This window comes from Chiloscyllium plagiosum, unplaced genomic scaffold (assembly GCF_037043375.1).
Source record: "Chiloscyllium plagiosum isolate Xiang-an unplaced genomic scaffold, Cpla_swu_hap1 HiC_scaffold_14, whole genome shotgun sequence".
Lineage (NCBI taxonomy): Eukaryota > Metazoa > Chordata > Chondrichthyes > Orectolobiformes > Hemiscylliidae > Chiloscyllium > Chiloscyllium plagiosum.
In genome coordinates this window covers 102,550,848-102,692,591 of record NW_028270152.1, presented here as the reverse complement: position 1 = coordinate 102,692,591, position 141,744 = coordinate 102,550,848, and the positions used below count along the sequence as shown (strand labels likewise).

At 47.7% G+C, this 141,744-nt stretch overlaps 23 non-coding genes across 23 annotated transcripts; all 23 read left to right on the top strand.

Annotated features, from left to right (window-relative positions):
* Nucleotides 1-43,783: 43,783 nt before the first annotated feature.
* Nucleotides 43,784-43,865, top strand: trnal-aag (transfer RNA leucine (anticodon AAG)). Its single transcript has one exon. It is a non-coding gene; the product is annotated as a tRNA-Leu (tRNA).
* An 18,712-nt stretch (nt 43,866-62,577) lies between these two features.
* On the top strand, nt 62,578-62,650 carry trnav-uac (transfer RNA valine (anticodon UAC)). The gene has a single exon. It is a non-coding gene; the product is annotated as a tRNA-Val (tRNA).
* A 2,857-nt stretch (nt 62,651-65,507) lies between these two features.
* On the top strand, nt 65,508-65,580 carry trnav-uac (transfer RNA valine (anticodon UAC)). Its single transcript has one exon. It is a non-coding gene; the product is annotated as a tRNA-Val (tRNA).
* Nucleotides 65,581-67,229: 1,649 nt separating this feature from the next.
* On the top strand, nt 67,230-67,311 carry trnal-aag (transfer RNA leucine (anticodon AAG)). The gene has a single exon. It is a non-coding gene; the product is annotated as a tRNA-Leu (tRNA).
* A 1,127-nt stretch (nt 67,312-68,438) lies between these two features.
* trnav-uac (transfer RNA valine (anticodon UAC)) lies at nt 68,439-68,511 on the top strand. The gene has a single exon. It is a non-coding gene; the product is annotated as a tRNA-Val (tRNA).
* A 1,649-nt stretch (nt 68,512-70,160) lies between these two features.
* trnal-aag (transfer RNA leucine (anticodon AAG)) lies at nt 70,161-70,242 on the top strand. Its single transcript has one exon. It is a non-coding gene; the product is annotated as a tRNA-Leu (tRNA).
* Nucleotides 70,243-71,369: 1,127 nt separating this feature from the next.
* trnav-uac (transfer RNA valine (anticodon UAC)) lies at nt 71,370-71,442 on the top strand. Its single transcript has one exon. It is a non-coding gene; the product is annotated as a tRNA-Val (tRNA).
* A 1,649-nt stretch (nt 71,443-73,091) lies between these two features.
* On the top strand, nt 73,092-73,173 carry trnal-aag (transfer RNA leucine (anticodon AAG)). The gene has a single exon. It is a non-coding gene; the product is annotated as a tRNA-Leu (tRNA).
* Nucleotides 73,174-74,300: 1,127 nt separating this feature from the next.
* trnav-uac (transfer RNA valine (anticodon UAC)) lies at nt 74,301-74,373 on the top strand. Its single transcript has one exon. It is a non-coding gene; the product is annotated as a tRNA-Val (tRNA).
* A 1,649-nt stretch (nt 74,374-76,022) lies between these two features.
* On the top strand, nt 76,023-76,104 carry trnal-aag (transfer RNA leucine (anticodon AAG)). The gene has a single exon. It is a non-coding gene; the product is annotated as a tRNA-Leu (tRNA).
* A 2,849-nt stretch (nt 76,105-78,953) lies between these two features.
* trnal-aag (transfer RNA leucine (anticodon AAG)) lies at nt 78,954-79,035 on the top strand. Its single transcript has one exon. It is a non-coding gene; the product is annotated as a tRNA-Leu (tRNA).
* Nucleotides 79,036-84,815: 5,780 nt separating this feature from the next.
* On the top strand, nt 84,816-84,897 carry trnal-aag (transfer RNA leucine (anticodon AAG)). The gene has a single exon. It is a non-coding gene; the product is annotated as a tRNA-Leu (tRNA).
* A 1,127-nt stretch (nt 84,898-86,024) lies between these two features.
* On the top strand, nt 86,025-86,097 carry trnav-uac (transfer RNA valine (anticodon UAC)). The gene has a single exon. It is a non-coding gene; the product is annotated as a tRNA-Val (tRNA).
* A 1,650-nt stretch (nt 86,098-87,747) lies between these two features.
* trnal-aag (transfer RNA leucine (anticodon AAG)) lies at nt 87,748-87,829 on the top strand. The gene has a single exon. It is a non-coding gene; the product is annotated as a tRNA-Leu (tRNA).
* A 1,127-nt stretch (nt 87,830-88,956) lies between these two features.
* On the top strand, nt 88,957-89,029 carry trnav-uac (transfer RNA valine (anticodon UAC)). The gene has a single exon. It is a non-coding gene; the product is annotated as a tRNA-Val (tRNA).
* Nucleotides 89,030-90,678: 1,649 nt separating this feature from the next.
* trnal-aag (transfer RNA leucine (anticodon AAG)) lies at nt 90,679-90,760 on the top strand. Its single transcript has one exon. It is a non-coding gene; the product is annotated as a tRNA-Leu (tRNA).
* Nucleotides 90,761-93,609: 2,849 nt separating this feature from the next.
* Nucleotides 93,610-93,691, top strand: trnal-aag (transfer RNA leucine (anticodon AAG)). Its single transcript has one exon. It is a non-coding gene; the product is annotated as a tRNA-Leu (tRNA).
* A 5,780-nt stretch (nt 93,692-99,471) lies between these two features.
* On the top strand, nt 99,472-99,553 carry trnal-aag (transfer RNA leucine (anticodon AAG)). The gene has a single exon. It is a non-coding gene; the product is annotated as a tRNA-Leu (tRNA).
* Nucleotides 99,554-102,402: 2,849 nt separating this feature from the next.
* On the top strand, nt 102,403-102,484 carry trnal-aag (transfer RNA leucine (anticodon AAG)). Its single transcript has one exon. It is a non-coding gene; the product is annotated as a tRNA-Leu (tRNA).
* A 5,771-nt stretch (nt 102,485-108,255) lies between these two features.
* trnal-aag (transfer RNA leucine (anticodon AAG)) lies at nt 108,256-108,337 on the top strand. The gene has a single exon. It is a non-coding gene; the product is annotated as a tRNA-Leu (tRNA).
* A 2,848-nt stretch (nt 108,338-111,185) lies between these two features.
* On the top strand, nt 111,186-111,267 carry trnal-aag (transfer RNA leucine (anticodon AAG)). Its single transcript has one exon. It is a non-coding gene; the product is annotated as a tRNA-Leu (tRNA).
* A 2,848-nt stretch (nt 111,268-114,115) lies between these two features.
* On the top strand, nt 114,116-114,197 carry trnal-aag (transfer RNA leucine (anticodon AAG)). The gene has a single exon. It is a non-coding gene; the product is annotated as a tRNA-Leu (tRNA).
* Nucleotides 114,198-115,323: 1,126 nt separating this feature from the next.
* trnav-uac (transfer RNA valine (anticodon UAC)) lies at nt 115,324-115,396 on the top strand. The gene has a single exon. It is a non-coding gene; the product is annotated as a tRNA-Val (tRNA).
* Nucleotides 115,397-141,744: the final 26,348 nt, after the last annotated feature.

The following is a 141,744-nucleotide window of genomic DNA, read 5'->3' as shown; positions in this document are numbered from 1 at the left end:
CTCGGATTTCTTTTTTTCGATGCTGAGTTTTTCCAGCACCATCTGGTTTTGGTCTGGTTAGAGTCGGATACTGTGAATGTTCGAGGAAGAATGACTGTGCATGGCCTGGCAGAAGAGTGATACTGTGCTCGTGCAATGATCCCCTGCACAGAATACAGAACTCTGTTCCTGTTGAAAAGTTCTCTTGTGGGTAGTTCTGAATACAAGGTGAGCAATCGGCATGAACTTCTTAGGTCGATGAAGACAGCAATCATTTCTGCTACAGTTCTCTCCTGGATGTGATGAACAGCAGAGTGAAAAGCAACCCTCGTGTCAAATGTGAACGGATTGGAGTCCACGCAGGAGCTGTGAACAAGTGACAGTTTTTTTTCAGATAGAAAACGCTTTCTCACTGCAACAATGTGCCATTGGTTATCAAAGCTTAATGGTTTATAGGCGCAAAGGCTGAAAACAGCGTTTTCCATTTAAAACGCGTGAATGTGTTCCCTCTAGCGTGACAGTACACTTGTGTATAGTTGTAAATAGGATAACTGGATGAATCACTTTACACATTCAGCTGGCGAACAGTCCTATTGTGGGAAGACATCTGTATAGAATGCAGGAAGACGCACTGAGAGGTTCTTGATCAGTTTCATCGAGGGACTGAGACAATACTGGAGGTTATGAGAGTCTTAAACGTGGACAAATCCCCAGCTCGGAGTGAAGTTATATCTCACGTTGCTCTGTGAGACAAAGGAGCAATTTTAGGAGTATTGACCAATGTTTCACATTCCTCTTTGGCCACAGGGAAGTTGGTCGAGGACTGAAGGACTACTAATGGGGTTCCACTTTTTAACAAGGCAGTTAGAACCAAACCAGGGAAATACAGTCAAGTGAGCATCACAGGAGTGGTCGGGAAACGTTCGTAGAAACCTCTGAATGAGATAATTAACTCGGACTTGTCCAGCCAAGGTTTGATGAAGGAGTCAGCATGGTTTTGTCCGAGGAGGTGATGCTTAACAGATCTGTTTAAAAGTTTTGGGGAAGTGATCAGATTTTTAAATGAGGGGAGTGAACATGATGTACTGTATGTGGGTTTCAGCGAGATCCCACACGGGAGACTGACAACAGGGTAAAAACATAAGCAATTCACGGTCACGTGGTGTCAGGGAAATTCATTCCAATGGATCAGAGGCCAGATACTATGCTGGCAAGCAGTTTGATTAAACAAATTGACATTGTGGGAAAGAAATTGACCAGGCTGACACAGAACTGATTCTCCGCACTGATGGCCAGAATGTTCTAACACAAGCAGTGGGTGCAGACAGTTTTCATTGGGGTACAACACAAAGGCGATAATTGTAAAGCAGTAACAGTACAGTGGTGAAAATTGTAAAGCGATTAAAACAAGAATAAACTGAATGGAATTTAATCAAACGTCTGGCAGTACGAATTCATTTGTAATTGACACTGGATATTCCAGCCATCTCCTGGAATAGGTGAGAATGTCTTCTCGATTATTTCCTGTCTCCACGAGTATGTGTAAATGTTCCTTTTCCTGGCTTTCAGTTCTGTCCATTGTGCTCCTCCTGGAAGCAAAGTCTTCTGGGGTCTCTCAGTCTGCCTCTTTGTTTATGCGCCATCGGTTTATATGGGAAACGAGCCTGCACTTCGGGTATTCGGACTGAAGTGATGATCGAGGCTAGGAGCTTACTGTGAAGGCTGTTTGAGAAATGTATTATCTGGTCTGGGAGTAGATTAGAATGTCTGGATTCTATTTTCGCCTCTTTGACCAAGACTGAGGCATTGTGGGTGTGTTCTGTGTGTGTTGGCACGCATGATTTCTATGTTTCGCTGACATACTTCTGTGTTTTTTATGTGGTTATGCTGTGGGTGGACAGTGTAGCAGATTTTCTCCCAAGGTTTACCCTTCTTTTGTTAAGACCATGTTGAAAAAGTGCAAAATAGCTCAGATCGGAGAGGCTATCAGGTGGTGGGTTTTGATGTCAGAGAGGTAGTAGTCAGTGTCTGAATCTGACCAAGCGTAGTTTGTGTCAGGGGGGAAGATATCACGCCAGCGAACTTGTACAAGCTGGGTTGTGAGGAGGGCAGGTGTAACAGTGCTTTACAAAACCGGCACCAGCACATACAGAGACCCATAACCAGGATAATGATACCCACAACCGCAATATCGAATATTAGTTTCACCAGCAGTTGAGTTCCCCGCGAGACAAGGCAGAAAGTTGCCCAGGTCCACAAGTCCCAATGGGTCTCCGGTTCATTTGGGGCAACAGCAGCCTGTGGAAAGTGATGTGTCAGGTCGGTTATATTTTCGCTGGAGTCAGGGATGTAGGTACAACAGTCTGTGCCAATGAAGGTGCAAGTGCCCCTTTTGTGGCCAGCTAGTATTCCAGGGCCATTCTGTTTTGTAGGGCGACAGTACGAATGGCGACAGCCTCTTCATTCAGCTTGGCAAGCATTTAAGCCGTAGCATGTTATCTCCTCTAGCATGGTGGCCAGCTGAAGTCCTCTATGTTGAGGCGCAGGGTTTCGTAAGTGGACACAAAAACGGGGGAGGGCGGTATCTCGTCTAGGGCAGTGAGGGTGCGTTTTCTGTGGGAATAAGGTTCTGGAAGGGAGTGGTAATGGAGTGGTGCCGTATACCCACGTGCCAGCCCATGACAACGCCAGCCAGGGTATGCCTTGTGACAGCAGACAAAATAAGTGTCATTGTATGTTCTTAGGTTTGGGTTCCTGTCCAAATATTGTTGAAAATGGAATTGTGGGCAGACATGTTATGGCCAAGTAAGTCTAGGATGCTGCACTCTGCTGCAGACCAGAGTGCTGCAGGGGTAAAGACCAGTGAGTTAGTGCATCAGCTCCATCCAGGCACCCATGCGGATGGCTGGCATCTCGTCAGGCACATGGTTTCTCTGCGTAACACCCGTGCGGTGGTGTCAGTGATGGTCAAGGTTGGGTATCCGTGTGTGAGGTTCTGGGCTGCGTAGAATCATCCTGTGAATCTGTCTCGGTGGTATCCTGCGGATTTCCAGTAGTCTGAGCTATGAGCCACACAAATGGCCGGTCTGGTTAGCAGACTGAGCGTTGTGATCCCTGGGACCTGTCCAGTTTCAGACACAAATCTGCCGTCTCTGCAGTGTTAAAATGGACTGCGCCCTGGGGAATGCCGCTGTGGAAGTGTTCAAGAATACGGGCACAGACCCAGCAGCTTGTCTGGTTTACCTTTGGGCACAAATGTGGGTCATGTCATGGAAAATGCTCACCCACGGCTCACGGTGGATTAAGTGCCCAGTGTGTGCCCTGTTACTGATCAGCGGTGAAGTGCAGGTCAGACCTAAAGTGATGATCCCGATGGCTGCAGCGAGCAGCTGGATCCCTCTGTGGTGTCTGGAGCTGTATCCTGTTCTGCTTGGTTGTCCTTCTGTGGAGGCGGACACTCTTTCACCGGTTCGCTTTCTGGTGTCCCTGAGAGCGTGACAGCTGCCGTGGTCGTGAGACAGACCAAGAGTGGTCCTTTCTATCTCAGGGAGAGAGAATCTTTCTGCACGGACTGTCTACTTACATAGTGCCCAGTTTAAACGGGTGAAGTGGTTCCTGCCGTGGGGTTGACATGGCAGCTTTTTTTTTGGTTTGCTATTTTTTGTTGTACCCCCCACACTATCGTCAAACTGCGGTAGTGCTTATTTTTTCCCCAGCACCCATGTTGTGTGTGTGCAGGTTTGATACACAGTGAAAGATTGAAGGTGCACGAATCTTTATTCAGTTTCCACCAGCAGGAAGATAAGAAGCACCCAAGTACATCGCAGGTTTTAGCAAATCTTTTTGTTTAAAGTGATCCTTCTACTAATGGCTTGAAGGTAATCAAAGAGAATTTCCTGTGTTAAGAGCAGCGCTGTGTCATTGGCTAGTTTTGGGGGTCGGTTGGCTGTGGGCATGGGTCGTTCCATTAGCACTTCATATGGTGTAATTTCCATCATTCGGTTTCCCTGTCCACTTACTGTGTGAAACACCAGTGGCCGGCCGTCTGGCCAAGCCAGTCCTGTGTCCCGAGTGATTTGGGGGAAGGTGGTTTTGAGAGTGCTGTTCATTCTCTCCAAAATTCCTGATGACTGGGGGGTGGTACAGAATGTGGTATCTCCTGGGTATCCCGAGGGCGTCACAGTCAGCAGTAATAAGCTTCGCGGAGAAATTGGCATCATCCCCTATATTTTTCTATGCGCCCTGGGACATAAAACTCTTGAAATAACGTCCTGCAGGATACACTTTATCACTGCTCTGGCGTCATTTTTTTGATGGGGAATGACTCTACCCATTTTGAAAACATGTCGACAATAACTAAGTCAATTTTTATTCCTCCTTCTGATGCGTGTGGGCAAGGTCATTTAGAAGGTGGGTGAATGGACTATCAGGAACTTGAATGTTGTCACGTTTGGCCATTAGCTTTCCTGCATTTTTCGGTAGACAGATGTGGCACTGTGACAGCAGAGCTTAGGCAGCTGCAACGACTCCCGCTGCATACCAGGAATGGCTGACAGCCTCTTGCCCGTGTGTTCGATTCCGTGTACCACCAGGGCCAATAGGTGCAGGTGGGCTTTCAGTTAAATGATGCAGGGGTGGGTAAGAACCTGTAAGAACGGTGATTGTACGGTACCAATGCGGACCCATGCGGCCCTTTCTACTGGCGTGGCGGTTTGCTGTACTGCTGGGACTGCACCTAGAGAGTCAGGGGTCTCTGGAAATTTCACCACCATGGGGGTCTGCAGGACATAAGTGGCAAGGAGTAGTGCAGATTCCCGGGTGGCTGCATCAGCTGAGGCATTTGCTTGGTTGATGGGATCGGTGGCAGAATTATTGGCGTCCAATTTTATAATGTGATAACGGCGGGTAGCAGGTCTGCTTGTTGGATGTTGGCAATGAGTGCAGCATGTTGGCGTGGTCTCCCTGCAAAGCTGATAAACATCCTTTGTTTCCATATTGTACCAAAGTCCTGAACGACTCCAAAGGCACATCTGGAGTCTGTGTAGGTATTGGCTGTCCTGCCCTGTGCCAGGAGGCAGGCTCTGGTGAGAGAGAAGAGCTCTGCTGCCTGTGTGGACATCCCATCTGGTAATGCAGTTGAATCGAGAGTGGTGATGGGGGTGCAAATGGTTTGGCCTGCTGTTGTGTATTTGTCTGATGGCCGGAAGGAATAGCCACTGGTGAAAATAATCTGGTCCGGGTTTTCTCAGACTGGTCAGGACACCTGCAGAACCAGGCGAAAGTGAGGACTGCAGATGCTAGAGATTAGAGTCAAGATGAGAAAGGTGCTGAAAAACACAGCAGTTAAGACAGCTTCCGAGAAGTAGGAAAATGAAAGTTTCTGGCAGGACCCCTTTGTCAGGAATGCTGAACCAGGTCCAAGAAGTTGTGGTTGTCTGCAGAATCATGTTAGGTGAGCGAAATTAGAATGGTGGGGTTCAAAGTTAGGGCGCGGTGTAGGGAAAGGTATGCCTAGATCACAAAGCAACTTCATGACCAGTTCCCTGAATTGTAGTAAAATGTTGGATTGCTGCTGAATTAAGCAGCAGGGAGAGAGACAGTGGGACCAAAACAGTACACGGGTGATCTAGCACAATGGAGGTGGCCTTATCCGCTGTTACTGTGGCTGGTTCCACTGTGCACAAACATGCGGCATTCTCGTAACTAAGCATTATACAACGCAACAGGGCGACGGAGATCCCCATGAAGCTGTGTTAAAATGCCAGACGCGAACCCTTCTGACTTGGTTACATAAAGATAGAAGGGCTGTGAGTAATCTGGGACTCCCAGAGCAGGAGTGAAGATTAGTTGTTGCTTCAGTTCAGTGAATGCCCGTTGCATTTCGCTTGTCCACTTCAATTTGGCTGGCTGTTTAGGGGAAACTGCCTTCCACAGAGGTGCATCAATAGCACAATGGACAGGAGTCCAGGGCCTGCAGCAGTTTACCAGCCCCAGAAACACTTGCAGCTGCCTGTTTATGACAGTGAGGAGAATCTGGGCGATGACAGCCAATTGCTCTGTGGACAGTGCTCTGAGGACATAGGAAAGGTCGCACCCCAGATATTAGACATTTTGCTGACACAACTGCATTTTCTTGATAGACACCCTATGCCCATCCTGTGCCAGACCGTAGAGCAAGGCCACAGTAAACTGCTTGCATGCAGTAGCGGAGGTGGAAGCCAATAGCAGGCCATCCGCAAATTGGAGGAAGGTGCTTTGGCATGGTAGGTGAAGGGTGGACAGGGTGAGGAAAACTACAGCAGCATAAACTGTGGGGCTCTCCGAATACCCTTAGGGAAAACCGGTCTATGTATTTTGGCATCCGCCATATGTAAAAACATAAAGTTTCAGGGGGCAACTTAATGGAGAATGAGGCTGAGCAAAGGTCGATTACAAGAATATCAACTGGAGGAGGCGGGGATACTGGTAAGGATAGCATTTGTGTCCGGGACTACTAGCAAGCAGGGAGTAACAGTGGCATTGACAGCCCTAATATCTTGCACAAAGTGCCATTTTCATGGTCTTTCATGCTTCGGGATAGGTAAGAAGGGAGTGTTACATGGGCTGGTTGTGGGCATGAGGATTCCTTGTTGAAAAGGTGATTCAATAACTGGTTTGATTCCCAATACTGCTGCGGGTGATACGGGTGTTGTGTTGATGGCAGGAGTGCTCCCTGTCTGAGAGTAACTGAATGTGTGTGGGAGGACAATAGCTGGCCTGTGTGGTTCTATTGCTGTGCCCACAGTGATTATGGGAGTTCAGCTAATAACAGTTGGGTCTCGGAGGAGGAGGCAGCGTCTGTGCCTTGTTTTGTAAAAGTAGCTTGTAGTTATGCGGGGGCATAGCGCACACAAAACTCTCCCTGTCCAATAAGTGTAAGGTCTACTAAGGGGTCTGTGTCTTGCCCAAAGGGTGTGAAATGTTTTGTTGGTTGTGCGACACGTCCTATCATGGTTGTGAGATCTTTACGATGCCACGTATTCTTAATTATAAAGGGTCTTTGCAGGTCAGTGCGGCCTCCTCTGCGCTGAGTTGCACGTCTGTTGCAACACCCTGTGGTCTGACTACGTATCTGCCAGTCATGGTTCGTGGGGAGTTGAGCTCTAGATGTGAGTCCATGAGTGGAGGATATGTTGATGCTGTTTCCGGGTGGAAGATGGACAGTGAAATTGACAGACAAAACGGCCTGGCAACAGCACCCACCAGAGAATGGGTGGAGGATGAAGGGGTAGTTGATATCGAGGAGCAGAGAGGGTCAGGAAAGGCGAGGGTAGGTTCTGGCTGGCACAACCAGGCGCGTGAGCCATATACTAATCTGACAACTGACAGCAGGGGAATTCCAGTCTGCTCTTGCAAACATCCTGGAGCCTTAGTGCACCGCCACTTCCCAGGAAGTGCTGAAAAGAGAGAAAGAAAGAACACAAAAAGAATGGGCCATAAAAAGTGAATTTCACCAACCACATTCTCGATTAGATTACATTTCCCTTCCGCCGCCTCCAGGAGAGAAATGAAGGAAATGGGAGTAATTTAAGAACATATGACATCGAAATTCATTTGGAATTATTTTCTCATTCACCAAAACAGACAATAATGGCGAGTGGAGTCACCGTTTGTTTCACTACAACGATGAAATAACAGTCTGTCTTCGGTTCCAGTGAAAACTCAACTTGCCTGGAACGAAACAGCAGCAGGAGAGCTGCTTGAGCCCGCGATTTACCGTGTGGAAGGCGAACACGTCATGACAGCACGGACACTGACCCCTTGGAGAAAATCTGCACTCTCCCACATTGCAGTTTAATCTCCAAAAGACAGACCCGCAGTTGTGCTTTGACCACGGGATTTTAACACGCTGCAGCGGATGCGACGGAAAGTGTAGCAGTGGAATTCAAACCTCCACCAACTGCCAAATTGGAGCCTGAATCCTGCGGCTGAGGCTGCTTGGCCACACTACAGAGCCCTGACCTTCTCTGAGTAATGAAGGGTGCTGTGTCTGATCTGCAGGACACCCTGCCGGATTATCAGGCAGCGCCATCCTCCATGTAACATGTACGTGCTGCTAAGATTCTGTTGTGTAGATGTGTCCCGGTTTTGCCGATATCACCGTTGTTTAACTCCCTACATTCTGTTGGTCTAACTGTGATTCCACTCAGAATCGCAAATATGCCACAAAACACCTTAGCTGTGCTGGTTTTCCACAGAGATAAATGTGTTTCACTTTTGGTATCATTCTCTTGCCTTCTCCCTGTAATTCTCCACATTTTTACTTTCAACATTTTTAACTAACTCGATTGAAACTGCGTCTTTGTCAATGTCAGGCAGTGGCTTACAGACCCTAACCACTGCCGATGTGAAAATGTTTCTCCTCATGCACATTTTTCTTCTTTTACTGATGACTTTAAATATCTGCCGAATCGTTCTTGATCCTTTCAGGCGTAGGGAGCATTGTCCCTTCCTTATTTCCTCTGTCTATCCCACTCATGTCTTGGAAAGGTTTAACAAGGCCAGCTTTCGGCCTTCTGCTCTCCAAGGAAAACTGTCCCAACTTTCCAAATGACCTTTATTGTTGACATTCCTCATATGCCAGACCATTCCCATCAACCTGTTCAGCGCCGTTTCCAATCCTTTCCCGTCCCCACTTCATAAACGTTCAAACCCAGAACTGTGCAAACATCCAGATGGTGGAATTATTCAGAGTGGGATTGTGTGGGTGAACATCCTGAAACACTTGTTTCAGTTTCACCGCATGTGGTACTGTGCCATGCCCACTACAATTACATTTATTACCCCTGAACTCAACGTTATTACAAGGGGTTCATGATTTACACCTTGGTTTTATCAAATAGTTGATAGGGCGACTGAGCAAAGTGAAATCAAACAACCAAGCTCGATGGCGACCTGAAGTAAGAAATTCCTACATGCCAGTATTAACTCAAGCTACTAAGCGACGATCATGCCCCTAGACAAGTGACATTCTTACGTATCCAGCACCAAACCAGCTCAAAGTCGCTCAGATCTAACTACATTCCACTTTGCTCTCGGATTTCTAAGCTCTAAAGAGTTTCAAGAATATCGCCTTCTCATTCCGTCTCCTTGTTCACGGGGCAGTTCTGTTTATCCCTTCCGCTTGGACTCCATCGGCAGAGTATTCAGCTATTTCCCTACAATGGCAGGCAGTGTGAGGGGAGGCAAGCGCGTGGATGTGATCTCAAGCTCGCTCTGATCAGCACAGCCAGTTCCATCAAGTGCTGGAAATCAGCAAGTTTGTTTGGGAACTTCCTGAAAAATATCATTTATCTGAAAGTTGTCTGTTGGGAAAGACAGAATGTACTCCGTATTCTCTACCATCAGGTAAATTCATGTGAGGGCATTTTTGTGCAGGCTGTTTGCTGATCAGAATCCATCTTCACACAGCAATCCTGCAGAAAGCTTTTGTAACAGTGACATCAGTTTCTATGCTGCAATCGGGCAGCAGTTAACACCTGCCCCAGATGTAGTGAATGCGAATGAAACCCTCAGTCACTAAGAATCATCCCCACGGCCCGGAGCTGCGGGGCTGCAGACAATCTAACGCGGAAGGGAGGGTTAAAATGAAACATTGTTTCACCATTAGCCACTCTGTCCCAGAGACAGGAGGAGGGACAGCATCAACGTGTGGCGTCACTCACGCGCCGACAGAAGCTGTTCAGCCCATCGAGTCCTGGGCGAATCTCTTTGGCTTGTATATCTCTCTGGTTATTCATAATTGACCATCTATGTTATAATAATGCGGAACTGTGTCATTGTCATAATCCTGTCTCCAACAAGTTGATCCAATTGTCACTCACGGCTTTTCATTTCACGGGAAGGACATTGCTGTGCGAACCAGCATAGGGAATAACTGCAGGGCGTCATGCGCATAGAGCACTCTACAAGTGATATACCTCACCTTCATCAGTTTCTTCCCAGCTCTGGCAAATGATTTTGCGAATCAGATCAGAGCAGACCGACAGAGAACAGGAAAAGAGCTTCCAGACCTTCACAAGTGTGTTTCCTCACCTGTGTAAATTTGGCGGGTGTATCAGTACGAAATATTCATTTCAGATACATTGAGTGAAAGGAAGCGGAAAGTGAAGCAACATGCAATACGTAGAATGGAGCTATGTTATATAGGAACACTGGCGGGGACAGTACACACACTGAAACCTGGAATTGTCAACGATCAGAGGATGTTTTCAATCCATTAATTTCGGGGTTATGCTCTGTTAGCGCTGACAACAGCAGTTTCCCGCAGTCTTCAGCTTTTCGTCTGGCGTGGCATGGTAATCAGTGTCGTGGGAGAGAAACGTGAACGCGCTCTTCAGCTCCATATCAAACACAGGTTTGGGGATCGGGAAGGCGGCCAGAGGGAGTGGGATTTATGCAAATTCTGGAAAGCTGTACAAAAGGGAGATACAGGAACCCATCTTCTTTTGGGAATCTTGTGCAAATAACCCCATCTGAAACAGATGAAACATTCTGAAGCAGAACTGCAGGGAACGATAGAGTCTCTCCCAGTCATCGGGAACTGTGTCTGTGTCCTCCTCGAAGTTACAGCGAAGGCTCTGCTGTCTGAATCAGCATGGGATGTTACTGCAGCATATCCTGTTGCTCAGGCACACTGCACCTGATATGTTTCAGCTTGATCACGTTTCCCCAAGCTCAGAGAATAAATTTCACAGCTCACATCATCCCAGAATGACAGGGAACTGAAGAAATCGTTTCAGACCATCATCTTAACACCCCTGGGAAGAAAACGGATGTCGGAGTGCAGACAACCTCGACTCGTGCTGTTGTTGTTGTCTGTGTGACAACAAGAGCAGGTACCAGGAAATGTTTATCTTGCTTTTAAAACCAGGCGTGAAAATGTGCAGAGCATAGACACATCTACCTGCTGTTAGTGAAATGATGAACAGCAGAGTACAGTTCACAGATTATGGTCAGCCCTCTGGGTGATGGGCACAGCACTCTCCAACTGTGACCCTCTGCTCACAGGATTTGAACACAAACAAATGACTCAGTGACAAATTCTGTTGAAACAGATTCTGTGTGGAATTGAAAGCGATGGAATGAAAAGCCGCTTGAGAGCGGGGTGTAACATCATCTGTGAAGGGATTGTTTTCCAGACTCGAGGAGAGTGCGCAGTGCTGTTTCCATGGGTCGATATCAGGATAGATAGATTGAAACAGCGTCGGATGTCATTGTCGGGAGCCCTGTCGCTTAGACACACTGCACCTTTTGTACAATGGTGCAAAAGCACGGACCTTTTCTGTAGAGGGGACAACTTCAAAATCGTTAATGCGGCAAAATTCACAAATATGTGAAACAACAAAGCAACCCCAGAAATTGGTGTTACGTGACGGGGTAACCCCTCTGCAAATGTAATCCGACAAAACAGAAAAGATTCACCCAGTACTGTATTCTGTTACAATTCAAGAGGTAAAGAACTATTCCAAAAATCACTATTTAAAGTTAAAAATAACAACTTTATTGTTTTTTTAACACTTGACAGAGAATAATCAACTTATAACTACTTATAACTCATTTCTCTAAACCTTTTGCTCTACAATACCTTCCCAAACCCCGACCCCATAAACATTGACAAAAAAAAAATCAATTTACAAACCAGCTTGTTGTCGAATCTTCTCTTCGTATCTTTCTCTGTAGATTTTTTCTCCAGGTCTGTGTTGATGCTTCTTTTTTATGCAATCTATTTCTCCAGATAGTGACCTCTTGGAGATTTTACTAACATCCTCCATCTGTTGGTCTTTTAGCTGCTCTCTTTGCTGTTCTTTGTCGCTCTGGGTAACTGTTCAAAATCGCTGATATTTGTCTCACAAAACGTCGGATCGTTTCATTGGTTTTAACATTGTAAAAATACCACATTCAAACTTGACTGGGACATAATTGAAACTGATTGGCCGAATTCGAATTTGTTTTTGTATCCATGTAACACAGCTGTTAGTTGTTTCGACCTGATGTTATGTTGTTACCTTGTTCTGGACTCCTTGTGCTCGCCAGACATTTCAGCACAATTAAAAGTACTTTACACCCACAACTTCATAACAATGGCATTTGCCAAGACAGTCTACTTCGCTCAACATCGCTCTCTGTCAATCTCATGTGCCTGAGATTTGAAGAATCTCTGGTCTATGTTAATTAAAACTGCCCTATTCTCATAACCTTAGATTAAACACACCCGGTTATGTATGTCTTACAATATTAATTGATTCCTCACTGTGTTACTTCAACACCCGTTGAGAAGAAATAAAAATGAGTACAACAGTCACCTGTGTAACTGCGATTTGACCCAATGTTGCTGCAGCCAACCGATTCAGCTGCAAGCAAAATAGCCCACACCTTTCCTGTGCCAGTAATGAGACTGCATAGCATAGTGTAAGTTTTAATGTGTTGAATTAGACCCAGCATCATGTCTCAGGACGAAATTTACTGGGATATAAAGAGATGATGAAATAGACGGGGTTGGGGTGCGGAATATAGTTAAAAATGATATGGCCAGAGTTCCCTTGATACAAAATCGTTAGAGATGACGGAAATGAGGTTCACTGGGAGATAAAGCCACGAGAAAAGAAAAGAAAGGATATAATTGGATGGTGGAATAGACGAAGAATTACGCGACACAAATCAGGAATGATTGATTTGTGCCCTAATGGAGCTTTTCCAGCTGATGTGAAGTTGGAAAGGATAAATAGGAGGGAGATTCGTTCGTTCAGGTGAATGTATAACTAAAGATTAGAGCTTAAATATCAGTGAGGAACTACAAAGAAGTTTACAGCAGGTACTTTTTATTCTGAGATTTATTGAAATCGGAGATGATTTTTCAGCAGAAGAAAACATGTTAGAAGATGATTCCAACATATTTGAAAGGTCACGTGCAGTCACAGAAGGAGCGAATTTAACAGGAACAGGGATTCTGAGCTACCTGAATGGGGAGGCAAAATGGACGCACTCAGAAATTGTTCAGCGTTCATCGGAAAGAAATTGCTAAATACCTGCAACTGTACCTGTTTCGTGTAAGAAGATCTGGTGGGGTTGAAAGGTGTAGCAGCTGGTTCTCCGTGAACTACTACAGATTGTTAATATGCTGAGCTGTTTGTTTTAGCTTTGCATTAAATGGAAGCCGGTTAGCTCAGTCCGCTGGATAACTGGTTTATGGTATAGAGTGAGACTAACAACGTGGGATTAAATGTCGCACTGTCTCAGTTTGCTATAAGGATCATCATCTCCTCCGCTCACTGATCTGTAATACAATGGTGACTCCAGTGAGTAGGAACGGACCTGTCGATGTCAAGCATCATTATCATTGCCATCTGTTGCCTTGAACATTTGGTCACAACGACCAGGAACGGGACTGATTCCTTTTAATACTCACTCATCTCCGTCCGAACGATCCAGCGACAAGACTCATCCTTATTCCTGTTTGAACCCTTTGTTACACACAGCATCAAAACTATTTGTCATGACTTTACCAGATTCGGTGACAACATTCAATCTACCCAAAGAAATAAATATAATTCCTTTCGAACGGTTTAATGAGCTGTGTGAGTTTGCAGCAAACAGGATTATATAAGAGCCTTTACAAGAATGCAATCCAGTGCAGTGTTAGAGATTTGAAAAAGGTCATCAAGCTAAAATATCATCTCTGTTTCTCGATCCACAGATGGATAATTACTTGGGGAATATGTGCAGTTTTACAATTAACAATTGATACCTTTCCCAAATCAGAATACTGAATAGATGCTGCTTTATTCGACATTATTCTTCAACTACGCTTCAGTCTGATGCTCCAATAATTCCTGATTAACGTCAGTAAAAGCAGCTTTAGATAACGATTGGAATGGAGAAAGTGAGGTCTGCAGATGCTGGAGATCAAAGTTGAAACTTTATTGCTGGAACAGCACAGCAGGTCAGGCAGCATCCAGGGAACAGGAGATTCGACGTTTCGGGCACAGGCCCTTCTTCAGGAATGAGCAGAGAGTGTTCAGCAGGAGAAGATAAAAGGTAGGGAGGAGGGACTTGGAGGAGGGGCGTTGGAAATGTGATGGGTGGAAAGAGGTCAAGGTGAGGGTGATAGGTCGGAGTAGGATGGAGGCGGAGAGGTCAAGAAGAAGACTGCAGGTCAGGAAGGCGGTGCCGGGCTGGAGGGATCCGGCTGAGACAAGGTGGGGGGAGGGGGGATGAAGAAACTGGTGAAGTCCAAGTTCATCCCCTGCGGTTGGAGGGTTCCCAGTCGGAAGATAAGACGCTCCTCCTCCGACCGTCGGGTTGTTGTGGTTTGGCGGTGGATGAGTCCAATGACCTGCATATCCTCGGTGGAGTGGGAGGGGGAGTTGAAATGCTGTGCTACAGGTTGGTTGGGTTGGTTCGTCCGGGTGGCCCAGAGGTGCTCTCTGAATCGCTCCGCAAGTAGGCGGCCTGTTTCCCCAATATAGAGGAGGCCACACCGGCTGCAGTGGATGCAGTAGATGATGTGGGTGGAGGTGCAGGTGAATCTGTGGCGGATATGGAAGTTTCCTTTGGGGCCTTGGAGAGAAGTGAGGGGGGAGGTGTGCGCGCAAGTGTTGCACCTCCTGCGGTTGCAAGGGAAGGTGCCGGGAGTGGAGGTTGGGTCGGTGGGGGGTGTGGATCTGACAAGGGAGTCGCGGAGGGAGTGGTCTCTACGGAAAGCTGATAGGGGAGGGGAGGGAAATATATCCTTGGTGCTGGGGTCTGTTTGGAGGTGGCGGAAGTGACGGCGGATGATGCGCTGTACATGGAGATTGGTGGGGTGGTAGGTGAGGACCAGTGGGGTTCTGTCCTGGTGGCGGTTGGAGGGGCGGGGCTCAAGGGCGGAGGAGCGGGAAGTGGAGGAGATGCGGTGGAGGGCACCGTCGACCACGTCGGGGGGGAAATTGCGGTCCTTGAAGAAGGAGGCCATCTGTGTTGTACGTATTTTGAACTGGTCCTCCTGGGAGCAGATGCGGCGGAGACGAAGGAATTGGGAGAATGGGATGGCGATTTTACAGGGGGCAGGATGGGAGGAGGTGTAGTCCAGGTAGCTGTGGGAGTCGGTTGGTTTGTAGTAGATGTCCGTGTTGATTCGGTCGCCTGAGATAGAAACAGAAAGGTCTAGGAAGGGGAGGGAGGAGTCCGAGACTGTCCAGGTGAATTTGAGGTCGGGGTGGAAGGTGTTAGTGTAGTGGATGAACTGTTCAACCTCCTCGTGGGAGCACGAGGTAGCGCCGATACAGTCATCAATGTAGCGAAGGAAAAGATGGGGGTTGGGGCCAGTGTAGTTGCGGAAGATGGATTGTTCCACATACCCTACGAAGAGGCAGGCACAGCTGGGGCCCATGCGGGTGCCCATGGCTACTCCTTTTGTTTGGAGAAAGTGGGAGGATTGGAAAGAAAAGTTGTTCAGGGTGAGGACCAGTTCGGTCAGTCGAAGGAGGGTGTCGGTGGAAGGGTACTGGGTGGTACGGCGGGAAAGGAAGAAGCGGAGTGCTTTGAGTCCTTCGTGATGGGGGATGGAGGTGTACAGGGACTGGATGTCCATGGTGAAGATGAGGCGTTGGGGACCGGGGAAGCGGAAATCCTGGAGGAGGTGGAGGGCGTGGGTGGTGTCACGAACGTAGGTGGGGAGTTCTTGGACTAATGGGGACAGGACCGTGTCGAGGTATGCCGAGATGAGTTCGGTTGGGCAGGAGCAGGCTGAGACGATGGGTCGTCCGGGGCAGTCAGGTTTGTGGATTTTGGGCAGGAGGTAGAAACGGGCGGTGCGGGGTTGTGGGACTATGAGGTTGGAGGCGGTGGATGGGAGGTCCCCTGAGGTGATGAGGTTATGGATGGTCTGGGAGATGATGGTTTGGTGGTGGGGGGTGGGGTCATGGTCAAGGGGACGGTAGGAGGAGGTATCTGCGAGCTGGCGTTTGGCCTCAGCGGTGTAAAGGTCAGTGCGCCAAACTACTACTGCGCCTCCCTTGTCAGCTGGTTTGATGGTGAGGTTGGGGTTGGAACGGAGGGAGTGGAGGGCTGCGCATTCCGAGGGTGAGAGGTTGGAGTGGGTGGGAGGGGTGGGGGAGTTCAGGTAGCGGTTAATATCGCGGCGGCAGTTTGCTATGAAGAGGTCGAGGGCAGGTAGGAGGCCAGCACGGGGTGTCCAGGTGGACGGGGTGTGTTGGAGGTGGGAGAAGGGGTCGTCAGAGGGTGGGCGAGAGTCTTGATTGAAGAAGAAATAGCAAACTGCCGCCGCGATATTAACCGCTACCTGAACTCCCCCACCCCTCCCACCCACTCCAACCTCTCACCCTCGGAACGCGCAGCCCTCCACTCCCTCCGTTCCAACCCCAACTTCACCATCAAACCAGCTGACAAGGGAGGCGCAGTAGTAGTTTGGCGCACTGACCTTTACACCGCTGAGGCCAAACGCCAGCTCGCAGATACCTCCTCCTACCGTCCCCTTGACCATGACCCCACCCCCCACCACCAAACCATCATCTCCCAGACCATCCATAACCTCATCACCTCAGGGGACCTCCCATCCACCGCCTCCAACCTCATAGTCCCACAACCCCGCACCGCCCGTTTCTACCTCCTGCCCAAAATCCACAAACCTGACTGCCCCGGACGACCCATCGTCTCAGCCTGCTCCTGCCCAACCGAACTCATCTCGGCATACCTCGACACGGTCCTGTCCCCATTAATTTAAGAACTCCCCACCTACGTTCGTGACACCACCCACGCCCTCCACCTCCTCCAGGATTTCCGCTTCCCCGGTCCCCAACGCCTCATCTTCACCATGGACATCCAGTCCCTGTACACCTCCATCCCCCATCACGAAGGACTCAAAGCACTCCGCTTCTTCCTTTCCCGCCGTACCACCCAGTACCCTTCCACCGACACCCTCCTTCGACTGACCGAACTGGTCCTCACCCTGAACAACTTTTCTTTCCAATCCTCCCACTTTCTCCAAACAAAAGGAGTAGCCATGGGCACCCGCATGGGCCCCAGCTGTGCCTGCCTCTTCGTAGGGTATGTGGAACAATCCATCTTCCGCAACTACACTGGCCCCACCCCCCATCTTTTCCTTCGCTACATTGATGACTGTATCGGCGCTACCTCGTGCTCCCACGAGGAGGTTGAACAGTTCATCCACTACACAAACACCTTCCACCCCGACCTCAAATTCACCTGGACAGTCTCGGACTCCTCCCTCCCCTTCCTAGACCTTTCTGTTTCTATCTCAGGCGACCGAATCAACACGGACATCTACTACAAACCAACCGACTCCCACAGCTACCTGGACTACACCTCCTCCCATCCTGCCCCCTGTAAAATCGCCATCCCATTCTCCCAATTCCTTCGTCTCCGCCGCATCTGCTCCCAGGAGGACCAGTTCAAAATACGTACAACACAGATGGCCTCCTTCTTCAAGGACCGCAATTTCCCCCCCGACGTGGTCGACGGTGCCCTCTCCCGCATCTCCTCCACTTCCCGCTCCTCCGCCCTTGAGCCCCGCCCCTCCAACCGCCACCAGGACAGAACCCCACTGGTCCTCACCTACCACCCCACCAATCTCCATGTACAGCGCATCATCCGCCGTCACTTCCGCCACCTCCAAACAGACCCCAAGGATATATTTCCCTCCCCTCCCCTATCAGCTTTCCGCAGAGACCACTCCCTCCGCGACTCCCTTGTCAGATCCACACCCCCCACCGACCCAACCTCCACTCCCGGCACCTTCCCTTGCAACCGCAGGAGGTGCAACACTTGCGCGCACACCTCCTCCCTCACTTCTCTCCAAGGCCCCAAAGGAAACTTCCATATCCGCCACAGATTCACCTGCACCTCCACCCATATCATCTACTGCATCCGCTGCAGCCGGTGTGGCCTCCTCTATATTGGGGAAACAGGCCGCCTACTTGCGGAGCGATTCAGAGAGCACCTCTGGGCCACCCGGACGAACCAACCCAACCAACCTGTAGCACAGCATTTCAACTCCCCCTCCCACTCCACCGAGGATATGCAGGTCATTGGACTCATCCACCGCCAAACCACAACAACCCGACGGTCGGAGGAGGAGCGTCTTATCTTCCGACTGGGAACCCTCCAACCGCAGGGGATGAACTTGGACTTCACCAGTTTCTTCATCCCCCCTCCCCCCACCTTGTCTCAGCCGGATCCCTCCAGCCCGGCACCGCCTTCCTGACCTGCAGTCTTCTTCTTGACCTCTCCGCCTCCAGCCTACTCCGACCTATCACCCTCACCTTGACCTCTTTCCACCCATCACATTTCCAACGCCCCTCCTCCAAGTCCCTCCTCCCTACCTTTTATCTTCTCCTGCTGAACACTCTCTGCTCATTCCTGAAGAAGGGCCTGTGCCCGAAACGTCGAATCTCCTGTTCCCTGGATGCTGCCTGACCTGCTGTGCTGTTCCAGCAATAAAGTTTCAACCATAACGATTGGAATTACAACTGCGGCCTTTTATACACGCTGTTAAGTACCAAGCGCTGATCAGTTGCTCCACTGGAGCCGCCGGCAGCAAGCCTAATCGTATTAACGTGCCCTAATCGTACCTCTGGGACTTTCGACCCGCCTGTTCTACTTTTCCTGTGGTTCTCAAATTAAAGCTAAGGCAGAGGAGGAGAAACTGATATGGACCTGTGACTATTCGAGCATCAGGTTCAGGAAATGGGACCTAGAAAAACGTTGTGCAAAATAGACTTTATTGAAAACTGTTTTTCTGTGGGTCGCTGCGTTGTTTACAGACAATGTTATATTATCGCTGTCACAGGACTTCTCATTCGGTCGGTTTCAATTTGGCACAGAATTCGATTCAACGACACTTCACTATCTTCCTTCTGCATGTTCCTAAAGACAAAAAGAAATATACTGCATTCATCATCAATATTCAACATGGTAACATCCAAGGACATGGTGCACAGTTTTCATGAATACTGAATATATGAGAATGTTATGCAAGAGTAAATTGAATTTCAGTTTAAATTGTAAAGTGATAAAAATCCAGAGTAAGATCCAGAATGCCCGAAATTCATGATTATTACTGTGGCCAGAACTCTAGCCAGGCAAAGGGGAAATCTGTCTCTGAATCCCCAATATCCACACAGCCGTTCGCTCCATGTGTCCAGTTGGAAACCTGTGTGAAGGAGAATACAGCTTTACAGAGTGCCTGGGAGTATCCTCCACTGTCTGATCTAAAGCTACAACAGGAGCTGTGTATTCCAGCTGTAAGAGCAGTGGGATAAAGGGGAGGTCCTTGATATTCCGTGGTGTAGGTTCACAGTGTCCTCATCATGTTATTGTTTAAAACCCTCTGTCAGAAACAGCACAGAGAGAGAGGAATAGGAGGGGGGCATTTCACCCGCAAGCGCTACCCCGCCATTTGATATCATTATGGCTGAGCGAACACGTCAATGTCTTTTCCCAGCCCATCCACATCAACCTGTCGCCCAAAGGCGAAAAGACACTGAATAAACCGAAAATCTCTGTGCAACCGTGGGAGGGAAATGTGTTTAGAGACAGTGGGCTTCAGCAGTTCGTTTTGTGAATGAGCAGCGTATTCTGGACTGTTCATATTTCAAATGATGCGATTCCCTCAAAACTCACCACCAAGAAGGTGAGGAATCTTCTCTGGTCAGTAGCGGGGACGAGAACTCCAGACGATGGAAACTGATGATGAGTCAGCAGAACAATCATTGATTCATCTGAAATCTGAACTAAACTCCGATTCTGCTGGGATTCAAACCCACAAACTTTGAATCACAATCTTAACAATGCAGTAGAAGTTCAACACGGCTTTCATTGTGCCACAGAGGTGAGCGAGCCTACATTTTACTGCACCCAACGTTACGGTGTTCAAGTCTTTCATCAAACATCTATTTATCCTCGCCCCATTTTCCAGTACCTGGTCCTTATCCGTACATGCTCTAGCTCCTCAAGTGTTTGGCTAAATACTCCTGAAGTGTTCTGAGGACTCTTAGATTTACCATACATTCACACAGTGAGTTCCAGACAAACAACACTCTCAGGATGCAAACGTTCTCCCTAAATCTTCTCTGAACATCCTCTCTCTAGCGTTTCATCTATATCCATGGTTATTTACCCTTCCCATTAGAATTTTATTCCTATCACATGTATGTATTCCCTTTCTGTGCAATTAATCAAATCCTCTCTCAGGTTTCTCCGGTCTCAGATTAAGAGCCCCAATCGAGCTTATCTATTTTTGCAGTGACGAGAGTGTAGTGCTTTAAAAAAAAACACAGCCAGTTAGGCAGCATCCGAGGAGCAGGAGAATCGATGTTTCGGGCATGAACCATTCATCAGGAATGAGACTTTTGTGTGGGGTTTGTGCGAGGGGAATGGGGTTGATGGTCAGGTAGCTGGGAAAGCGAAAAGTGGATGAAGGTGAGGGAGAAGGAGGTAGTTCAGAGGGGGATTGATGGCCGGGTCCAGAGAGCAGTGCCGAGTTGGAGGCTTTGGACTGGGATAATGTGGGGGGAGGTGAAACGAGGAAGCTGTTGAAATACACATTTATCACGTGTTGTTGTAGGGTCCCAAGGTGGAATATGAGACGTTCTTCCTCCAGGCATAGGCTGTTAATGGAATGGTGGTGGCTTGCACCTGAAGCATAAATTCTCCTGCTCCTCAGATGTTGTCTGACGTGCTGTGCTCTTTCAGTACTACACTGTCGACTCTGAGATCCAGCACCTGCAGCCCTCACATTCGCTTAACTTTTGAGGGGAAATGGTCGAGCTCAGGTACCACCTTGGGAAATCTCCTCTGACCACCCTCCCGTGCAAACACACGTTTCCTGAAGGCTGGCGATCAGAACAGAACAAAATTATCCAACGAAAAGCAGAAATATCTGAACAAAATCAGAAGGTCTTGTGGATCTGAGACGAGATTTTCGAGCCAAACGATCGGCCTTTGGAACGAATGGTATGCGTAGGTAGGCAGGGCCTAAAATGTTTGAACTCAATGTTGGGTACTGAAGATTGTATGGTCTCTCAGTAGGAAATGACGTGCTGCTCTTCGAACTCGCGCTGTGCCATGCGGGAACTCTGCAGGAGACCAAACTGACATGGAGGCATGGGAACACAGTGGGATGTTGCAGTGACAGGATTCTGGAAGCTCAGGGTCTTAGTTTGCTTGCCGATAGAATGTAGGTGTACTTATGTTTGTCACCCGCTTTGTTTTTCTCTCCACAGTCTCGATGAGACCATATGCTGAGCAGGAAATGCAGTTTGCTAAATTGAGTGATGGGCAGATAAATCAATGGAACCTTACACAGTGAGGGGAGACATCGTAAACGAGCAGCATCACACCTTCTGGGATTTCATGTAATGGTGCCAAATGGGAAGTGCTGGGGGTCAAGGAGGATTGGACGATGGTGTACAGAGAGCAATTGTCCTGCATAGTGCCGGTATTCAGTGGTCTGGGCCAGTGGGGAAAGGGCAGTAGAATGTATTTCTTCCTGAGTTTCCTGCTATAAGTAAACACCTCATTACGGGGCAAAAGTATCAAACGATTTTCATTTCAACAACAGCACCAGGTGCAGCTTGAGAAGTTACGTGTTTGCACTGTCACTGTCACCCTGTCTCCCCGGGAGCAGTAGTACTCTCCCACGCTGATTCAGACAGCACAGTTCTTCCTGTGACCTGTCCCTTCGAGAATGGAAGGACAGGTATCAATAATCCGTATTTGGAATGGAGTATCTGTATTGCTCAATAACAATTGCTTAACTATCCTAACTCCTTTTCAAATCACTTGACCCACATCCTTGTATGTCTTGGCATCATAAATTCACATTTGAATACTTCGGAAAGTTATGTGGATGTCTGCCTCTCCGACCCTTGCATACACTGTGTTCCCCAATTCAACCGCTCACTGTTTGACAACGTTTTTCCACGCATTCACACTAATCTTTCCGCCTCCGACCTTAAATCGATGGCCTCCCGTGATTGAAATCTCCATCAAAGTGTAACATGTATTTCAGTCTACGCTATTCATACCCCTCAGTACTTTGTACATCTTAATCATGCCCCTCTCAATCTCCTCTTCTCTAAGAAAAACAACTCCAGTTTGTCCAATCTCTCTTCTTCAGCCAGACAATATCCTGGCAAATCTCCCCTGCATAACTACACACAATAGTCTCGCTAGAGCAGAATGAACAAGTGAAATAAATGATGTGAAAGTCGACAGAAACTGGTGTTTTTTTGAATAAAGTTTATTTTCCTCAATGCTTCCCTGTGCCCATTTCCTGAGCCTGATGTTTCAATAATCGCTGGTCCATGTCAGTAAAAGCTGCGCCATGTGGATTGAGCTCACAACTGCGAAATCGAAATGGATCAAATAGTTTGAATGTCCCGATGGTAAGACTTGGCCATGGTCACCCTGTAACAGTGAGCACAGCAACACAGACTGAAGGAGATGAATGTGAAAGTGATTGTAAGGGAAATGGGATGGGAAACTTAAAGGAGGTATGTGATTGCGGGAGAAGGGAATTCTCCGAGAATGGTGAGTCTAGATCCTGATATATGACTCGCAGAGATGTGTGTGAGAGAGAGAGGTTTGATGGAAAAAAGACATAATCTCAGAGAATGCCTTCATGTAAAATCAACTGATTCCTTTCTATGTTTCTTCAGCATTAATCACAAGGAATAAAATGCAGTGACTCGGATTCGAACGATCTTACTGCGGCCAGAATGCAGAATATTTTAACATTTAAACCACCACTGTGTCATGCAAAGACCCGCGTTTAAAAAAAAAGCAATAATTACAGTGACAGAGGATGCGTTAGGAAGAGAAGCAGATACACAGCAGGAATATTACGTGAGCGACTGCGGACATGTGGGAATTCAGAATTAGCTGAATCTTTAAATTCGATATCACCAGACGCTGTGGTGGTTCCATCGAATACTGCATGTTGAAGACTGAGTTCGATAGATTTCTAGAAAAAAAAGGTTCAGGGGATGGTGCGGGATATTGGTGTAATATATGTTTCAATAACAATGTGTTATTAACTATGTGTTAATAACAGTTTCTTCACCAACTTCCCCACACAAGGAAGTACACATTGCTGCAGTCAGTCACAGAACTCCAGTTCCTAGAACCAGAATCAGACAAACTTTGTAGCAGAGCCGCGATACCAAACTGGAAGTGGCGGTGGAAAAAGTGAGGACTGCAGATGCTGGAGATCAGAGCTTAAAAATGTGATGCTGGAAAAGTGCAGCAGGTCAGGCAGCATCACAGGAACAGGATAAACGACATTTCGGGCATAAGGACTTCTTCAGGAATGAGGAGGGCGTGCCAAGCAGGCTAAGATAAAAGGTAGGGAGGAGTGACTTGGGGGAGAGGCGTTTGGGAATGCGATAGGTGGAAGGAGGTTAAGGTGAGGGTGATAGGCTGGAGTGAGTGTGGGGGCAGAGAGGTCAGGAAGAAGATTGCAGGTCAAGAAGGCGGTGCTGAGTCTGAGGGTTGTGACTGAGAAAAGGTGGGGGAGGGGAATTGAGGAAGCTGGAGGAATCTGCATTCATCCCTTGTGGTTGGAGGGTTCCTAGGAGGAAGGTGAGGCGCTCTCCCTCCAGGCGTCGTGTTGCCATGGTCTGGCGATGGAGGAGGCCAAGGACCTGCATGTACTTGGCGGAGTGCGAGGGGGAGTTAAAGTGTTCAGCCACGGGGTGGTTGGGTTGGTTGGTGCGGGTGTCCCAGAGGAGTTCTCTGAAACGTTCCACAAGGAGGCGGCCGGTCTCTCCAATGTAGAGGAGGACACATCGGGTGCAGCGGATGCAGTAAATGATGTGTGTGAAGGTGCAGGTGAATTTGTGACGGATATTGATGGATCCCTTGGGACCTTGGAGGGAGGTGAGGGGGGAGGTGTGGGCGCAAGTTTTGCATTTCTTGCGGTTGCAGGGGAAGGTGCCGGCAGTGGAGGTTAGGTTGGTGGGGAGTGCGGAGCTGACGAGGGAGTCGTGGAGAGAGTGGTCTTTTCGGAACGCTGATGTGGTGGTGGGGAATATATCCTTGATGGTGGGGTCTGTTTGGAGGTGGCGGAAATGACGAAGGATGATACGATGTATCTGGAGGTTGATGGGGTGGTAGGTGAGGACCACTGGGGTTCTGTCCTGGTGGCGATTGGAGGGGCGGGGTTCAAGGGCGGAGGAGCGGGAAGTGGAGGAGATGTGGTGGAGAGCCTCGTCAACCACGTCTGAGGGGAAATTGCGATCTTTGAAGAAGGAGGCCATCTGGGTTGTTTGGTGTTGGAACTGGTCCCCCTGGGAGCAGATGCGGCAAAGGCGAAGGAATTGGGAATATCGGATGGCGTTTTTACATGGGGCAGGGTGGGACGAGGTGTAATCTAGGTAGCTGTGGGAGTCAGATGGTTTATAGTAAACGTCCGTGTTGAGTCAGTCGTCCGAGATAGAAATGGAGAGGTCGAGGAAGGGGAGGGAGGAGTCTGAGACGGTCCTGGTAAATTTGAGGTTGGGGTGGAAGGTGTTAGTAAATTGGATGACCTGTTCAACCTCTTTGTGGGAGTACGAGGCAGCGCCGATACAGTCATCAATGTCGCGGAGGAAAACGTGGGTGGTGGTGCCAGTGTAGCTGCAGAAGATGGACTGTTCCACATATCCAACGAAGAGGCAGGCATAGCTGGGGCCCATGCGGGTGCCCATGGCTACTCCTTTGGTTTGGAAGAAGTGGGAGGATTGGAAAGAGAAGTTGTTCAGAGAGAGGACCAGTTCAGTCAGTCGAAGGAGGGTATCAGTGGAAGGGTTTTGGTTGGTTCGACGGGAAAGAAAGAAGCGGAGGGCTTTGAGGCCTTCGTGATGGGGGATGGATATGTATAGGGACTGGAAGTGGCGGTGGACATGAGCACGTGATGCTATTCTGTGGCACTCGTGACATGATTGGTAATGACCCGGTCATAGAGTCATAGAGTTATAGAGATGTACAGCATGGAAACAGACTCTTCAGTCCAACCCGTCCATGCCGACCAGATTTCCCAACCCAATCTCGTCCCACCTGCCAGCCCCCGGTCCATATCCCTCAAAACCCTTCCTATTCATATACCCATCCAAATGCCTTTGAAACGTTACAATTGTACTTGCCTCCACCACTTCCTCTGGCAGCTCATTCCATACATGCACCAGCTTCTGTATGAAAACATAACCCCTTAGGTCTCTTTTATATCTTTCCATTTTCAACCTAAACCTATGTCCTCTAGTTCTGGACTCTCCGATCCCAGGGAAAAGATTTTGTCTGTATATCCAAGCGCATGAAATGCTGAGACTGTGAATGCTTCTGTTCAAAGGCGGGGTGGAAGGAATGTTGGTCTCAATTTATAACATTATTAAGAGTGAGCAGCAGCATTAACCCGCACTGAGAATTGTCTCAGAGGAAGCGTGCTGGAGCCTTAAGTGAGAGGTCGACGTATTGAAGGCATTCTAAGAGATTTTCCTTAACAAAGCGATATTTTGTTGCTTTGACAGTAAGAACTGCTTTTGCTCACATCGTCTCCACATCAGTCTCTCGCTCCAGTAAACACTCCAATCCAGCGTACATTGTTTCCATTCCAACACAGAAACGCGTCCTATTCTCTCTCCTTCTGGGATAATCTGAATTGGCAATGCCATTCTTTGAATGGAGAAATGCAGCAGGGAGTTGTTAGTGCAGCGGCGATCTATTGGGCTAGTAATCTTTGGAGACTGGAACGTGACAGCTGGTGTTAGTTAAATTCGCTGAATACAATCTGAAAAACAAACTCAATCTCAGGAACAGAGACAATAACTTTATGTTACTGAAAACTCATTCATTCATGTCCCTTCGAAAGGGGAATCTGCCGACCGTAACGAGTCCTGTCAACATGTGACTCCAGACCCACGACCATGTGGTTCCCCCATGAATGCCCTCTGACTCAGTTCAAGGTGAATTAAGAATGAACAACAAATGGTCTTCAGACCAATGATAGCCACATTCCATGGGAGAATAAGGAATAATAAAAATACATGAACATCGGGGAAAATGGGAATCGTGTCTGTGTGGACTCGAATTCAACTGTTTATCAAACTAAATAGAAACAAGGATACCCGCAGCGCCAAGAAGTCAGGGCCATAGGGTGACTGCAGGAAGGGATTCAATTCTCCGCTGAGGTGTAAACTCACTTGCTCAGTCACAATGCGCACAGGTCATTCACCACTCCCATATGTGAGAAGTGATCACTCAGGAGACCAACTGACAGAGTCACCAGCAAGTTAACAGATGACAGCAGGAGTTCGATTCTGCCGTTATTGAATCTGTTAATCTTAACCAGCAATGATCCATGTTTGGATGCCTGTTTCCAGTGGAATTCCATTGTTTTCTGATGTAGACCGATGATTTAGACTTAGTTGTAGAAGCCATGATTTACAAGTTTGTTGATGATTCAACAATTGGTCGTGTAGTTAACTATGGTGAAGAATGCCAGGGACTGCAGGGATGCATCAATCAGGTGGAAAGGTAAAATGCTGAATGGAATTGAATCCAGACCAAAGAGTATTAATGGACTTTGGGAGAAGAAACAATAACAGTGAGTATTCTGTGTGGTGTAGACGTACGAAGAGATCTTGGAGTGGACATTCGCGATCGCTGAAGATCAATGGACAGTGGGGTCCGTTGGACGGAAGTGCGTAGCGTAGATCCTGGAGATCAGAATCAAGATTAGAGTGGTTCTGAAGAAGCACAGCAGGTCAGGCAGCATCCGAGTTGCAAAAAGAAATCATGTTTCGGGCAAAAGCCCTTCATCAGGACTATGATTGGGAGCCTCGAGGGTGGAGAGATAAACGGGACAGCTGGGTCTGGGAAGAATCTAGCTGACAGTGCAGCAGGTGGATGGAGGTGGGGTTAAAGATGATAGATCGGAGGTGAGGGTGGAGCGGAGAGGTGGGAAGGAAGGTAGACAGGTGGAACATGTCAGTAGGATGGTGCCAAGCTAGAAGGCTAGAACTCGGCGTAGGTGGGCGTGGGGAGATGCGTAATCTGGTGTATACCACATTGATGCCCTGGGGTTGAAGGTCACGATGTGGAAGGTGAGGCGTCGAATGATGAGGGAATGGCCGTGGAGGAGGCCCAGGACCTGCATGTTTTCGGGAGAGTGGGTGGGGGTGTAGTTGATGTGAGTCGTCATGGGGCGTTGGGGTTGAATGTTGCGAGTGTCCTGGAAATGTTCTCTGAAGCGCTCTGCGAGAAGGTGTCTGATGGCCCCAATGTAGAGGAGACTGCATTGGGAGGAAAGGATGAAATAAATGACGTGTGTGGAATTGCAGATGCACATTTGATGAATGTGGATGGCTCCATTGGAGCCTTGGAGGGGGAAGATGTGGATGCAGGTTTAGCAATTCCTGCGGTGGCGGGGAAGGTGCCAGGAGGGGAGGGTGGGTCATTGGAGGGCGAGGGCTTGACAAGGTAGTCGTGGAGGAAACAGTCTTTGTGAAAAGTGGATAGTGGTGGGGAGGGAAATATATCCCTCGAGGTCAGTGTTGGTGACATTTTTTTACAACCCCACTGACTCCCACAGCTATCTGGATCCCACCCTACTTCTTGCGCAAGTGTTATCCTGTATTCCCAATTCCTCCACCTCAATCGCATCTGCTCCCAAAGGACCAGTTCCACGACAGAACACAGCAGATATGCTTCTTATTTAAAGACCGGAACTTCCCCTCCTTTGTGGTTGAAGATGCCCTCCAACGCATCTCATCCATGTCCCGTCCCACTGCCCACAAAGCCCACACCTCTAACCGCAACAAGGTTCTCATCTTCTATCCCACCAACCTCCACATAAATCACATCATCCGCTGACAGTTTCGCCACCTCAAAACGGACCGCACCACGATCCACTTTGTGCCAAGACCATTCGCTCCGTGACTGCCTAGTCAAGTCCACACCCTCCAATGACGAACCCTTTCCTCCTGGCACCGTCCCCTGTCATTGCAGGAACTGCAAAACCTGCGCCCACATGTACCCCCTCACCTCCATCCAAGGCTCCAAAGGAGGCTTCCATATCCATAAAATGTTCACCAGCACTTCCACACATGTCATTTATTGTATCCGTTGCTCCCAATGTGGCCTCCTCTAAACAGGGGAGACTGGATGTCTTCTCGCAGAGCACTTCAGAAAATATCTCCAGGACACCCGCAAGAATCAACCCCAGTGCGCCTTGACCAAACATTTCAACTCCCCCTCCCACACTCCCGAGGAAATGCAGGTCCTGGGCCTCCGCTATCGCCTCTGCCTCACCACCGGAGGCCTGGAGGAAGAAAGCCTCATTTTCCACCTTGCGACCCTTCAACGCCAAGGCATCAATTTAGACTTCAACAGTTTCCTCATTTCCCCTCCCTCTAACTTTCCCCAGTTGCAACTTCTAGCTCAACGCCGTCCTCCTGACCTGTCCCACCTATGCATTCTCATTCCCACCTATCCACTCCACCTTATTCTCTGACATATCACGTTCACCCCCCCACCTCCATCCACTTACTGCGCTCTCAGCTACCTTCTCCCAAGCCCCAACCCCTCCCATTTATCTCTCCATCCCATATGCTCACAGTCTCATTTCAGATAAAGGGCTTTTGCCCGAAACGTTCATTTTTCTGCTCCTCAGATGCTGGTGGACGTGCTGTGCTTCTTCAACATCACTTTAATCTTGAGGGGAATCAGTTGATTGAGAGGGTATTCGGATACTTTCTATTATTGAACAGAGGCTGTGGATGATAGTAAAACTTTAGCAACCAATAGTTTGGGGAACAGCTAAAGGACTCAGCACAAGTCTGGTCACCGCATAAAGCAACAGTTTTTTTTTATAAATTGTAAGATAAAAGATGAATGGCTGAAATATGCAATGTTGCCCATCAAGACCGTTTCACCATTCAATGAGTTTATCACTGATTCCTTTCCAAGTTAGGGTGCTATGTGCCTTCGAGGGTAACTTGCAAATGGTGACGTTTCGTTGCATCTTCCAACATTGTCCTTATAGTCAGTGCAGCTGTACACGCGCGGCTGTGGCTTGCTTCTGTAGTGTAGTGGTCATCACGTTCGCCTAAAAGCCAACAGTCTCCCAGTTCGGAACTGGGCAGAAACTGCTATGTTCTTCAACTGCAGCCTTTCACATGGATAAAAACGGAACTTTCTTGCTTGCTTTCCCATCTGCAAACCAGCCTTCGAATTTGCTTGAACAAATCTGCTCTCATAATAAAATGTAATGTAACTCCATTTAATTACTGTGCAAAGCATTGTAAAGATTTTCTCCAACCTGGTTCTGATCACATGCCATTCTGTTTGAGAGTGTAGTTACCACCTTCTGATCCTTCCATAAAAAGCAGTACCGCATTTGCATTCCTTTCATGCGGCTCGATTCAAAGACAGGGAAGAAGCAGATGCGCTGGTGTCACAGCGCACCACGGATTCCAGAACTCGTCTGTCTGTCAAATCGACCCCAAATTCGTCTCTGAAATGTGTCATTTGGAAGCTGTCTGTCGTTATTCAACGTGCGAGAGTTGCTACCAGAGGTCCTGAATCATGTTTTGGAGCAGTTCGCACGTTAGTGCTCATTCAATCAGCAACAGCAATGAAAGAAATTACACTCTCAGAGGAACCTCTGGACCTGTGCCTTCATAGCGTCGCTAGTATTAAGGGCGCCCCGAGATCTAAGCCACGTTGGAACTGAAACGGAGGAATCGACAGAGAGGCTACAGAATGACATCGAAACTGGGCAGAAAATGCTTTGTTCCTCAACTGCAGCATTTTACATGGACAAGAACGGAGTTTTCTTGCTAGCTTTCCCATCTGAAAACTGCCTTCGAATTTGCTTGAACAAATCTGCTCTCGTAGTGAAATGTAATGCAACTCCATTTAATTACTGTGCAAAGCATTGTAAAGTTTTTCTCCAAACTGGTTCTGATCATATGCCATTCGGTTTGAGAGTGTAGTTATCGCTTTCTGATCCTTCCACGAAAAGCAGTACTGCACTTGCATTCCTTGCGCAGGCGGCCCGTTTCCAAGACAGGGAAGAAGTTGATGCGCTGGTGTCACAGCGCACCGCGGATTGCTGAACTCGTCTGTCTGTCAAATGAACCCCCAAAGTCGTCTATGAAGGACATCATTTGGAAGCTGTCTGTCGTTATTCAACGTGCGAGAGTTGTTACCAGAGGTCCTGAATCATGTTTTGGAGCAGGTCGCACGTTAGTGCTCATTCAATCAGCAACAGCAATGAAAGAAATTACACTCTCAGAGGAACCTCTGGACCTGTGCCTTCATAGCGTCGCTAGTATTAAGGGCGCCCCGAGATCTAAGCCACGTTGGAACTGAAACGGAGGAATCGACAAAGAGGCTACAGAATGACATCGAAACTGGGCAGAATCTGCTTTGTTCCTCAACTGCAGCATTTTACATGGACAAGAACGGAGTTTTCTTGCTAGCTTTCCCATCTGCAAACTGCCTTCGAATTTGCTTGAACAAATCTGCTCTCGTAGTGAAATGTAATGCAACTCCATTTAATTACTGTGCAAAGCATTGTAAAGTTTTTCTCCAAACTGGTTCTGATCATATGCCATTCGGTTTGAGAGTGTAGTTATCGCTTTCTGATCCTTCCACGAAAAGCAGTACCGCACTTGCATTCCTTGCGCAGGCGGCCCGTTTCCAAGACAGGGAAGAAGTTGATGCGCTGGTGTCACAGCGCACCGCGGATTGCTGAACTCGTCTGTCTGTCAAATGAACCCCCAAAGTCGTCTATGAAGGACATCATTTGGAAGCTGTCTGTCGTTATTCAACGTGCGTGAGTTGTTACCAGAGGTCCTGAATCATGTTTTGGAGCAGTTCGCACGTTAGTGGCTCATTCAATTAGCAACAGCAATGAAAGAAATTACACTCTCAGAGGAACCTCTGGATAGCGCCCCGAGATCTAACCACGTTGGAACTGAAACGGAGGAATCGACAGAGAGGCTACAGAATGACATCGCATCCATTTGGTTTTCATTAAATCACTGACGAGCAGGAAAATGTAAACTGGGGGGGCGAGTGGAGAAGTGAGGCAGTTGTAGCTCTGGTGAAATTCCTTCTTTGTGATTCACTCAGCAACCAGAGACGTGTGAAGGTGACTCAGGCGTGAGAGCTCTTCACATCGAGAACAAAAAAGCACTCAAGGGCACTTAGCACCTCTTCCGGAGTGGGGGTGGGGTGAGCTAATTACCTTTTGACTTCTGTTACTATGTTCAGAAACTGCCTTTTAGATTGATGTGAACAGAAACTGCATTTCTAATAAGCACCGTGGAGTTTAGCAAAATTTATTGAGTCGCTTCTCGTCGACTCAGTTGGTATCCATGTGGCTCATATCCAGGTGTGAACATCTCTGCAGCGAATTGCACGGGTAAGGCAAAAAGGCAAGGAAAGTGGCATCTCGAACCGGCTCCGAGGTCAGAGCATCCTCACAATGTGATCTGTCGTTCTCGTATTGTAATGCTACCTCCGGTTTTAGGGTGGAGAACATTCTTTGGGACTCTTATTCTGCAAAACAGACACAGTGACTGTAACTCTGCTGCGCGGTATGATGTGGAACACGGCCTGCTCAGCTTTGTGCATTTTCCCTGTAGTCCGGTGTGTTTCATGTTCCGTGTAAACGTGAAAGTTGTCCTGTTTCGATCAAAGGGTGAAATCATTTAGCAAAGCAAGAATCGAAATTGCAGTAATGTCAAGCAGCTCATGGTAATTTGACCAAATCATAACCGATCGCATGTTCTCACGCACTCACAGATACATTTGTAGTTGAAAAGATTCTGAGAAGATAGACTCAGCTTACCATTGATAGTTGTCTGGATTGATGGGCTATCATTATCTGCTGCGAAATTGATATTGTAGACGGGCACATCCCAGCAGTTGTGCGAGTCGGAGAGGGATCATGGAACTCTTTTCACGTGGCTTTGCATCGGTTGTTATGCAGGAGCACAATTGGAAGTGCAAGAAAATGGGGCAGCGCGGCTGGCTGGTAGTGTGGCCGAGCGGTCTAAGGCGCTGGATTAAGGCTCGAGTCTCGACAGAGGCGTGGGTTCGAATCCCACCGCTGCCATTTCTGCTGATCGTTTCCAACGACGCAGTTTGTTAAAATGCTGTTTCGACTCCTGCTGCATTTCTGTTTAAAACCGAAGAAAATTGGGTTTGCTTCCTGGGCAATTAACTGTGGTGTGGGAAAGTGCCGACTTTTCCGATGTCTGTGCTGTCATGATCGTGTTCGCCTCCCGCGTGGAAAATCGCAAACAGCTCTGCTGTCCCAGGCAAGTTGAGCGTTTACTGGAACCGAATGGCGACTGTGATTTCATTGCTGTTGTGAAACAAAGTCCTGCGGTGGCACGACTCGTCGTTATTTTGTTTTATGGCCAATGGGAAAATCGTTCCAATGAATTGCGATGTCACATGTTATTGAATTTCTCCCATTTCCTTCATTTCCGTCCTGCGGACATCGGAAGGGAAAGGCAATCTAATCGAGTCTGTGATTGGTGAAATTCACTTTTTCATGGCCCATTCTTATTGTGTTCTTTCTTTCTCTCTTTTCAGCATTTTCTGGGAAGTGGTGGTGCACTCAGGCTCCAGTATGTTTGAAAGAGCAGTTTGGAATTGCCCTGTTGTTAGTTGTGAGATTACTTTATGACTCATGCCCCCGGCCTGTCTCACATTTTGCATTCATGCTCGCTGTGTCTGAAAATGCATTTGGTTTGCCAGTTTTGTTTGTGTTCCGTGTTAAATGCTTTCTGTTTTGCGATTCGCTCAATACATTACGAATTAACAGGGTTTCTGAGGTAACTTCCAGCTGCAAAAATCCTCAACTGAGAATCTGGGAAAATTTCCCGGAGTATGGTCAGTCGGAGCAAAAGTAAGGAAGTCGTTCGTTTCTGCAGTGTCTTACAACGCTACCTTTCCCGTGAACACTCGAACAGACTAAATGATTGTGCCACAGACTGCGACGGCAAGCTCCGCTAAAAAGTAATCCTTTACAGCCGGTGTAAGCAACACAATGTTATTGGCGCACACCGCGTGGAAACAGATACTTCGGTGTATCTCGTCCATGCTCACCACATAGCCAAAATTAAAGAAGTCCCATTAAACAACGAGCGATTGGAAACAGAAAGGTGAAAGGTAAAATGGCTTCAACTTTCAGTGCTGGGTGCCACTGAGCCTTAGCAGGGGCGACTGCGCCTTGTTTCTGTAGTGTAGTGGTCATCACGTTCGCCTTACGCGCGAAAGGTCCCCAGTTCGAAACTGGGCAGAAACTGCTTTGTTCTTCAACTGCAGCATTTTACATGGACAGGAGCGGAGTTTTCTTGCTTGCTTTCCCATCTGCAAACCTGCCTTCGAATTTACTTGAACAAATCTGCTCTCGTAGTGAAATGTAATGCAACTCCATTTAATTACTGTGCAAAGCATTGTAAAGTTTTTCTCCAACCTGATTGTGATCATATGCCATTCTGTTTGAGAGTGTAGTTACCGCCTTCTGATCCTTCCACGAAAAGCAGTACCGCACTTGCATTCCTTGCGCAGGCGGCCCGTTTCCAAGACAGGGAAGAAGCTAATGCGCTGGTGTCACAGCGCACCGCGGATTCCTGAACAAGTCTGTCTGTCAAATGTACCCCCAAAATCGTCTATGAAGGACATCATTTGGAAGCTGTCTGTCGTTATTTAACGTGCGAGAGTTGTTACCAGAGGTCCTGAATCATGTTTTGGAGCAGTTCGCACGTTAGTGGCTCATTCAACCAGCAACAGCAATGAAAGAAATTACACTCTCAGAGGAACCTCTGGACCTGTGCTTTGATAGCGTCGCTAGTATTAAGGTGCGCCCCGAGATCTAACCACATTGGAACTGAAACGGAGGAATCGACAGAGAGGCTACAGAATGACATCGCATCCATTTGGTTTTCTTTAAATCACTGACGAGCAGGAAAATGTAAACTGGGAGGGCGAGTGGAGAAGTGAGGCAGTTGTAGCTCTGGTGAAATTCCTTCTTTGTGATTCACTCAGCAACCAGAGACGTGTGAAGGTGACTCAGGCGTGAGAGCTCTTCACATCGAGAACAAAAAAGCACTCAAGGGCACTTAGCACCTCTTCCGGAGTGGGGGTGGGGTGAGCTAATTACCTTTTGACTTCTGTTACTATGTTCAGAAACTGCCTTTTAGATTGATGTGAACAGAAACTGCATTTCTAATAAGCACCGTGGAGTTTAGCAAAATTTATTGAGTCGCTTCTCGTCGACTCAGTTGGTATCCATGTGGCTCATATCCAGGTGTGAACATCTCTGCAGCGAATTGCACGGGTAAGGCAAAAAGGCAAGGAAAGTGGCATCTCGAACCGGCTCCGAGGTCAGAGCATCCTCACAATGTGATCTGTCGTTCTCGGATTGTAATGCTACCTCCGGTTTTAGGGTGGAGAACATTCTTTGGGACTCTTATTCTGCAAAACAGACACAGTGACTGTAACTCTGCTGCGCGGTATGATGTGGAACACGGCCTGCTCAGCTTTGTGCATTTTCCCTGTAGTCCGGTGTGTTTCATGTTCCGTGTAAACGTGAAAGTTGTCCTGTTTCGATCAAAGGGTGAAATCATTTAGCAAAGCAAGAATCGAAATTGCAGTAATGTCAAGCAGCTCATGGTAATTTGACCAAATCATAACCGATCGCATGTTCTCACGCACTCACAGATACATTTGTAGTTGAAAAGATTCTGAGAAGGTAGACTCAGCTTACCATTGATAGTTGTCTGGATTGATGGGCTATCATTATCTGCTGCGAAATTGATATTGTAGACGGGCACATCCCAGCAGTTGTGCGAGTCGGAGAGGGATCATGGAACCCTTTTCACGTGGCTTTGCATCGGTTGTTATGCAGGAGCACAATTGGAAGTGCAAGAAAATGGGGCAGCGCGGCTGGCTGGTAGTGTGGCCGAGCGGTCTAAGGCGCTGGATTAAGGCTCCAGTCTCGACAGAGGCGTGGGTTCGAATCCCACCGCTGCCATTTCTGCTGATCGTTTCCAACGACGCAGTTTGTTAAAATGCTGTTTCGACTCCTGCTGCATTTCTGTTTAAAACCGAAGAAAATTGGGTTTGCTTCCTGGGCAATTAACTGTGGTGTGGGAAAGTGCCGACTTTTCCGATGTCTGTGCTGTCATGATCGTGTTCGCCTCCCGCGTGGAAAATCGCAAACAGCTCTGCTGTCCCAGGCAAGTTGAGCGTTTACTGGAACCGAATGGCGACTGTGATTTCATTGCTGTTGTGAAACAAAGTCCTGCGGTGGCACGACTCGTCGTTATTTTGTTTTATGGCCAATGGGAAAATCGTTCCAATGAATTGCGATGTCACATGTTATTGAATTTCTCCCATTTCCTTCATTTCCGTCCTGCGGACATCGGAAGGGAAAGGCAATCTAATCGAGTCTGTGATTGGTGAAATTCACTTTTTCATGGCCCATTCTTATTGTGTTCTTTCTTTCTCTCTTTTCAGCATTTTCTGGGAAGTGGTGGTGCACTCAGGCTCCAGTATGTTTGAAAGAGCAGTTTGGAATTGCCCTGTTGTTAGTTGTGAGATTACTTTATGACTCATGCCCCCGGCCTGTCTCACATTTTGTATTCATGCTCGCTGTGTCTGAAAATGCATTTGGTTTGCCAGTTTTGTTTGTGTTCCGTGTTAAATGCTTTCTGTTTCGCGATTCGCTCAATACATTACGAATTAACAGGGTTTCTGAGGTAACTTCCAGCTGCAAAAATCCTCAACTGAGAATCTGGGAAAATTTCCCGGAGTATGGTCAGTCGGAGCAAAAGTAAGGAAGTCGTTCGTTTCTGCAGTGTCTTACAACGCTACCTTTCCCGTGAACACTCGAACAGACTAAATGATTGTGCCACAGACTGCGACGGCAAGCTCCGCTAAAAAGTAATCCTTTACAGCCGGTGTAAGCAACACAATGTTATTGGCGCACACCGCGTGGAAACAGATACTTCGGTGTATCTCGTCCATGCTCACCACATAGCCAAAATTAAAGAAGTCCCATTAAACAACGAGCGATTGGAAACAGAAAGGTGAAAGGTAAAATGGCTTCAACTTTCAGTGCTGGGTGCCACTGAGCCTTAGCAGGGGCGACTGCGCCTTGTTTCTGTAGTGTAGTGGTCATCACGTTCGCCTTACGCGCGAAAGGTCCCCAGTTCGAAACTGGGCAGAAACTGCTTTGTTCTTCAACTGCAGCATTTTACATGGACAGGAGCGGAGTTTTCTTGCTTGCTTTCCCATCTGCAAACCTGCCTTCGAATTTACTTGAACAAATCTGCTCTCGTAGTGAAATGTAATGCAACTCCATTTAATTACTGTGCAAAGCATTGTAAAGTTTTTCTCCAACCTGATTGTGATCATATGCCATTCTGTTGGAGAGTGTAGTTACCGCCTTCTGATCCTTCCACGAAAAGCAGTACCGCACTTGCATTCCTTGCGCAGGCGGCCCCTTTCCAAGACAGGGAAGAAGCTGATGCGCTGGTGTCACAGCGCACCGCGGATTCCTGAACAAGTCTGTCTGTCAAATGTACCCCCAAAATCGTCTATGAAGGACATCATTTGGAAGCTGTCTGTCGTTATTTAACGTGCGAGAGTTGTTACCAGAGGTCCTGAATCATGTTTTGGAGCAGTTCGCACGTTAGTGGCTCATTCAACCAGCAACAGCAATGAAAGAAATTACACTCTCAGAGGAACCTCTGGACCTGTGCTTTGATAGCGTCGCTAGTATTAAGGTGCGCCCCGAGATCTAACCACATTGAAACTGAAACGGAGGAATCGACGGAGAGGCTACAGAATGACATCGCATCCATTTGGTTTTCTTTAAATCACTGACGAGCAGGAAAATGTAAACTGGGAGGGCGAGTGGAGAAGTGAGGCAGTTGTAGCTCTGGTGAAATTCCTTCTTTGTGATTCACTCAGCAACCAGAGACGTGTGAAGGTGACTCAGGCGTGAGAGCTCTTCACATCGAGAACAAAAAAGCACTCAAGGGCACTTAGCACCTCTTCCGGAGTGGGGGGTGGGGTGAGCTAATTACCTTTTGACTTCTGTTACTATGTTCAGAAACTGCCTTTTAGATTGATGTGAACAGAAACTGCATTTCTAATAAGCACCGTGGAGTTTAGCAAAATTTATTGAGTCGCTTCTCGTCGACTCAGTTGGTATCCATGTGGCTCATATCCAGGTGTGAACATCTCTGCAGCGAATTGCACGGGTAAGGCAAAAAGGCAAGGAAAGTGGCATCTCGAACCGGCTCCGAGGTCAGAGCATCCTCACAATGTGATCTGTCGTTCTCGGATTGTAATGCTACCTCCGGTTTTAGGGTGGAGAACATTCTTTGGGACTCTTATTCTGCAAAACAGACACAGTGACTGTAACTCTGCTGCGCAGTATGATGTGGAACACGGCCTGCTCAGCTTTGTGCATTTTCCCTGTAGTCCGGTGTGTTTCATGTTCCGTGTAAACGTGAAAGTTGTCCTGTTTCGATCAAAGGGTGAAATCATTTAGCAAAGCAAGAATCGAAATTGCAGTAATGTCAAGCAGCTCATGGTAATTTGACCAAATCATAACCGATCGCATGTTCTCACGCACTCACAGATACATTTGTAGTTGAAAAGATTCTGAGAAGATAGACTCAGCTTACCATTGATAGTTGTCTGGATTGATGGGCTATCATTATCTGCTGCGAAATTGATATTGTAGACGGGCACATCCCAGCAGTTGTGCGAGTCGGAGAGGGATCATGGAACCCTTTTCACGTGGCTTTGCATCGGTTGTTATGCAGGAGCACAATTGGAAGTGCAAGAAAATGGGGCAGCGCGGCTGGCTGGTAGTGTGGCCGAGCGGTCTAAGGCGCTAGATTAAGACTCCAGTCTCGACAGAGGCGTGGGTTCAAATCCCACCGCTGCCATTTCTGCTGATCGTTTCCAACGACGCAGTTTGTTAAAATGCTGTTTCGACTCCTGCTGCATTTCTGTTTAAAACCGAAGAAAATTGGGTTTGCTTCCTGGGCAATTAACTGTGGTGTGGGAAAGTGCCGACTTTTCCGATGTCTGTGCTGTCATGATCGTGTTCGCCTCCCGCGTGGAAAATCGCAAACAGCTCTGCTGTCCCAGGCAAGTTGAGCGTTTACTGGAACCGAATGGCGACTGTGATTTCATTGCTGTTGTGAAACAAAGTCCTGCGGTGGCACGACTCGTCGTTATTTTGTTTTATGGCCAATGGGAAAATCGTTCCAATGAATTGCGATGTAACATGTTATTGAATTTCTCCCATTTCCTTCATTTCCGTCCTGCGGACATCGGAAGGGAAAGGCAATCTAATCGAGTCTGTGATTGGTGAAATTCACTTTTTCATGGCCCATTCTTATTGTGTTCTTTCTTTCTCTCTTTTCAGCATTTTCTGGGAAGTGGTGGTGCACTCAGGCTCCAGTATGTTTGAAAGAGCAGTTTGGAATTGCCCTGTTGTTAGTTGTGAGATTACTTTATGACTCATGCCCCCGGCCTGTCTCACATTTTGCATTCATGCTCGCTGTGTCTGAAAATGCATTTGGTTTGCCAGTTTTGTTTGTGTTCCGTGTTAAATGTTTTCTGTTTTGCGATTCGCTCAATACATTACGAATTAACAGGGTTTCTGAGGTAACTTCCAGCTGCAAAAATCCTCAACTGAGAATCTGGGAAAATTTCCCGGAGTATGGTCAGTCGGAGCAAAAGTAAGGAAGTCGTTCGTTTCTGCAGTGTCTTACAACGCTACCTTTCCCGTGAGCAGTCGAACAGACTAAATGATTGTGCCACAGACTGCGACGGCAAGCTCCGCTAAAAAGTAATCCTTTACAGCCGGTGTAAGCAACACAATGTTATTGGCGCACACCGCGTGGAAACAGATACTTCGGTGTATCTCGTCCATGCTCACCACATAGCCAAAATTAAAGAAGTCCCATTAAACAACGAGCGATTGGAAACAGAAAGGTGAAAGGTAAAATGGCTTCAACTTTCAGTGCTGGGTGCCACTGAGCCTTAGCAGGGGCGACTGCGCCTTGTTTCTGTAGTGTAGTGGTCATCACGTTCGCCTTACGCGCGAAAGGTCCCCAGTTCGAAACTGGGCAGAAACTACTTTGTTCTTCAACTGCAGCATTTTACATGGACAGGAGCGGAGTTTTCTTGCTTGCTTTCCCATTTGCAAACCTGCCTTCGAATTTACTTGAACAAATCTGCTCTCGTAGTGAAATGTAATGCAACTCCATTTAATTACTGTGCAAAGCATTGTAAAGTTTTTCTCCAACCTGATTGTGATCATATGCCATTCTGTTTGAGAGTGTAGTTACCGCCTTCTGATCCTTCCACGAAAAGCAGTACCGCACTTGCATTCCTTGCGCAGGCGGCCCGTTTCCAAGACAGGGAAGAAGCTGATGCGCTGGTGTCACAGCGCACCGCGGATTCCTGAACAAGTCTGTCTGTCAAATGTACCCCCAAAATCGTCTATGAAGGACATCATTTGGAAGCTGTCTGTCGTTATTTAACGTGCGAGAGTTGTTACCAGAGGTCCTGAATCATGTTTTGGAGCAGTTCGCACGTTAGTGGCTCATTCAACCAGCAACAGCAATGAAAGAAATTACACTCTCAGAGGAACCTCTGGACCTGTGCTTTGATAGCGTCGCTAGTATTAAGGTGCGCCCCGAGATCTAACCACATTGGAACTGAAACGGAGGAATCGACAGAGAGGCTACAGAATGACATCGCATCCATTTGGTTTTCTTTAAATCACTGACGAGCAGGAAAATGTAAACTGGGAGGGCGAGTGGGGAAGTGAGGCAGTTGCAGCTCTGGTGAAATTCCTTCTTTGTGATTCACTCAGCAACCAGAGACGTGTGAAGGTGACTCAGGCGTGAGAGCTCTTCACATCGAGAACAAAAAAGCACTCAAGGGCACTTAGCACCTCTTCCGGAGTGGGGGTGGGGTGAGCTAATTACCTTTTGACTTCTGTTACTATGTTCAGAAACTGCCTTTTAGATTGATGTGAACAGAAACTGCATTTCTAATAAGCACCGTGGAGTTTAGCAAAATTTATTGAGTCGCTTCTCGTCGACTCAGTTGGTATCCATGTGGCTCATATCCAGGTGTGAACATCTCTGCAGCGAATTGCACGGGTAAGGCAAAAAGGCAAGGAAAGTGGCATCTCGAACCGGCTCCGAGGTCAGAGCATCCTCACAATGTGATCTGTCGTTCTCGTATTGTAATGCTACCTCCGGTTTTAGGGTGGAGAACATTCTTTGAGACTCTTATTCTGCAAAACAGACACAGTGACTGTAACTCTGCTGCGCGGTATGATGTGGAACACGGCCTGCTCAGCTTTGTGCATTTTCCCTGTAGTCCGGTGTGTTTCATGTTCCGTGTAAACGTGAAAGTTGTCCTGTTTCGATCAAAGGGTGAAATCATTTAGCAAAGCAAGAATCGAAATTGCAGTAATGTCAAGCAGCTCATGGTAATTTGACCAAATCATAACCGATCGCATGTTCTCACGCACTCACAGATACATTTGTAGTTGAAAAGATTCTGAGAAGATAGACTCAGCTTACCATTGATAGTTGTCTGGATTGATGGGCTATCATTATCTGCTGCGAAATTGATATTGTAGACGGGCACATCCCAGCAGTTGTGCGAGTCGGAGAGGGATCATGGAACCCTTTTCACGTGGCTTTGCATCGGTTGTTATGCGGGAGCACAATTGGAAGTGCAAGAAAATGGGGCAGCGCGGCTGGCTGGTAGTGTGGCCGAGCGGTCTAAGGCGCTGGATTAAGGCTCCAGTCTCGACAGAGGCGTGGGTTCGAATCCCACCGCTGCCATTTCTGCTGATCGTTTCCAACGACGCAGTTTGTTAAAATGCTGTTTCGACTCCTGCTGCATTTCTGTTTAAAACCGAAGAAAATTGGGTTTGCTTCCTGGGCAATTAACTGTGGTGTGGGAAAGTGCCGACTTTTCCGATGTCTGTGCTGTCATGATCGTGTTCGCCTCCCGCGTGGAAAATCGCAAACAGCTCTGCTGTCCCAGGCAAGTTGAGCGTTTACTGGAACCGAATGGCGACTGTGATTTCATTGCTGTTGTGAAACAAAGTCCTGCGGTGGCACGACTCGTCGTTATTTTGTTTTATGGCCAATGGGAAAATCGTTCCAATGAATTGCGATGTAACATGTTATTGAATTTCTCCCATTTCCTTCATTTCCGTCCTGCGGACATCGGAAGGGAAAGGCAATCTAATCGAGTCTGTGATTGGTGAAATTCACTTTTTCATGGCCCATTCTTATTGTGTTCTTTCTTTCTCTCTTTTCAGCATTTTCTGGGAAGTGGTGGTGCACTCAGGCTCCAGTATGTTTGAAAGAGCAGTTTGGAATTGCCCTGTTGTTAGTTGTGAGATTACTTTATGACTCATGCCCCCGGCCTGTCTCACATTTTGCATTCATGCTCGCTGTGTCTGAAAATGCATTTGGTTTGCCAGTTTTGTTTGTGTTCCGTGTTAAATGCTTTCTGTTTTGCGATTCGCTCAATACATTACGAATTAACAGGGTTTCTGAGGTAACTTCCAGCTGCAAAAATCCTCAACTGAGAATCTGGGAAAATTTCCCGGAGTATGGTCAGTCGGAGCAAAAGTAAGGAAGTCGTTCGTTTCTGCAGTGTCTTACAACGCTACCTTTCCCGTGAGCAGTCGAACAGACTAAATGATTGTGCCACAGACTGCGACGGCAAGCTCCGCTAAAAAGTAATCCTTTACAGCCGGTGTAAGCAACACAATGTTATTGGCGCACACCGCGTGGAAACAGATACTTCGGTGTATCTCGTCCATGCTCACCACATAGCCAAAATTAAAGAAGTCCCATTAAACAACGAGCGATTGGAAACAGAAAGGTGAAAGGTAAAATGGCTTCAACTTTCAGTGCTGGGTGCCACTGAGCCTTAGCAGGGGCGACTGCGCCTTGTTTCTGTAGTGTAGTGGTCATCACGTTCGCCTTACGCGCGAAAGGTCCCCAGTTCGAAACTGGGCAGAAACTGCTTTGTTCTTCAACTGCAGCATTTTACATGGACAGGAGCGGAGTTTTCTTGCTTGCTTTCCCATCTGCAAACCTGCCTTCGAATTTACTTGAACAAATCTGCTCTCGTAGTGAAATGTAATGCAACTCCATTTAATTACTGTGCAAAGCATTGTAAAGTTTTTCTCCAACCTGATTGTGATCATATGCCATTCTGTTTGAGAGTGTAGTTACCGACTTCTGAACCTTCCACGAAAAGCAGTACCGCACTTGCATTCCTTGCGCAGGCGGCCCCTTTCCAAGACAGGGAAGAAGCTGATGCGCTGGTGTCACAGCGCACCGCGGATTCCTGAACAAGTCTGTCTGTCAAATGTACCCCCAAAATCGTCTATGAAGGACATCATTTGGAAGCTGTCTGTCGTTATTTAACGTGCGAGAGTTGTTACCAGAGGTCCTGAATCATGTTTTGGAGCAGTTCGCACGTTAGTGGCTCATTCAACCAGCAACAGCAATGAAAGAAATTACACTCTCAGAGGAACCTCTGGACCTGTGCTTTGATAGCGTCGCTAGTATTAAGGTGCGCCCCGAGATCTAACCACATTGGAACTGAAACGGAGGAATCGACAGAGAGGCTACAGAATGACATCGCATCCATTTGGTTTTCTTTAAATCACTGACGAGCAGGAAAATGTAAACTGGGAGGGCGAGTGGAGAAGTGAGGCAGTTGTAGCTCTGGTGAAATTCCTTCTTTGTGATTCACTCAGCAACCAGAGACGTGTGAAGGTGACTCAGGCGTGAGAGCTCTTCACATCGAGAACAAAAAAGCACTCAAGGGCACTTAGCACCTCTTCCGGAGTGGGGGTGGGGTGAGCTAATTACCTTTTGACTTCTGTTACTATGTTCAGAAACTGCCTTTTAGATTGATGTGAACAGAAACTGCATTTCTAATAAGCACCGTGGAGTTTAGCAAAATTTATTGAGTCGCTTCTCGTCGACTCAGTTGGTATCCATGTGGCTCATATCCAGGTGTGAACATCTCTGCAGCGAATTGCACGGGTAAGGCAAAAAGGCAAGGAAAGTGGCATCTCGAACCGGCTCCGAGGTCAGAGCATCATCACAATGTGATCTGTCGTTCTCGGATGGTAATGCTACCTCCGGTTTTAGGGTGGAGAACATTCTTTGGGACTCTTATTCTGCAAAACAGACACAGTGACTGTAACTCTGCTGCGCGGTATGATGTGGAACACGGCCTGCTCAGCTTTGTGCATTTTCCCTGTAGTCCGGTGTGTTTCATGTTCCGTGTAAACGTGAAAGTTGTCCTGTTTCGATCAAAGGGTGAAATCATTTAGCAAAGCAAGAATCGAAATTGCAGTAATGTCAAGCAGCTCATGGTAATTTGACCAAATCATAACCGATCGCATGTTCTCACGCACTCACAGATACATTTGTAGTTGAAAAGATTCTGAGAAGATAGACTCAGCTTACCATTGATAGTTGTCTGGATTGATGGGCTATCATTATCTGCTGCGAAATTGATATTGTAGACGGGCACATCCCAGCAGTTGTGCGAGTCGGAGAGGGATCATGGAACCCTTTTCACGTGGCTTTGCATCGGTTGTTATGCAGGAGCACAATTGGAAGTGCAAGAAAATGGGGCAGCGCGGCTGGCTGGTAGTGTGGCCGAGCGGTCTAAGGCGCTGGATTAAGGCTCCAGTCTCAACAGAGGCGTGGGTTCGAATCCCACCGCTGCCATTTCTGCTGATCGTTTCCAACGACGCAGTTTGTTAAAATGCTGTTTCGACTCCTGCTGCATTTCTGTTTAAAACCGAAGAAAATTGGGTTTGCTTCCTGGGCAATTAACTGTGGTGTGGGAAAGTGCCGACTTTTCCGATGTCTGTGCTGTCATGATCGTGTTCGCCTCCCGCGTGGAAAATCGCAAACAGCTCTGCTGTCCCAGGCAAGTTGAGCGTTTACTGGAACCGAATGGCGACTGTGATTTCATTGCTGTTGTGAAACAAAGTCCTGCGGTGGCACGACTCGTCGTTATTTTGTTTTATGGCCAATGGGAAAATCGTTCCAATGAATTGCGATGTCACATGTTATTGAATTTCTCCCATTTCCTTCATTTCCGTCCTGCGGACATCGGAAGGGAAAGGCAATCTAATCGAGTCTGTGATTGGTGAAATTCACTTTTTCATGGCCCATTCTTATTGTGTTCTTTCTTTCTCTCTTTTCAGCATTGTCTGGGAAGTGGTGGTGCACTCAGGCTCCAGTAGGTTTGAAAGAGCAGTTTGGAATTGCCCTGTTGTTAGTTGTGAGATTACTTTATGACTCATGCCCCCGGCCTGTCTCACATTTTGCATTCATGCTCGCTGTGTCTGAAAATGCATTTGGTTTGCCAGTTTTGTTTGTGTTCCGTGTTAAATGCTTTCTGTTTTGCGATTCGCTCAATACATTACGAATTAACAGGGTTTCTGAGGTAACTTCTAGCTGCAAAAATCCTCAACTGAGAATCTGGGAAAATTTCCCGGAGTATGGTCAGTCGGAGCAAAAGTAAGGAAGTCGTTCGTTTCTGCAGTGTCTTACAACGCTACCTTTCCCGTGAACACTCGAACAGACTAAATGATTGTGCCACAGACTGCGACGGCAAGCTCCGCTAAAAAGTAATCCTTTACAGCCGGTGTAAGCAACACAATGTTATTGGCGCACACCGCGTGGAAACAGATACTTCGGTGTATCTCGTCCATGCTCACCACATAGCCAAAATTAAGGAAGTCCCATTAAACAACGAGCGATTGGAAACAGAAAGGTGAAAGGTAAAATGGCTTCAACGTTCAGTGCTGGGTGCCACTGAGCCTTCGCAGTGGCGACTGCGCCTTGTTTCTGTAGTGTAGTGGTCATCACGTTCGCCTTACGCGCGAAAGGTCCCCAGATCGAAACTGGGCAGAAACTGCTTTGTTCTTCAACTGCAGCATTTTACATGGACAGGAGCGGAGTTTTCTTGCTTGCTTTCCCATCTGCAAACCTGCCTTCGAATTTACTTGAACAAATCTGCTCTCGTAGTGAAATGTAATGCAACTCCATTTAATTACTGTGCAAAGCATTGTAAAGTTTTTCTCCAACCTGATTGTGATCATATGCCATTCTGTTTGAGAGTGTAGTTACCGCCTTCTGATCCTTCCACGAAAAGCAGTACCGCACTTGCATTCCTTGCGCAGGCGGCCCCTTTCCAAGACAGGGAAGAAGCTGATGCGCTGGTGTCACAGCGCACCGCGGATTCCTGAGCAAGTCTGTCTGTCAAATGTACCCCCAAAGTCGTCTATGAAGGACATCATTTGGAAGCTGTCTGTCGTTATTTAACGTGCGAGAGTTGTTACCAGAGGTCCTGAATCATGTTTTGGAGCAGTTCGCACGTTAGTGGCTCATTCAACCAGCAACAGCAATGAAAGAAATTACACTCTCAGAGGAACCTCTGGACCTGTGCTTTGATAGCGTCGCTAGTATTAAGGTGCGCCCCGAGATCTAACCACATTGAAACTGAAACGGAGGAATCGACAGAGAGGCTACAGAATGACATCGCATCCATTTGGTTTTCTTTAAATCACTGACGAGCAGGAAAATGTAAACTGGGAGGGCGAGTGGAGAAGTGAGGCAGTTGTAGCTCTGGTGAAATTCCTTCTTTGTGATTCACTCAGCAACCAGAGACGTGTGAAGGTGACTCAGGCGTGAGAGCTCTTCACATCGAGAACAAAAAAGCACTCAAGGGCACTTAGCACCTCTTCCGGAGTGGGGGTGGGTGAGCTAATTACCTTTTGACTTCTGTTACTATGTTCAGAAACTGCCTTTTAGATTGATGTGAACAGAAACTGCATTTCTAATAAGCACCGTGGAGTTTAGCAAAATTTATTGAGTCGCTTCTCGTCGACTCAGTTGGTATCCATGTGGCTCATATCCAGGTGTGAACATCTCTGCAGCGAATTGCACGGGTAAGGCAAAAAGGCAAGGAAAGTGGCATCTCGAACCGGCTCCGAGGTCAGAGCATCATCACAATGTGATCTGTCGTTCTCGGATTGTAATGCTACCTCCGGTTTTAGGGTGGAGAACATTCTTTTGGACTCTTATTCTGCAAAACAGACACAGTGACTGTAACTCTGCTGCGCGGTATGATGTGGAACACGGCCTGCTCAGCTTTGTGCATTTTCCCTGTAGTCCGGTGTGTTTCATGTTCCGTGTAAACGTGAAAGTTGTCCTGTTTCGATCAAAGGGTGAAATCATTTAGCAAAGCAAGAATCGAAATTGCAGTAATGTCAAGCAGCTCATGGTAATTTGACCAAATCATAACCGATCGCATGTTCTCACGCACTCACAGATACATTTGTAGTTGAAAAGATTCTGAGAAGATAGACTCAGCTTACCATTGATAGTTGTCTGGATTGATGGGCTATCATTATCTGCTGCGAAATTGATATTGTAGACGGGCACATCCCAGCAGTTGTGCCAGTCGGAGAGGGATCATGGAACCCTTTTCACGTGGCTTTGCATCGGTTGTTATGCAGGAGCACAATTGGAAGTGCAAGAAAATGGGGCAGCGCGGCTGGCTGGTAGTGTGGCCGAGCGGTCTAAGGCGCTAGATTAAGGCTCCAGTCTCGACAGAGGCGTGGGTTCGAATCCCACCGCTGCCATTTCTGCTGATCGTTTCCAACGACGCAGTTTGTTAAAATGCTGTTTCGACTCCTGCTGCATTTCTGTTTAAAACCGAAGAAAATTGGGTTTGCTTCCTGGGCAATTAACTGTGGTGTGGGAAAGTGCCGACTTTTCCGATGTCTGTGCTGTCATGATCGTGTTCGCCTCCCGCGTGGAAAATCGCAAACAGCTCTGCTGTCCCAGGCAAGTTGAGCGTTTACTGGAACCGAATGGCGACTGTGATTTCATTGCTGTTGTGAAACAAAGTCCTGCGGTGGCACGACTCGTCGTTATTTTGTTTTATGGCCAATGGGAAAATCGTTCCAATGAATTGCGATGTCACATGTTATTGAATTTCTCCCATTTCCTTCATTTCCGTCCTGCGGACATCGGAAGGGAAAGGCAATCTAATCGAGTCTGTGATTGGTGAAATTCACTTTTTCATGGCCCATTCTTATTGTGTTCTTTCTTTCTCTCTTTTCAGCATTTTCTGGGAAGTGGTGGTGCACTCAGGCTCCAGTATGTTTGAAAGAGCAGTTTGGAATTGCCCTGTTGTTAGTTGTGAGATTACTTTATGACTCATGCCCCCGGCCTGTCTCACATTTTGCATTCATGCTCGCTGTGTCTGAAAATGCATTTGGTTTGCCAGTTTTGTTTGTGTTCCGTGTTAAATGTTTTCTGTTTTGCGATTCGCTCAATACATTACGAATTAACAGGGTTTCTGAGGTAACTTCCAGCTGCAAAAATCCTCAACTGAGAATCTGGGAAAATTTCCCGGAGTATGGTCAGTCGGAGCAAAAGTAAGGAAGTCGTTCGTTTCTGCAGTGTCTTACAACGCTACCTTTCCCGTGAGCAGTCGAACAGACTAAATGATTGTGCCACAGACTGCGACGGCAAGCTCCGCTAAAAAGTAATCCTTTACAGCCGGTGTAAGCAACACAATGTTATTGGCGCACACCGCGTGGAAACAGATACTTCGGTGTATCTCGTCCATGCTCACCACATAGCCAAAATTAAAGAAGTCCCATTAAACAACGAGCGATTGGAAACAGAAAGGTGAAAGGTAAAATGGCTTCAACTTTCAGTGCTGGGTGCCACTGAGCCTTAGCAGGGGCGACTGCGCCTTGTTTCTGTAGTGTAGTGGTCATCACGTTCGCCTTACGCGCGAAAGGTCCCCAGTTCGAAACTGGGCAGAAACTACTTTGTTCTTCAACTGCAGCATTTTACATGGACAGGAGCGGAGTTTTCTTGCTTGCTTTCCCATTTGCAAACCTGCCTTCGAATTTACTTGAACAAATCTGCTCTCGTAGTGAAATGTAATGCAACTCCATTTAATTACTGTGCAAAGCATTGTAAAGTTTTTCTCCAACCTGATTGTGATCATATGCCATTCTGTTTGAGAGTGTAGTTACCGCCTTCTGATCCTTCCACGAAAAGCAGTACCGCACTTGCATTCCTTGCGCAGGCGGCCCGTTTCCAAGACAGGGAAGAAGCTGATGCGCTGGTGTCACAGCGCACCGCGGATTCCTGAACAAGTCTGTCTGTCAAATGTACCCCCAAAATCGTCTATGAAGGACATCATTTGGAAGCTGTCTGTCGTTATTTAACGTGCGAGAGTTGTTACCAGAGGTCCTGAATCATGTTTTGGAGCAGTTCGCACGTTAGTGGCTCATTCAACCAGCAACAGCAATGAAAGAAATTACACTCTCAGAGGAACCTCTGGACCTGTGCTTTGATAGCGTCGCTAGTATTAAGGTGCGCCCCGAGATCTAACCACATTGGAACTGAAACGGAGGAATCGACAGAGAGGCTACAGAATGACATCGCATCCATTTGGTTTTCTTTAAATCACTGACGAGCAGGAAAATGTAAACTGGGAGGGCGAGTGGAGAAGTGAGGCAGTTGTAGCTCTGGTGAAATTCCTTCTTTGTGATTCACTCAGCAACCAGAGACGTGTGAAGGTGACTCAGGCGTGAGAGCTCTTCACATCGAGAACAAAAAAGCACTCAAGGGCACTTAGCACCTCTTCCGGAGTGGGGGTGGGGTGAGCTAATTACCTTTTGACTTCTGTTACTATGTTCAGAAACTGCCTTTTAGATTGATGTGAACAGAAACTGCATTTCTAATAAGCACCGTGGAGTTTAGCAAAATTTATTGAGTCGCTTCTCGTCGACTCAGTTGGTATCCATGTGGCTCATATCCAGGTGTGAACATCTCTGCAGCGAATTGCACGGGTAAGGCAAAAAGGCAAGGAAAGTGGCATCTCGAACCGGCTCCGAGGTCAGAGCATCCTCACAATGTGATCTGTCGTTCTCGGATTGTAATGCTACCTCCGGTTTTAGGGTGGAGAACATTCTTTGGGACTCTTATTCTGCAAAACAGACACAGTGACTGTAACTCTGCTGCGCGGTATGATGTGGAACACGGCCTGCTCAGCTTTGTGCATTTTCCCTGTAGTCCGGTGTGTTTCATGTTCCGTGTAAACGTGAAAGTTGTCCTGTTTCGATCAAAGGGTGAAATCATTTAGCAAAGCAAGAATCGAAATTGCAGTAATGTCAAGCAGCTCATGGTAATTTGACCAAATCATAACCGATCGCATGTTCTCACGCACTCACAGATACATTTGTAGTTGAAAAGATTCTGAGAAGATAGACTCAGCTTACCATTGATAGTTGTCTGGATTGATGGGCTATCATTATCTGCTGCGAAATTGATATTGTAGACGGGCACATCCCAGCAGTTGTGCGAGTCGGAGAGGGATCATGGAACCCTTTTCACGTGGCTTTGCATCGGTTGTTATGCAGGAGCACAATTGGAAGTGCAAGAAAATGGGGCAGCGCGGCTGGCTGGTAGTGTGGCCGAGCGGTCTAAGGCGCTGGATTAAGGCTCCAGTCTCGACAGAGGCGTGGGTTCGAATCCCACCGCTGCCATTTCTGCTGATCGTTTCCAACGACGCAGTTTGTTAAAATGCTGTTTCGACTCCTGCTGCATTTCTGTTCAAAACCGAAGAAAATTGGGTTTGCTTCCTGGGCAATTAACTGTGGTGTGGGAAAGTGCCGACTTTTCCGATGTCTGTGCTGTCATGATCGTGTTCGCCTCCCGCGTGGAAAATCGCAAACAGCTCTGCTGTCCCAGGCAAGTTGAGCGTTTACTGGAACCGAATGGCGACTGTGATTTCATTGCTGTTGTGAAACAAAGTCCTGCGGTGGCACGACTCGTCGTTATTTTGTTTTATGGCCAATGGGAAAATCGTTCCAATGAATTGCGATGTCACATGTTATTGAATTTCTCCCATTTCCTTCATTTCCGTCCTGCGGACATCGGAAGGGAAAGGCAATCTAATCGAGTCTGTGATTGGTGAAATTCACTTTTTCATGGCCCATTCTTATTGTGTTCTTTCTTTCTCTCTTTTCAGCATTTTCTGGGAAGTGGTGGTGCACTCAGGCTCCAGTATGTTTGAAAGAGCAGTTTGGAATTGCCCTGTTGTTAGTTGTGAGATTACTTTATGACTCATGCCCCCGGCCTGTCTCACATTTTGCATTCATGCTCGCTGTGTCTGAAAATGCATTTGGTTTGCCAGTTTTGTTTGTGTTCCGTGTTAAATGTTTTCTGTTTTGCGATTCGCTCAATACATTACGAATTAACAGGGTTTCTGAGGTAACTTCCAGCTGCAAAAATCCTCAACTGAGAATCTGGGAAAATTTCCCGGAGTATGGTCAGTCGGAGCAAAAGTAAGGAAGTCGTTCGTTTCTGCAGTGTCTTACAACGCTACCTTTCCCGTGAGCAGTCGAACAGACTAAATGATTGTGCCACAGACTGCGACGGCAAGCTCCGCTAAAAAGTAATCCTTTACAGCCGGTGTAAGCAACACAATGTTATTGGCGCACACCGCGTGGAAACAGATACTTCGGTGTATCTCGTCCATGCTCACCACATAGCCAAAATTAAAGAAGTCCCATTAAACAACGAGCGATTGGAAACAGAAAGGTGAAAGGTAAAATGGCTTCAACTTTCAGTGCTGGGTGCCACTGAGCCTTAGCAGGGGCGACTGCGCCTTGTTTCTGTAGTGTAGTGGTCATCACGTTCGCCTTACGCGCGAAAGGTCCCCAGTTCGAAACTGGGCAGAAACTACTTTGTTCTTCAACTGCAGCATTTTACATGGACAGGAGCGGAGTTTTCTTGCTTGCTTTCCCATTTGCAAACCTGCCTTCGAATTTACTTGAACAAATCTGCTCTCGTAGTGAAATGTAATGCAACTCCATTTAATTACTGTGCAAAGCATTGTAAAGTTTTTCTCCAACCTGATTGTGATCATATGCCATTCTGTTTGAGAGTGTAGTTACCGCCTTCTGATCCTTCCACGAAAAGCAGTACCGCACTTGCATTCCTTGCGCAGGCGGCCCGTTTCCAAGACAGGGAAGAAGCTGATGCGCTGGTGTCACAGCGCACCGCGGATTCCTGAACAAGTCTGTCTGTCAAATGTACCCCCAAAATCGTCTATGAAGGACATCATTTGGAAGCTGTCTGTCGTTATTTAACGTGCGAGAGTTGTTACCAGAGGTCCTGAATCATGTTTTGGAGCAGTTCGCACGTTAGTGGCTCATTCAACCAGCAACAGCAATGAAAGAAATTACACTCTCAGAGGAACCTCTGGACCTGTGCTTTGATAGCGTCGCTAGTATTAAGGTGCGCCCCGAGATCTAACCACATTGGAACTGAAACGGAGGAATCGACAGAGAGGCTACAGAATGACATCGCATCCATTTGGTTTTCTTTAAATCACTGACGAGCAGGAAAATGTAAACTGGGAGGGCGAGTGGAGAAGTGAGGCAGTTGTAGCTCTGGTGAAATTCCTTCTTTGTGATTCACTCAGCAACCAGAGACGTGTGAAGGTGACTCAGGCGTGAGAGCTCTTCACATCGAGAACAAAAAAGCACTCAAGGGCACTTAGCACCTCTTCCGGAGTGGGGGTGGGGTGAGCTAATTACCTTTTGACTTCTGTTACTATGTTCAGAAACTGCCTTTTAGATTGATGTGAACAGAAACTGCATTTCTAATAAGCACCGTGGAGTTTAGCAAAATTTATTGAGTCGCTTCTCGTCGACTCAGTTGGTATCCATGTGGCTCATATCCAGGTGTGAACATCTCTGCAGCGAATTGCACGGGTAAGGCAAAAAGGCAAGGAAAGTGGCATCTCGAACCGGCTCCGAGGTCAGAGCATCCTCACAATGTGATCTGTCGTTCTCGGATTGTAATGCTACCTCCGGTTTTAGGGTGGAGAACATTCTTTGGGACTCTTATTCTGCAAAACAGACACAGTGACTGTAACTCTGCTGCGCGGTATGATGTGGAACACGGCCTGCTCAGCTTTGTGCATTTTCCCTGTAGTCCGGTGTGTTTCATGTTCCGTGTAAACGTGAAAGTTGTCCTGTTTCGATCAAAGGGTGAAATCATTTAGCAAAGCAAGAATCGAAATTGCAGTAATGTCAAGCAGCTCATGGTAATTTGACCAAATCATAACCGATCGCATGTTCTCACGCACTCACAGATACATTTGTAGTTGAAAAGATTCTGAGAAGATAGACTCAGCTTACCATTGATAGTTGTCTGGATTGATGGGCTATCATTATCTGCTGCGAAATTGATATTGTAGACGGGCACATCCCAGCAGTTGTGCGAGTCGGAGAGGGATCATGGAACCCTTTTCACGTGGCTTTGCATCGGTTGTTATGCAGGAGCACAATTGGAAGTGCAAGAAAATGGGGCAGCGCGGCTGGCTGGTAGTGTGGCCGAGCGGTCTAAGGCGCTGGATTAAGGCTCCAGTCTCGACAGAGGCGTGGGTTCGAATCCCACCGCTGCCATTTCTGCTGATCGTTTCCAACGACGCAGTTTGTTAAAATGCTGTTTCGACTCCTGCTGCATTTCTGTTTAAAACCGAAGAAAATTGGGTTTGCTTCCTGGGCAATTAACTGTGGTGTGGGAAAGTGCCGACTTTTCCGATGTCTGTGCTGTCATGATCGTGTTCGCCTCCCGCGTGGAAAATCGCAAACAGCTCTGCTGTCCCAGGCAAGTTGAGCGTTTACTGGAACCGAATGGCGACTGTGATTTCATTGCTGTTGTGAAACAAAGTCCTGCGGTGGCACGACTCGTCGTTATTTTGTTTTATGGCCAATGGGAAAATCGTTCCAATGAATTGCGATGTAACATGTTATTGAATTTCTCCCATTTCCTTCATTTCCGTCCTGCGGACATCGGAAGGGAAAGGCAATCTAATCGAGTCTGTGATTGGTGAAATTCACTTTTTCATGGCCCATTCTTATTGTGTTCTTTCTTTCTCTCTTTTCAGCATTTTCTGGGAAGTGGTGGTGCACTCAGGCTCCAGTATGTTTGAAAGAGCAGTTTGGAATTGCCCTGTTGTTAGTTGTGAGATTACTTTATGACTCATGCCCCCGGCCTGTCTCACATTTTGCATTCATGCTCGCTGTGTCTGAAAATGCATTTGGTTTGCCAGTTTTGTTTGTGTTCCGTGTTAAATGCTTTCTGTTTTGCGATTCGCTCAATACATTACGAATTAACAGGGTTTCTGAGGTAACTTCCAGCTGCAAAAATCCTCAACTGAGAATCTGGGAAAATTTCCCGGAGTATGGTCAGTCGGAGCAAAAGTAAGGAAGTCGTTCGTTTCTGCAGTGTCTTACAACGCTACCTTTCCCGTGAGCAGTCGAACAGACTAAATGATTGTGCCACAGACTGCGACGGCAAGCTCCGCTAAAAAGTAATCCTTTACAGCCGGTGTAAGCAACACAATGTTATTGGCGCACACCGCGTGGAAACAGATACTTCGGTGTATCTCGTCCATGCTCACCACATAGCCAAAATTAAAGAAGTCCCATTAAACAACGAGCGATTGGAAACAGAAAGGTGAAAGGTAAAATGGCTTCAACTTTCAGTGCTGGGTGCCACTGAGCCTTAGCAGGGGCGACTGCGCCTTGTTTCTGTAGTGTAGTGGTCATCACGTTCGCCTTACGCGCGAAAGGTCCCCAGTTCGAAACTGGACAGAAACTGCTTTGTTCTTCAACTGCAGCATTTTACATGGACAGGAGCGGAGTTTTCTTGCTTGCTTTCCCATCTGCAAACCTGCCTTCGAATTTACTTGAACAAATCTGCTCTCGTAGTGAAATGTAATGCAACTCCATTTAATTACTGTGCAAAGCATTGTAAAGTTTTTCTCCAACCTGATTGTGATCATATGCCATTCTGTTTGAGAGTGTAGTTACCGACTTCTGAACCTTCCACGAAAAGCAGTACCGCACTTGCATTCCTTGCGCAGGCGGCCCCTTTCCAAGACAGGGAAGAAGCTGATGCGCTGGTGTCACAGCGCACCGCGGATTCCTGAACAAGTCTGTCTGTCAAATGTACCCCCAAAATCGTCTATGGAGGACATCATTTGGAAGCTGTCTGTCGTTATTTAACGTGCGAGAGTTGTTACCAGAGGTCCTGAATCATGTTTTGGAGCAGTTCGCACGTTAGTGGCTCATTCAACCAGCAACAGCAATGAAAGAAATTACACTCTCAGAGGAACCTCTGGACCTGTGCTTTGATAGCGTCGCTAGTATTAAGGTGCGCCCCGAGATCTAACCACATTGGAACTGAAACGGAGGAATCGACAGAGAGGCTACAGAATGACATCGCATCCATTTGGTTTTCTTTAAATCACTGACGAGCAGGAAAATGTAAACTGGGAGGGCGAGTGGAGAAGTGAGGCAGTTGTAGCTCTGGTGAAATTCCTTCTTTGTGATTCACTCAGCAACCAGAGACGTGTGAAGGTGACTCAGGCGTGAGAGCTCTTCACATCGAGAACAAAAAAGCACTCAAGGGCACTTAGCACCTCTTCCGGAGTGGGGGTGGGGTGAGCTAATTACCTTTTGACTTCTGTTACTATGTTCAGAAACTGCCTTTTAGATTGATGTGAACAGAAACTGCATTTCTAATAAGCACCGTGGAGTTTAGCAAAATTTATTGAGTCGCTTCTCGTCGACTCAGTTGGTATCCATGTGGCTCATATCCAGGTGTGAACATCTCTGCAGCGAATTGCACGGGTAAGGCAAAAAGGCAAGGAAAGTGGCATCTCGAACCGGCTCCGAGGTCAGAGCATCATCACAATGTGATCTGTCGTTCTCGGATGGTAATGCTACCTCCGGTTTTAGGGTGGAGAACATTCTTTGGGACTCTTATTCTGCAAAACAGACACAGTGACTGTAACTCTGCTGCGCGGTATGATGTGGAACACGGCCTGCTCAGCTTTGTGCATTTTCCCTGTAGTCCGGTGTGTTTCATGTTCCGTGTAAACGTGAAAGTTGTCCTGTTTCGATCAAAGGGTGAAATCATTTAGCAAAGCAAGAATCGAAATTGCAGTAATGTCAAGCAGCTCATGGTAATTTGACCAAATCATAACCGATCGCATGTTCTCACGCACTCACAGATACATTTGTAGTTGAAAAGATTCTGAGAAGATAGACTCAGCTTACCATTGATAGTTGTCTGGATTGATGGGCTATCATTATCTGCTGCGAAATTGATATTGTAGACGGGCACATCCCAGCAGTTGTGCGAGTCGGAGAGGGATCATGGAACCCTTTTCACGTGGCTTTGCATCGGTTGTTATGCAGGAGCACAATTGGAAGTGCAAGAAAATGGGGCAGCGCGGCTGGCTGGTAGTGTGGCCGAGCGGTCTAAGGCGCTGGATTAAGGCTCCAGTCTCGACAGAGGCGTGGGTTCGAATCCCACCGCTGCCATTTCTGCTGATCGTTTCCAACGACGCAGTTTGTTAAAATGCTGTTTCGACTCCTGCTGCATTTCTGTTTAAAACCGAAGAAAATTGGGTTTGCTTCCTGGGCAATTAACTGTGGTGTGGGAAAGTGCCGACTTTTCCGATGTCTGTGCTGTCATGATCGTGTTCGCCTCCCGCGTGGAAAATCGCAAACAGCTCTGCTGTCCCAGGCAAGTTGAGCGTTTACTGGAACCGAATGGCGACTGTGATTTCATTGCTGTTGTGAAACAAAGTCCTGCGGTGGCACGACTCGTCGTTATTTTGTTTTATGGCCAATGGGAAAATCGTTCCAATGAATTGCGATGTCACATGTTATTGAATTTCTCCCATTTCCTTCATTTCCGTCCTGCGGACATCGGAAGGGAAAGGCAATCTAATCGAGTCTGTGATTGGTGAAATTCACTTTTTCATGGCCCATTCTTATTGTGTTCTTTCTTTCTCTCTTTTCAGCATTGTCTGGGAAGTGGTGGTGCACTCAGGCTCCAGTAGGTTTGAAAGAGCAGTTTGGAATTGCCCTGTTGTTAGTTGTGAGATTACTTTATGACTCATGCCCCCGGCCTGTCTCACATTTTGCATTCATGCTCGCTGTGTCTGAAAATGCATTTGGTTTGCCAGTTTTGTTTGTGTTCCGTGTTAAATGCTTTCTGTTTTGCGATTCGCTCAATACATTACGAATTAACAGGGTTTCTGAGGTAACTTCCAGCTGCAAAAATCCTCAACTGAGAATCTGGGAAAATTTCCCGGAGTATGGTCAGTCGGAGCAAAAGTAAGGAAGTCGTTCGTTTCTGCAGTGTCTTACAACGCTACCTTTCCCGTGAGCAGTCGAACAGACTAAATGATTGTGCCACAGACTGCGACGGCAAGCTCCGCTAAAAAGTAATCCTTTACAGCCGGTGTAAGCAACACAATGTTATTGGCGCACACCGCGTGGAAACAGATACTTCGGTGTATCTCGTCCATGCTCACCACATAGCCAAAATTAAGGAAGTCCCATTAAACAACGAGCGATTGGAAACAGAAAGGTGAAAGGTAAAATGGCTTCAACTTTCAGTGCTGGGTGCCACTGAGCCTTCGCAGTGGCGACTGCGCCTTGTTTCTGTAGTGTAGTGGTCATCACGTTCGCCTTACGCGCGAAAGGTCCCCAGATCGAAACTGGGCAGAAACTGCTTTGTTCTTCAACTGCAGCATTTTACATGGACAGGAGCGGAGTTTTCTTGCTTGCTTTCCCATCTGCAAACCTGCCTTCGAATTTACTTGAACAAATCTGCTCTCGTAGTGAAATGTAATGCAACTCCATTTAATTACTGTGCAAAGCATTGTAAAGTTTTTCTCCAACCTGATTGTGATCATATGCCATTCTGTTTGAGAGTGTAGTTACCGCCTTCTGATCCTTCCACGAAAAGCAGTACCGCACTTGCATTCCTTGCGCAGGCGGCCCGTTTCCAAGACAGGGAAGAAGCTGATGCGCTGGTGTCACAGCGCACCGCGGATTCCTGAGCAAGTCTGTCTGTCAAATGTACCCCCAAAGTCGTCTATGAAGGACATCATTTGGAAGCTGTCTGTCGTTATTTAACGTGCGAGAGTTGTTACCAGAGGTCCTGAATCATGTTTTGGAGCAGTTCGCACGTTAGTGGCTCATTCAACCAGCAACAGCAATGAAAGAAATTACACTCTCAGAGGAACCTCTGGACCTGTGCTTTGATAGCGTCGCTAGTATTAAGGTGCGCCCCGAGATCTAACCACATTGAAACTGAAACGGAGGAATCGACAGAGAGGCTACAGAATGACATCGCATCCATTTGGTTTTCTTTAAATCACTGACGAGCAGGAAAATGTAAACTGGGAGGGCGAGTGGAGAAGTGAGGCAGTTGTAGCTCTGGTGAAATTCCTTCTTTGTGATTCACTCAGCAACCAGAGACGTGTGAAGGTGACTCAGGCGTGAGAGCTCTTCACATCGAGAACAAAAAAGCACTCAAGGGCACTTAGCACCTCTTCCGGAGTGGGGGTGGGGTGAGCTAATTACCTTTTGACTTCTGTTACTATGTTCAGAAACTGCCTTTTAGATTGATGTGAACAGAAACTGCATTTCTAATAAGCACCGTGGAGTTTAGCAAAATTTATTGAGTCGCTTCTCGTCGACTCAGTTGGTATCCATGTGGCTCATATCCAGGTGTGAACATCTCTGCAGCGAATTGCACGGGTAAGGCAAAAAGGCAAGGAAAGTGGCATCTCGAACCGGCTCCGAGGTCAGAGCATCATCACAATGTGATCTGTCGTTCTCGGATTGTAATGCTACCTCCGGTTTTAGGGTGGAGAACATTCTTTGGGACTCTTATTCTGCAAAACAGACACAGTGACTGTAACTCTGCTGCGCGGTATGATGTGGAACACGGCCTGCTCAGCTTTGTGCATTTTCCCTGTAGTCCGGTGTGTTTCATGTTCCGTGTAAACGTGAAAGTTGTCCTGTTTCGATCAAAGGGTGAAATCATTTAGCAAAGCAAGAATCGAAATTGCAGTAATGTCAAGCAGCTCATGGTAATTTGACCAAATCATAACCGATCGCATGTTCTCACGCACTCACAGATACATTTGTAGTTGAAAAGATTCTGAGAAGATAGACTCAGCTTACCATTGATAGTTGTCTGGATTGATGGGCTATCATTATCTGCTGCGAAATTGATATTGTAGACGGGCACATCCCAGCAGTTGTGCGAGTCGGAGAGGGATCATGGAACCCTTTTCACGTGGCTTTTCATCGGTTGTTATGCAGGAGCACAATTGGAAGTGCAAGAAAATGGGGCAGCGCGGCTGGCTGGTAGTGTGGCCGAGCGGTCTAAGGCGCTGGATTAAGGCTCCAGTCTCGACAGAGGCGTGGGTTCGAATCCCACCGCTGCCATTTCTGCTGATCGTTTCCAACGACGCAGTTTGTTAAAATGCTGTTTCGACTCCTGCTGCATTTCTGTTTAAAACCGAAGAAAATTGGGTTTGCTTCCTGGGCAATTAACTGTGGTGTGGGAAAGTGCCGACTTTTCCGATGTCTGTGCTGTCATGATCGTGTTCGCCTCCCGCGTGGAAAATCGCAAACAGCTCTGCTGTCCCAGGCAAGTTGAGCGTTTACTGGAACCGAATGGCGACTGTGATTTCATTGCTGTTGTGAAACAAAGTCCTGCGGTGGCACGACTCGTCGTTATTTTGTTTTATGGCCAATGGGAAAATCGTTCCAATGAATTGCGATGTCACATGTTATTGAATTTCTCCCATTTCCTTCATTTCCGTCCTGCGGACATCGGAAGGGAAAGGCAATCTAATCGAGTCTGTGATTGGTGAAATTCACTTTTTCATGGCCCATTCTTATTGTGTTCTTTCTTTCTCTCTTTTCAGCATTGTCTGGGAAGTGGTGGTGCACTCAGGCTCCAGTATGTTTGAAAGAGCAGTTTGGAATTGCCCTGTTGTTAGTTGTGAGATTACTTTATGACTCATGCCCCCGGCCTGTCTCACATTTTGCATTCATGCTCGCTGTGTCTGAAAATGCATTTGGTTTGCCAGTTTTGTTTGTGTTCCGTGTTAAATGCTTTCTGTTTTGCGATTCGCTCAATACATTACGAATTAACAGGGTTTCTGAGGTAACTTCCAGCTGCAAAAATCCTCAACTGAGAATCTGGGAAAATTTCCCGGAGTATGGTCAGTCGGAGCAAAAGTAAGGAAGTCGTTCGTTTCTGCAGTGTCTTACAACGCTACCTTTCCCGTGAGCAGTCGAACAGACTAAATGATTGTGCCACAGACTGCGACGGCAAGCTCCGCTAAAAAGTAATCCTTTACAGCCGGTGTAAGCAACACAATGTTATTGGCGCACACCGCGTGGAAACAGATACTTCGGTGTATCTCGTCCATGCTCACCACATAGCCAAAATTAAGGAAGTCCCATTAAACAACGAGCGATTGGAAACAGAAAGGTGAAAGGTAAAATGGCTTCAACTTTCAGTGCTGGGTGCCACTGAGCCTTCGCAGTGGCGACTGCGCCTTGTTTCTGTAGTGTAGTGGTCATCACGTTCGCCTTACGCGCGAAAGGTCCCCAGATCGAAACTGGGCAGAAACTGCATTGTTCTTCAACTGCAGCATTTTACATGGACAGGAGCGGAGTTTTCTTGCTTGCTTTCCCATCTGCAAACCTGCCTTCGAATTTACTTGAACAAATCTGCTCTCGTAGTGAAATGTAATGCAACTCCATTTAATTACTGTGCAAAGCATTGTAAAGTTTTTCTCCAACCTGATTGTGATCATATGCCATTCTGTTTGAGAGTGTAGTTACCGCCTTCTGATCCTTCCACGAAAAGCAGTACCGCACTTGCATTCCTTGCGCAGGCGGCCCGTTTCCAAGACAGGGAAGAAGCTGATGCGCTGGTGTCACAGCGCACCGCGGATTCCTGAGCAAGTCTGTCTGTCAAATGTACCCCCAAAGTCGTCTATGAAGGACATCATTTGGAAGCTGTCTGTCGTTATTTAACGTGCGAGAGTTGTTACCAGAGGTCCTGAATCATGTTTTGGAGCAGTTCGCACGTTAGTGGCTCATTCAACCAGCAACAGCAATGAAAGAAATTACACTCTCAGAGGAACCTCTGGACCTGTGCTTTGATAGCGTCGCTAGTATTAAGGTGCGCCCCGAGATCTAACCACATTGAAACTGAAACGGAGGAATCGACAGAGAGGCTACAGAATGACATCGCATCCATTTGGTTTTCTTTAAATCACTGACGAGCAGGAAAATGTAAACTGGGAGGGCGAGTGGAGAAGTGAGGCAGTTGTAGCTCTGGTGAAATTCCTTCTTTGTGATTCACTCAGCAACCAGAGACGTGTGAAGGTGACTCAGGCGTGAGAGCTCTTCACATCGAGAACAAAAAAGCACTCAAGGGCACTTAGCACCTCTTCCGGAGTGGGGGTGGGGTGAGCTAATTACCTTTTGACTTCTGTTACTATGTTCAGAAACTGCCTTTTAGATTGATGTGAACAGAAACTGCATTTCTAATAAGCACCGTGGAGTTTAGCAAAATTTATTGAGTCGCTTCTCGTCGACTCAGTTGGTATCCATGTGGCTCATATCCAGGTGTGAACATCTCTGCAGCGAATTGCACGGGTAAGGCAAAAAGGCAAGGAAAGTGGCATCTCGAACCGGCTCCGAGGTCAGAGCATCATCACAATGTGATCTGTCGTTCTCGGATTGTAATGCTACCTCCGGTTTTAGGGTGGAGAACATTCTTTGGGACTCTTATTCTGCAAAACAGACACAGTGACTGTAACTCTGCTGCGCGGTATGATGTGGAACACGGCCTGCTCAGCTTTGTGCATTTTCCCTGTAGTCCGGTGTGTTTCATGTTCCGTGTAAACGTGAAAGTTGTCCTGTTTCGATCAAAGGGTGAAATCATTTAGCAAAGCAAGAATCGAAATTGCAGTAATGTCAAGCAGCTCATGGTAATTTGACCAAATCATAACCGATCGCATGTTCTCACGCACTCACAGATACATTTGTAGTTGAAAAGATTCTGAGAAGATAGACTCAGCTTACCATTGATAGTTGTCTGGATTGATGGGCTATCATTATCTGCTGCGAAATTGATATTGTAGACGGGCACATCCCAGCAGTTGTGCGAGTCGGAGAGGGATCATGGAACCCTTTTCACGTGGCTTTGCATCGGTTGTTATGCAGGAGCACAATTGGAAGTGCAAGAAAATGGGGCAGCGCGGCTGGCTGGTAGTGTGGCCGAGCGGTCTAAGGCGCTGGATTAAGGCTCCAGTCTCGACAGAGGCGTGGGATCGAATCCCACCGCTGCCATTTCTGCTGATCGTTTCCAACGACGCAGTTTGTTAAAATGCTGTTTCGACTCCTGCTGCATTTCTGTTTAAAACCGAAGAAAATTGGGTTTGCTTCCTGGGCAATTAACTGTGGTGTGGGAAAGTGCCGACTTTTCCGATGTCTGTGCTGTCATGATCGTGTTCGCCTCCCGCGTGGAAAATCGCAAACAGCTCTGCTGTCCCAGGCAAGTTGAGCGTTTACTGGAACCGAATGGCGACTGTGATTTCATTGCTGTTGTGAAACAAAGTCCTGCGGTGGCACGACTCGTCGTTATTTTGTTTTATGGCCAATGGGAAAATCGTTCCAATGAATTGCGATGTCACATGTTATTGAATTTCTCCCATTTCCTTCATTTCCGTCCTGCGGACATCGGAAGGGAAAGGCAATCTAATCGAGTCTGTGATTGGTGAAATTCACTTTTTCATGGCCCATTCTTATTGTGTTCTTTCTTTCTCTCTTTTCAGCATTGTCTGGGAAGTGGTGGTGCACTCAGGCTCCAGTATGTTTGAAAGAGCAGTTTGGAATTGCCCTGTTGTTAGTTGTGAGATTACTTTATGACTCATGCCCCCGGCCTGTCTCACATTTTGCATTCATGCTCGCTGTGTCTGAAAATGCATTTGGTTTGCCAGTTTTGTTTGTGTTCCGTGTTAAATGCTTTCTGTTTTGCGATTCGCTCAATACATTACGAATTAACAGGGTTTCTGAGGTAACTTCCAGCTGCAAAAATCCTCAACTGAGAATCTGGGAAAATTTCCCGGAGTATGGTCAGTCGGAGCAAAAGTAAGGAAGTCGTTCGTTTCTGCAGTGTCTTACAACGCTACCTTTCCCGTGAGCAGTCGAACAGACTAAATGATTGTGCCACAGACTGCGACGGCAAGCTCCGCTAAAAAGTAATCCTTTACAGCCGGTGTAAGCAACACAATGTTATTGGCGCACACCGCGTGGAAACAGATACTTCGGTGTATCTCGTCCATGCTCACCACATAGCCAAAATTAAAGAAGTCCCATTAAACAACGAGCGATTGGAAACAGAAAGGTGAAAGGTAAAATGGCTTCAACTTTCAGTGCTGGGTGCCACTGAGCCTTAGCAGCGGCGACTGCGCCTTGTTTCTGTAGTGTAGTGGTCATCACGTTCGCCTTACGCGCGAAAGGTCCCCAGTTCGAAACTGGGCAGAAACTGCTTTGTTCTTCAACTGCAGCATTTTACATGGACAGGAGCGGAGTTTTCTTGCTTGCTTTCCCATCTGCAAACCTGCCTTCGAATTTACTTGAACAAATCTGCTCTCGTAGTGAAATGTAATGCAACTCCATTCAATTACTGTGCAAAGCATTGTAAAGTTTTTCTCCAACCTGATTGTGATCATATGCCATTCTGTTTGAGAGTGTAGTTACCGCCTTCTGATCCTTCCACGAAAAGCAGTACCGCACTTGCATTCCTTGCGCAGGCGGCCCGTTTCCAAGACAGGGAAGAAGCTGATGCGCTGGTGTCACAGCGCACCGCGGATTCCTGAGCAAGTCTGTCTGTCAAATGTACCCCCAAAGTCGTCTATGAAGGACATCATTTGGAAGCTGTCTGTCGTTATTTAACGTGCGAGAGTTGTTACCAGAGGTCCTGAATCATGTTTTGGAGCAGTTCGCACGTTAGTGGCTCATTCAACCAGCAACAGCAATGAAAGAAATTACACTCTCAGAGGAACCTCTGGACCTGTGCTTTGATAGCGTCGCTAGTATTAAGGTGCGCCCCGAGATCTAACCACATTGAAACTGAAACGGAGGAATCGACAGAGAGGCTACAGAATGACATCGCATCCATTTGGTTTTCTTTAAATCACTGACGAGCAGGAAAATGTAAACTGGGAGGGCGAGTGGAGAAGTGAGGCAGTTGTAGCTCTGGTGAAATTCCTTCTTTGTGATTCACTCAGCAACCAGAGACGTGTGAAGGTGACTCAGGCGTGAGAGCTCTTCACATCGAGAACAAAAAAGCACTCAAGGGCACTTAGCACCTCTTCCGGAGTGGGGGTGGGGTGAGCTAATTACCTTTTGACTTCTGTTACTATGTTCAGAAACTGCCTTTTAGATTGATGTGAACAGAAACTGCATTTCTAATAAGCACCGTGGAGTTTAGCAAAATTTATTGAGTCGCTTCTCGTCGACTCAGTTGGTATCCATGTGGCTCATATCCAGGTGTGAACATCTCTGCAGCGAATTGCACGGGTAAGGCAAAAAGGCAAGGAAAGTGGCATCTCGAACCGGCTCCGAGGTCAGAGCATCCTCACAATGTGATCTGTCGTTCTCGGATTGTAATGCTACCTCCGGTTTTAGGGTGGAGAACATTCTTTGGGACTCTTATTCTGCAAAACAGACACAGTGACTGTAACTCTGCTGCGCGGTATGATGTGGAACACGGCCTGCTCAGCTTTGTGCATTTTCCCTGTAGTCCGGTGTGTTTCATGTTCCGTGTAAACGTGAAAGTTGTCCTGTTTCGATCAAAGGGTGAAATCATTTAGCAAAGCAAGAATCGAAATTGCAGTAATGTCAAGCAGCTCATGGTAATTTGACCAAATCATAACCGATCGCATGTTCTCACGCACTCACAGATACATTTGTAGTTGAAAAGATTCTGAGAAGATAGACTCAGCTTACCATTGATAGTTGTCTGGATTGATGGGCTATCATTATCTGCTGCGAAATTGATATTGTAGACGGGCACATCCCAGCAGTTGTGCGAGTCGGAGAGGGATCATGGAACCCTTTTCACGTGGCTTTGCATCGGTTGTTATGCAGGAGCACAATTGGAAGTGCAAGAAAATGGGGCAGCGCGGCTGGCTGGTAGTGTGGCCGAGCGGTCTAAGGCGCTGGATTAAGGCTCCATTCTCGACAGAGGCGTGGGTTCGAATCCCACCGCTGCCATTTCTGCTGATCGTTTCCAACGACGCAGTTTGTTAAAATGCTGTTTCGACTCCTGCTGCATTTCTGTTTAAAAAAAAGAAAATTGGGTTTGCTTCCTGGGCAATTAACTGTGGTGTGGGAAAGTGCCGACTTTTCCGATGTCTGTGCTGTCATGATCGTGTTCGCCTCCCGCGTGGAAAATCGCAAACAGCTCTGCTGTCCCAGGCAAGTTGAGCGTTTACTGGAACCGAATGGCGACTGTGATTTCATTGCTGTTGTGAAACAAAGTCCTGCGGTGGCACGACTCGTCGTTATTTTGTTTTATGGCCAATGGGAAAATCGTTCCAATGAATTGCGATGTCACATGTCATTGAATTTCTCCCATTTCCTTCATTTCCGTCCTGCGGACATCGGAAGGGAAAGGCAATCTAATCGAGTCTGTGATTGGTGAAATTCACTTTTTCATGGCCCATTCTTATTGTGTTCTTTCTTTCTCTCTTTTCAGCATTGTCTGGGAAGTGGTGGTGCACTCAGGCTCCAGTATGTTTGAAAGAGCAGTTTCGAATTGCCCTGTTGTTAGTTGTGAGATTACTTTATGACTCATGCCCCCGGCCTGTCTCACATTTTGCATTCATGCTCGCTGTGTCTGAAAATGCATTTGGTTTGCCAGTTTTGTTTGTGTTCCGTGTTAAATGTTTTCTGTTTTGCGATTCGCTCAATACATTACGAATTAACAGGGTTTCTGAGGTAACTTCCAGCTGCAAAAATCCTCAACTGAGAATCTGGGAAAATTTCCCGGAGTATGGTCAGTCGGAGCAAAAGTAAGGAAGTCGTTCGTTTCTGCAGTGTCTTACAACGCTACCTTTCCCGTGAGCAGTCGAACAGACTAAATGATTGTGCCACAGACTGCGACGGCAAGCTCCGCTAAAAAGTAATCCTTTACAGCCGGTGTAAGCAACACAATGTTATTGGCGCACACCGCGTGGAAACAGATACTTCGGTGTATCTCGTCCATGCTCACCACATAGCCAAAATTAAAGAAGTCCCATTAAACAACGAGCGATTGGAAACAGAAAGGTGAAAGGTAAAATGGCTTCAACTTTCAGTGCTGGGTGCCACTGAGCCTTAGTAGTGGCGACTGCGCCTTGTTTCTGTAGTGTAGTGGTCATCACGTTCGCCTTACGCGCGAAAGGTCCCCAGTTCGAAACTGGGCAGAAACTGCTTTGTTCTTCAACTGCAGCATTTTACATGGACAGGAGCGGAGTTTTCTTGCTTGCTTTCCCATCTGCAAACCTGCCTTCGAATTTACTTGAACAAATCTGCTCTCGTAGTGAAATGTAATGCAACTCCATTTAATTACTGTGCAAAGCATTGTAAAGTTTTTCTCCAACCTGATTGTGATCATATGCCATTCTGTTTGAGAGTGTAGTTACCGCCTTCTGATCCTTCCACGAAAAGCAGTACCGCACTTGCATTCCTTGCGCAGGCGGCCCGTTTCCAAGACAGGGAAGAAGCTGATGCGCTGGTGTCACAGCGCACCGCGGATTCCTGAGCAAGTCTGTCTGTCAAATGTACCCCCAAAGTCGTCTATGAAGGACATCATTTGGAAGCTGTCTGTCGTTATTTAACGTGCGAGAGTTGTTACCAGAGGTCCTGAATCATGTTTTGGAGCAGTTCGCACGTTAGTGGCTCATTCAACCAGCAACAGCAATGAAAGAAATTACACTCTCAGAGGAACCTCTGGACCTGTGCTTTGATAGCGTCGCTAGTATTAAGGTGCGCCCCGAGATCTAACCACATTGGAACTGAAACGGAGGAATCGACAGAGAGGCTACAGAATGACATCGCATCCATTTGGTTTTCTTTAAATCACTGACGAGCAGGAAAATGTAAACTGGGAGGGCGAGTGGGGAAGTGAGGCAGTTGCAGCTCTGGTGAAATTCCTTCTTTGTGATTCACTCAGCAACCAGAGACGTGTGAAGGTGACTCAGGCGTGAGAGCTCTTCACATCGAGAACAAAAAAGCACTCAAGGGCACTTAGCACCTCTTCCGGAGTGGGGGTGGGGTGAGCTAATTACCTTTTGACTTCTGTTACTATGTTCAGAAACTGCCTTTTAGATTGATGTGAACAGAAACTGCATTTCTAATAAGCACCGTGGAGTTTAGCAAAATTTATTGAGTCGCTTCTCGTCGACTCAGTTGGTATCCATGTGGCTCATATCCAGGTGTGAACATCTCTGCAGCGAATTGCACGGGTAAGGCAAAAAGGCAAGGAAAGTGGCATCTCGAACCGGCTCCGAGGTCAGAGCATCCTCACAATGTGATCTGTCGTTCTCGGATTGTAATGCTACCTCCGGTTTTAGGGTGGAGAACATTCTTTGGGACTCTTATTCTGCAAAACAGACACAGTGACTGTAACTCTGCTGCGCGGTATGATGTGGAACACGGCCTGCTCAGCTTTGTGCATTTTCCCTGTAGTCCGGTGTGTTTCATGTTCCGTGTAAACGTGAAAGTTGTCCTGTTTCGATCAAAGGGTGAAATCATTTAGCAAAGCAAGAATCGAAATTGCAGTAATGTCAAGCAGCTCATGGTAATTTGACCAAATCATAACCGATCGCATGTTCTCACGCACTCACAGATACATTTGTAGTTGAAAAGATTCTGAGAAGATAGACTCAGCTTACCATTGATAGTTGTCTGGATTGATGGGCTATCATTATCTGCTGCGAAATTGATATTGTAGACGGGCACATCCCAGCAGTTGTGCGAGTCGGAGAGGGATCATGGAACCCTTTTCACGTGGCTTTGCATCGGTTGTTATGCAGGAGCACAATTGGAAGTGCAAGAAAATGGGGCAGCGCGGCTGGCTGGTAGTGTGGCCGAGCGGTCTAAGGCGCTGGATTAAGGCTCCAGTCTCGACAGAGGCGTGGGTTCGAATCCCACCGCTGCCATTTCTGCTGATCGTTTCCAACGACGCAGTTTGTTAAAATGCTGTTTCGACTCCTGCTGCATTTCTGTTTAAAACCGAAGAAAATTGGGTTTGCTTCCTGGGCAATTAACTGTGGTGTGGGAAAGTGCCGACTTTTCCGATGTCTGTGCTGTCATGATCGTGTTCGCCTCCCGCGTGGAAAATCGCAAACAGCTCTGCTGTCCCAGGCAAGTTGAGCGTTTACTGGAACCGAATGGCGACTGTGATTTCATTGCTGTTGTGAAACAAAGTCCTGCGGTGGCACGACTCGTCGTTATTTTGTTTTATGGCCAATGGGAAAATCGTTCCAATGAATTGCGATGTCACATGTCATTGAATTTCTCCCATTTCCTTCATTTCCGTCCTGCGGACATCGGAAGGGAAAGGCAATCTAATCGAGTCTGTGATTGGTGAAATTCACTTTTTCATGGCCCATTCTTATTGTGTTCTTTCTTTCTCTCTTTTCAGCATTGTCTGGGAAGTGGTGGTGCACTCAGGCTCCAGTATGTTTGAAAGAGCAGTTTGGAATTGCCCTGTTGTTAGTTGTGAGATTACTTTATGACTCATGCCCCCGGCCTGTCTCACATTTTGCATTCATGCTCGCTGTGTCTGAAAATGCATTTGGTTTGCCAGTTTTGTTTGTGTTCCGTGTTAAATGTTTTCTGTTTTGCGATTCGCTCAATACATTACGAATTAACAGGGTTTCTGAGGTAACTTCCAGCTGCAAAAATCCTCAACTGAGAATCTGGGAAAATTTCCCGGAGTATGGTCAGTCGGAGCAAAAGTAAGGAAGTCGTTCGTTTCTGCAGTGTCTTACAACGCTACCTTTCCCGTGAGCAGTCGAACAGACTAAATGATTGTGCCACAGACTGCGACGGCAAGCTCCGCTAAAAAGTAATCCTTTACAGCCGGTGTAAGCAACACAATGTTATTGGCGCACACCGCGTGGAAACAGATACTTCGGTGTATCTCGTCCATGCTCACCACATAGCCAAAATTAAAGAAGTCCCATTAAACAACGAGCGATTGGAAACAGAAAGGTGAAAGGTAAAATGGCTTCAACTTTCAGTGCTGGGTGCCACTGAGCCTTAGCAGCGGCGACTGCGCCTTGTTTCTGTAGTGTAGTGGTCATCACGTTCGCCTTACGCGCGAAAGGTCCCCAGTTCGAAACTGGGCAGAAACTGCTTTGTTCTTCAACTGCAGCATTTTACATGGACAGGAGCGGAGTTTTCTTGCTTGCTTTCCCATCTGCAAACCTGCCTTCGAATTTACTTGAACAAATCTGCTCTCGTAGTGAAATGTAATGCAACTCCATTTAATTACTGTGCAAAGCATTGTAAAGTTTTTCTCCAACCTGATTGTGATCATATGCCATTCTGTTTGAGAGTGTAGTTACCGCCTTCTGATCCTTCCACGAAAAGCAGTACCGCACTTGCATTCCTTGCGCAGGCGGCCCGTTTCCAAGACAGGGAAGAAGCTGATGCGCTGGTGTCACAGCGCACCGCGGATTCCTGAGCAAGTCTGTCTGTCAAATGTACCCCCAAAGTCGTCTATGAAGGACATCATTTGGAAGCTGTCTGTCGTTATTTAACGTACGAGAGTTGTTACCAGAGGTCCTGAATCATGTTTTGGAGCAGTTCGCACGTTAGTGGCTCATTCAACCAGCAACAGCAATGAAAGAAATTACACTCTCAGAGGAACCTCTGGACCTGTGCTTTGATAGCGTCGCTAGTATTAAGGTGCGCCCCGAGATCTAACCACATTGGAACTGAAACGGAGGAATCGACAGAGAGGCTACAGAATGACATCGCATCCATTTGGTTTTCTTTAAATCACTGACGAGCAGGAAAATGTAAACTGGGAGGGCGAGTGGGGAAGTGAGGCAGTTGCAGCTCTGGTGAAATTCCTTCTTTGTGATTCACTCAGCAACCAGAGACGTGTGAAGGTGACTCAGGCGTGAGAGCTCTTCACATCGAGAACAAAAAAGCACTCAAGGGCACTTAGCACCTCTTCCGGAGTGGGGGTGGGGTGAGCTAATTACCTTTTGACTTCTGTTACTATGTTCAGAAACTGCCTTTTAGATTGATGTGAACAGAAACTGCATTTCTAATAAGCACCGTGGAGTTTAGCAAAATTTATTGAGTCGCTTCTCGTCGACTCAGTTGGTATCCATGTGGCTCATATCCAGGTGTGAACATCTCTGCAGCGAATTGCACGGGTAAGGCAAAAAGGCAAGGAAAGTGGCATCTCGAACCGGCTCCGAGGTCAGAGCATCCTCACAATGTGATCTGTCGTTCTCGGATTGTAATGCTACCTCCGGTTTTAGGGTGGAGAACATTCTTTGGGACTCTTATTCTGCAAAACAGACACAGTGACTGTAACTCTGCTGCGCGGTATGATGTGGAACACGGCCTGCTCAGCTTTGTGCATTTTCCCTGTAGTCCGGTGTGTTTCATGTTCCGTGTAAACGTGAAAGTTGTCCTGTTTCGATCAAAGGGTGAAATCATTTAGCAAAGCAAGAATCGAAATTGCAGTAATGTCAAGCAGCTCATGGTAATTTGACCAAATCATAACCGATCGCATGTTCTCACGCACTCACAGATACATTTGTAGTTGAAAAGATTCTGAGAAGATAGACTCAGCTTACCATTGATAGTTGTCTGGATTGATGGGCTATCATTATCTGCTGCGAAATTGATATTGTAGACGGGCACATCCCAGCAGTTGTGCGAGTCGGAGAGGGATCATGGAACCCTTTTCACGTGGCTTTTCATCGGTTGTTATGCAGGAGCACAATTGGAAGTGCAAGAAAATGGGGCAGCGCGGCTGGCTGGTAGTGTGGCCGAGCGGTCTAAGGCGCTGGATTAAGGCTCCAGTCTCGACAGAGGCGTGGGTTCGAATCCCACCGCTGCCATTTCTGCTGATCGTTTCCAACGACGCAGTTTGTTAAAATGCTGTTTCGACTCCTGCTGCATTTCTGTTTAAAACCGAAGAAAATTGGGTTTGCTTCCTGGGCAATTAACTGTGGTGTGGGAAAGTGCCGACTTTTCCGATGTCTGTGCTGTCATGATCGTGTTCGCCTCCCGCGTGGAAAATCGCAAACAGCTCTGCTGTCCCAGGCAAGTTGAGCGTTTACTGGAACCGAATGGCGACTGTGATTTCATTGCTGTTGTGAAACAAAGTCCTGCGGTGGCACGACTCGTCGTTATTTTGTTTTATGGCCAATGGGAAAATCGTTCCAATGAATTGCGATGTCACATGTCATTGAATTTCTCCCATTTCCTTCATTTCCGTCCTGCGGACATCGGAAGGGAAAGGCAATCTAATCGAGTCTGTGATTGGTGAAATTCACTTTTTCATGGCCCATTCTTATTGTGTTCTTTCTTTCTCTCTTTTCAGCATTGTCTGGGAAGTGGTGGTGCACTCAGGCTCCAGTATGTTTGAAAGAGCAGTTTGGAATTGCCCTGTTGTTAGTTGTGAGATTACTTTATGACTCATGCCCCCGGCCTGTCTCACATTTTGCATTCATGCTCGCTGTGTCTGAAAATGCATTTGGTTTGCCAGTTTTGTTTGTGTTCCGTGTTAAATGTTTTCTGTTTTGCGATTCGCTCAATACATTACGAATTAACAGGGTTTCTGAGGTAACTTCCAGCTGCAAAAATCCTCAACTGAGAATCTGGGAAAATTTCCCGGAGTATGGTCAGTCGGAGCAAAAGTAAGGAAGTCGTTCGTTTCTGCAGTGTCTTACAACGCTACCTTTCCCGTGAGCAGTCGAACAGACTAAATGATTGTGCCACAGACTGCGACGGCAAGCTCCGCTAAAAAGTAATCCTTTACAGCCGGTGTAAGCAACACAATGTTATTGGCGCACACCGCGTGGAAACAGATACTTCGGTGTATCTCGTCCATGCTCACCACATAGCCAAAATTAAAGAAGTCCCATTAAACAACGAGCGATTGGAAACAGAAAGGTGAAAGGTAAAATGGCTTCAACTTTCAGTGCTGGGTGCCACTGAGCCTTAGCAGCGGCGACTGCGCCTTGTTTCTGTAGTGTAGTGGTCATCACGTTCGCCTTACGCGCGAAAGGTCCCCAGTTCGAAACTGGGCAGAAACTGCTTTGTTCTTCAACTGCAGCATTTTACATGGACAGGAGCGGAGTTTTCTTGCTTGCTTTCCCATCTGCAAACCTGCCTTCGAATTTACTTGAACAAATCTGCTCTCGTAGTGAAATGTAATGCAACTCCATTTAATTACTGTGCAAAGCATTGTAAAGTTTTTCTCCAACCTGATTGTGATCATATGCCATTCTGTTTGAGAGTGTAGTTACCGCCTTCTGATCCTTCCACGAAAAGCAGTACCGCACTTGCATTCCTTGCGCAGGCGGCCCGTTTCCAAGACAGGGAAGAAGCTGATGCGCTGGTGTCACAGCGCACCGCGGATTCCTGAGCAAGTCTGTCTGTCAAATGTACCCCCAAAGTCGTCTATGAAGGACATCATTTGGAAGCTGTCTGTCGTTATTTAACGTACGAGAGTTGTTACCAGAGGTCCTGAATCATGTTTTGGAGCAGTTCGCACGTTAGTGGCTCATTCAACCAGCAACAGCAATGAAAGAAATTACACTCTCAGAGGAACCTCTGGACCTGTGCTTTGATAGCGTCGCTAGTATTAAGGTGCGCCCCGAGATCTAACCACATTGGAACTGAAACGGAGGAATCGACAGAGAGGCTACAGAATGACATCGCATCCATTTGGTTTTCTTTAAATCACTGACGAGCAGGAAAATGTAAACTGGGAGGGCGAGTGGGGAAGTGAGGCAGTTGCAGCTCTGGTGAAATTCCTTCTTTGTGATTCACTCAGCAACCAGAGACGTGTGAAGGTGACTCAGGCGTGAGAGCTCTTCACATCGAGAACAAAAAAGCACTCAAGGGCACTTAGCACCTCTTCCGGAGTGGGGGTGGGGTGAGCTAATTACCTTTTGACTTCTGTTACTATGTTCAGAAACTGCCTTTTAGATTGATGTGAACAGAAACTGCATTTCTAATAAGCACCGTGGAGTTTAGCAAAATTTATTGAGTCGCTTCTCGTCGACTCAGTTGGTATCCATGTGGCTCATATCCAGGTGTGAACATCTCTGCAGCGAATTGCACGGGTAAGGCAAAAAGGCAAGGAAAGTGGCATCTCGAACCGGCTCCGAGGTCAGAGCATCCTCACAATGTGATCTGTCGTTCTCGGATTGTAATGCTACCTCCGGTTTTAGGGTGGAGAACATTCTTTGGGACTCTTATTCTGCAAAACAGACACAGTGACTGTAACTCTGCTGCGCGGTATGATGTGGAACACGGCCTGCTCAGCTTTGTGCATTTTCCCTGTAGTCCGGTGTGTTTCATGTTCCGTGTAAACGTGAAAGTTGTCCTGTTTCGATCAAAGGGTGAAATCATTTAGCAAAGCAAGAATCGAAATTGCAGTAATGTCAAGCAGCTCATGGTAATTTGACCAAATCATAACCGATCGCATGTTCTCACGCACTCACAGATACATTTGTAGTTGAAAAGATTCTGAGAAGATAGACTCAGCTTACCATTGATAGTTGTCTGGATTGATGGGCTATCATTATCTGCTGCGAAATTGATATTGTAGACGGGCACATCCCAGCAGTTGTGCGAGTCGGAGAGGGATCATGGAACCCTTTTCACGTGGCTTTTCATCGGTTGTTATGCAGGAGCACAATTGGAAGTGCAAGAAAATGGGGCAGCGCGGCTGGCTGGTAGTGTGGCCGAGCGGTCTAAGGCGCTGGATTAAGGCTCCAGTCTCGACAGAGGCGTGGGTTCGAATCCCACCGCTGCCATTTCTGCTGATCGTTTCCAACGACGCAGTTTGTTAAAATGCTGTTTCGACTCCTGCTGCATTTCTGTTTAAAACCGAAGAAAATTGGGTTTGCTTCCTGGGCAATTAACTGTGGTGTGGGAAAGTGCCGACTTTTCCGATGTCTGTGCTGTCATGATCGTGTTCGCCTCCCGCGTGGAAAATCGCAAACAGCTCTGCTGTCCCAGGCAAGTTGAGCGTTTACTGGAACCGAATGGCGACTGTGATTTCATTGCTGTTGTGAAACAAAGTCCTGCGGTGGCACGACTCGTCGTTATTTTGTTTTATGGCCAATGGGAAAATCGTTCCAATGAATTGCGATGTCACATGTCATTGAATTTCTCCCATTTCCTTCATTTCCGTCCTGCGGACATCGGAAGGGAAAGGCAATCTAATCGAGTCTGTGATTGGTGAAATTCACTTTTTCATGGCCCATTCTTATTGTGTTCTTTCTTTCTCTCTTTTCAGCATTGTCTGGGAAGTGGTGGTGCACTCAGGCTCCAGTATGTTTGAAAGAGCAGTTTGGAATTGCCCTGTTGTTAGTTGTGAGATTACTTTATGACTCATGCCCCCGGCCTGTCTCACATTTTGCATTCATGCTCGCTGTGTCTGAAAATGCATTTGGTTTGCCAGTTTTGTTTGTGTTCCGTGTTAAATGTTTTCTGTTTTGCGATTCGCTCAATACATTACGAATTAACAGGGTTTCTGAGGTAACTTCCAGCTGCAAAAATCCTCAACTGAGAATCTGGGAAAATTTCCCGGAGTATGGTCAGTCGGAGCAAAAGTAAGGAAGTCGTTCGTTTCTGCAGTGTCTTACAACGCTACCTTTCCCGTGAGCAGTCGAACAGACTAAATGATTGTGCCACAGACTGCGACGGCAAGCTCCGCTAAAAAGTAATCCTTTACAGCCGGTGTAAGCAACACAATGTTATTGGCGCACACCGCGTGGAAACAGATACTTCGGTGTATCTCGTCCATGCTCACCACATAGCCAAAATTAAAGAAGTCCCATTAAACAACGAGCGATTGGAAACAGAAAGGTGAAAGGTAAAATGGCTTCAACTTTCAGTGCTGGGTGCCACTGAGCCTTAGCAGCGGCGACTGCGCCTTGTTTCTGTAGTGTAGTGGTCATCACGTTCGCCTTACGCGCGAAAGGTCCCCAGTTCGAAACTGGGCAGAAACTGCTTTGTTCTTCAACTGCAGCATTTTACATGGACAGGAGCGGAGTTTTCTTGCTTGCTTTCCCATCTGCAAACCTGCCTTCGAATTTACTTGAACAAATCTGCTCTCGTAGTGAAATGTAATGCAACTCCATTTAATTACTGTGCAAAGCATTGTAAAGTTTTTCTCCAACCTGATTGTGATCATATGCCATTCTGTTTGAGAGTGTAGTTACCGCCTTCTGATCCTTCCACGAAAAGCAGTACCGCACTTGCATTCCTTGCGCAGGCGGCCCGTTTCCAAGACAGGGAAGAAGCTGATGCGCTGGTGTCACAGCGCACCGCGGATTCCTGAGCAAGTCTGTCTGTCAAATGTACCCCCAAAGTCGTCTATGAAGGACATCATTTGGAAGCTGTCTGTCGTTATTTAACGTACGAGAGTTGTTACCAGAGGTCCTGAATCATGTTTTGGAGCAGTTCGCACGTTAGTGGCTCATTCAACCAGCAACAGCAATGAAAGAAATTACACTCTCAGAGGAACCTCTGGACCTGTGCTTTGATAGCGTCGCTAGTATTAAGGTGCGCCCCGAGATCTAACCACATTGGAACTGAAACGGAGGAATCGACAGAGAGGCTACAGAATGACATCGCATCCATTTGGTTTTCTTTAAATCACTGACGAGCAGGAAAATGTAAACTGGGAGGGCGAGTGGGGAAGTGAGGCAGTTGCAGCTCTGGTGAAATTCCTTCTTTGTGATTCACTCAGCAACCAGAGACGTGTGAAGGTGACTCAGGCGTGAGAGCTCTTCACATCGAGAACAAAAAAGCACTCAAGGGCACTTAGCACCTCTTCCGGAGTGGGGGTGGGGTGAGCTAATTACCTTTTGACTTCTGTTACTATGTTCAGAAACTGCCTTTTAGATTGATGTGAACAGAAACTGCATTTCTAATAAGCACCGTGGAGTTTAGCAAAATTTATTGAGTCGCTTCTCGTCGACTCAGTTGGTATCCATGTGGCTCATATCCAGGTGTGAACATCTCTGCAGCGAATTGCACGGGTAAGGCAAAAAGGCAAGGAAAGTGGCATCTCGAACCGGCTCCGAGGTCAGAGCATCCTCACAATGTGATCTGTCGTTCTCGGATTGTAATGCTACCTCCGGTTTTAGGGTGGAGAACATTCTTTGGGACTCTTATTCTGCAAAACAGACACAGTGACTGTAACTCTGCTGCGCGGTATGATGTGGAACACGGCCTGCTCAGCTTTGTGCATTTTCCCTGTAGTCCGGTGTGTTTCATGTTCCGTGTAAACGTGAAAGTTGTCCTGTTTCGATCAAAGGGTGAAATCATTTAGCAAAGCAAGAATCGAAATTGCAGTAATGTCAAGCAGCTCATGGTAATTTGACCAAATCATAACCGATCGCATGTTCTCACGCACTCACAGATACATTTGTAGTTGAAAAGATTCTGAGAAGATAGACTCAGCTTACCATTGATAGTTGTCTGGATTGATGGGCTATCATTATCTGCTGCGAAATTGATATTGTAGACGGGCACATCCCAGCAGTTGTGCGAGTCGGAGAGGGATCATGGAACCCTTTTCACGTGGCTTTGCATCGGTTGTTATGCAGGAGCACAATTGGAAGTGCAAGAAAATGGGGCAGCGCGGATGGCTGGTAGTGTGGCCGAGCGGTCTAAGGCGCTGGATTAAGGCTCCAGTCTCGACAGAGGCGTGGGTTCGAATCCCACCGCTGCCATTTCTGCTGATCGTTTCCAACGACGCAGTTTGTTAAAATGCTGTTTCGACTCCTGCTGCATTTCTGTTTAAAACCGAAGAAAATTGGGTTTGCTTCCTGGGCAATTAACTGTGGTGTGGGAAAGTGCCGACTTTTCCGATGTCTGTGCTGTCATGATCGTGTTCGCCTCCCGCGTGGAAAATCGCAAACAGCTCTGCTGTCCCAGGCAAGTTGAGCGTTTACTGGAACCGAATGGCGACTGTGATTTCATTGCTGTTGTGAAACAAAGTCCTGCGGTGGCACGACTCGTCGTTATTTTGTTTTATGGCCAATGGGAAAATCGTTCCAATGAATTGCGATGTCACATGTTATTGAATTTCTCCCATTTCCTTCATTTCCGTCCTGCGGACATCGGAAGGGAAAGGCAATCTAATCGAGTCTGTGATTGGTGAAATTCACTTTTTCATGGCCCATTCTTATTGTGTTCTTTCTTTCTCTCTTTTCAGCATTGTCTGGGAAGTGGTGGTGCACTCAGGCTCCAGTATGTTTGAAAGAGCAGTTTGGAATTGCCCTGTTGTTAGTTGTGAGATTACTTTATGACTCATGCCCCCGGCCTGTCTCACATTTTGCATTCATGCTCGCTGTGTCTGAAAATGCATTTGGTTTGCCAGTTTTGTTTGTGTTCCGTGTTAAATGCTTTCTGTTTTGCGATTCGCTCAATACATTACGGAATAACAGGGTTTCTGAGGTAACTTCCAGCTGCAAAAATCCTCAACTGAGAATCTGGGAAAATTTCCCGGAGTATGGTCAGTCGGAGCAAAAGTAAGGAAGTCGTTCGTTTCTGCAGTGTCTTACAACGCTACCTTTCCCGTGAGCAGTCGAACAGACTAAATGATTGTGCCACAGACTGCGACGGCAAGCTCCGCTAAAAAGTAATCCTTTACAGCCGGTGTAAGCAACACAATGTTATTGGCGCACACCGCGTGGAAACAGATACTTCGGTGTATCTCGTCCATGCTCACCACATAGCCAAAATTAAAGAAGTCCCATTAAACAACGAGCGATTGGAAACAGAAAGGTGAAAGGTAAAATGGCTTCAACTTTCAGTGCTGGGTGCCACTGAGCCTTAGTAGTGGCGACTGCGCCTTGTTTCTGTAGTGTAGTGGTCATCACGTTCGCCTTACGCGCGAAAGGTCGCCAGTTCGAAACTGGGCAGAGACTGCTTTGTTCTTCAACTGCAGCATTTTACATGGACAGGAGCGGAGTTTTCTTGCTTGCTTTCCCATCTGCAAACCTGCCTTCGAATTTACTTGAACAAATCTGCTCTCGTAGTGAAATGTAATGCAACTCCATTTAATTACTGTGCAAAGCATTGTAAAGTTTTTCTCCAACCTGATTGTGATCATATGCCATTCTGTTTGAGAGTGTAGTTACCGCCTTCTGATCCTTCCACGAAAAGCAGTACCGCACTTGCATTCCTTGCGCAGGCGGCCCGTTTCCAAGACAGGGAAGAAGCTGATGCGCTGGTGTCACAGCGCACCGCGGATTCCTGAACAAGTCTGTCTGTCAAATGTACCCCCAAAGTCGTCTATGAAGGACATCATTTGGAAGCTGTCTGTCGTTATTTAACGTGCGAGAGTTGTTACCAGAGGTCCTGAATCATGTTTTGGAGCAGTTCGCACGTTAGTGGCTCATTCAACCAGCAACAGCAATGAAAGAAATTACACTCTCAGAGGAACCTCTGGACCTGTGCTTTGATAGCGTCGCTAGTATTAAGGTGCGCCCCGAGATCTAACCACATTGGAACTGAAACGGAGGAATCGACAGAGAGGCTACAGAATGACATCGCATCCATTTGGTTTTCTTTAAATCACTGACGAGCAGGAAAATGTAAACTGGGAGGGCGAGTGGGGAAGTGAGGCAGTTGCAGCTCTGGTGAAATTCCTTCTTTGTGATTCACTCAGCAACCAGAGACGTGTGAAGGTGACTCAGGCGTGAGAGCTCTTCACATCGAGAACAAAAAAGCACTCAAGGGCACTTAGCACCTCTTCCGGAGTGGGGGTGGGGTGAGCTAATTACCTTTTGACTTCTGTTACTATGTTCAGAAACTGCCTTTTAGATTGATGTGAACAGAAACTGCATTTCTAATAAGCACCGTGGAGTTTAGCAAAATTTATTGAGTCGCTTCTCGTCGACTCAGTTGGTATCCATGTGGCTCATATCCAGGTGTGAACATCTCTGCAGCGAATTGCACGGGTAAGGCAAAAAGGCAAGGAAAGTGGCATCTCGAACCGGCTCCGAGGTCAGAGCATCCTCACAATGTGATCTGTCGTTCTCGGATTGTAATGCTACCTCCGGTTTTAGGGTGGAGAACATTCTTTGGGACTCTTATTCTGCAAAACAGACACAGTGACTGTAACTCTGCTGCGCGGTATGATGTGGAACACGGCCTGCTCAGCTTTGTGCATTTTCCCTGTAGTCCGGTGTGTTTCATGTTCCGTGTAAACGTGAAAGTTGTCCTGTTTCGATCAAAGGGTGAAATCATTTAGCAAAGCAAGAATCGAAATTGCAGTAATGTCAAGCAGCTCATGGTAATTTGACCAAATCATAACCGATCGCATGTTCTCACGCACTCACAGATACATTTGTAGTTGAAAAGATTCTGAGAAGATAGACTCAGCTTACCATTGATAGTTGTCTGGATTGATGGGCTATCATTATCTGCTGCGAAATTGATATTGTAGACGGGCACATCCCAGCAGTTGTGCGAGTCGGAGAGGGATCATGGAACCCTTTTCACGTGGCTTTGCATCGGTTGTTATGCAGGAGCACAATTGGAAGTGCAAGAAAATGGGGCAGCGCGGATGGCTGGTAGTGTGGCCGAGCGGTCTAAGGCGCTGGATTAAGGCTCCAGTCTCGACAGAGGCGTGGGTTCGAATCCCACCGCTGCCATTTCTGCTGATCGTTTCCAACGACGCAGTTTGTTAAAATGCTGTTTCGACTCCTGCTGCATTTCTGTTTAAAACCGAAGAAAATTGGGTTTGCTTCCTGGGCAATTAACTGTGGTGTGGGAAAGTGCCGACTTTTCCGATGTCTGTGCTGTCATGATCGTGTTCGCCTCCCGCGTGGAAAATCGCAAACAGCTCTGCTGTCCCAGGCAAGTTGAGCGTTTACTGGAACCGAATGGCGACTGTGATTTCATTGCTGTTGTGAAACAAAGTCCTGCGGTGGCACGACTCGTCGTTATTTTGTTTTATGGCCAATGGGAAAATCGTTCCAATGAATTGCGATGTCACATGTTATTGAATTTCTCCCATTTCCTTCATTTCCGTCCTGCGGACATCGGAAGGGAAAGGCAATCTAATCGAGTCTGTGATTGGTGAAATTCACTTTTTCATGGCCCATTCTTATTGTGTTCTTTCTTTCTCTCTTTTCAGCATTGTCTGGGAAGTGGTGGTGCACTCAGGCTCCAGTATGTTTGAAAGAGCAGTTTGGAATTGCCCTGTTGTTAGTTGTGAGATTACTTTATGACTCATGCCCCCGGCCTGTCTCACATTTTGCATTCATGCTCGCTGTGTCTGAAAATGCATTTGGTTTGCCAGTTTTGTTTGTGTTCCGTGTTAAATGCTTTCTGTTTTGCGATTCGCTCAATACATTACGGAATAACAGGGTTTCTGAGGTAACTTCCAGCTGCAAAAATCCTCAACTGAGAATCTGGGAAAATTTCCCGGAGTATGGTCAGTCGGAGCAAAAGTAAGGAAGTCGTTCGTTTCTGCAGTGTCTTACAACGCTACCTTTCCCGTGAGCAGTCGAACAGACTAAATGATTGTGCCACAGACTGCGACGGCAAGCTCCGCTAAAAAGTAATCCTTTACAGCCGGTGTAAGCAACACAATGTTATTGGCGCACACCGCGTGGAAACAGATACTTCGGTGTATCTCGTCCATGCTCACCACATAGCCAAAATTAAAGAAGTCCCATTAAACAACGAGCGATTGGAAACAGAAAGGTGAAAGGTAAAATGGCTTCAACTTTCAGTGCTGGGTGCCACTGAGCCTTAGTAGTGGCGACTGCGCCTTGTTTCTGTAGTGTAGTGGTCATCACGTTCGCCTTACGCGCGAAAGGTCGCCAGTTCGAAACTGGGCAGAGACTGCTTTGTTCTTCAACTGCAGCATTTTACATGGACAGGAGCGGAGTTTTCTTGCTTGCTTTCCCATCTGCAAACCTGCCTTCGAATTTACTTGAACAAATCTGCTCTCGTAGTGAAATGTAATGCAACTCCATTTAATTACTGTGCAAAGCATTGTAAAGTTTTTCTCCAACCTGATTGTGATCATATGCCATTCTGTTTGAGAGTGTAGTTACCGCCTTCTGATCCTTCCACGAAAAGCAGTACCGCACTTGCATTCCTTGCGCAGGCGGCCCGTTTCCAAGACAGGGAAGAAGCTGATGCGCTGGTGTCACAGCGCACCGCGGATTCCTGAACAAGTCTGTCTGTCAAATGTACCCCCAAAGTCGTCTATGAAGGACATCATTTGGAAGCTGTCTGTCGTTATTTAACGTGCGAGAGTTGTTACCAGAGGTCCTGAATCATGTTTTGGAGCAGTTCGCACGTTAGTGGCTCATTCAACCAGCAACAGCAATGAAAGAAATTACACTCTCAGAGGAACCTCTGGACCTGTGCTTTGATAGCGTCGCTAGTATTAAGGTGCGCCCCGAGATCTAACCACATTGGAACTGAAACGGAGGAATCGACAGAGAGGCTACAGAATGACATCGCATCCATTTGGTTTTCTTTAAATCACTGACGAGCAGGAAAATGTAAACTGGGAGGGCGAGTGGGGAAGTGAGGCAGTTGCAGCTCTGGTGAAATTCCTTCTTTGTGATTCACTCAGCAACCAGAGACGTGTGAAGGTGACTCAGGCGTGAGAGCTCTTCACATCGAGAACAAAAAAGCACTCAAGGGCACTTAGCACCTCTTCCGGAGTGGGGGTGGGGTGAGCTAATTACCTTTTGACTTCTGTTACTATGTTCAGAAACTGCCTTTTAGATTGATGTGAACAGAAACTGCATTTCTAATAAGCACCGTGGAGTTTAGCAAAATTTATTGAGTCGCTTCTCGTCGACTCAGTTGGTATCCATGTGGCTCATATCCAGGTGTGAACATCTCTGCAGCGAATTGCACGGGTAAGGCAAAAAGGCAAGGAAAGTGGCATCTCGAACCGGCTCCGAGGTCAGAGCATCCTCACAATGTGATCTGTCGTTCTCGGATTGTAATGCTACCTCCGGTTTTAGGGTGGAGAACATTCTTTGGGACTCTTATTCTGCAAAACAGACACAGTGACTGTAACTCTGCTGCGCGGTATGATGTGGAACACGGCCTGCTCAGCTTTGTGCATTTTCCCTGTAGTCCGGTGTGTTTCATGTTCCGTGTAAACGTGAAAGTTGTCCTGTTTCGATCAAAGGGTGAAATCATTTCGCAAAGCAAGAATCGAAATTGCAGTAATGTCAAGCAGCTCATGGTAATTTGACCAAATCATAACCAATCGCATGTTCTCACGCACTCACAGATACATTTGTAGTTGAAAAGATTCTGAGAAGATAGACTCAGCTTACCATTGATAGTTGTCTGGATTGATGGGCTATCATTATCTGCTGCGAAATTGATATTGTAGACGGGCACATCCCAGCAGTTGTGCGAGTCGGAGAGGGATCATGGAACCCTTTTCACGTGGCTTTGCATCGGTTGTTAGGCAGGAGCACAATTGGAAGTGCAAGAAAATGGGGCAGCGCGGCTGGCTGGTAGTGTGGCCGAGCGGTCTAAGGCGCTGGATTAAGGCTCCAGTATCGACAGAGGCGTGGGTTCGAATCCCACCGCTGCCATTTCTGCTCATCGTTTCCAACGACGCAGTTTGTTAAAATGCTGTTTCGACTCCTGCTGCATTTCTGTTTAAAACCGAAGAAAATTGGGTTTGCTTCCCGGGCAATTAACTGTGGTGTGGGAAAGTGCCGACTTTTCCGATGTCTGTGCTGTCATGATCGTGTTCGCCTCCCGCGTGGAAAATCGCAAACAGCTCTGCTGTCCCAGGCAAGTTGAGCGTTTACTGGAACTGAATGGCGACTGTTATTTCATTGCTGTTGTGAAACAAAGTCCTGCGGTGGCACGACTCGTCGTTATTTTGTTTTATGGCCAATGGGAAAATCGTTCCAATGAATTGCGATGTCACATGTTATTGAATTTCTCCCATTTCCTTCATTTCCGTCCTGCGGACATCGGAAGGGAAAGGCAATCTAATCGAGTCTGTGATTGGTGAAATTCACTTTTTCATGGCCCATTCTTATTGTGTTCTTTCTTTCTCTCTTTTCAGCATTGTCTGGGAAGTGGTGGTGCACTCAGGCTCCAGTATGTTTGAAAGAGCAGTTTGGAATTGCCCTGTTGTTAGTTGTGAGATTACTTTATGACTCATGCCCCCGGCCTGTCTCACATTTTGCATTCATGCTCGCTGTGTCTGAAAATGCATTTGGTTTGCCAGTTTTGTTTGTGTTCCGTGTTAAATGCTTTCTGTTTTGCGATTCGCTCAATACATTACGACTTAACAGGGTTTCTGAGGTCACTTCCAGCTGCAAAAATCCTCAACTGAGAATCTGGGAAAATTTCCCGGAGTATGGTCAGTCGGAGCAAAAGTAAGGAAGTCGTTCGTTTCTGCAGTGTCTTACAACGCTACCTTTCCCGTGAGCAGTCGAACAGACTAAATGATTGTGCCACAGACTGCGACGGCAAGCTCCGCTAAAAAGTAATCCTTTACAGCCGGTGTAAGCAACACAATGTTATTGGCGCACACCGCGTGGAAACAGATACTTCGGTGTATCTCGTCCATGCTCACCACATAGCCAAAATTAAAGAAGTCCCATTAAACAACGAGCGATTGGAAACAGAAAGGTGAAAGGTAAAATGGCTTCAACTTTCAGTGCTGGGTGCCACTGAGCCTTAGTAGTGGCGACTGCGCCTTGTTTCTGTAGTGTAGTGGTCATCACGTTCGCCTTACGCGCGGAAGGTCGCCAGTTCGAAACTGGGCAGAGACTGCTTTGTTCTTCAACTGCAGCATTTTACATGGACAGGAGCGGAGTTTTCTTGCTTGCTTTCCCATCTGCAAACCTGCCTTCGAATTTACTTGAACAAATCTGCTCTCGTAGTGAAATGTAATGCAACTCCATTTAATTACTGTGCAAAGCATTGTAAAGTTTTTCTCCAACCTGATTGTGATCATATGCCATTCTGTTTGAGAGTGTAGTTACCGCCTTCTGATCCTTCCACGAAAAGCAGTACCGCACTTGCATTCCTTGCGCAGGCGGCCCGTTTCCAAGACAGGGAAGAAGCTGATGCGCTGGTGTCACAGCGCACCGCGGATTCCTGAGCAAGTCTGTCTGTCAAATGTACCCCCAAAGTCGTCTATGAAGGACATCATTTGGAAGCTGTCTGTCGTTATTTAACGTGCGAGAGTTGTTACCAGAGGTCCTGAATCATGTTTTGGAGCAGTTCGCACGTTAGTGGCTCATTCAACCAGCAACAGCAATGAAAGAAATTACACTCTCAGAGGAACCTCTGGACCTGTGCTTTGATAGCGTCGCTAGTATTAAGGTGCGCCCCGAGATCTAACCACATTGGAACTGAAACGGAGGAATCGACAGAGAGGCTACAGAATGACATCGCATCCATTTGGTTTTCTTTAAATCACTGACGAGCAGGAAAATGTAAACTGGGAGGGCGAGTGGGGAAGTGAGGCAGTTGCAGCTCTGGTGAAATTCCTTCTTTGTGATTCACTCAGCAACCAGAGACGTGTGAAGGTGACTCAGGCGTGAGAGCTCTTCACATCGAGAACAAAAAAGCACTCAAGGGCACTTAGCACCTCTTCCGGAGTGGGGGTGGGGTGAGCTAATTACCTTTTGACTTCTGTTACTATGTTCAGAAACTGCCTTTTAGATTGATGTGAACAGAAACTGCATTTCTAATAAGCACCGTGGAGTTTAGCAAAATTTATTGAGTCGCTTCTCGTCGACTCAGTTGGTATCCATGTGGCTCATATCCAGGTGTGAACATCTCTGCAGCGAATTGCACGGGTAAGGCAAAAAGGCAAGGAAAGTGGCATCTCGAACCGGCTCCGAGGTCAGAGCATCCTCACAATGTGATCTGTCGTTCTCGGATTGTAATGCTACCTCCGGTTTTAGGGTGGAGAACATTCTTTGGGACTCTTATTCTGCAAAACAGACACAGTGACTGTAACTCTGCTGCGCGGTATGATGTGGAACACGGCCTGCTCAGCTTTGTGCATTTTCCCTGTAGTCCGGTGTGTTTCATGTTCCGTGTAAACGTGAAAGTTGTCCTGTTTCGATCAAAGGGTGAAATCATTTAGCAAAGCAAGAATCGAAATTGCAGTAATGTCAAGCAGCTCATGGTAATTTGACCAAATCATAACCGATCGCATGTTCTCACGCACTCACAGATACATTTGTAGTTGAAAAGATTCTGAGAAGATAGACTCAGCTTACCATTGATAGTTGTCTGGATTGATGGGCTATCATTATCTGCTGCGAAATTGATATTGTAGACGGGCACATCCCAGCAGTTGTGCGAGTCGGAGAGGGATCATGGAACCCTTTTCACGTGGCTTTTCATCGGTTGTTATGCAGGAGCACAATTGGAAGTGCAGGAAAATGGGGCAGCGCGGCTGGCTGGTAGTGTGGCCGAGCGGTCTAAGGCGCTGGATTAAGGCTCCAGTCTCGACAGAGGCGTGGGTTCGAATCCCACCGCTGCCATTTCTGCTGATCGTTTCCAACGACGCAGTTTGTTAAAATGCTGTTTCGACTCCTGCTGCATTTCTGTTTAAAACCGAAGAAAATTGGGTTTGCTTCCTGGGCAATTAACTGTGGTGTGGGAAAGTGCCGACTTTTCCGATGTCTGTGCTGTCATGATCGTGTTCGCCTCCCGCGTGGAAAATCGCAAACAGCTCTGCTGTCCCAGGCAAGTTGAGCGTTTACTGGAACCGAATGGCGACTGTGATTTCATTGCTGTTGTGAAACAAAGTCCTGCGGTGGCACGACTCGTCGTTATTTTGTTTTATGGCCAATGGGAAAATCGTTCCAATGAATTGCGATGTCACATGTTATTGAATTTCTCCCATTTCCTTCATTTCCGTCCTGCGGACATCGGAAGGGAAAGGCAATCTAATCGAGTCTGTGATTGGTGAAATTCACTTTTTCATGGCCCATTCTTATTGTGTTCTTTCTTTCTCTCTTTTCAGCATTGTCTGGGAAGTGGTGGTGCACTCAGGCTCCAGTATGTTTGAAAGAGCAGTTTGGAATTGCCCTGTTGTTAGTTGTGAGATTACTTTATGACTCATGCCCCCGGCCTGTCTCACATTTTGCATTCATGCTCGCTGTGTCTGAAAATGCATTTGGTTTGCCAGTTTTGTTTGTGTTCCGTGTTAAATGCTTTCTGTTTTGCGATTCGCTCAATACATTACGAATTAACAGGGTTTCTGAGGTAACTTCCAGCTGCAAAAATCCTCAACTGAGAATCTGGGAAAATTTCCCGGAGTATGGTCAGTCGGAGCAAAAGTAAAGAAGTCGTTCGTTTCTGCAGTGTCTTACAACGCTACCTTTCCCGTGAGCAGCCGAACAGACTAAATGATTGTGCCACAGACTGCGACGGCAAGCTCCGCTAAAAAGTAATCCTTTACAGCCGGTGTAAGCAACACAATGTTATTGGCGCACACCGCGTGGAAACAGATACTTCGGTGTATCTCGTCCATGCTCACCACATAGCCAAAATTAAAGAAGTCCCATTAAACAACGAGCGATTGGAAACAGAAAGGTGAAAGGTAAAATGGCTTCAACTTTCAGTGCTGGGTGCCACTGAACCTTAGCAGGGGCGACTGCGCCTTGTTTCTGTAGTGTAGTGGTCATCACGTTCGCCTTACGCGCGAAAGGTCCCCAGTTCGAAACTGGGCAGAAACTGCTTTGTTCTTCAACTGCAGCATTTTACATGGACAGGAGCGGAGTTTTCTTGCTTGCTTTCCCATCTGCAAACCTGCCTTCGAATTTACTTGAACAAATCTGCTCTCGTAGTGAAATGTAATGCAACTCCATTTAATTACTGTGCAAAGCATTGTAAAGTTTTTCTCCAACCTGATTGTGATCATATGCCATTCTGTTTGAGAGTGTAGTTACCGCCTTCTGATCGTTCCACGAAAAGCAGTACCGCACTTGCATTCCTTGCGCAGGCGGCCCGTTTCCAAGACAGGGAAGAAGCTGATGCGCTGGTGTCACAGCGCACCGCGGATTCCTGAACAAGTCTGTCTGTCAAATGTACCCCCAAAGTCGTCTATGAAGGACATCATTTGGAAGCTGTCTGTCGTTATTTAACGTGCGAGAGTTGTTACCAGAGGTCCTGAATCATGTTTTGGAGCAGTTCGCACGTTAGTGGCTCATTCAACCAGCAACAGCAATGAAAGAAATTACACTCTCAGAGGAACCTCTGGACCTGTGCTTTGATAGCGTCGCTAGTATTAAGGTGCGCCCCGAGATCTAACCACATTGGAACTGAAACGGAGGAATCGACAGAGAGGCTACAGAATGACATCGCATCCATTTGGTTTTCATTAAATCACTGACGAGAAGGAAAATGTAAACTGGGAGGGCGAGTGGGGAAGTGAGGCAGTTGTAGCTCTGGTGAAATTCCTTCTTTGTGATTCACTCAGCAACCAGAGACGTGTGAAGGTGACTCAGGCGTGAGAGCTCTTCACATCGAGAACAAAAAAGCACTCAAGGGCACTTAGCACCTCTTCCGGAGTGGGGGTGGTTGTGAGCTAATTACCTTTTGACTTCTGTTACTATGTTCAGAAACTGCCTTTTAGATTGATGTGAACAGAAACTGCATTTCTAATAAGCACCGTGGAGTTTAGCAAAATTTATTGAGTCGCTTCTCGTCGACTCAGTTGGTATCCATGTGGCTCATATCCAGGTGTGAACATCTCTGCAGCGAATTGCACGTATAAGGCAAAAAGGCAAGGAAAGTGGCATCTCGAACCGGCTCCGAGGTCAGAGCATCCTCACAATGTGATCTGTCGTTCTCGGATTGTAATGCTACCTCCGGTTTTAGGGTGGAGAACATTCTTTGGGACTCTTATTCTGCAAAACAGACACAGTGACTGTAACTCTGCTGCGCGGTATGATGTGGAACACGGCCTGCTCAGCTTTGTGCATTTTCCCTGTAGTCCGGTGTGTTTCATGTTCCGTGTAAACGTGAAAGTTGTCCTGTTTCGATCAAAGGGTGAAATCATTTAGCAAAGCAAGAATCGAAATTGCAGTAATGTCAAGCAGCTCATGGTAATTTGACCAAATCATAACCGATCGCATGTTCTCACGCACTCACAGATACATTTGTAGTTGAAAAGATTCTGAGAAGATAGACTCAGCTTACCATTGATAGTTGTCTGGATTGATGGGCTATCATTATCTGCTGCGAAATTGATATTGTAGACGGGCACATCCCAGCAGTTGTGCGAGTCGGAGAGGGATCATGGAACCCTTTTCACGTGGCTTTGCATCGGTTGTTATGCAGGAGCACAATTGGAAGTGCAAGAAAATGGGGCAGCGCGGCTGGCTGGTAGTGTGGCCGAGCGGTCTAAGGCGCTGGATTAAGGCTCCAGTCTCGACAGAGGCGTGGGTTCGAATCCCACCGCTGCCATTTATGCTGATCGTTTCCAACGACGCAGTTTGTTAAAATGCTGTTTCGACTCCTGCTGCATTTCTGTTTAAAACCGAAGAAAATTGGGTTTGCTTCCTGGGCAATTAACTGTGGTGTGGGAAAGTGCCGACTTTTCCGATGTCTGTGCTGTCATGATCGTGTTCGCCTCCCGCGTGGAAAATCGCAAACAGCTCTGCTGTCCCAGGCAAGTTGAGCGTTTACTGGAACCGAATGGCGACTGTGATTTTATTGCTGTTGTGAAACTATGTACTGCGGTGGCACGACTCGTCGTTATTTTGTTTTATGGCCAATGGGAAAATCGTTCCAATGAATTGCGATGTCACATGTTATTGAATTTCTCCCATTTCCTTCATTTCCGTCCTGCGGACATCGGAAGGGAAAGGCAATCTAATCGAGTCTGTGATTGGTGAAATTCACTTTTTCATGGCCCATTCTTATTGTGTTCTTTCTTTCTCTCTTTTCAGCATTGTCTGGGAAGTGGTGGTGCACTCAGGCTCCAGTATGTTTGAAAGAGCAGTTTGGAATTGCCCTGTTGTTAGTTGTGAGATTACTTTATGACTCATGCCCCCGGCCTGTCTCACATTTTGCATTCATGCTCGCTGTGTCTGAAAATGCATTTGGTTTGCCAGTTTTGTTTGTGTTCCGTGTTAAATGCTTTCTGTTTTGCGATTCGCTCAATACATTACGGAATAACAGGGTTTCTGAGGTAACTTCCAGCTGCAAAAATCCTCAACTGAGAATCTGGGAAAATTTCCCGGAGTATGGTCAGTCGGAGCAAAAGTAAGGAAGTCGTTCGTTTCTGCAGTGTCTTACAACGCTACCTTTCCCGTGAGCAGTCGAACAGACTAAATGATTGTGCCACAGACTGCGACGGCAAGCTCCGCTAAAAAGTAATCCTTTACAGCCGGTGTAAGCAACACAATGTTATTGGCGCACACCGCGTGGAAACAGATACTTCGGTGTATCTCGTCCATGCTCACCACATAGCCAAAATTAAAGAAGTCCCATTAAACAACGAGCGATTGGAAACAGAAAGGTGAAAGGTAAAATGGCTAAAACTTTCAGTGCTGGGTGCCACTGGGCCTCAGTAGTGGCGACTGCGCCTTGTTTCTGTAGTGTAGTGGTCATCACGTTCGCCTTACGCGCGAAAGGTCCCCAGTTCGAAACTGGGCAGAAACTGCTTTGTTCTTCAACTGCAGCATTTTACATGGACAGGAGCGGAGTTTTCTTGCTTGCTTTCCCATCTGCAAACCTGCCTTCGAATTTACTTGAACAAATCTGCTCTCGTAGTGAAATGTAATGCAACTCCATTTAATTACTGTGCAAAGCATTGTAAAGTTTTTCTCCAACCTGATTGTGATCATTTGCCATTCTGTTTGAGAGTGTAGTTACCGCCTTCTGATCCTTCCACGAAAAGCAGTACCGCACTTGCATTCCTTGCGCAGGCGGCCCGTTTCCAAGACAGGGAAGAAGCTGATGCGCTGGTGTCACAGCGCACCGCGGATTCCTGAACAAGTCTGTCTGTCAAATGTACCCCCAAGGTCGTCTATGAAGGACATCATTTGGAAGCTGTCTGTCGTTATTTAACGTGCGAGAGTTGTTACCAGAGGTCCTGAATCATGTTTTGGAGCAGTTCGCACGTTAGTGGCTCATTCAACCAGCAACAGCAATGAAAGAAATTACACTCTCAGAGGAACCTCTGGACCTGTGCTTTGATAGCGTCGCTAGTATTAAGGTGCGCCCCGAGATCTAACCACATTGGAACTGAAACGGAGGAATCGACAGAGAGGCTACAGAATGACATCGCATCCATTTGGTTTTCTTTAAATCACTGACGAGCAGGAAAATGTATACTGGGAGGGCGAGTGGGGAAGTGAGGCAGTTGCAGCTCTGGTGAAATTCCTTCTTTGTGATTCACTCAGCAACCAGAGACGTGTGAAGGTGACTCAGGCGTGAGAGCTCTTCACATCGAGAACAAAAAAGCACTCAAGGGCACTTAGCACCTCTTCCGGAGTGGGGGTGGGGTGAGCTAATTACCTTTTGACTTCTGTTACTATGTTCAGAAACTGCCTTTTAGATTGATGTGAACAGAAACTGCATTTCTAATATGCACCGTGGAGTTTAGCAAAATTTATTGAGTCGCTTCTCGTCGACTCAGTTGGTATCCATGTGGCTCATATCCAGGTGTGAACATCTCTGCAGCGAATTGCACGGGTAAGGCAAAAAGGCAAGGAAAGTGGCATCTCGAACCGGCTCCGAGGTCAGAGCATCCTCACAATGTGATCTGTCGTTCTCGGATTGTAATGCTACCTCCGGTTTTAGGGTGGAGAACATTCTTTGGGACTCTTATTCTGCAAAACAGACACAGTGACTGTAACTCTGCTGCGCGGTATGATGTGGAACACGGCCTGCTCAGCTTTGTGCATTTTCCCTGTAGTCCGGTGTGTTTCATGTTCCGTGTAAACGTGAAAGTTGTCCTGTTTCGATCAAAGGGTGAAATCATTTAGCAAAGCAAGAATCGAAATTGCAGTAATGTCAAGCAGCTCATGGTAATTTGACCAAATCATAACCGATCGCATGTTCTCACGCACTCACAGATACATTTGTAGTTGAAAAGATTCTGAGAAGATAGACTCAGCTTACCATTGATAGTTGTCTGGATTGATGGGCTATCATTATCTGCTGCGAAATTGATATTGTAGACGGGCACATCCCAGCAGTTGTGCGAGTCGGAGAGGGATCATGGAACCCTTTTCACGTGGCTTTGCATCGGTTGTTATGCAGGAGCACAATTGGAAGTGCAAGAAAATGGGGCAGCGCGGCCGGCTGGTAGTGTGGCCGAGCGGTCTAAGGCGCTGGATTAAGGCTCCAGTCTCGACAGAGGCGTGGGTTCGAATCCCACCGCTGCCATTTCTGCTCATCGTTTCCAACGACGCAGTTTGTTAAAATGCTGTTTCGACTCCTGCTGCATTTCTGTTTAAAACCGAAGAAAATTGGGTTTGCTTCCTGGGCAATTAACTGTGGTGTGGGAAAGTGCCGACTTTTCCGATGTCTGTGCTGTCATGATCGTGTTCGCCTCCCGCGTGGAAAATCGCAAACAGCTCTGCTGTCCCAGGCAAGTTGAGCGTTTACTGGAACCGAATGGCGACTGTGATTTCATTGCTGTTGTGAAACAAAGTCCTGCGGTGGCACGACTCGTCGTTATTTTGTTTTATGGCCAATGGGAAAATCGTTCCAATGAATTGCGATGTCACATGTTATTGAATTTCTCCCATTTCCTTCATTTCCGTCCTGCGGACATCGGAAGGGAAAGGCAATCTAATCGAGTCTGTGATTGGTGAAATTCACTTTTTCATGGCCCATTCTTATTGTGTTCTTTCTTTCTCTCTTTTCAGCATTGTCTGGGAAGTGGTGGTGCACTCAGGCTCCAGTATGTTTGAAAGAGCAGTTTGGAATTGCCCTGTTGTTAGTTGTGAGATTACTTTATGACTCATGCCCCCGGCCTGTCTCACATTTTGCATTCATGCTCGCTGTGTCTGAAAATGCATTTGGTTTGCCAGTTTTGTTTGTGTTCCGTGTTAAATGCTTTCTGTTTTGCGATTCGCTCAATACATTACGAATTAACAGGGTTTCTGAGGTAACTTCCAGCTGCAAAAATCCTCAACTGAGAATCTGGGAAAATTTCCCGGAGTATGGTCAGTCGGAGCAAAAGTAAGGAAGTCGTTCGTTTCTGCAGTGTCTTACAACGCTACCTTTCCCGTGAGCAGTCGAACAGACTAAATGATTGTGCCACAGACTGCGACGGCAAGCTCCGCTAAAAAGTAATCCTTTACAGCCGGTGTAAGCAACACAATGTTATTGGCGCACACCGCGTGGAAACAGATACTTCGGTGTATCTCGTCCATGCTCACCACATAGCCAAAATTAAAGAAGTCCCATTAAACAACGAGCGATTGGAAACAGAAAGGTGAAAGGTAAAATGGCTTCAACTTTCAGTGCTGGGTGCCACTGAGCCTTAGCAGTGGCGACTGCGCCTTGTTTCTGTAGTGTAGTGGTCATCACGTTCGCCTTACGCGCGAAACGTCCCCAGTTCGAAACTGGGCAGAAACTGCTTTGTTCTTCAACTGCAGCATTTTACATGGACAGGAGCGGAGTTTTCTTGCTTGCTTTCCCATCTGCAAACCTGCCTTCGAATTTACTTGAACAAATCTGCTCTCGTAGTGAAATGTAATGCAACTCCATTTAATTACTGTGCAAAGCATTGTAAAGTTTTTCTCCAACGTGATTGTGATCATATGCCATTCTGTTTGAGAGTGTAGTTACCGCCTTCTGATCCTTCCACGAAAAGCAGTACCGCACTTGCATTCCTTGCGCAGGCGGCCCGTTTCCAAGACAGGGAAGAAGCTGATGCACTGGTGTCACAGCGCACCGCGGATTCCTGAGCAAGTCTGTCTGTCAAATGTACCCCCAAAGTCGTCTATGAAGGACATCATTTGGAAGCTGTCTGTCGTTATTTAACGTGCGAGAGTTGTTACCAGAGGTCCTGAATCATGTTTTGGAGCAGTTCGCACGTTAGTGGCTCATTCAACCAGCAACAGCAATGAAAGAAATTACACTCTCAGAGGAACCTCTGGACCTGTGCTTTGATAGCGTCGCTAGTATTAAGGTGCGCCCCGAGATCTAACCACATTGGAACTGAAACGGAGGAATCGACAGAGAGGCTACAGAATGACATCGCATCCATTTGGTTTTCTTTAAATCACTGACGAGCAGGAAAATGTAAACTGGGAGGGCGAGTGGGGAAGTGAGGCAGTTGCAGCTCTGGTGAAATTCCTTCTTTGTGATTCACTCAGCAACCAGAGACGTGTGAAGGTGACTCAGGCGTGAGAGCTCTTCACATCGAGAACAAAAAAGCACTCAAGGGCACTTAGCACCTCTTCCGGAGTGGGGGTGGGGTGAGCTAATTACCTTTTGACTTCTGTTACTATGTTCAGAAACTGCCTTTTAGATTGATGTGAACAGAAACTGCATTTCTAATAAGCACCGTGGAGTTTAGCAAAATTTATTGAGTCGCTTCTCGTCGACTCAGTTGGTATCCATGTGGCTCATATCCAGGTGTGAACATCTCTGCAGCGAATTGCACGTATAAGGCAAAAAGGCAAGGAAAGTGGCATCTCGAACCGGCTCCGAGGTCAGAGCATCCTCACAATGTGATCTGTCGTTCTCGGATTGTAATGCTACCTCCGGTTTTAGGGTGGAGAACATTCTTTGGGACTCTTATTCTGCAAAACAGACACAGTGACTGTAACTCTGCTGCGCGGTATGATGTGGAACACGGCCTGCTCAGCTTTGTGCATTTTCCCTGTAGTCCGGTGTGTTTCATGTTCCGTGTAAACGTGAAAGTTGTCCTGTTTCGATCAAAGGGTGAAATCATTTAGCAAAGCAAGAATCGAAATTGCAGTAATGTCAAGCAGCTCATGGTAATTTGACCAAATCATAACCGATCGCATGTTCTCACGCACTCACAGATACATTTGTAGTTGAAAAGATTCTGAGAAGATAGACTCAGCTTACCATTGATAGTTGTCTGGATTGATGGGCTATCATTATCTGCTGCGAAATTGATATTGTAGACGGGCACATCCCAGCAGTTGTGCGAGTCGGAGAGGGATCATGGAACCCTTTTCACGTGGCTTTGCATCGGTTGTTATGCAGGAGCACAATTGGAAGTGCAAGAAAATGGGGCAGCGCGGCTGGCTGGTAGTGTGGCCGAGCGGTCTAAGGCGCTGGATTAAGGCTCCAGTCTCGACAGAGGCGTGGGTTCGAATCCCACCGCTGCCATTTATGCTGATCGTTTCCAACGACGCAGTTTGTTAAAATGCTGTTTCGACTCCTGCTGCATTTCTGTTTAAAACCGAAGAAAATTGGGTTTGCTTCCTGGGCAATTAACTGTGGTGTGGGAAAGTGCCGACTTTTCCGATGTCTGTGCTGTCATGATCGTGTTCGCCTCCCGCGTGGAAAATCGCAAACAGCTCTGCTGTCCCAGGCAAGTTGAGCGTTTACTGGAACCGAATGGCGACTGTGATTTCATTGCTGTTGTGAAACAAAGTCCTGCGGTGGCACGACTCGTCGTTATTTTGTTTTATGGCCAATGGGAAAATCGTTCCAATGAATTGCGATGTCACATGTTATTGAATTTCTCCCATTTCCTTCATTTCCGTCCTGCGGACATCGGAAGGGAAAGGCAATCTAATCGAGTCTGTGATTGGTGAAATTCACTTTTTCATGGCCCATTCTTATTGTGTTCTTTCTTTCTCTCTTTTCAGCATTGTCTGGGAAGTGGTGGTGCACTCAGGCTCCAGTATGTTTGAAAGAGCAGTTTGGAATTGCCCTGTTGTTAGTTGTGAGATTACTTTATGACTCATGCCCCCGGCCTGTCTCACATTTTGCATTCATGCTCGCTGTGTCTGAAAATGCATTTGGTTTGCCAGTTTTGTTTGTGTTCCGTGTTAAATGCTTTCTGTTTTGCGATTCGCTCAATACATTACGAATTAACAGGGTTTCTGAGGTAACTTCCAGCTGCAAAAATCCTCAACTGAGAATCTGGGAAAATTTCCCGGAGTATGGTCAGTCGGAGCAAAAGTAAGGAAGTCGTTCGTTTCTGCAGTGTCTTACAACGCTACCTTTCCCGTGAGCAGTCGAACAGACTAAATGATTGTGCCACAGACTGCGACGGCAAGCTCCGCTAAAAAGTAATCCTTTACAGCCGGTGTAAGCAACACAATGTTATTGGCGCACACCGCGTGGAAACAGATACTTCGGTGTATCTCGTCCATGCTCACCACATAGCCAAAATTAAAGAAGTCCCATTAAACAACGAGCGATTGGAAACAGAAAGGTGAAAGGTAAAATGGCTTCAACTTTCAGTGCTGGGTGCCACTGAGCCTTAGCAGTGGCGACTGCGCCTTGTTTCTGTAGTGTAGTGGTCATCACGTTCGCCTTACGCGCGAAACGTCCCCAGTTCGAAACTGGGCAGAAACTGCTTTGTTCTTCAACTGCAGCATTTTACATGGACAGGAGCGGAGTTTTCTTGCTTGCTTTCCCATCTGCAAACCTGCCTTCGAATTTACTTGAACAAATCTGCTCTCGTAGTGAAATGTAATGCAACTCCATTTAATTACTGTGCAAAGCATTGTAAAGTTTTTCTCCAACCTGATTGTGATCATATGCCATTCTGTTTGAGAGTGTAGTTACCGCCTTCTGATCCTTCCACGAAAAGCAGTACCGCACTTGCATTCCTTGCGCAGGCGGCCCGTTTCCAAGACAGGGAAGAAGCTGATGCGCTGGTGTCACAGCGCACCGCGGATTCCTGAGCAAGTCTGTCTGTCAAATGTACCCCCAAAGTCGTCTATGAAGGACATCATTTGGAAGCTGTCTGTCGTTATTTAACGTGCGAGAGTTGTTACCAGAGGTCCTGAATCATGTTTTGGAGCAGTTCGCACGTTAGTGGCTCATTCAACCAGCAACAGCAATGAAAGAAATTACACTCTCAGAGGAACCTCTGGACCTGTGCTTTGATAGCGTCGCTAGTATTAAGGTGCGCCCCGAGATCTAACCACATTGGAACTGAAACGGAGGAATCGACAGAGAGGCTACAGAATGACATCGCATCCATTTGGTTTTCTTTAAATCACTGACGAGCAGGAAAATGTAAACTGGGAGGGCGAGTGGGGAAGTGAGGCAGTTGCAGCTCTGGTGAAATTCCTTCTTTGTGATTCACTCAGCAACCAGAGACGTGTGAAGGTGACTCAGGCGTGAGAGCTCTTCACATCGAGAACAAAAAAGCACTCAAGGGCACTTAGCACCTCTTCCGGAGTGGGGGTGGGGTGAGCTAATTACCTTTTGACTTCTGTTACTATGTTCAGAAACTGCCTTTTAGATTGATGTGAACAGAAACTGCATTTCTAATAAGCACCGTGGAGTTTAGCAAAATTTATTGAGTCGCTTCTCGTCGACTCAGTTGGTATCCATGTGGCTCATATCCAGGTGTGAACATCTCTGCAGCGAATTGCACGGGTAAGGCAAAAAGGCAAGGAAAGTGGCATCTCGAACCGGCTCCGAGGTCAGAGCATCCTCACAATGTGATCTGTCGTTCTCGGATTGTAATGCTACCTCCGGTTTTAGGGTGGAGAACATTCTTTGGGACTCTTATTCTGCAAATCAGACACAGTGACTGTAACTCTGCTGCGCGGTATGATGTGGAACACGGCCTGCTCAGCTTTGTGCATTTTCCCTGTAGTCCGGTGTGTTTCATGTTCCGTGTAAACGTGAAAGTTGTCCTGTTTCGATCAAAGGGTGAAATCATTTCGCAAAGCAAGAATCGAAATTGCAGTAATGTCAAGCAGCTCATGGTAATTTGACCAAATCATAACCGATCGCATGTTCTCACGCACTCACAGATACATTTGTAGTTGAAAAGATTCTGAGAAGATAGACTCAGCTTACCATTGATAGTTGTCTGGATTGATGGGCTATCATTATCTGCTGCGAAATTGATATTGTAGACGGGCACATCCCAGCAGTTGTGCGAGTCGGAGAGGGATCATGGAACCCTTTTCACGTGGCTTTGCATCGGTTGTTATGCAGGAGCACAATTGGAAGTGCAAGAAAATGGGGCAGCGCGGCTGGCTGGTAGTGTGGCCGAGCGGTCTAAGGCGCTGGATTAAGGCTCCAGTCTCAACAGCGGCGTGGGTTCGAATCCCACCGCTGCCATTTCTGCTGATCGTTTCCAACGACGCAGTTTGTTAAAATGCTGTTTCGACTCCTGCTGCATTTCTGTTTAAAACCGAAGAAAATTGGGTTTGCTTCCTGGGCAATTAACTGTGGTGTGGGAAAGTGCCGACTTTTCCGATGTCTGTGCTGTCATGATCGTGTTCGCCTCCCGCGTGGAAAATCGCAAACAACTCTGCTGTCCCAGGCAAGTTGAGCGTTTACTGGAACTGAATGGCGACTGTTATTTCATTGCTGTTGTGAAACAAAGTCCTGCGGTGGCACGACTCGTCGTTATTTTGTTTTATGGCCAATGGGAAAATCGTTCCAATGAATTGCGATGTCACATGTTATTGAATTTCTCCCATTTCCTTCATTTCCGTCCTGCGGACATCGGAAGGGAAAGGCAATCTAATCGAGTCTGTGATTGGTGAAATTCACTTTTTCATGGCCCATTCTTATTGTGTTCTTTCTTTCTCTCTTTTCAGCATTGTCTGGGAAGTGGTGGTGCACTCAGGCTCTAGTATGTTTGAAAGAGCAGTTTGGAATTGCCCTGTTGTTAGTTGTGAGATTACTTTATGACTCATGCCCCCGGCCTGTCTCACATTTTGCATTCATGCTCGCTGTGTCTGAAAATGCATTTGGTTTGCCAGTTTTGTTTGTGTTCCGTGTTAAATGCTTTCTGTTTTGCGATTCGCTCAATACATTACGACTTAACAGGGTTTCTGAGGTAACTTCCAGCTGCAAAAATCCTCAACTGAGAATCTGGGAAAATTTCCCGGAGTATGGTCAGTCGGAGCAAAAGTAAGGAAGTCGTTCGTTTCTGCAGTGTCTTACAACGCTACCTTTCCCGTGAGCAGTCGAACAGACTAAATGATTGTGCCACAGACTGCGACGGCAAGCTCCGCTAAAAAGTAATCCTTTACAGCCGGTGTAAGCAACACAATGTTATTGGCGCACACCGCGTGTAAACAGATACTTCGGTGTATCTCGTCCATGCTCACCACATAGCCAAAATTAAAGAAGTCCCATTAAACAACGAGCGATTGGAAACAGAAAGGTGAAAGGTAAAATGGCTTCAACTTTCAGTGCTGGGTGCCACTGAGCCTTAGTAGTGGCGACTGCGCCTTGTTTCTGTAGTGTAGTGGTCATCACGTTCGCCTTACGCGCGAAAGGTCGCCAGTTCGAAACTGGGCAGAAACTGCTTTGTTCTTCAACTGCAGCATTTTACATGGACAGGAGCGGAGTTTTCTTGCTTGCTTTCCCATCTGCAAACCTGCCTTCGAATTTACTTGAACAAATCTGCTCTCGTAGTGAAATGTAATGCAACTCCATTTAATTACTGTGCAAAGCATTGTAAAGTTTTTCTCCAACCTGATTGTGATCATATGCCATTCTGTTTGAGAGTGTAGTTACCGCCTTCTGATCCTTCCACGAAAAGCAGTACCGCACTTGCATTCCTTGCGCAGGCGGCCCGTTTCCAAGACAGGGAAGAAGCTGATGCGCTGGTGTCACAGCGCACCGCGGATTCCTGAGCAAGTCTGTCTGTCAAATGTACCCCCAAAGTCGTCTATGAAGGACATCATTTGGAAGCTGTCTGTCGTTATTTAACGTGCGAGAGTTGTTACCAGAGGTCCTGAATCATGTTTTGGAGCAGTTCGCACGTTAGTGGCTCATTCAACCAGCAACAGCAATGAAAGAAATTACACTCTCAGAGGCACCTCTGGACCTGTGCTTTGATAGCGTCGCTAGTATTAAGGTGCGCCCCGAGATCTAACCACATTGGAACTGAAACGGAGGAATCGACAGAGAGGCTACAGAATGACATCGCATCCATTTGGTTTTCTTTAAATCACTGACGAGCAGGAAAATGTAAACTGGGAGGGCGAGTGGGGAAGTGAGGCAGTTGCAGCTCTGGTGAAATTCCTTCTTTGTGATTCACTCAGCAACCAGAGACGTGTGAAGGTGACTCAGGCGTGAGAGCTCTTCACATCGAGAACAAAAAAGCACTCAAGGGCACTTAGCACCTCTTCCGGAGTGGGGGTGGGGTGAGCTAATTACCTTTTGACTTCTGTTACTATGTTCAGAAACTGCCTTTTAGATTGATGTGAACAGAAACTGCATTTCTAATAAGCACCGTGGAGTTTAGCAAAATTTATTGAGTCGCTTCTCGTCGACTCAGTTGGTATCCATGTGGCTCATATCCAGGTGTGAACATCTCTGCAGCGAATTGCACGGGTAAGGCAAAAAGGCAAGGAAAGTGGCATCTCGAACCGGCTCCGAGGTCAGAGCATCCTCACAATGTGATCTGTCGTTCTCGGATTGTAATGCTACCTCCGGTTTTAGGGTGGAGAACATTCTTTGGGACTCTTATTCTGCAAAACAGACACAGTGACTGTAACTCTGCTGCGCGGTATGATGTGGAACACGGCCTGCTCAGCTTTGTGCATTTTCCCTGTAGTCCGGTGTGTTTCATGTTCCGTGTAAACGTGAAAGTTGTCCTGTTTCGATCAAAGGGTGAAATCATTTAGCAAAGCAAGAATCGAAATTGCAGTAATGTCAAGCAGCTCATGGTAATTTGACCAAATCATAACCGATCGCATGTTCTCATGCACTCACAGATACATTTGTAGTTGAAAAGATTCTGAGAAGATAGACTCAGCTTACCATTGATAGTTGTCTGGATTGATGGGCTATCATTATCTGCTGCGAAATTGATATTGTAGACGGGCACATCCCAGCAGTTGTGCGAGTCGGAGAGGGATCATGGAACCCTTTTCACGTGGCTTTTCATCGGTTGTTATGCAGGAGCACAATTGGAAGTGCAAGAAAATGGGGCAGCGCGGCTGGCTGGTAGTGTGGCCGAGCGGTCTAAGGCGCTGGATTAAGGCTCCAGTCTCGACAGAGGCGTGGGTTCGAATCCCACCGCTGCCATTTCTGCTCATCGTTTCCAACGACGCAGTTTGTTAAAATGCTGTTTCGACTCCTGCTGCATTTCTGTTTAAAACCGAAGAAAATTGGGTTTGCTTCCTGGGCAATTAACTGTGGTGTGGGAAAGTGCCGACTTTTCCGATGTCTGTGCTGTCATGATCGTGTTCGCCTCCCGCGTGGAAAATCGCAAACAGCTCTGCTGTCCCAGGCAAGTTGAGCGTTTACTGGAACCGAATGGCGACTGTGATTTCATTGCTGTTGTGAAACAAAGTCCTGCGGTGGCACGACTCGTCGTTATTTTGTTTTATGGCCAATGGGAAAATCGTTCCAATGAATTGCGATGTCACATGTTATTGAATTTCTCCCATTTCCTTCATTTCCGTCCTGCGGACATCGGAAGGGAAAGGCAATCTAATCGAGTCTGTGATTGGTGAAATTCACTTTTTCATGGCCCATTCTTATTGTGTTCTTTCTTTCTCTCTTTTCAGCATTGTCTGGGAAGTGGTGGTGCACTCAGGCTCCAGTATGTTTGAAAGAGCAGTTTGGAATTGCCCTGTTGTTAGTTGTGAGATTACTTTATGACTCATGCCCCCGGCCTGTCTCACATTTTGCATTCATGCTCGCTGTGTCTGAAAATGCATTTGGTTTGCCAGTTTTGTTTGTGTTCCGTGTTAAATGCTTTCTGTTTTGCGATTCGCTCAATACATTACGACTTAACAGGGTTTCTGAGGTAACTTCCAGCTGCAAAAATCCTCAACTGAGAATCTGGGAAAATTTCCCGGAGTATGGTCAGTCGGAGCAAAAGTAAGGAAGTCGTTCGTTTCTGCAGTGTCTTACAACGCTACCTTTCCCGTGAGCAGTCGAACAGACTAAATGATTGTGCCACAGACTGCGACGGCAAGCTCCGCTAAAAAGTAATCCTTTACAGCCGGTGTAAGCAACACAATGTTATTGGCGCACACCGCGTGGAAACAGATACTTCGGTGTATCTCGTCCATGCTCACCACATAGCCAAAATTAAAGAAGTCCCATTAAACAACGAGCGATTGGAAACAGAAAGGTGAAAGGTAAAATGGCTTCAACTTTCAGTGCTGGGTGCCACTGAGCATTAGCAGTGGCGACTGCGCCTTGTTTCTGTAGTGTAGTGGTCATCACGTTCGCCTTACGCGCGAAACGTCCCCAGTTCGAAACTGGGCAGAAACTGCTTTGTTCTTCAACTGCAGCATTTTACATGGACAGGAGCGGAGTTTTCTTGCTTGCTTTCCCATCTGCAAACCTGCCTTCGAATTTACTTGAACAAATCTGCTCTCGTAGTGAAATGTAATGCAACTCCATTTAATTACTGTGCAAAGCATTGTAAAGTTTTTCTCCAACCTGATTGTGATCATATGCCATTCTGTTTGAGAGTGTAGTTACCGCCTTCTGATCCTTCCACGAAAAGCAGTACCGCACTTGCATTCCTTGCGCAGGCGGCCCGTTTCCAAGACAGGGAAGAAGCTGATGCGCTGGTGTCACAGCGCACCGCGGATTCCTGAGCAAGTCTGTCTGTCAAATGTACCCCCAAAGTCGTCTATGAAGGACATCATTTGGAAGCTGTCTGTCGTTATTTAACGTGCGAGAGTTGTTACCAGAGGTCCTGAATCATGTTTTGGAGCAGTTCGCACGTTAGTGGCTCATTCAACCAGCAACAGCAATGAAAGAAATTACACTCTCAGAGGAACCTCTGGACCTGTGCTTTGATAGCGTCGCTAGTATTAAGGTGCGCCCCGAGATCTAACCACATTGGAACTGAAACGGAGGAATCGACAGAGAGGCTACAGAATGACATCGCATCCATTTGGTTTTCAATAAATCACTGACGAGAAGGAAAATGTAAACTGGGAGGGCGAGTGGGGAAGTGAGGCAGTTGCAGCTCTGGTGAAATTCCTTCTTTGTGATTCACTCAGCAACCAGAGACGTGTGAAGGTGACTCAGGCGTGAGAGCTCTTCACATCGAGAACAAAAAAGCACTCAAGGGCACTTAGCACCTCTTCCGGAGTGGGGGTGGGGTGAGCTAATTACCTTTTGACTTCTGTTACTATGTTCAGAAACTGCCTTTTAGATTGATGTGAACAGAAACTGCATTTCTAATAAGCACCGTGGAGTTTAGCAAAATTTATTGAGTCGCTTCTCGTCGACTCAGTTGGTATCCATGTGGCTCATATCCAGGTGTGAACATCTCTGCAGCGAATTGCACGGGTAAGGCAAAAAGGCAAGGAAAGTGGCATCTCGAACCGGCTCCGAGGTCAGAGCATCCTCACAATGTGATCTGTCGTTCTCGGATTGTAATGCTACCTCCGGTTTTAGGGTGGAGAACATTCTTTGGGACTCTTATTCTGCAAAACAGACACAGTGACTGTAACTCTGCTGCGCGGTATGATGTGGAACACGGCCTGCTCAGCTTTGTGCATTTTCCCTGTAGTCCGGTGTGTTTCATGTTCCGTGTAAACGTGAAAGTTGTCCTGTTTCGATCAAAGGGTGAAATCATTTCGCAAAGCAAGAATCGAAATTGCAGTAATGTCAAGCAGCTCATGGTAATTTGACCAAATCATAACCGATCGCATGTTCTCACGCACTCACAGATACATTTGTAGTTGAAAAGATTCTGAGAAGATAGACTCAGCTTACCATTGATAGTTGTCTGGATTGATGGGCTATCATTATCTGCTGCGAAATTGATATTGTAGACGGGCACATCCCAGCAGTTGTGCGAGTCGGAGAGGGATCATGGAACCCTTTTCACGTGGCTTTGCATCGGTTGTTATGCAGGAGCACAATTGGAAGTGCAAGAAAATGGGGCAGCGCGGCCGGCTGGTAGTGTGGCCGAGCGGTCTAAGGCGCTGGATTAAGGCTCCAGTCTCGACAGAGGCGTGGGTTCGAATCCCACCGCTGCCATTTCTGCTCATCGTTTCCAACGACGCAGTTTGTTAAAATGCTGTTTCGACTCCTGCTGCATTTCTGTTTAAAACCGAAGAAAATTGGGTTTGCTTCCCGGGCAATTAACTGTGGTGTGGGAAAGTGCCGACTTTTCCGATGTCTGTGCTGTCATGATCGTGTTCGCCTCCCGCGTGGAAAATCGCAAACAGCTCTGCTGTCCCAGGCAAGTTGAGCGTTTACTGGAACCGAATGGCGACTGTTATTTCATTGCTGTTGTGAAACAAAGTCCTGCGGTGGCACGACTCGTCGTTATTTTGTTTTATGGCCAATGGAAAAATCGTTCCAATGAATTGCGATGTCACATGTTTCTCCCATTTCCTTCATTTCCGTCCTGCGGACATCGGAAGGGAAAGGCAATCTAATCGAGTCTGTGATTGGTGAAATTCACTTTTTCATGGCCCATTCTTATTGTGTTCTTTCTTTCTCTCTTTTCAGCATTGTCTGGGAAGTGGTGGTGCACTCAGGCTCCAGTATGTTTGAAAGAGCAGTTTGGAATTGCCCTGTTGTTAGTTGTGAGATTACTTTATGACTCATGCCCCCGGCCTGTCTCACATTTTGCATTCATGCTCGCTGTGTCTGAAAATGCATTTGGTTTGCCAGTTTTGTTTGTGTTCCGTGTTAAATGCTTTCTGTTTTGCGATTCGCTCAATACATTACGGAATAACAGGGTTTCTGAGGTAACTTCCAGCTGCAAAAATCCTCAACTGAGAATCTGGGAAAATTTCCCGGAGTATGGTCAGTCGGAGCAATAGTAAGGAAGTCGTTCGTTTCTGCAGTGTCTTACAACGCTACCTTTCCCGTGAGCAGTCGAACAGACTAAATGATTGTGCCACAGACTGCGACGGCAAGCTCCGCTAAAAAGTAATCCTTTACAGCCGGTGTAAGCAACACAATGTTATTGGCGCACACCGCGTGGAAACAGATACTTCGGTGTATCTCGTCCATGCTCACCACATAGCCAAAATTAAAGAAGTCCCATTAAACAACGAGCGATTGGAAACAGAAAGGTGAAAGGTAAAATGGCTTCAACTTTCAGTGCTGGGTGCCACTGAGCTTTAGTAGTGGCGACTGCGCCTTGTTTCTGTAGTGTAGTGGTCATCACGTTCGCCTTACGCGCGAAAGGTCGCCAGTTCGAAACTGGGCAGGGACTGCTTTGTTCTTCAACTGCAGCATTTTACATGGACAGGAGCGGAGTTTTCTTGCTTGCTTTCCCATCAGCAAACCTGCCTTCGAATTTACTTGAACAAATCTGCTCTCGTAGTGAAATGTAATGCAACTCCATTTAATTACTGTGCAAAGCATTGTAAAGTTTTTCTCCAACCTGATTGTGATCATATGCCATTCTGTTTGAGAGTGTAGTTACCGCCTTCTGATCCTTCCACGAAAAGCAGTACCGCACTTGCATTCCTTGCGCAGGCGGCCCGTTTCCAAGACAGGGAAGAAGCTGATGCGCTGGTGTCACAGCGCACCGCGGATTCCTGAGCAAGTCTGTCTGTCAAATGTAACCCCAAAGTCGTCTATGAAGGACATCATTTGGAAGCTGTCTGTCGTTATTTAACGTGCGAGAGTTGTTACCAGAGGTCCTGAATCATGTTTTGGAGCAGTTCGCACGTTAGTGGCTCATTCAACCAGCAACAGCAATGAAAGAAATTACACTCTCAGAGGAACCTCTGGACCTGTGCTTTGATAGCGTCGCTAGTATTAAGGTGCGCCCCGAGATCTAACCACATTGGAACTGAAACGGAGGAATCGACAGAGAGGCTACAGAATGACATCGCATCCATTTGGTTTTCTTTAAATCACTGACGAGCAGGAAAATGTAAACTGGGAGGGCGAGTGGGGAAGTGAGGCAGTTGCAGCTCTGGTGAAATTCCTTCTTTGTGATTCACTCAGCAACCAGAGACGTGTGAAGGTGACTCAGGCGTGAGAGCTCTTCACATCGAAAACAAAAAAGCACTCAAGGGCACTTAGCACCTCTTCCGGAGTGGGGGTGGGGTGAGCTAATTACCTTTTGACTTCTGTTACTATGTTCAGAAACTGCCTTTTAGATTGATGTGAACAGAAACTGCATTTCTAATAAGCACCGTGGAGTTTAGCAAAATTTATTGAGTCGCTTCTCGTCGACTCAGTTGGTATCCATGTGGCTCATATCCAGGTGTGAACATCTCTGCAGCGAATTGCACGGGTAAGGCAAAAAGGCAAGGAAAGTGGCATCTCGAACCGGCTCCGAGGTCAGAGCGTCCTCACAATGTGATCTGTCGTTCTCGGATTGTAATGCTACCTCCGGTTTTAGGGTGGAGAACATTCTTTGGGACTCTTATTCTGCAAAACAGACACAATGACTGTAACTCTGCTGCGCGGTATGATGTGGAACACGGCCTGCTCAGCTTTGTGCATTTTCCCTGTAGTCCGGTGTGTTTCATGTTCCGTGTAAACGTGAAAGTTGTCCTGTTTCGATCAAAGGGTGAAATCATTTAGCAAAGCAAGAATCGAAATTGCAGTAATGTCAAGCAGCTCATGGTAATTTGACCAAATCATAACCGATCGCATGTTCTCACGCACTCACAGATACATTTGTAGTTGAAAAGATTCTGAGAAGATAGACTCAGCTTACCATTGATAGTTGTCTGGATTGATGGGCTATCATTATCTGCTGCGAAATTGATATTGTAGACGGGCACATCCCAGCAGTTGTGCGAGTCGGAGAGGGATCATGGAACCCTTTTCACGTGGCTTTTCATCGGTTGTTATGCAGGAGCACAATTGGAAGTGCAAGAAAATGGGGCAGCGCGGCTGTTTGGTAGTGTGGCCGAGCGGTCTAAGGCGCTGGATTAAGGCTCCAGTCTCGACAGAGGCGTGGGCTCGAATCCCACCGCTGCCATTTCTGCTCATCGTTTCCAACGACGCAGTTTGTTAAAATGCTGTTTCGACTCCTGCTGCATTTCTGTTTAAAACCGAAGAAAATTGGGTTTGCTTCCCGGGCAATTAACTGTGGTGTGGGAAAGTGCCGACTTTTCCGATGTCTGTGCTGTCATGATCGTGTTCGCCTCCCGCGTGGAAAATCGCAAACAGCTCTGCTGTCCCAGGCAAGTTGAGCGTTTACTGGAACCGAATGCGACTGTGATTTCATTGCTGTTGTGAAACAAAGTCCTGCGGTGGCACGACTCGTCGTTATTTTGTTTTATGGCCAATGGGAAAATCGTTCCAATGAATTGCGATGTCACATGTTATTGAATTTCTCCCATTTCCTTCATTTCCGTCCTGCGGACATCGGAAGGGAAAGGCAATCTAATCGAGTCTGTGATTGGTGAAATTCACTTTTTCATGGCCCATTCTTATTGTGTTCTTTCTTTCTCTCTTTTCAGCATTTTCTGGGAAGTGGTGGTGCACTCAGGCTCCAGTATGTTTGAAAGAGCAGTTTGGAATTGCCCTGTTGTTAGTTGTGAGATTACTTTATGACTCATGCCCCCGGCCTGTCTCACATTTTGCATTAATGCTCGCTGTGTCTGAAAATGCATTTGGTTTGCCAGTTTTGTTTGTGTTCCGTGTTAAATGCTTTCTGTTTTGCGATTCGCTCAATACATTACGACTTAACAGGGTTTCTGAGGTAACTTCCAGCTGCAAAAATCCTCAACTGAGAATCTGGGAAAATTTCCCGGAGTATGGTCAGTCGGAGCAAAAGTAAGGAAGTCGTTCGTTTCTGCAGTGTCTTACAACGCTACCTTTCCCGTGAGCAGTCGAACAGACTAAATGATCGTGCCACAGACTGCGACGGCAAGCTCCGCTAAAAAGTAATCCTTTACAGCCGGTGTAAGCAACACAATGTTATTGGCGCACACCGCGTGGAAACAGATACTTCGGTGTATCTCGTCCATGCTCACCACATAGCCAAAATTAAAGAAGTCCCATTAAACAACGAGCGATTGGAAACAGAAAGGTGAAAGGTAAAATGGCTTCAACTTTCAGTGCTGGGTGCCACTGAGCCTTAGTAGTGGCGACTGCGCCTTGTTTCTGTAGTGTAGTGGTCATCACGTTCGCCTTACGCGCGAATAGTCCCCAGTTCGAAACTGGGCAGAAACTGCTTTGTTCTTCAACTGCAGCATTTTACATGGACAGGAGCGGAGTTTTCTTGCTTGCTTTCCCATCTGCAAACCTGCCTTCGAATTTACTTGAACAAATCTGCTCTCGTAGTGAAATGTAATGCAACTCCATTTAATTACTGTGCAAAGCATTGTAAAGTTTTTCTCCAACCTGATTGTGATCATATGCCATTCTGTTTGAGAGTGTAGTTACCGCCTTCTGATCCTTCCACGAAAAGCAGTACCGCACTTGCATTCCTTGCGCAGTCGGCCCGTTTCCAAGACAGGGAAGAAGCTGATGCGCTGGTGTCACAGCGCACCGCGGATTCCTGAGCAAGTCTGTCTGTCAAATGTACCCCCAAAGTCGTCTATGAAGGACATCATTTGGAAGCTGTCTGTCGTTATTTAACGTGCGAGAGTTGTTACCAGAGGTCCTGAATCATGTTTTGGAGCAGTTCGCACGTTAGTGGCTCATTCAACCAGCAACAGCAATGAAAGAAATTACACTCTCAGAGGAACCTCTGGACCTGTGCTTTGATAGCGTCGCTAGTATTAAGGTGCGCCCCGAGATCTAACCACATTGGAACTGAAACGGAGGAATCGACAGAGAGGCTACAGAATGACATCGCATCCATTTGGTTTTCTTTAAATCACTGACGAGCAGGAAAATGTAAACTGGGAGGGCGAGTGGGGAAGTGAGGCAGTTGCAGCTCTGGTGAAATTCCTTCTTTGTGATTCACTCAGCAACCAGAGACGTGTGAAGGTGACTCAGGCGTGAGAGCTCTTCACATCGAGAACAAAAAAGCACTCAAGGGCACTTAGCACCTCTTCCGGAGTGGGGGTGGGGTGAGCTAATTACCTTTTGACTTCTGTTACTATGTTCAGAAACTGCCTTTTAGATTGATGTGAACAGAAACTGCATTTCTAATAAGCACCGTGGAGTTTAGCAAAATTTATTGAGTCGCTTCTCGTCGACTCAGTTGGTATCCATGTGGCTCATATCCAGGTGTGAACATCTCTGCAGCGAATTGCACGGGTAAGGCAAAAAGGCAAGGAAAGTGGCATCTCGAACCGGCTCCGAGGTCAGAGCATCCTCACAATGTGATCTGTCGTTCTCGGATTGTAATGCTACCTCCGGTTTTAGGGTGGAGAACATTCTTTGGGACTCTTATTCTGCAAAACAGACACAGTGACTGTAACTCTGCTGCGCGGTATGATGTGGAACACGGCCTGCTCAGCTTTGTGCATTTTCCCTGTAGTCCGGTGTGTTTCATGTTCCGTATAAACGTGAAAGTTGTCCTGTTTCGATCAAAGGGTGAAATCATTTAGCAAAGCAAGAATCGAAATTGCAGTAATGTCAAGCAGCTCATGGTAATTTGACCAAATCATAACCGATCGCATGTTCTCACGCACTCACAGATACATTTGTAGTTGAAAAGATTCTGAGAAGATAGACTCAGCTTACCATTGATAGTTGTCTGGATTGATGGGCTATCATTATCTGCTGCGAAATTGATATTGTAGACGGGCACATCCCAGCAGTTGTGCGAGTCGGAGAGGGATCATGGAACCCTTTTCACGTGGCTTTTCATCGGTTGTTATGCAGGAGCACAATTGGAAGTGCAAGAAAATGGGGCAGCGCGGCTGGCTGGTAGTGTGGCCGAGCGGTCTAAGGCGCTGGATTAAGGCTCCAGTCTCGACAGAGGCGTGGGTTCGAATCCCACCGCTGCCATTTCTGCTCATCGTTTCCAACGACGCAGTTTGTTAAAATGCTGTTTCGACTCCTGCTGCATTTCTGTTTAAAACCGAAGAAAATTGGGTTTGCTTCCCGGGCAATTAACTGTGGTGTGGGAAAGTGCCGACTTTTCCGATGTCTGTGCTGTCATGATCGTGTTCGCCTCCCGCGTGGAAAATCGCTAACAGCTCTGCTGTCCCAGGCAAGTTGAGCGTTTACTGGAACCGAATGCGACTGTGATTTCATTGCTGTTGTGAAACAAAGTCCTGCGGTGGCACGACTCGTCGTTATTTTGTTTTATGGCCAATGGGAAAATCGTTCCAATGAATTGCGATGTCACATGTTATTGAATTTCTCCCATTTCCTTCATTTCCGTCCTGCGGACATCGGAAGGGAAAGGCAATCTAATCGAGTCTGTGATTGGTGAAATTCACTTTTTCATGGCCCATTCTTATTGTGTTCTTTCTTTCTCTCTTTTCAGCATTTTCTGGGAAGTGGTGGTGCACTCAGGCTCCAGTATGTTTGAAAGAGCAGTTTGGAATTGCCCTGTTGTTAGTTGTGAGATTACTTTATGACTCATGCCCCCGGCCTGTCTCACATTTTGCATTCATGCTCGCTGTGTCTGAAAATGCATTTGGTTTGCCAGTTTTGTTTGTGTTCCGTGTTAAATGCTTTCTGTTTTGCGATTCGCTCAATACATTACGACTTAACAGGGTTTCTGAGGTAACTTCCAGCTGCAAAAATCCTCAACTGAGAATCTGGGAAAATTTCCCGGAGTATGGTCAGTCGGAGCAAAAGTAAGGAAGTCGTTCGTTTCTGCAGTGTCTTACAACGCTACCTTTCCCGTGAGCAGTCGAACAGACTAAATGATTGTGCCACAGACTGCGATGGCAAGCTCTGCTAAAAAGTAATCCTTTACAGCCGGTGTAAGCAACACAATGTTATTGGCGCACACCGCGTGGAAACAGATACTTCGGTGTATCTCGTCCATGCTCACCACATAGCCAAAATTAAAGAAGTCCCATTAAACAACGAGCGATTGGAAACAGAAAGGTGAAAGGTAAAATGGCTTCAACTTTCAGTGCTGGGTGCCACTGAGCCTTAGTAGTGGCGACTGCGCCTTGTTTCTGTAGTGTAGTGGTCATCACGTTCGCCTTACGCGCGAAAGGTCGCCAGTTCGAAACTGGGCAGAAACTGCTTTGTTCTTCAACTGCAGCATTTTACATGGACAGGAGCGGAGTTTTCTTGCTTGCTTTCCCATCTGCAAACCTGCCTTCGAATTTACTTGAAGAAATCTGCTCTCGTAGTGAAATGTAATGCAACTCCATTTAATTACTATGCAAAGCATTGTAAAGTTTTTCTCCAACCTGATTGTGATCATATGCCATTCTGTTTGAGAGTGTAGTTACCGCCTTCTGATCCTTCCACGAAAAGCAGTACCGCACTTGCATTCCTTGCGCAGTCGGCCCGTTTCCAAGACAGGGAAGAAGCTGATGCGCTGGTGTCACAGCGCACCGCGGATTCCTGAGCAAGTCTGTCTGTCAAATGTACCCCCAAAGTCGTCTATGAAGGACATCATTTGGAAGCTGTCTGTCGTTATTTAACGTGCGAGAGTTGTTACCAGAGGTCCTGAATCATGTTTTGGAGCAGTTCGCACGTTAGTGGCTCATTCAACCAGCAACAGCAATGAAAGAAATTACACTCTCAGAGGAACCTCTGGACCTGTGCTTTGATAGCGTCGCTAGTATTAAGGTGCGCCCCGAGATCTAACCACATTGGAACTGAAACGGAGGAATCGACAGAGAGGCTACAGAATGACATCGCATCCATTTGGTTTTTTTTAAATCACTGACGAGCAGGAAAATGTAAACTGGGAGGGCGAGTGGGGAAGTGAGGCAGTTGCAGCTCTGGTGAAATTCCTTCTTTGTGATTCACTCAGCAACCAGAGACGTGTGAAGGTGACTCAGGCGTGAGAGCTCTTCACATCGAGAACAAAAAAGCACTCAAGGGCACTTAGCACCTCTTCCGGAGTGGGGGTAGGGTGAGCTAATTACCTTTTGACTTCTGTTACTATGTTCAGAAACTGCCTTTTAGATTGATGTGAACAGAAACTGCATTTCTAATAAGCACCGTGGAGTTTAGCAAAATTTATTGAGTCGCTTCTCGTCGACTCAGTTGGTATCCATGTGGCTCATATCCAGGTGTGAACATCTCTGCAGCGAATTGCACGGGTAAGGCAAAAAGGCAAGGAAAGTGGCATCTCGAACCGGCTCCGAGGTCAGAGCATCCTCACAATGTGATCTGTCGTTCTCGGATTGTAATGCTACCTCCGGTTTTAGGGTGGAGAACATTCTTTGGGACTCTTATTCTGCAAAACAGACACAGTGACTGTAACTCTGCTGCGCGGTATGATGTGGAACACGGCCTGCTCAGCTTTGTGCATTTTCCCTGTAGTCCGGTGTGTTTCATGTTCCGTGTAAACGTGAAAGTTGTCCTGTTTCGATCAAAGGGTGAAATCATTTAGCAAAGGAAGAATCGAAATTGCAGTAATGTCAAGCAGCTCATGGTAATTTGACCAAATCATAACCGATCGCATGTTCTCACGCACTCACAGATACATTTGTAGTTGAAAAGATTCTGAGAAGATAGACTCAGCTTACCATTGATAGTTGTCTGGATTGATGGGCTATCATTATCTGCTGCGAAATTGATATTGTAGACGGGCACATCCCAGCAGTTGTGCGAGTCGGAGAGGGATCATGGAACCCTTTTCACGTGGCTTTGCATCGGTTGTTATGCAGGAGCACAATTGGAAGTGCAAGAAAATGGGGCAGCGCGGCTGGCTGGCAGTGTGGCCGAGCGGTCTAAGGCACTGGATTAAGGCTCCAGTCTCGACAGAGGCGTGGGTTCGAATCCCACCGCTGCCATTTCTGCTCATCGTTTCCAACGACGCAGTTTGTTAAAATGCTGTTTCGACTCCTGCTGCATGTCTGTTTAAAACCGAAGAAAATTGGGTTTGCTTCCCGGGCAATTAACTATGGTGTGGGAAAGTGCCGACTTTTCCGATGTCTGTGCTGTCATGATCGTGTTCGCCTCCCGCGTGGAAAATCGCAAACAGCTCTGCTGTCCCAGGCAAGTTGAGCGTTTACTGGAACCGAATGCGACTGTGATTTCATTGCTGTTGTGAAACAAAGTCCTGCGGTGGCACGACTCGTCGTTATTTTGTTTTATGGCCAATGGGAAAATCGTTCCAATGAATTGCGATGTCACATGTTATTGAATTTCTCCCATTTCCTTCATTTCCGTCCTGCGGACATCGGAAGGGAAAGGCAATCTAATCGAGTCTGTGATTGGTGAAATTCACTTTTTCATGGCCCATTCTTATTGTGTTCTTTCTTTCTCTCTTTTCAGCATTTTCTGGGAAGTGGTGGTGCACTCAGGCTCCAGTATGTTTGAAAGAGCAGTTTGGAATTGCCCTGTTGTTAGTTGTGAGATTACTTTATGACTCATGCCCCCGGCCTGTCTCACATTTTGCATTCATGCTCGCTGTGTCTGAAAATGCATTTGGTTTGCCAGTTTTGTTTGTGTTCCGTGTTAAATGCTTTCTGTTTTGCGATTCGCTCAATACATTACGACTTAACAGGGTTTCTGAGGTAACTTCCAGCTGCAAAAATCCTCAACTGAGAATCTGGGAAAATTTCCCGGAGTATGGTCAGTCGGAGCAAAAGTAAGGAAGTCGTTCGTTTCTGCAGTGTCTTACAACGCTACCTTTCCCGTGAGCAGTCGAACAGACTAAATGATTGTGCCACAGACTGCGACGGCAAGCTCTGCTAAAAAGTAATCCTTTACAGCCGGTGTAAGCAACACAATGTTATTGGCGCACACCGCGTGGAAACAGATACTTCGGTGTATCTCGTCCATGCTCACCACATAGCCAAAATTAAAGAAGTCCCATTAAACAACGAGCGATTGGAAACAGAAAGGTGAAAGGTAAAATGGCTTCAACTTTCAGTGCTGGGTGCCACTGAGCCTTAGTAGTGGCGACTGCGCCTTGTTTCTGTAGTGTAGTGGTCATCACGTTCGCCTTACGCGCGAAAGGTCGCCAGTTCGAAACTGGGCAGAAACTGCTTTGTTCTTCAACTGCAGCATTTTACATGGACAGGAGCGGAGTTTTCTTGCTTGCTTTCCCATCTGCAAACCTGCCTTCGAATTTACTTGAAGAAATCTGCTCTCGTAGTGAAATGTAATGCAACTCCATTTAATTACTGTGCAAAGCATTGTAAAGTTTTTCTCCAACCTGATTGTGATCATATGCCATTCTGTTTGAGAGTGTAGTTACCGCCTTCTGATCCTTCCACGAAAAGCAGTACCGCACTTGCATTCCTTGCGCAGTCGGCCCGTTTCCAAGACAGGGAAGAAGCTGATGCGCTGGTGTCACAGCGCACCGCGGATTCCTGAGCAAGTCTGTCTGTCAAATGTACCCCCAAAGTCGTCTATGAAGGACATCATTTGGAAGCTGTCTGTCGTTATTTAACGTGCGAGAGTTGTTACCAGAGGTCCTGAATCATGTTTTGGAGCAGTTCGCACGTTAGTGGCTCATTCAACCAGCAACAGCAATGAAAGAAATTACACTCTCAGAGGAACCTCTGGACCTGTGCTTTGATAGCGTCGCTAGTATTAAGGTGCGCCCCGAGATCTAACCACATTGGAACTGAAACGGAGGAATCGACAGAGAGGCTACAGAATGACATCGCATCCATTTGGTTTTCTTTAAATCACTGACGAGCAGGAAAATGTAAACTGGGAGGGCGAGTGGGGAAGTGAGGCAGTTGCAGCTCTGGTGAAATTCCTTCTTTGTGATTCACTCAGCAACCAGAGACGTGTGAAGGTGACTCAGGCGTGAGAGCTCTTCACATCGAGAACAAAAAAGCACTCAAGGGCACTTAGCACCTCTTCCGGAGTGGGGGTGGGGTGAGCTAATTACCTTTTGACTTCTGTTACTATGTTCAGAAACTGCCTTTTAGATTGATGTGAACAGAAACTGCATTTCTAATAAGCACCGTGGAGTTTAGCAAAATTTATTGAGTCGCTTCTCGTCGACTCAGTTGGTATCCATGTGGCTCATATCCAGGTGTGAACATCTCTGCAGCGAATTGCACGGGTAAGGCAAAAAGGCAAGGAAAGTGGCATCTCGAACCGGCTCCGAGGTCAGAGCATCCTCACAATGTGATCTGTCGTTCTCGGATTGTAATGCTACCTCCGGTTTTAGGGTGGAGAACATTCTTTGGGACTCTTATTCTGCAAAACAGACACAGTGACTGTAACTCTGCTGCGCGGTATGATGTGGAACACGGCCTGCTCAGCTTTGTGCATTTTCCCTGTAGTCCGGTGTGTTTCATGTTCCGTGTAAACGTGAAAGTTGTCCTGTTTCGATCAAAGGGTGAAATCATTTAGCAAAGCAAGAATCGAAATTGCAGTAATGTCAAGCAGCTCATGGTAATTTGACCAAATCATAACCGATCGCATGTTCTCACGCACTCACAGATACATTTGTAGTTGAAAAGATTCTGAGAAGATAGACTCAGCTTACCATTGATAGTTGTCTGGATTGATGGGCTATCATTATCTGCTGCGAAATTGATATTGTAGACGGGCACATCCCAGCAGTTGTGCGAGTCGGAGAGGGATCATGGAACCCTTTTCACGTGGCTTTGCATCGGTTGTTATGCAGGAGCACAATTGGAAGTGCAAGAAAATGGGGCAGCGCGGCTGGTTGGTAGTGTGGCCGAGCGGTCTAAGGCGCTGGATTAAGGCTCCAGTCTCGACAGAGGCGTGGGTTCGAATCCCACCGCTGCCATTTCTGCTCATCGTTTCCAACGACGCAGTTTGTTAAAATGCTGTTTCGACTCCTGCTGCATGTCTGTTTAAAACCGAAGAAAATTGGGTTTGCTTCCCGGGCAATTAACTATGGTGTGGGAAAGTGCCGACATTTCCGATGTCTGTGCTGTCATGATCGTGTTCGCCTCTCGCGTGGAAAATCGCAAACAGCTCTGCTGTCCCAGGCAAGTTGAGCGTTTACTGGAACCGAATGCGACTGTGATTTCATTGCTGTTGTGAAACAAAGTCCTGCGGTGGCACGACTCGTCGTTATTTTGTTTTATGGCCAATGGGAAAATCGTTCCAATGAATTGCGATGTCACATGTTATTGAATTTCTCCCATTTCCTTCATTTCCGTCCTGCGGACATCGGAAGGGAAAGGCAATCTAATCGAGTCTGTGATTGGTGAAATTCACTTTTTCATGGCCCATTCTTATTGTGTTCTTTCTTTCTCTCTTTTCAGCATTTTCTGGGAAGTGGTGGTGCACTCAGGCTCCAGTATGTTTGAAAGAGCAGTTTGGAATTGCCCTGTTGTTAGTTGTGAGATTACTTTATGACTCATGCCCCCGGCCTGTCTCACATTTTGCATTCATGCTCGCTGTGTCTGAAAATGCATTTGGTTTGCCAGTTTTGTTTGTGTTCCGTGTTAAATGCTTTCTGTTTTGCGATTCGCTCAATACATTTCGACTTAACAGGGTTTCTGAGGTAACTTCCAGCTGCAAAAATCCTCAACTGAGAATCTGGGAAAATTTCCCGGAGTATGGTCAGTCGGAGCAAAAGTAAGGAAGTCGTTCGTTTCTGCAGTGTCTTACAACGCTACCTTTCCCGTGAGCAGTCGAACAGACTAAATGATCGTGCCACAGACTGCGACGGCAAGCTCCGCTAAAAAGTAATCCTTTACAGCCGGTGTAAGCAACACAATGTTATTGGCGCACACCGCGTGGAAACAGATACTTCGGTGTATCTCGTCCATGCTCACCACATAGCCAAAATTAAAGAAGTCCCATTAAACAACGAGCGATTGGAAACAGAAAGGTGAAAGGTAAAATGGCTTCAACTTTCAGTGCTGGGTGCCACTGAGCCTTAGTAGTGGCGACTGCGCCTTGTTTCTGTAGTGTAGTGGTCATCACGTTCGCCTTACGCGCGAAAGGTCCCCAGTTCGAAACTGGGCAGAAACTGCTTTGTTCTTCAACTGCAGCATTTTACATGGACAGGAGCGGAGTTTTCTTGCTTGCTTTCCCATCTGCAAACCTGCCTTCGAATTTACTTGAACAAATCTGCTCTCGTAGTGAAATGTAATGCAACTCCATTTAATTACTGTGCAAAGCATTGTAAAGTTTTTCTCCAACCTGATTGTGATCATATGCCATTCTGTTTGAGAGTGTAGTTACCGCCTTCTGATCCTTCCACGAAAAGCAGTACCGCACTTGCATTCCTTGCGCAGGCGGCCCGTTTCCAAGACAGGGAAGAAGCTGATGCGCTGGTGTCACAGCGCACCGCGGATTCCTGAGCAAGTCTGTCTGTCAAATGTACCCCCAAAGTCGTCTATGAAGGACATCATTTGGAAGCTGTCTGTCGTTATTTAACGTGCGAGAGTTGTTACCAGAGGTCCTGAATCATGTTTTGGAGCAGTTCGCACGTTAGTGGCTCATTCAACCAGCAACAGCAATGAAAGAAATTACACTCTCAGAGGAACCTCTGGACCTGTGCTTTGATAGCGTCGCTAGTATTAAGGTGCGCCCCGAGATCTAACCACATTGGAACTGAAACGGAGGAATCGACAGAGAGGCTACAGAATGACATCGCATCCATTTGGTTTTCTTTAAATCACTGACGAGCAGGAAAATGTAAACTGGGAGGGCGAGTGGGGAAGTGAGGCAGTTGCAGCTCTGGTGAAATTCCTTCTTTGTGATTCACTCAGCAACCAGAGACGTGTGAAGGTGACTCAGGCGTGAGAGCTCTTCACATCGAGAACAAAAAAGCACTCAAGGGCACTTAGCACCTCTTCCGGAGTGGGGGTGGGGTGAGCTAATTACCTTTTGACTTCTGTTACTATGTTCAGAAACTGCCTTTTAGATTGATGTGAACAGAAACTGCATTTCTAATAAGCACCGTGGAGTTTAGCAAAATTTATTGAGTCGCTTCTCGTCGACTCAGTTGGTATCCATGTGGCTCATATCCAGGTGTGAACATCTCTGCAGCGAATTGCACGGGTAAGGCAAAAAGGCAAGGAAAGTGGCATCTCGAACCGGCTCCGAGGTCAGAGCATCCTCACAATGTGATCTGTCGTTCTCGGATTGTAATGCTACCTCCGGTTTTAGGGTGGAGAACATTCTTTGGGACTCTTATTCTGCAAAACAGACACAGTGACTGTAACTCTGCTGCGCGGTATGATGTGGAACACGGCCTGCTCAGCTTTGTGCATTTTCCCTGTAGTCCGGTGTGTTTCATGTTCCGTGTAAACGTGAAAGTTGTCCTGTTTCGATCAAAGGGTGAAATCATTGAGCAAAGCAAGAATCGAAATTGCAGTAATGTCAAGCAGCTCATGGTAATTTGACCAAATCATAACCGTTCATATGTTCTCGCGCACGCATGGATACATTTGTAGCTGAAAAGAGTCTGAGAAGATAGACTCTGCTTACCATTGATTTTTGTCTGGATTGATGGGCTATCATTATCTGCTGCGAAATTGAGATTGTCGACGGGCACATCCCAGCAGTTGTGCGATTCGGAGGGGGTTCATGGAACCTTTTTCACGTGACTTTGCATCTGTTGTTATGCCGGAGCCCAATTGGAAATGCAAGAAGTGTGGCCTTTCGTCTGGCTGCTTGTCTGGCCGAGCGGTCTAATGCGCTGGATTAAGGCTCCAGTCTCGACAGAGGCCTGGGTTCGAATCCCCCGCTACCATTTCTGCTGACCGTTTCCAACGACGCCGCTTGTTAAAATGCTGTTTCAATCCCCATTGATTTGATGTTTAAAACAGAAGAAAAATCCGTTTGCTTCGCGGGGAATGAACTGTGGTGTGGGGAAGTGCGGAATTTTCCAAAGTGTCTGTGCTGTCATGATCGTGTTCGCCTCCCGCGCGGAAAATCTCATGCAGCTCTACTGTTGCTTTACGTTCCAGGCAAGTTGAATTTTGACAGGAACCGAATGGAGACTGTTATTTCATCGCAGTTGTGAAACAAAGTCCTGCGGTGACTCGACTCGTCGTTATTTGGCTTTCTGACCAATGAGCAAAACGTTCCAATGAATTTCGATGTCATATGTTATTCAATTTCTCCCATTTCCTTCATTTCCGTCCTGGAGACATCGGAAGGGAAAGGTAATCTAATCGAGACAGTGATTGGTGAAATTCACTTTTTATGGCCCCTTCTTATTGTGTTCTTTTTTTCTCTCTTTTCAGCATTGTCGGGGAAGTGGTGGTGCACTAAGGCTCCAGCATGTTTGAAAGAGTAGTTTGGAATTGCCCTGTTGCTAGTTGTGTGATTACTTTATGGCTCATGCCCTCGGACTGTCTCACATTTAGCATTCATGCTCGCTGTGTCTGAAAATGCATTTGGTTTCACAGTTTTGTTTGTGTTCCGTGTTTAATGCTTTCTGTTTGTGTGCTTTGCCGGTTTTACTGCAGCGTGTTAATGTTCAGTGTTTAAATTCCAACACGACTAGCTTACTTTGCTTATTGGAAATGCATCTCTGATGTGGGAGAGTGCACCATCTCCAACCTGCCAGTGACCACGCTGTCGTGATCACATTCACCTCCCACACGAAAAACCCGGGCCTCATACGGTTCCACTACTGCTTCATATTCCGGCCAAGTTGTGTCGTTCACTGTTTTTCCTGAAACCGAACGGAGATTGATATTACATCGCTGGTGTGAAACAAAATCCTACAGTGACTTTACTTGTCGTTATTTGGTGTTCTGACGAATGGTAAAATAATTCCGGTTAGTTGTGATGTCATATGGTCTTACATTTCTTTCATTTCCTTCAATTCTGTCCTGGAGACGTGGGCAGCAGGCACTGCCACATTGTTGATCGGATGGGCTAACTAATCTAAACGAGACTGTGTTTGGGAATATTCACTTTTCATGGCCCCTTCATATTCGGTTCTTTGTTTTCCCTCATTTCGGAGTTTTTCGGGAGGTGACATTGCACTAAGATTCCAATATATGTTGGGAGCATAATATGGAGTTGCTCTGCTGAAGGATCTGGGAGTCGTTTATGGCTGATTGCCCGAGGACTGTTCCCAGAACAGCATTAATGCTTCGAAATCTCTGAAAGTGCATTTTAAACAATTTCTCAGCTATTAGCCCCTATCCCAGTAAACCCTTCCTATCCATAAATTCATCCAATTGCCTTTGAAATCTTCTGAGTGTACTCGCCTCCTCCACTTCATCTGGTAGCTGATTACATACACGCACGACCTTCTGTGTGGGAAAGGTGCCTCAAATCCTTTTTATATTTTACCTATTTCACCTTAAACCTTTGCTCTCCAGTTTTCAACTCACCGTATATTGCCGAAAGCAAAAAACTTCAGTATTCCGTTGACAAACCTTCCTTAAGGTCATGCCTGACGATGAAAGGAAAGTTGTCCCAGCATTTTCAGACTCGCCCTACATTCCAAACTGTGCGCCCCTGACAATTATACTTTGTGAGCAATTTCAAGTAATTTTCTTAATGTTTCAATGATGCCAGTTCCGCTGGAGAACAACCAGCTCCTGGAAACATAAAGATGAAGCGTTGAACGGCTGTTAATTTTAGCACTGGACGACTCTGAAGACCAGCTACTTGCGGGGATGCTTTCTGTCGTGTAGTGGGTGTTGGAGTCACCTCATACACATAAACGCCCCGCGTCAAAATCCGGCACGAATAGCCTTATTCCCGATGGCAGCCTTTCAGACTGACATGAGCAGAGCTTTCTAACTTGCTGTTCATATCAGCAAACGTGACTTTGAATTTTCTCGCTCATACATGCTCGAGTGGTGAAAAATAATGCAATCCTGTTTCATTACGAGGTGAAACATTGTTACAGTTTTCTCCAACCTGGTTCTGAATATGCACAGATGTGTACAACACAGATGACCATTCTATTTCAGAGTTGAGTTACCGTGCTCTGATCCTTCCACTAAAAGCAGTACCACATTTACTTTCCTTGGGCAGACGGCCCGATTCAAAGCCAAGGAGCTAAGGTTCCCCGCAAAATTCCTCAGCTGAGGACCTGGGCATGTTTCATGGGGAATGGTCAGTGGAGGCAACATTACGGAAGTCCTCGGTTCTGCAGTGTTGCTAAACACTAAATTGAAGCGCGATTGGATTTTTGTATTCTGAGACATAATTTAAACTGATTGGTAAAATAGGAATTGTTTCCTAATTAGAAACCAAATCAGATTTGTTTCACAGCCAAATGTTACATCTTTCCAATTTTCCAGTGCACGCTGAGACTGCTAGCTGGTCATCACAGGTATTTGTCAGCTGTCAGTTCTGAACAGCATTCACTCTCATTTAAAGGTGGAGGGCACACCTTCAATGTCATAACACTGTTCTCATCACAAAATCCTGCAGCTTAGAAGCTGTCTTGGGACCAGGGGTTGGATTGCAGCCGTAACCGTATTAAATGTAAAATTTTCACACGGGAAGCGCCGTTCATGAGGGGGGAGTTTCTGTCAGCTGTGTCCCAGGGCTGTGCAGGGAGCTGCAGTGACCACCTTTTGTTGACAGCGGGGGGACTGGAGAGAGCATGTTTGTCCTTATCGTACTCCGTGTGGGGTCAGGGAATACAGAATCATCAATAGTTTGGGTTGCAATTCAATCTTGCCATGGATTTTCCGGTTTGAATGGAGGTAGGGTGGTATTCCCATAGTCTGATCTGGAACAACCAAAGCTCCATACCTGGATGGTCTCAAACTACCAACCTTTATCTTGCAGCCCGCTGCTGCCTATTTGAGCCACACAGCCTGCCACCAACCAGGCATGCCGATTTCTCTAAAGCAGGAAGGTTAGCGGGGATCTGAACGGCGGTGAACAGCTGGAGCTCTCACTGTCTTCAGAGTCTGTCACCAATTTTCTGCTTTCATCACCGAGAGTGTCAGAGAGCTTGAGGGGGTCTGCAAACACCCAGAGGGAAAGGAACAATCACAAACTGGAAGATACCCAGGCCCATCGATGTGAATACTTGAGGTACGTCACTTGTGGTTCTGGTACTGGGATAACTCAAGCCCATGGTTTGACAGAAACTGGAGATTAAATACAGCGCTTCACGACGCTCAGCTCAACTATCTATCATTAAGAAACAATGTGTGGGTGATCTGCCCCTCTCGGGGACCTAGCCATCCTTCCCATTGTGTACGGGATCTGTCCCCTCTCAGGGACACTGCCATCCTTCCCAATGTGTGGTTGTTCTGTCCCTCTCTCAGGGACCATGCCATCCTTCGCAATGTGTGGGTGATCAGGCCCCTGTTAGGGACCATGCCATCCTTCCCATGGTGTGGGTGATCTGCCAACTCTCAGGGACACTGCCATCCTTCGCAATCTGTGGGTGATCTGCTTCCTCTCAGGGACACTGCCATTCTTCCCAATGTGTTGGTGAACTGGCCCCTCTCATGGACGATGCCATCCTTCCCAATGTGTGGGTGATCTGCCCCTCTCAGAGATCCATTGTGTGGGTGATCTGCCCCCACTTAGAGACCCTGCCATCCTTCGCAATCTGTGGGTGATCTGCCCCCTCTCAGGGGCACTGCCATTCTTCCCAATGTGTGGGTGATCTGCCCTCTCTCAGAGACCCTGCTAATCTTCCCATTGTGTGGGGGATCTGCCCCCTCTCAGGAACACTACCATCCTCCACACTGTTTGGGTGACCTGTCCCCTCTCAGGGACCCTGATTTCCTTCACTATTGTATGAGTGATCTGCCCCCTCTCAGGGACCCTGCCATCTTTCCCAATGTGTGGGCGACCTGAGCCCTCTCAGAGACACTGCCATCCTTCCGAATGTGTGGATGATTTGTCCCCTCTCACGGACACTGCCATCCTTCCCAATGTGTGGGTGACCTGCCCTCTCTCAGGAACAATGCCATCCTTCCCAATGTGTGGGTGATATGCCCATTCTCAGGGACACTGCCATTCTTACCAATGTGTGGGTGATCTGCCCTCACTCAGGGACCCTGTCACCCTTCCCAATGTGTCGGTGACCTGCCCCCTCTCAGGGACAATGCCATCCTTCCCAATGTGTGGGTGATATGCCCACTCTCAGGGTCCCTGCCATCCTTCCCAATGCGTGGGTGTTCTGCCCTCTCTCCGGGACCCTGCCATCCTTCCCAATGTGTGAGTGATCTGTCCTTCTCCGAGACCCTGCCATCCTTCCCAATGTATGGGAGATCTGTACCCTCTCATGGACACTGCCATCGTTCTCAATGTGTGGGTGATCTGTCCCCTCTAAGGGACACTGCCATCCTTCCCAATGTGTGGGTGACATGCCCGCTCTCGGGAACCCTGCGATCCTTCCTAATGTGTGGGTGATCTACCCCTCTCAGAGACACTGCCAACCTTCCCAATGTGTGGGTGATCTGGCCCTCTCAGGGACACAGCCATCCTTCACAATGTGTGAGTGATCTGCACCCTCTCAGGAACACTGCCATCCTTTCCAATGTGTGGGTGATCTGTCCCCTCTCAGGGACCCTGCCATTCTTCCATTGTATCGTTGATCTGCCCTCTCTCAGGGACCCAGACCTCCTTCCCAATGTGTGGGTGATCTGCCCCCCTCAGAGATCCTGTCATCTTTCCCATAGTGTGGGTGATCTGCCCACTGTCAGGGACACTGCAATCCTACCCAATGTTTGGGTGACCTGCCACCGCACAGGGACCCTGCCATCCTTACCAATATGTGGGTGATTTGCCCCCTCTCAGGGACCCTGCCATCCTTCCCAATGTGTGGGTTATATGCGCTCTCCCAGGGACCCTGCCATCCTCCCCAGTGTGTGAGTGATCTGTCCCTCTCAGGGTCACTGCTATCCTTCACAATGTATGGGTGATCTGGCCCCTCTCAGTGTCCCTGCCATCATTCCCGATGTGTGGGTGATCTGTCCCTCTCAGGGACCCTGCCATCCTTCCCAATGTGTGGGTTTTATGCCCTCTCCCAGGGACCCTGCCATCCTTTAATGTGTGGGTGATTTGCCCCCTCTCAGGGACACTACCATCCTTCCCAGAGTAGGGGTGATCTGTCCCTCTGATGGACCCTGCCATCCTTCCCAATGTGTGGGTGATCTGTCCCCTCTCAGGGACCCCGCCATCCTTCCGAATGCGTCGGTGATCGGTCCCCTCTCAGGGACCCTGCCATCCTTCCTAATGTGTGGGTGATCTGCCCCACTCAGAGATACTGCCAGTCTTCGCAATGTGTGAGTGACCTGCTCCGTCTCAGGGACCCTGCCATCCTTCCCTTTGTGTGGGTGACATGATCCCTCTCAGGGACCATGCCATCCTTCCCAATGTATGGGTGATCTGCCCACTCTCAGGGACCCTGCCATCCTTCCAAATGTGTGGGTGATCTGCTCCGTCTCAGGGACACTGCCATCCAGCACAATGTGTGGGTGATCTGCCCCCTCACAGGGATACTGCCATCCTTTCCATTGTGTGGGTGATCTGCCCCTTGTCAGGGACCCTGCCATCCTTCCCAATGTGTGGGTGATCTGCCCCTCTCAGGGACCCTGCCATCGTTACCAATGTGTGGGTGATCGGGCCGCCTGGAGAAAGTGAGGACTGCAGATGCTGGAGAAAGTGAGGACTGCAGATGCTGGAGATCACACGTAGGGAATGATGGCAGGATCCCTGCAAGGGGGCCAGATCAGAGCTGAAAATGTGTTGCTGGAAAAGCGCAGCATTCCTGAAGAAGGGCTTATGCCCGAAACGTCGATTCTCCTGTCCTGCTGCGCTTTTCCAGCAACACATTTTCTGCTCTGATCTGGCCCCCTTGCAGGGATCCTGCCATCATTCCCTACGTGTGGATGACCTGTCAATCTCAGGGAACCTGCTCTCCTTCCCAATGTGTTGGTGATCTGTTCCCTCTCAGGGACAATGCCATCCTTCCCAATGTGTGGGTGATCTGCCTCCTCTGAGGGACCCTGCCATCCTTCGCAATGTATGCGTGATCTGCTCCCTCTCAGGGACACTACTGTTCTTTCCAATGTGTTGGTGATCTGACCCCTCTTAGGGACAATGCCATCCTTCCCATTGTATGGGTGATCTGTCCCCCTCTCATCGACCCTGCTATCCTTCCCATTGTGTGGGTGATCTGCCCACTCCCAGGAACACCGCCATCCTCCACAATGTTTGGATGATCTGTCCTCTCTCAGGGACCCTGACATCGTTCCCAATGTGTGGGTAATCTGCCCCCTCACAGGGACCATGCCATCCTTCCCAATGTTTGGGGGATCTCTCCCTCACAGGGACACAGACATCCTTCTCAATGTGTGGTTGACTTGCCCCCTCTCAGGGACCCTGCCATCCTTACCAATGTGTGTGTGATCTGATCCCTCTCAGGGACCCTGCCATCCTTCCCAATGTACGGGTGAACTGTACAATCTCAGGGACCCTGACATCCTTCCCAATGCGTGGGTGGTCTGCCCCCTCTCAGTGACATTGCCATCCTTCCCAATGCGTGGGTGGTCTGCCCCCTCTCAGTGACATTGCCATCCTTCCCAATATATGGGTGATCTTTCTCCTCTCAGGGACACTGCAATCATTCCCAATGTGTGGGTGATCTGCCCCCTCACAGGGACACTGCCATCCTTCCCATTGTGTGGGTGATCTGCCCCCTGTCAGGGACCCTGCCATCCTTCCCAATGTGTGGATGATCTGGCCCCTCTCAGTGATCCTGGAATCCTTCCCAATGTGATGATGTTCTTCTCCCTCTCAGTGATCCTGCCATCCTTCCCAATGTTTGGGTGATCTGTCCCTCTCTAGGATCCCGATATCCTTCCCATTTTGTGAAGGATCTGTACCCTCTCAGACACCTGCCATCGTTCCCAATATGTGGGTGATCTGTCCTTCTCAGGGACACTGCCATCCTTCGCAATGTGTGGGTGATCCGTCCCCTCTCAGGGACACTGCAATCCTTCCCATTGTGGGGGTGATCTGCCTCCTCTCAGGAACACTGCCATCCTTCCCAATGTGTGTGTGATCTGCCCCTCTCAGTAACACTGCCATTCTTCCCAATGTGTTGGTGATCTGCCCCCTCTTAGGGACCATGCCATCCTTCCCATTGTATGGGTGAGCTGTCCCCCTCTCATCGACCCTGCTATCCTTCCCATTGTGTGGGTGATCTGCCCACTCCCAGGAACACCGCCATCCTCCACAATGTTTAGATGATCTGTCCTCTCTCAGGAACCCTGACATCGTTCCCAATGTGTGGGTAATCTGCCCCCTCACAGGGACCCTGCCATCCTTCCCAAAGTGTGGGGGATCGCTCCCTCACAGGGACACAGACATCCTTCCCAATGTGTGGGTGATCTGATCCCTCTCAGGGACCCTGCCATCCTTCCCAATGTATGGGTGAACTGTACAATCTCAGGGACCCTGACATCCTTCCCAATGCGTGGGTGGTCTGCCCCCTCTCAGTGACATTGCCATCCTTCCCAATATATAGGTGATCTGCCCCCTCTCAGGGACACTGCAATCATTCTCAATGTGAGGGTGATCTGCCCCCTCACAGGGACACTGCCATCCTTCCCATTGTGTGGGTGATCTGCCCCCTGTCAGGGACCCTGCCATCCTTCCCAATGTGTGGATGATCTGCCCCCTCTCAGTGATCCTGGAATCCTTCCCAATGTGATGATATTCTTCTCCCTCTCAGGGACCCTGATAGTCTTCCCAATGTGTGGTTGTTCTGTCCCTCTCAGTGATCCTGCCATCCTTCCCAATGTTTGGGTGATCTGTCCCTCTCTAGGATCCCGATATCCTTCCCATTTTGTGAAGGATCTTTACCCTCTCAGGCACCTGCCATCGTTCCCAATATGTGGGTGATCTGCCCTTCTCAGGGACACTGCCATCCTTCCCAATGTGTGGGTGATCTGTCCCCTCTCAGGGACACTGCAATCATTCCCATTGTGTGTGAATGATCTGCCTCCTCTCAGGAACACTGCCATCCTTCCCAATGTGTGAGTGATCTGCCCCTCTCATGAACACTGCCATTCTTCCCAATGTGTTGGTGATCTGCCCCCTCTTAGGGACCATGCCATCCTTCCCATTTTATGGGTGATCTGCCCCCTCTCAGAGACCCTGCTATCCTTCCCATTGTGTGGGTGATCTGCCCACTTTCAGGAACACTGACATCCTCCAGAATGTTTCAGTAATCTGTCCCCTCTCAGGGACCCTACCATCCTTCCCAATGTGTGGGTTATATGCGCCCTCTCAAGGAGCCTGCCATCCTTCCCTATGTGGGTAATCTAGCCCATCTCGGTGACCCTGCCATTCTCCCCAATGTGTGGGCGATCTGTCCTTCTCATGGTCACTGCCATCCTTCCCAATGTTCTGGGTGATGTGGCCCCTCTCAGTGACACTGCCATCCTTCCCAAAGTCTGGGTGATCTGCCCCCTTTCAGGGACCTTGCCATCCTTCCCAATGTGTGGGTGATCTGTCTCCTCTCAAATACCGTGCCATCCTTCCGAATGTGTGGGTGATCTGCCCCTCTCAGGAACACTGCCATTCTTCCCAATGTGTTGGTGATCTGCCCCCTCTTAGGGACCATACCATCCTTCCCATTTTATGGGTGATCTGCCCCCTCTCAGAGACCCTGCTCTCCTTCCCATTGTGTGGGTGATCTGCCCATTTTCAGGAACACTGACATCCTCCACAAAGTTTGGGTGATCTGTCCCCTCTCAGGGACCCTGCCATCCTACCCATTTTGTGAGGGATCTGTACCCTCTCAGGGACCTGCCATCGTTCCCAATATGTGAGTGATCTGTCCTTCTCAGGGACACTGTCACCCTTCCCAATGTGTGCGTGATCTGTCCCCTCTCAGGGACACTGCAATCCCTCCCATTATTTGGATGATCTGCCCCCTCTCAGGAACACTTCCATCCTTCCCAATGTGTGAGTGATCTGCCCCTCTCAGGAATACTGCCATTCTTCCAATGTGTTGGTGATCTGCCCCCTCTTAGGGACAATGCCATCCTTCCCTTTTTATGGGTGATCTGCCCCCTCTCAGAGACCCTGCTATCCTTCCCATTGTGTGGGTGATCTGCCCACTTTCAGGAACACTGACATCCTCCACATGTTTGGGTGATCTGTTCCCTCTCAGGGACCGTGCCATCCTTCCCAATGTGTGGGTTATATGCGCCCTCTCAAGGAGCCTGCCATCCTTCCCTTTGTGGGTAATCTAGCCCATCTCGGTGACCCTGCCATCTTACCCATTTTGTGAGGGATCTGTACCCTCTCAGGGACCTGCCATCGTTCCCAATATGTGAGTGATCTGTCCTTCTCATGGTCACTGCCATCCTTCCCAATGTTCTGGGTGATGTGGCCCCTCTCAGTGTCCCTGCCATCCTTCCCAAAGTGTGTTTGATCTGTCCCTCTCAGGGACCCTGCCATCCTTCCCAATGTGTGGGTGATCTGGCCCCATCTCAGGGACAATGCCATCCTTCCCAATGTTTGGGTGACCTGGCCCCTCTCAGTGACACTGCCATCCTTCCCAAAGTCTGGGTGATCTGCCCCCTTTCAGGGACCCTGCCATCCTTCCCAATGTGTGGGTGATCTGTCCCCTCTCAAATACCCTGCAATCCTTCCCAATGTGTGGGTGATCTGCCCTTCTCAGGAACACTGCCATTCTTCCCAATGTGTTGGTGATCTGCCCCCTCTTAGGGACCATGCCATCCTTCCCATTTTATGGGTGATCTGCCCCCTCTCAGAGACCCTGCTATCCTTCCCATTGTGTGGGTGATCTGCCACTTTCAGGAACACTGACATCCTCCACAAAGTTTGGGTGATCTGTCCCCTTTCAGGGACCCTGCCATCCTTCCCAATGTTTGGGTGATCTGTCCCTCTCTAGGATCCCGCTATCCTACCCATTTTGTGAGGGATCTGTACCCTCTCAGGGAACTGCCATCGTTCCCAATATGTGAGTGATCTGTCCTTCTCAGGGACCCTGCCATCCATCCCAATGTGTGGGTGATCTGTCCCCTCTCCAATACCCTGCCATCCTTTCCAATGTGTGGGTTATCTGTCCCCTCCCAGGGACACTGCAAATCTTCCCAATGTGTGGTTGATCTGCTGCTCTCAGAGATACTGCCTTTCTTTCCAATGCGTGGGTGACCTGCCCCTCTCAGAGATACTGCCATCCTTCCCAATGTGTGAGTGATCTGTCCCTCTCAGGGACCCAGACATCCTTCCCAATATGTGGGTGATCTTTCCCCCCTCTCAGCGACCCTGCCATCCTCCCCACAGTGTGGGTGAAATGGCCCCTCTCAATTTCCCTGCCATCCTTCCCAATGTGTAAGTGATCTAACCCCCTCTCACGGGCCCTGCCATCCTCCTCAATGTGTGGGTGATATGTCCCTCTCGCGGACACGGCCCTCCTTCTCAATGTGTGGGTGATTTGGCCTCTCTCAGTGTCCCTGCCATCCTTCCCAATATGTAGGTGATCTGTCCCCTCTCAGGGACCCTGCAAATCGTCCCAGTGTGAGGTTGATCTGTCCCTCTCAGGGTCACTGCCATCCTTCCCAATGTGGGGGTGATCTGCCCCCTCTCATTGACACTGCAATCCTTCCCAGTATGAGGTTGATCTGTCCCTCTCAGGGTCACTGCCATCCTTCCCAATGTGGGGGTGATCTGCCCCCTCTCATTGACACTGCAATCCTTCCCAGTGTGTGGGTGATCTGATACGTCTCAGAGCCCCTGTTTTCCTTCCCCAATGTGTGGGTGACCTCCCCCTATCAGGGACGCTGCCATCCTTCCCAATGTGTGAGTGATCTGGCCTCTCTCAGTGTCCCTGCCATCCTTCCCAATATGTGGGTGATCTGTCCCCTCTCAGGGACCCTGCAAATCTTCCCAATGTGAGTTCGATCTGTCCCTCTCAGGGACACTGCCATCCTTCCTAATGTGTGGGTGATCTGCCCACTCTCAGGGAGCCTGCCATCCTTCGCAATCTGTGGGTGACCTGCCCCCTCTGAGGTATACTGCCATCCTCTCCAATGTGTTGGTGATCTGCCGCTCTCAGTGATGCTGCTATCCTTCCCATTGTGTGTGTGATCTGCCCACTCTCAGGGACACTGCCATCCTCCACAATGTGTGTGTGATCTGGCCCGTCTCAGGGACCCTGCCATCCTTCCCATTGTGTGAGTGATCTGACCCCTCTCAGAGATCCTGTTATCGTTCCCAATGTGTGGGTGATCAGGCCCTCTCAGAGATCCTGCTTTCCTTCCCAATGTTTGGGTGACCTTCCCCTCTCAGGTACCCTGCCATCCTTCCCAATGTGTGGGTGATCTGCCCCCTCTGAGGTACACTGCCATCCTTTCCAATGTGTTGGTGATCGGCCCCCTATCAGGAATCCTCCCATCCTCCACAATGTTTGGGTGATCTGCTCCCTCTCAGGAACACTGCCATTCTTCCCAATGTGTGGGTGATCTGCCCACTCTCAGGGACCCTGGCATCCTTCCAATTGTGTGGGTGATCTGTCCCCTCTCAGGGACCCTGCCATCCTTCCCAATGGGTGGTTTGTCTGTCCCTCCCAGGGACGCTGCCATCCTTCCCAGTGTGTGGGTGTACTGTCCTTCTCAGGGACCCTGCCATCCTTCCCAATGTGTGGGGTTTTGTCCCTTCTCAGGGACCCTGCCATCCTTCCCAATGTGAGGTTGATCTGTCCCCTCTCAGGGACACTGCAATCCTTCACAAAGTGTGGGTTATCTGCCGCTCTCAGGGACCCTGCAAAACATTACCAATGTTTGGTGATCTGGCCCCTCTCAGAGACCCTGCCTATCATCCCAATGTGTGAGTGATCGGCACCTCTTAGGGACCCTGCCATCCTTGCCAATGTGTAGGTGATCTGCCCACTCTCGGGGACACTGCCATCCTCCCCAATGTGTGGGTGATATGTCCCTCTCAGGGTCACTGCCATCCTTCCCAATGTGTGGGTGATCTTCCCACTCTCAGGGACCCTGCCATCCTTCACAATGTATGGGTTATCTGGCCCCTCTCAGTATTCCTGCCATCATTTCCAATGGGTGGGTGATCTGTCTCTCTCAGGGACCCTGCCATCCTTTCCAATGTGTGTGTGATCTGCTCCCTCTCATGGACCCTGCCATCCTTCCCAATGTTTGGGTGATCTGTACAATCTCTGAGACCATGCCATCCTTACCAATGTGTGGGTGATCTGCCCTCTCTTGGAAATCTGCCATCCTCCCCAATGTGTGGGTGATCTGTCCCTCTCAGGTCAGTGCCATCCTTCCCAATGTGTGGGTCATCTGTCCCCTCTCAGTGACCCTGCCATCCTTCCCAATCTGTGGGTGATTTGCCCCCTCTCAGGGTCCCTGCTATTCTTCTCAATGTATGGGTGATCTGTCCCTCTGATGGACCATGCCATCCGTCCCAATGTGTGGGTGATCTGTCCCTTCTCAGGGATCCTGGCATCCTTCCCATTATATCGGTGATCTGCCCCCTCTCAGAGACACTGCCAATCTTCCCAATGTGTGGGTGATCTGCCCCTCAAAGCAGATGCTGCCATCGTTCCAAATGAGTGGGCGATCTGCCCCCGCACAGGGACCCTGCCATCCTTCACAATGTTTGGGTTAACTTACCCTCTCAGGGACACTACCATCCTTCTCAATGTGGGTGATCTGGCCCCTCGCAGTGTCCCTGCCATCCTTCCTAATGTGAGGTTGATCAATTTCCCCTCAGGGAGGCTGCCATCCTTCCCAATATGTGGGTGAACTGCCCCCTCTCAGGGACACTGCCATCCTTCTCCATGTGGGTGATCTGGCCTCTCTTCGTGTCCCTGCTATCCTTCCCAATGTGAGCTTGATCTGTCCCCCCTCAGGGACCCTGCGATCCTTCCCATTTTATCGTTGATCTGCCCCCTGTCAGGGATCCTGCTATCCTTCCCACTATGTGGATGATCTACCCCCTCTCAGAGACACTGCCATCCGTCCCAAAGTGTGGGTTATCTGCCGCTCTCAGGGACCCTGCAAACCTTACCAATGTGTGGGCGACCTGCCCCCTCTCAGTGATCCGGCCATCATTCCCAATGTGATGATGATCTTCCCCCTCTCAGAGACCCTGCCTATCATCGGTGATCGGCACCTCTTAGGGAGTCTGCCATCCTTCCCGATGTGTAGGTGATCTGCCGCCTCTCGGTGACCCTGCCATCCTTCCCAAAGTGTGGGTGATCTGGCCCCCCTCAGTGACCCTGCCATCCGTCACAATGTGTGGGTGATCTGTCCCTCTCAGGGACCCTGCAATCCTTCCCAACGTGTGGGTGATCTGGCCCCCTTTCACGGACCCTGCAATCCTCCCCAGTGTGTGGGAGATCTGTCGCTCTCAGGAACGCAGCGATCCTTCTCTATGCGTGGTTGATCTGCCCTCTCTCAGTGTCTCTGCCATCCTTCCCAATGTGTGGGTGATCTGTCCCTCTCAGGGACCATGCCATTCTTCCCAATGTGAGGGTAATCTGCTCCCTCTCATGGACCCTGCTATCCTTCCCAATGTTTGGGTGATCTGGACAATCTCAGAGACTCTGCCATCCTTCCAATGTGTGGGTGATCTGGCACCTCTTAGTGACCCTGCCATCTTTCCCAATGTGTGGGGATCTGTCCCTTGTCAGGGAACTTGGCATCCTTCCCATTTTGTCAGTGATCTTCCCCCTCTCAGGGATACTGCCATCATTCCAAATGTTTAGGTGACCTGCCCCTCTCAGGGACCCTGCCATCCTTCCCAAAGTGTGGGTTTAGATTAGATTAGATTAGATTACATACAGTGTGGAAACAGGCCCTTCGGCCCAACAAGCCCACACCGCCCTGCCGAAGCGCAACCCACCCATACCCCTACATTTACCCCTTACCTAACACTACGGGCAATTTAGCATGGCCAATTCACCTGACCTGCACATCTTTTGGACTGTGGGAGGAAACTGGAGCACCGGGAGGAAACCCACGCAGACACGGGGAGAATATGCAAACTCCACACAGTCAGTCGCCTGAGGCGGGAATGGAACCCGGGTCTCTGGTGCTGTGAGGCAGCAGTGCTAACCACTGTGCCACCGTGCCGCCCTAATGTGTCAATGCCATCCTTCCCAAAGTGTGGGTGATCTGTCCCTCTCAGGGACACTGCCATTCTTCCAAATGTGTGGGCGACCTGTCCCCTCTCAGTGATCCTGCCAACCTTCCCAATGTGAAGATGATCTTTCTCCTCTCAGTGACCCTTCCAATCATCCCAATGTGTGGATGATCGGCACCTCTCAGTGACCCTGCCATCTTTTCCAATGTGATGATGATCTTCCCCATCTCAGAGACCCTGCCTATCATCCCAATGAGTGGGTGATCGGCACGTCTTAGGGACCATTCCATCCTTCCCAATGTGTAGGTGATCTGCCCCCTCTCGGGAACCCTGCCATCCTCCTCAATGTGTGGGTGATATGTCCCTCTCAGGGTCGCTGCCATCATTCACAATGTGTGGGTGATCTGCCCCCTCTCAGTGACCGTGGCATCCTTCACAATTTATGGGTGAATTGGCCCCTCTCAGTGTCCCTGCCATACTTCCCAATGTGTGTGTTATCTGGCCCCTCTCAGTGTCCCTGCCATCCTTCCCAATGTGTGGATGATCTTTCCCTTTTTCGGACCCTGCCATCCTTCTCAATGTGTGGGTGATATGCTCCCTTTCATGGACCCTGCCATCATTCCCAATATTTGGGTTATCTGTGCAATCGCAGAGACTCTGCCATCCTTCCCAATGTGTGGGTGATCTGCCCTCTCTTGGAGACCCTGCCATTCTCCCCAATGTGTGGGTGATCTGCCCACTCTTGGGGACCCTGCCATCCTCCCCAATGTGTGGGTGATCTGTCCCTCTCATGGTCATTGCAATCCTTCCCAATGTGTGGAGCATCTGGCCTTTCTCAGTGACCCTACCATCCTTCCCAATGTGTGGGTGATTTGCCCCCTGTCAGGGACCCTGCCATTCTTCGCAATGTATGGGTGATCTGTCCCTCTGATGGACCATGCCATTCTTCCCAATGTGTGGATGATGTGTCCCCTCTCAGGGACAATGTCATCCTCCCCAATGTGTGGGTGATCTGTCCCTTCTCAGGGACAGTGCTAATTTTCCCAATGTGTGGGTGGTCTGCCCCTCAAAGCAGATGCTGCTATCCTTTACAATGTGTGGGTGATCTGCCCCTCTCAGAGATACTGCCATCCTTCCCAATGTGTGGGCAATCTGCCACCGCTCAGGGACCCTGCCATCCTTCCCAATGTTTGGGTTATGTGACCCTCTCAGGGACACTGCCATCCTTCCCAATGTGTGGGTGACCTGCCCCCTCTCAGAGATCCTGCTATCCTCCCCAATGTGTGGGTGATCTGCCCCCTCTCAGGAACACTGCCATCCTTCTCAATGTGGGTGATCTGGCCCCTCTCAGTGTCCCTGACATCCTTCCCAATTGGAGGTTGATCTGTTCCCCTCAAGGACCCTGCCATCCTTCCGATTGTATCGTTGATCTACCCCCTCTCAGAGATACTGACATCCTTCCCAATGTGTGGGTGATCTGCCACCTCTTAGAGACACTGTCATCCTTCCCAAACTTTGGGTTATCTGCCCCCAATGTGTGGGTGATCGACACCTCTTAAGGACCCTGCCATCCTTCCCAATGTGTAGGTGATCTGCGGCCTCTCGGTGACCCTGCCATCCTTCCCAAAGTGTGGGTGATCTGGCACCTCTCAGTGACCATGCCATCCTTCACAATGTGTGGAAGATCTGTCCCTCTCATGGACCCTGCCATTCTTCCCAATGTGAGGGTGATCTGCTCCCTCTCATGGACCCTGCCATCCTTCCCAATGTTTGGGTGATCTGTACAATCTCAGAGACTCCGCCATCCTTCAAATGTGTGGGTGATCTGGCCCCTCTCAGGGACCCTGCCTTCCTTCCCAATGTGTAGGTGATCTGTCCCTTCTCAGGGACCTTGGCATCCTTCCCATTTTGTCAGTGATCTGACCCTCTCAGGGACACTGCCAATCTTCCCAATGTGTGGGTGATCTGCCCCTAAAAGCAGATGCTGCCATCCTTTACAATGTGTGGGTGATATGCCCCTCTCAGAGATACTGTCAACCTTCCCAATGTGCGGGTGACCTACCACTCTCAGCGATCCTGCTATCCTCCCCAAAGTGTGGGTGATCTGACCCCTCTCAGGGACACTGCCATCATTCTCTAATTGGGTGACCTGGCCCATCTCAGTGTCCCTGCCATCCTTCCCAATGTGAGGTTGTTCTGTCCCCCCTCAGGGACGCTGCCATCCTTCCCAATATGTGGGTGATCTGCCCCCTTTCAGGGACACTGCCATCCTTCCCAAACTGTGGGTTATCTGCCAATCTCAGGGACCCTGCTAACATTACCAATGTGTGGGTGATCTGCCCCAACTCAGGGATCCTGCCATCGTTCCAAATGTGTAGCTTACGTGCCCCTCTCAGGGACCCTGCCATCGTTCCCAAAGTGTGGGTGATCTGTCCCTCTCAGGGACACTGCCATTCTTCCAAATGTGTCGGCGACCTGCCCCCTCTCAGTGATCCTGCCATCCTTCCCAATGTGAAGATGATCTTTCTCCTCTCAGTATCCCTGCCAATTATCCCAATGTGTGGGTGATCGCACCTCTCAGTGACCCTGCCATCCTTTCCAATGTGATGATGATCCTCCCCCTCTCAGAGACCCTGCCTATCATTCAATGAGTGGGTGATCGGCACCTCTTAGGGACCCTGCCATCCTTCCCAATGTGTAGGTGATCTGCCCCCTCTCGGGGACCCTGCCATCCTGCCCAATGTGTGGGTGAGATGTCCCTCTTAGGGTCGCTGCCATCCTTCCCAATGTGTGGGTGATCTGGCCCCTCTCAGTGACCCTGCCACCCTTCCCAATGTGTGGGTGATCTGTCCCTCTCAGGGACCATGCCATCCTTCCCAAGGTGTGGGTGATCTGCTCCTCTCATGGACCCTGCCATCCTCCCCAATGTGTGGGTGATCTGTCCCTCTCAGGGTCATTGCCATGCTTCTCAATGTGTGGGTCATCTGGCCCCTCTCAGTGACCCTACTATCCTTCCCAATGTGTGTGTGATTTGCACCCTCTCAGGGATCCTGCCATTCTTCCCAATGTATGGGTGACCTGTCCCTCTGATGGACCATGCCACTCTTCCCAATGCGTGGGTGATGTGTCTCCTCTCAGGGACAATGCCATACTCCCCAATATGTGGGTGATCTGTCCATCTCAGGGACCCTGCCATTCTTCCCAATGTGAGGGTGATCTGCTCCCTCTCATGGACCCTGCCATCCTTCCCAATGTTTGGGTGATCTGTACAATCTCAGAGACTCCGCCATCCTTCCAATGTGTGGGTGATCTGGCCCCTCTTAGTGACCCTGCCATTCTTCCCAATGTGTGTGTGATCTGTCCCCTCTCAGGGACCCTGCCTTCCTTCCCAATGTGTAGGTGATCTGTCCCCTCTCAGGGACCCTGCCTTCCTTCCCAATGTGTAGGTGATCTGTCCCTTCTCAGGGACCTTGGCATCCTTCCCATTTTGTCAGTGATCTGCCCCTCTCAGGGACACTGCCAATCTTCCCAATGTGTGGGTGATCTGCCCCTCAAAGCAGATGCTGCCATCCTTTACAATGTGTGGGTGATATGCCCCTCTCAGAGATACTGTCATCCTTCCCAATGTGCGGGTGACCGGCCCCCTCTCAGCGATCGTGCTATCCTCCCCAAAGTGTGGGTGATCTGACCCCTCTCAGGGACACTGCCATCGTTCTCTATGTGGGTGATCTGGCCCATCTCAGTGTCCCTGCCATCCTTCCCAATGTGTGGTTGATCTGTCTCCTCTCAGGGACGCTGCCATCCTTCCCAATGTGTAGGTGATCTGCCCCCTTTCAGGGACACTGCCATCCTTCCCAAACTGTGGGTTATCTGCCAATCTCAGGGACCCTGCAAACATTACCAATGTGTGGGTGATCTGCCCCATCTCAGGGATCCTGCCAACGTTCCCAAAGTGTGGGTGATCTGTCCCTCTCAGGGACACTGCCATTCTTCCAAATGTGTCGGCGACCTGCCCCCTCTCAGTGATCCTGCCATCCTTCCCAATGTGAAGATGATCTTTCTCCTCTCAGTATCCCTGCCAATTATCCCAATGTGTGGGTGATCGCACCTCTCAGGGACTCTGCCATCCTTTCCAATGTGATGATGATGATCCTCCCCCTCTCAGAGACCCTGCCTATCATCCCAATGAGTGGGGTGATCGGCATCTCTTAGGGACCCTGCCATCCTTCCCAATGTGTAGGTGGTCTGCCCCCTCTCCGGGACCCTGTCATCCTTCCCAATGTGTGGGTGAGATGTCCCTCTCAGGGTCGTTGCCATCCTTCCCAATGTGTGGGTGATCTTCCCCCTCTAGTGACCCTGCCATCCTTCACAATTTATGTGTGATTTGGCCCCTCTCAGTGTCCCTATCATCCTTCCAAATATGTGGGTTATCTGGCCCCTCTCAGTGTCCCTGCCACCCTTCCCAATGTGTGGGTGATCTGTCCCTCTCAGTGACCCTGGCAATCATCCCAATGTGTGGGTGATCTGCTCCCTCTCATGGACCCTGCCATCCTTCCCAATATTTGGGTGATCTGTAAAATCACAGAGACTCTGCCATCCTTCCCAATGTGTGGGTGATCTGTCCCTCTCAGGGTCATTGCCATGCTTCCCAGTGTGTGGGTCATCTGGCCCCTCTCAGTGACCCTACTATACTTTCCAATGTGTGTGTGATTTGCACCCTCTCAGGGATCCTGCCATTCTTCCCAATGTATGGGTGACCTGTCACTCTGATGGACCATGCCATTCTTCTCAATGTGTATGTGAGCTGCCTCCTCTCGGGGACCCTGCCATCCTCCCCAATGTGTGGGTGATCTGCCCACCTCTCAGGGACACTGCATCCTTCTCAATGTGGGTTATCTGGCCCCTCTCAGTGTCCCTGCCATCCATCCCAATGTGAGGTTGATCTGCCCCCCCCCCTCCTCAGGGACCCTGCCATCCTTCCCATTGTATCGTTGATCTGCCCCCTCTCAGGGATACTGCTATCCTTCCCAATATGTGGGTGATCTGCCCCATTACAGTGACACAGCCATCCTTCCCAATGTGTGGGTGATCTGCCCCCTCTCAGTGATCCTGCCGTCCATCCCAATGTGAAGATGATCTTCCCCCTCTCAGTGACCCTGGCAATCATCCCAATGTGTGGATGATCTGCCCCCTCTCAGCGATCCTGCTATTCACCCCAATGTGTAGGTGATCTGCCCCCCTCTCAGGGACACTGCCATCCTTCTCAATGTGGGTTATCTGGCCCCTCTCAGTGTCCCTGCCGTCCTTCCCTATGTGAGGTTGATCTGTCCCCCCTCAGGGACGCTGCCATCCTTCCCATTGTATCGTTGATCTGCTCCCTCTCAGGGATCCTGCCATCCTTCTCAATATGTGGGTGATCTGCCCCCTCTCAGGGACACTGCCATCCCTACCAAAGTGTGGGTTATCTTCCCCTCTCACTGACCCTGCAAACATTACCACTATGTGGGTGATCTGCCCTTCTCAGGGATCCTGCCAATCTTTCCAATGTGTGGTTGATCAGCTTCCTCGCAGGGACACTGCCATCCTTCCAATGTGTGGGTGATCTGTCCCCTCTCAGGGCACTGCCAATCTTCGCAATGTGTGAGTGATCTGTCCCACTCAGGGACACAGCCATCCTTCCGAATGTTCTGGTGATTCTGTCCCCTCTCCATGACCCTGCCATCCTTCCCAATGTGTGGGTGATCGGCCCCCTTTCTGGGACCCTGCCATCCTTCCCAATGTGTGGGTGATCGGCCCCCTCTCAGGGACCATGCCATCCTTCCCAATGTGCGGATGATTAGCCCACTCTCAGGGACCCTGCCATCCTTCCCAATGTGTGGGTGATCGGCAACCTCAGACTGTTGTACTGGATATGGATTCTGTTGAATTTATATGGTTTCGTGATTAAAGTTACTGACTATATGCAGTTGGCAATTTGTAGCAATTTCCAAAGAATTTATTGAGTTTAAGAATGAATTATTTAACTAATTAAGAATTAAATGATATATGAAGAAATTATCCCATTGTGACAATTGGAAATGGTTCACTGATACAGAAGACAAACTGGCTGTTGGCGAACAATGGGGCAGTCTTGTATGGGTTGTAGGTCAGCCTCCTGCTCTCCAATCTATTATCTATCTGCCATTCTCATATATAATATATCCAGGACTGAAGCATATAATACTCTGCTCTCAGGCCGGTTTGTTTCTGTGTCAATCAATTATCTGAACCCTTTTGACTCATGGCTATGTGACATAGAATTTGCAAGTTAACTACTCGTGTCAGAGCTGATCAACAAAACTGCATGTTCACCAGACATAGCAACAAAACTTTTATTAACCTGCACCCATCGAGTCCAGGAGTGTTCCTGGTGATCAACTATTCCAGGTAATCATGCGCCCCACATAATTAGTATAAATCACACACACAGTATTTAAACATAATGAAACTGGTATACTGTTATACCTTATTTACAGTACGAGTTGCTTAAATAATAACGCAACTTTGCCTGAAATAAAACTTTGCTGGTCAATAAACGTTTGCTGTCCCTGTAAAATTATGTGGTTAAGGAACCCCAACTGACAGTATTTGCAAATCGTTAAATTAATATAATTCTGGAGTTTAAAAAGGTTCGCCTCATGGTATCCTGTCAATTGTTTTGAATTCCCATTTGCTTCACTCATATCCTTTCATGAAGGGAATCTGCTATCTTCCCCTGGTCGGGCCGATATGTGAATACTGAGACATGACAATGTGGTTGATTATTCAATATCCTCTGGATAGTTTGAATGGTTGATAAATGCTGCCCCAGAAAGGGATGCGATGATCCTGTGAACAAACAAAATCAAAAATCCAATCATTGTCATTCCGTGGGAACTCGCTGGTAATTAATTCACCTGAATGACAGTGCATTTCTTCCCACATTCAGAGCAGGGGGACAGTCTCCCCAGTGTGGTCTCACTAGTGTGTCAGCAGATGGGAGGTCTGAATGAACTCCTTATCACACACAGCAGGGGAACAGTCTATCCCCAGTGTGGTCGCACTGGTGTGTGAGCAGGTGGGGTTTCGGAATGAAGTCCTTGTTACATTCAGAGCAGGGGAACAGTCTCTCCTCAGTGTTCACTCACTGGTGTGCCAGCAGGTTGGATGTCTGAATGAATTCCTTGTCACACATAGAGCAGGGGAACAGTCTCTCCCCAGTGTAGACTCACTGGTGTGTCTGCAGGTGGGATGTCTGACTGAATTCCTTGTCACACACAGAGTGGGGGAACAGAGTGAAGACACTGCTGAGCCAGGAGGTGAGTGGACTTTATGAATGCCTTCCCTCACTTTGAGCTGGTGAACGGTATCTCCCTGTTGTGACTGTGTTTACCAATGTGTTTACAGATTGAATAAGTAACTGAAACCCTTCCCACAGTCCCCACATATCCCCAGTTACTTGTCAAAGTGGCATTGGTTTAGTTTCAAAAAGTCACATGTTAACCTGAGGCCCAGACTATACAGAATGTGTACAGTTTCTCCTCACTGTCAATGGTGCATCCACCTTCCATGTTCTAAAAACTAGCGCTCTTCATTTTATATTAAATGAAGTATCTCTCTCTGATCCTGGGGTGATGTTTAGTCTGTCTCTTAACTGCATGTCTCCATTTTATAAAACACGTTAGAATTGACTTAAAATGTTTAAAAAGTGTGAGACAAAAAATAAACTGAAAGGCAGCTTGTGAAATCAAGGGGAATTAATGTAGTAATTAGTGTGTTTGGCAGTCAGCAATAGTGACCAGAAAAGCTATCAGGTTGTTGTTAAATCACCAAAGGATTCACTCATGTTCATCAGGGATGGGAACCTATCACCCAGTTAGCACCGTCACCAATGTGAAGGGAGAGAGCACTGGGCAGGGGCTGAGAACAGTCCATAGGCTTTTGATATAGTCAGTGGGAGAGCTTCCAGCCTCTGTACAGCGACCTGAAGGGGCTTCTTCTTCGCTGTTTTCTTCACTCAATATATAGTCCAATCAATTTAAAATAAACCAAAATCAGCAACAAAGTCCAAAACAGTGGAATGGGACATGGGAAGCTGTCTAACTAAATCAGAATGTGTTTCTCCGTGTCTGTTAGACACCCTGTGTCCTGAGGGTCCAATAGTTCTGGAAGGTATCAAGTCCACTGCTTGTCTCCGCACACTTCATCTCGCTGGATAATCAGGCACAGACAAATGGACAGATCAGAAGCAAATCCACAAGGAAAATGAAGTGAAGGCCACAATTGGGTGAGCTATGACTTTGTTGAATGGCAGAGCAGTCTTGATGGGCCAAGTGGACTCTCATATTCTCCCCTCACTATTGTTCAGTCAATCACCCGCCTCTCACACGCTGTGCATTCTGGTCCAACAGATTAGTTTTAACCAAGTGAAGATCCTTCAACATCCCTATGGCTTCCACCGTGCACAGCTCAGGGTCAGGAACATGGAACTTATACGTCACTGAATGTTGGGAAGCTGCCCATTCAGGGAACTGCACAGAGGCTAGAACCTGTCACAGTGAATATGAACACTGCCCATGGACTCCTCCTGACTGCAAACATAACCTGCAGCCTGGATGGAAGGGATGCTGCTAAAAAGGAATCATAATCCAAATGTTCACGTTTGTGAAAGAATCAATAATGTTGAGGCACCGAGGCGCATGTGACATTTAGACAAACCACTTTCATGCGGCAAAAGGTTGAGATTAGGAATTCACTGCCAATGGAGCCAGGTACAATGAAGAGAACATTAGATTAGATTACTTACAGTGTGGAAACAGGCCATCCGACCCAACAAGTCCACACCGACCCTCGGAAATGCAACCCACCCAGACACATTCCCTTACATTTACGCCTTAACCTAACACTACGGGCAGTCTGGCATGGCCAATTCACCTAACCTGCACATTTTTGGACTGTGAAAGGAAACAGGAGCACCGGAGGAAACCCACGCAGACACAGGGAGAATGTACAAACTCCACTCAGACAGTCGCCCAAGAGGGGAATTGAACCCAGGTCTCAGGTGCTGTGAGGTAGCAATGCTAACCACTGTGCCTCCCATTAACATTGGAAGAGGAAGAATGGGGAAAAGATGCAAGAATAGCATGCGGGAAGAGGATCCTTTGGGGAGCTGATGAGCCAAATGGCCTCCTTTTACGCTATAAAAGTTCAGTGGTCACTTAATTCTGAGCCAAATAAAGGAAAATCAGAGCAGGTGAAGGAAAGCTTGGTAAAGAGGTCAAATTGAAGGAGTGCCTCAATGAGTAAAAGTGAGGGACAGACGGTTGAGGGCTGGGAATGGAATTCCAAATCTCATGAATTTGCATGGCCCCCAATATTACAGCAGTTAACAAAGAGAATGCTCAAGAGAGTGAAACACACAACATTGATGCAGCTGAAGACGACGCTGGTTAAAGATACCACAGTTAGTGTTTATTTCATTACAGACACACCAGCCAGGGAGCACATCCATCCTGTATCGATCCTATTGAGCTCTTTAAAAATTTTGTTCATTTCAAGTGTTTCATGTTTCGATACGCTCAAGAAGAGAGCTTCATTCTCCTCAATCTCTCCTGAGAGGGCAATGCTGCTGTTAGAAATCAATTCACTGTTGGATGTTACTGGCTGCTTCATGGATTGGAACTGGCTACTGAGACTGTCAGTTTACTGTATGCTGTATTGCCAGGTTGCCAGACATGTCAAGTGTTTATAAAAAAAAAACACATTTGGGAAATGAATGCCAGTTGAGGGGCACCCTCTTTCTATACGATCTATTAATAGTTGTTGGAACTGACTTACCTGGCTTTAACCAAGTGGTCAAAGAATTATAACTGTCATAGAAGCTGGTATCATGGGTCAAGAAGTGTAAGTAATGGAGGAGGTGTCAGTTCTGCTGGTTAAGTGCACAAAGTTGTTTAAAATGTTGCTAACTTACTTTCAGCATCATGATGACAGTAGGACACATAACTGAGATCATTACATTGTTCAAGTTTTCTACGTTCAAATAACTAAAGGGAAAGCTGGAGCTGGGCGTTGTGGGATGAGCTAGGAGTCAGAGGGACAAAAAAAGACAAAAGTTGCGAATGATAAAAAGAACTTAGTCCCACTCAGACTCTGTCCTACAGTTTTGTCTTTGCTTCTCCAAAGCCTGGGAAATTCACTTCCTCTCAGTGATCCAGCCTCTTTTCCAGCTTCTCCTCATTCCCTTGGAGACACGAAAG